The sequence below is a fragment of the Lepisosteus platostomus genome, chromosome 5, assembly GCF_059453375.1.
Source record: "Lepisosteus platostomus isolate fLepPlt1 chromosome 5, fLepPlt1.hap1, whole genome shotgun sequence".
Taxonomy (NCBI): domain Eukaryota; kingdom Metazoa; phylum Chordata; class Actinopteri; order Semionotiformes; family Lepisosteidae; genus Lepisosteus; species Lepisosteus platostomus.
This window is the reverse complement of record NC_142615.1, coordinates 14,288,509-14,415,361: the sequence shown is the minus strand read 5'-3', so window position 1 is coordinate 14,415,361 and position 126,853 is coordinate 14,288,509. Positions and strand designations below refer to the sequence as shown.

General features: G+C 43.8%; 6 protein-coding genes and 2 long non-coding RNA genes across 25 annotated transcripts; 4 read left to right on the top strand and 4 right to left on the bottom strand.

Moving 5' to 3' along the window:
* The first annotated feature begins 13,217 nt into the window (after positions 1-13,217).
* On the top strand, positions 13,218-31,016 carry LOC148663836 (interferon-induced very large GTPase 1-like). Its single transcript, XM_088631403.1, has 3 exons — positions 13,218-13,281; positions 13,608-13,749; positions 18,558-31,016. Exon 3 carries the CDS (start codon positions 18,564-18,566, stop codon positions 25,725-25,727), a length of 7,164 nt encoding a protein of 2,387 aa, XP_088487529.1. The 5' UTR covers positions 13,218-13,281; positions 13,608-13,749; positions 18,558-18,563; the 3' UTR covers positions 25,728-31,016.
* Positions 31,017-35,142: 4,126 nt separating this feature from the next.
* Positions 35,143-40,628, bottom strand: LOC148663835 (uncharacterized). 4 transcript variants are annotated; one of them, XM_088631406.1, is made up of 5 exons: positions 40,440-40,628; positions 39,265-39,612; positions 38,354-38,515; positions 37,887-37,942; positions 35,143-37,083 (listed from the first exon to the last, which is right to left on the bottom strand). In XM_088631406.1, the coding sequence occupies exons 1-5, from the start codon at positions 40,453-40,455 to the stop codon at positions 37,012-37,014; spliced, it is 654 nt and encodes a 217-aa protein (XP_088487532.1). In that variant the 5' UTR covers positions 40,456-40,628; the 3' UTR covers positions 35,143-37,011. The 4 variants fall into 4 exon arrangements, with proteins under 4 accessions (XP_088487532.1, XP_088487530.1, XP_088487531.1 ...); XM_088631404.1 differs by having other exon boundaries at positions 40,413-40,624; XM_088631405.1 differs by lacking the exon at positions 40,440-40,628 and adding an exon at positions 40,192-40,345.
* Positions 40,629-41,010: 382 nt separating this feature from the next.
* LOC148663834 (uncharacterized) lies at positions 41,011-45,147 on the bottom strand. 2 transcript variants are annotated; one of them, XR_015936436.1, is made up of 4 exons: positions 44,871-45,145; positions 44,152-44,238; positions 43,224-43,889; positions 41,011-41,122 (listed from the first exon to the last, which is right to left on the bottom strand). It is a non-coding gene; the product is annotated as an uncharacterized LOC148663834 (long non-coding RNA). The 2 variants fall into 2 exon arrangements; XR_015936435.1 differs by lacking the exon at positions 41,011-41,122 and having other exon boundaries at positions 43,267-43,889; positions 44,871-45,147.
* Positions 45,148-50,448: 5,301 nt separating this feature from the next.
* LOC148663833 (uncharacterized) lies at positions 50,449-59,948 on the bottom strand. 3 transcript variants are annotated; one of them, XM_088631402.1, is made up of 8 exons: positions 59,707-59,948; positions 57,813-57,864; positions 56,116-56,790; positions 54,581-54,670; positions 54,312-54,475; positions 53,446-53,583; positions 52,947-53,002; positions 50,449-50,722 (listed from the first exon to the last, which is right to left on the bottom strand). In XM_088631402.1, the coding sequence occupies exons 3-8, from the start codon at positions 56,196-56,198 to the stop codon at positions 50,675-50,677; spliced, it is 579 nt and encodes a 192-aa protein (XP_088487528.1). In that variant the 5' UTR covers positions 56,199-56,790; positions 57,813-57,864; positions 59,707-59,948; the 3' UTR covers positions 50,449-50,674. The 3 variants fall into 3 exon arrangements, with proteins under 3 accessions (XP_088487528.1, XP_088487525.1, XP_088487527.1); XM_088631399.1 differs by having other exon boundaries at positions 54,312-54,670; XM_088631401.1 differs by having other exon boundaries at positions 53,446-53,580; positions 54,312-54,670.
* Positions 59,949-60,521: 573 nt separating this feature from the next.
* On the bottom strand, positions 60,522-64,574 carry LOC148663832 (uncharacterized). Of its 2 annotated transcripts, XR_015937140.1 has the most exons (4): positions 62,844-62,900; positions 62,146-62,281; positions 61,389-61,441; positions 60,522-60,707 (listed from the first exon to the last, which is right to left on the bottom strand). It is a non-coding gene; the product is annotated as an uncharacterized LOC148663832 (long non-coding RNA). The 2 variants fall into 2 exon arrangements; XR_015937141.1 differs by lacking the exons at positions 62,146-62,281; positions 62,844-62,900 and adding an exon at positions 63,549-64,574.
* A 2,832-nt stretch (positions 64,575-67,406) lies between these two features.
* LOC148663831 (uncharacterized) lies at positions 67,407-81,452 on the top strand. Of its 6 annotated transcripts, none has more exons than XM_088631428.1 (8): positions 67,408-67,725; positions 68,470-68,767; positions 76,278-76,339; positions 77,541-77,870; positions 78,653-78,922; positions 79,013-79,297; positions 79,932-80,018; positions 80,279-81,452. In XM_088631428.1, the coding sequence occupies exons 3-8, from the start codon at positions 76,291-76,293 to the stop codon at positions 80,575-80,577; spliced, it is 1,320 nt and encodes a 439-aa protein (XP_088487554.1). In that variant the 5' UTR covers positions 67,408-67,725; positions 68,470-68,767; positions 76,278-76,290; the 3' UTR covers positions 80,578-81,452. The 6 variants fall into 6 exon arrangements, with proteins under 6 accessions (XP_088487556.1, XP_088487554.1, XP_088487555.1 ...); XM_088631426.1 differs by lacking the exons at positions 67,408-67,725; positions 68,470-68,767 and adding an exon at positions 68,825-70,177 and having other exon boundaries at positions 80,279-80,605; positions 80,701-81,452; XM_088631430.1 differs by lacking the exon at positions 68,470-68,767 and having other exon boundaries at positions 67,407-67,725.
* A 1,632-nt stretch (positions 81,453-83,084) lies between these two features.
* LOC148663830 (uncharacterized) lies at positions 83,085-88,738 on the top strand. Of its 5 annotated transcripts, none has more exons than XM_088631396.1 (4): positions 83,085-83,773; positions 84,601-84,948; positions 85,563-85,796; positions 87,944-88,738. In XM_088631396.1, exons 1-4 carry the CDS (start codon positions 83,758-83,760, stop codon positions 87,958-87,960), a joined length of 615 nt encoding a protein of 204 aa, XP_088487522.1. In that variant the 5' UTR covers positions 83,085-83,757; the 3' UTR covers positions 87,961-88,738. The 5 variants fall into 5 exon arrangements, with proteins under 5 accessions (XP_088487522.1, XP_088487523.1, XP_088487520.1 ...); XM_088631397.1 differs by having other exon boundaries at positions 83,085-83,800; positions 85,656-85,796; XM_088631394.1 differs by having other exon boundaries at positions 83,085-83,800.
* A 26,761-nt stretch (positions 88,739-115,499) lies between these two features.
* LOC148663829 (zinc-alpha-2-glycoprotein-like) lies at positions 115,500-124,002 on the top strand. Of its 2 annotated transcripts, XM_088631392.1 has the most exons (7): positions 115,500-115,661; positions 116,962-117,192; positions 119,983-120,249; positions 120,349-120,675; positions 120,965-121,087; positions 121,852-121,884; positions 122,434-124,002. In XM_088631392.1, the coding sequence occupies exons 1-7, from the start codon at positions 115,613-115,615 to the stop codon at positions 122,511-122,513; spliced, it is 1,110 nt and encodes a 369-aa protein (XP_088487518.1). In that variant the 5' UTR covers positions 115,500-115,612; the 3' UTR covers positions 122,514-124,002. The 2 variants fall into 2 exon arrangements, with proteins under 2 accessions (XP_088487518.1, XP_088487519.1); XM_088631393.1 differs by lacking the exon at positions 116,962-117,192.
* The last annotated feature ends 2,851 nt before the right edge of the window (positions 124,003-126,853 follow it).

Below are 126,853 nucleotides of genomic sequence, written 5' to 3'. Positions count from 1 at the left end.
GACTCACCCCCCTGAACAACTGTGCACCATGGACACGCCCCCTGTTGTCATTCCTGACTTCTGCATGCTTTTTTCCCCGTGTTTTCCCTCACTCATCCCCAGATTGTGTCGTCTGCAAAGGGTCCCGTAAGAACGCTTCCGTTACACTGGGTCTTCATTAACACATAGATCTCTAGAGGTGAAGAGCTATGTCTGTGGATCAGACCACGTGAACCCAGCTCAATTCCATGAAGTTTTGTCCCCCAGCAAACAGCACAAACAATAATTTGTGTATTTATATACAATATACTATAACACGTATTTAAGCTAAGTATGTACCACTGAAAGTAACATCAAAGCTTCTATGGTTCTGATATACAGATGCAGCCAAAATGCATGGAGTACACTGCTGTATAACGCAGTAGGTTTGGCACGTCACAACACGTCATAACACGTCATACCGCATTTTATGTTAATAGTATCCAGAATCACCTTGTAAAACTGCCAGGTGGAGCTAATAAAGCTTAACCTCTCATGTCCAGCATTTGAGCAGTCTCCAGAAAATGCCCAGTCACTGCTGAAGGACAATCTTTTTCCCATTAAGACTTTAAGTTGTATGCTCTTTAGACTTTTAAGAATTTTAAACTGTGTATTACAGCATGTTAATCATGAAACATTAAAAAGTCGGTGTATTTTATAACAGCAAGATTGCTCAGTTGGACAAAAGTACACAACCTTCCACCTTCATCATAAATATTTTAATTCTGCAGAAATATTTTATGCATCAAAGTCTTTATGGAAGATATTACTTATAGTATTAATAATGAATGACGTTGGACAGGCTGTAAGCTCAAAGTATTACAGTGGTCCACTTTCTTTGTAACCGTCTGCATCAGTTTAACTGTTGTGTGTAACGAACAGTTCTTTCCGGACCCTATGCGGACGACACAGTCCGACGGAGTGGGGAAACACTGGGGAAACGTCATGCAGGAATATGGGGCTGAAGACAGGGGGGCGTGTCCAAGGTGCGCTGGTGCACGGGGGAGGTGTGGCCGAGGCGAACAATCCGAGAGAGTAGTCCTTTGGGAATATCCAAAACACAAGGGTAAGTCCAAAACCAGAAGATCCATCAGAAGAAGGAATTAAAAACCACGAAGGCCGGGTCGGAACCGGCAGACGGGGAACAGGAACGGGAACAGAGGTTAAAATCTTAACGGGACCAGGTGCTTCCAGGTCCCGGACTCGCACGATATGGAAATCAGATGCAGAGCCCGGATGAGCATCAGCGCCTGGCTTTTAAGGTGGGCTGGGAATGGGAAGCAGGTGCACATGAATTAAGTCTTGAGTGAAAGGGCTGGAGCACCCTTAAGGAGGGGGAACTATAATCGTGACATTGTGACACAAGAAAAGACTTTATTTTTTTGTTAACAAATAGTAACACCACAGCATGTCGTTGATCCAATCACATATTCGTTTCCAATCATACAAAGTAAATTTTGAGAATCTCCAATCTCCAATTCACCATGCCTATAATTGTTTCTCGGAGATTGCTCATAAACTATATTAATTTAGGAACATAGACATATTATGTAAGCTGTATATGGCTGGTATTTGTAGTTCAAATAAAAAATACACACCACTATTCCACTTTCTTCCTTAACATTTTAAGCATCAAATTCTTTCATTCGGTTACATCCAGATGCAGCCATTCAAAATGCACGGTACAACCCTGTACCACATGCAATTACCCACAGGTCACTGCATTGTACCGCGGTATGTGATTGGCTGGCCAAAATGACCAACAGGGGCACTCATGGTGCATTGGTTGTTAGTGAAAAGATTTAATCATTTAATCTCTTTTCTGTGCATGTTTTAATCCACATAGTATTGGATCTTTATATGGAATTTTACAACTAAAGGATAATTTTAGGGTGTAGGGCGTAGATTAAACTGTTTCACTAACAACCAATGCACCACAAGTGCCCCCGTCGCTCATTTTGGCCAGCCAAATCATGTACCGCAGTACAAAGCAGTGAACTGTGGGTATTTTCGCATGGTATGGGGTTGCATTTTGAATGGCTGCATCTGTATAGCACTATTTTCTTCGGGGAATCACCAGGGGCTCTCCCTTGGTTTATTATTATATAAGAACTTGTTACTGTCTGATAACCCTCAAAATAATCTGGATCCATCATACTGTATATCTAGGATCTATGACTGATTGCTTTACAGTCTGTATGTCCCTGTTGTGATTTTTATTGGATATTTTCTATAATTCTGTACCTTGGTTTTGGAAAGATGTTATCAGGCTGCATCGCCCACGAGAATGTGGCTGGCATGCTGCAGAAGGGACAGAACCAGGAGCAATCAAGCCCAGTACAGGACACAGGACTAGAGTGCAGAGCTGGAGATCAGAGCTGGAAAGATCACCAGAGCTGACAGCTGTGCAAAGGGTGCAGGTGCAGGGCTGAGCTGCCAGGCCTTTATTCACCCTTACAGTAGGGCACTTACTGCAGCAGTCATTTATACAGAAGAGCACTTAACTGTTTGAGAAAGTTTGCAGGAGGTATCTTGTTCTAAGGGTGCAGAAGACAGCTCCCCACCTGTTTAGAGTATAATTATTAATGAGCTATTATCTGTTATTGCCTCTCTCTCACTGTGTCTCCTGTCCTGTTGTGTGTGTTTATTACTGAGAGATTCTCTGTTATTGCCTCTCTCTCACTGTGTCTCCTGTCCAGTTGTGTGCGTTTATAACTGAGAACGCCACCAGCTGTTAGGATAGGAGCACGCATCGCTGAGAGACTGAGTGGACTAGAAGAGGTACCGGAGCTGCTTTAGAAAGTGAGGTGTTCCTGATCACACATCAACAACAACAGATGCTGCACTTAGGCATTTGGTCAGGTGAGTGACTGTGTGGGAACTCACTGGCCTCTCTCAGGAGAGGAACAAGGGGGTCTGTCTGGAGTTGAACAGGGCTAAGAAGCCTGGGGGTCTCATGACATGAAATAGACAGGATGAAAGATGCTTTATTGAGGGACATCAAAGGACAGGTGTATTTTGGGAAAGCTCAGGGGTCAAGCCCAGTGGATAAGTGTGCTCTGAGCCTCAGGCCAGGCAAGAGGCATCAGCGTCTGGAGGAGTGGGGCATCACCAGGCAGCAACAGAGGTTCTTATGAAGAGTAAAAAATGAATGATTTTCAGAAATGACAACACTTCTCAGAAATTACAACACTGTGAGAGGTGTGGTGACCTGCAGGAACACAGGTCAGCAGGACAAAATGCTGAAGAATAACCCAGAGAAACCACAGAGGGAAGTGCTGCACGATGAGCTTCCTTTTCTCTGAGAATGAAAGTGAAACAGGAGAAGTGTGTGACAGTTCCAATCCTGCTGTGTCACATTCAGTGTTTTGTTGTTTAAAATTTATTGAAAACCCTGCACTTGTCTAGTTTTAAATGTGATCTTCTCTCGGTTTTGATTTAATCTAAATGATTTTGCATTTCATTTCCTGCCTGTCGAGGACTTGCTTATTCTTCTGTGAACTGGACTTGATTTACTAACTGTACCAGAGTCTGTGTCAGGAAGTTTACCTCTCCCTGATGTTTCAGAGAGAATTCACAACACAGGATTTAACTCCTGCCAACGTTTGCTAAACCCCCTCAGGATCCTCAGCATTTGGAAATACACCATCAGTTAAACTACAGCTGCTCTCTGAGCTTATCTCCCTGCATTTACGAGCATCAGGTCTCCAGCTCATGCTCAGAGTCTAACTGTTTTGTCTCTACGTGTACTCCTCTTCGGCTGGGGTGGTGTGGGGTTAACAGATTGCATTTCTTCTCATGATGTTTTTATTAGAAGTGTTTCCTTACATATCAATATCACTGCTATCAGGTTGAACAAGTGAGAATTGTGGACCTTTGTCTTTTAGAGTGTAAGTAACAGGACTGACTGCAACACAACACTAAAACTCTGCTCTGTAGTGAAGGACATGAAGATGTCAATCAAGTGTCTCAAGGTCACTCACCCATCTAGATGAGCTCTCAGTGTCCCCCAGCTGTTTGATACCCTATCACTCTGAGAGACCTGTGACAGCTTGGAGCTCTCACTGGTGCCTGAGCCACTTCCTGTTGACTTGTACATTCAGAGATGAAGAGAGGTGTGACCTCTCATCCTTGTCTACTCTTCACTGAGCAGGACTGTCTTCCTTGTCTCTCACTCAGCTACAGTCCCTAAAACTTGTGTCGCTGTGTAATGTTCACACTTCAGACTCTGCTGTCCGCTTCCACTGCTACGTCGCTGCCTTTCAATCCTTTGTCTGCATCTCCATCATTGCCCATAATCTCTCTGTCCTTCCTGTCCATTTTAGTATCATAAATCTTGCTTAATTGAATCAAATGTGACTTTTCCATTAGTGGTGTCTCATTGGGGTAGAATACATGTTTTATAAAACATGTAAGACTGAGACTAGAATTACTGCTCTCTTGTAGGGGAGCACAGCTGTGGAGATTTCCAACTGTGTAATTCCTAAGGTTGCTCTGGATGGGTAAATTAGTGTTACTCTGTTATATTTAACTGTGAGCTATGAAGTGCCTACTTTATACTGCGTCAATTACACATGGTCAATTCTCAGACATTCTCGGAGTTTGCCTTTTTGAACAGGTATATTTATACTGTAACTGTATGCTAGGCCATTATACTCAGTGCAGATTCAGTCTTTATAGAACTCAATACACACAGTAACACAGTGCCGGGCCTGTCCTGCAGGAGAGACACAATGCTGGGGTCTCCCAGCTCTTATATACAGTACAGATACATGTGATACAAGAGACAGTCAGTGCAGATTCAGTCTTTATTGAACTCAATACACACAGTAACACAGAGCTCAGACTGTCATGCAAGACAGACACACTGCTGGGGTCTCCCAGCTCTTATATACAGTACAGATACATGTGATAATAGAGACAGTGCAGATTCAGTCTTTATAGAACTCAATACACACAGTAACACAGTGCTGGGCCTGTCGTGCAGGAGAGACACAATGCTGGGGTCTCCTACTTTATACTGCGTCAATTACACATTGTAAATTCTCAGACATTCTCAGAATTTGCCTTTTTGAACAGGTACAGTGGGTATAGAATGTCACCACCCGCTTTCAAAATGTTCACCTTTTGTTGCCCTAAGGCCCATAAAGAATACAAATAAAATGAGATTGTTCCACTTTATTAACAAATCGTACCTTGCAACATCCAAGGGAAAAAAAGAAAGCAAAATTTTAAAAATAAATAAGTTGAATAACTGGTTAAGAGAGCACCCCCCTGAGTTAATAAATTTGTTGCTTGAATTACAGCCTTGAGTTTGTTTGGATACATCTCTACCAACTTTGCACACCTAGAGGGATTAATATTTGCCCATTCTGTCACGATTGTAGTCCCTCCGCCTTAAGGGTGCTCCGGCTCTTTCACTTCTGAGTTGATTTTGTTCACCTGTCCCCTGTTCCAGCCTCCTATCCAGCCCACCTTAAAAGCCAGACGCCCACTCTGTTCTGGGCTCTGCATTGGTTCCTTTACCAGGCGAGTCTGGGATCTGGAGCGCCTGGTCCCATTCCCCCCCTTGTTCCCCCCGACCCTCCACCAGATTCCACCCATAGTGGATTCTTTGCTTTGAAATGCAAAGCATTGGAATTTTCTAGAAACAGCTGCTTTTATTCTGAACTAATCAAAATCACCACAATTGATCGCAGGTGGGAGCCAATTAGTTTGTTGTTTGATCTATAAGGTGATTGGTTATACCTGAGCAAGGATACAAATGCAGTTGTAAGAGGGGTGTTCACTTGTCCAAACAAAGTTTTTTACTGTTCACAACTGGCAACCCACTGGAGCTCAGCAGTTGTGAGCCTGGTCAGTACCTGGATGGAAGACCTCCTGGGGAAAAACTAAGGTTGCTGCTGGAAGAGGTGTTAGTGGGGCCAGCAGGGGGCGCTCACCCTACTGTCTGTGTGGGTCCTAATGCCCCAGTATAGTGACGGGGAGACTAGACTGTAAAAATTCGCCGTCCTTTGGATTAGACTTAAAACCAAGGTCCTGACTCTCTGTGGTCATAAAAAATCCCAGGGCGTTTCTCGAGAAGAGTAGGGGTGTAACTCTGGCATCCTGGCCAAATTTCCCAGTGGCCCTTACCAGTCATGGCATCCTAAAAATTCTCAATCTATGAATTGGCTTCATCACTCTGCTCTCCTCCCCACTGCGAGCTGGTGTGTGGGGAGCGTTCTGGCGCACTATGGCTGCTGTCGCATCACGCAGGTGGGGGCTACACATTGGTGGTGGTGGAGCGGAGTCCCCATTACCTGTAAAGCTTTGAGTGGAGTGTCCAGAAAAGTGCTATATAAGTGTAAGCAATTATTAATTATTAATATTAATTAATTTTCAGAATGTTTTAGAATTTTATTTTCACTTGGCTAATGTGGGTTACTGACTGTAATTAAAAATGGAACAAGCCTAATTTAATTTGTTTTTATTTCAGAGTGTCATACAACAAATGGTACACATTTTGAAAGGGGGTGGTGACTTTCTATACCCACTGTATTTTTATACTGCAGCTCTATGCTAGACTATTATATATTTTGTGATTCATTGTTCCATGTTCTATTTTCACACTTTTCAACTTTTCTTTTTTTTGAAAATGTTAAGTGCTGCTTGCAGATGTTGACCTGGTGTCCTGTGTACACCGAGAAGGAGATGGTCTTGGGCAGTTTCATATCTAGCTCAGTACACACAGTAACAAGGAGCTGGGACTGTCCTGCAGGACAGGCACACTGCTGGAGTCTCCCAGCTCTTGTATACAGTACACAGGAGATAAAGGTGACAGTCAGTGCAGATTCAGTCTGTATTGAGCTCAATACACAAAGTAACACAGCACTGACTGTCCTGCAGGAGAGACACACTCCTGGAGTCTCCCAGCTCTTATATAAAGTACAGATACATGTGATACAGGAGACAGTCAGTGCAGATTCAGACTGTATGGAGCTCAGTACACACAGTAACACACAGCTGGGACTGTCCTGCAGGACAGACACACTGCTTGGGTCTCCCAGCTCTTATATAAAGTACAGATACATGTGATACAGGAGACAGTCAGTGCAGATTCAGGCTGTATTGAGCTCAATACTCACAGTAACACAGAGCTGGGACTGTCCTGCACGATATCCAGTGTCCTGTTAGCTTGCAGAATTTGTGACAAGGAAGCAGAATGGAGAATGGAGCCTGGCCTTTATTTACCCCTCACAGTAGGGCAGTTGGGAACAGTTTCTCTTTTACAATAATACCTGGGAAAGCAGTCATTTATACAGCAGAGCAGATTATAAAGAGAGTTCCTCACCTGTCCAGAGTGCAATTATGTAGAGTATTATGTAGATATTGCAGAATTACTGACCAGGGAAAATCTAGAAATTAAAGTAATTTACATAAGTCAACTTCGCATTAATATCTGACACTCCTCAGTACAACCTGGACATTCTGATACATTTCAAATTCTGACAACTGTGTTCAACTTAAGATGATTTTGAAATCATGGTCTCTTGATTTTGTCTATAGTAGAAGAGGAATGGAATTCCAGTTCACAGAGCAACAGGAAAAGTGTAGCTCGGGGTGAGGAGTATCAGTCTGTACTCAGACCTTGACCTTGTTTCTGAAATATTTTACAGGGCCTTTTCCTTTGAGAAGTCAGACTGTTCTGTCCTCTGTGAGCTGCATGCTGTAAATGGTGTGGTTATGTCCTTGGTGCTACAGGTAAGGACGTTTCTGAGCCAGCTTGGCTGTGTTTAGTCAGGAACACTAGGAGTCAGGGCTCTGATGGGAGTTAGCTGATAGTGTTTTTTTAATTTTTCTGTGTATAGAGAAGTACGCTTCATAGGGTTAAAACAATGACATTGTGTCAGACAGGACATATGCTAGAGGTCAGAGAAGAGAAAAGGCTGGCTGTTTTGATACAGCATGTCTCCAGCTATAGTTAGGCTCTGTCCTCACTGGTGGTTACAGAACTCTGTATGGCTAGTTTCTGGGAATGAGATAATCTTGTCTTTATGGCCAGGTAGACACCCCTCTGGTCAACAGGTTTAAGCCAAAGTAAACAGCCCTTCTTGACATACTGATTGCTTTAAACATCACATCTTCTAACCTGAGTGTGAGGAGGTGTGGGTTTTGACGTTCCATCTGAATGGGAGGGCCTGGTGTTTCCCTGTATAAGACTTGTCAGACCACCTCTCTCACACAGGGCCTGTCCTGAGGTCTGGCTGCTTGTGCTCATAAACGACCAGCTCTGTACATGACACTTGTAGATACTGCCCTTTTGTGCTTGTTTCTCCCTTTCTCTTTTGTTCAAATGTGTTATTTGGTCTTAATGCCCTCAGAAGGAAGCAGGAAGATCGTCTGCTGAAGCCTTTTCTTTGGGGAAAGTTTGTTTCTCAGTTAGGTTGGTGTGTTGGACTGCAGTATATTGAGACAGAAAAGAGAAGGTTTCTGTTTTCTTTCTCTTTGAAAAAGGGGCAATAAAGGCCAGTGTTTCCTATATAAAACTGTTCATTGTTTTTGTTTTATGTTTCAGCTTGTGTTATACCTGTGACATTATAACAGACCCAGGGCTGAGCCCATAACGTGGTGATTTCCAAGAACAGTCAGATATACCCATTCATTTTACTTTGTCAATACAGCATAATTTTTAAAAATATTTTAACACTGAGGCACTGAAATGTATTCAAGAAAATTCAAAATTACTTAAATTACTTAAAAAGTCATGGGAATGCTCTATACGAATTTAGAACACAAATTGTAGCAAGCTGTAGTGATCTGTTCTAACTCATTGGCTATTTCTTTAAACTGTATTTAGACATTGTAGAAAATGAGAAAAACACTTTTAGTGCTTCTTATTGTATATCTGTGTGACAGTTTTCAATCACATGTTCTCAGTCCCCTTGTGTGTAATCAATTACTTTTGAAAATGAGTCCACAAAGATACACCCGCTCCCCTGGTTAAGTAAGGGTTCTGTCCGACAAGTCTTTACATAAAACAAACGTTACTTAAGTTGCAGGTGAACCTTTCTTAGTCACACAGCAGCAGCTGATATTGCAATCCATTAGGTAGAGAGAGAAAGGAAATGTTGTCCTTTAAATAGGGTGAGAACAATTAGATTATTGTGAATTACAAAATCAAATTAATGATCATAAAACCCGTCAATCAAAATAGTTAAACACCAATTGCAGCTTACACTTCAGAAATACACAGTATAGTAAATAAAATTACATGTAAATGAATTTATTAATAATTCAATGTACAGTATCTTACACAGTACTGTTCTGTAATCAAACACAAAATAAACTACAGAATACATATTACAAAATTATTAATACTGTAATACTCTTACCACAGTACTGCCGTACTTAAGACACTTGCATGAAAGCAAAGAAAGACTGAAGTGTTAAAGAGTTGGAGACAGCAGATTGCTCACTCTGCACTATTCTTTTACAGAAGGACCTACTTATTCTCTGTAATGTGAACTCTCCTCTCCTAGACAATTTCATCGTTGGACTCACAGGAGTCTTTTACATAAAGTATAGTTTTGAGTAACCCAGTGAGAGAGAGTATACATACAAATCATCTCCAATCTTTAATGGTGGCATCAAATTTAATCATAACAGCTAAGAAGAGGTGAGCTAAGTTTGTTTTCCTGGGTGTGATGATCATTTTGCACTTGCAACCGTCTTCTCTATAAGACTGTGATTGGCTGCGAACATCCCACCTCATGCCTGACCATAGTTTCATTCTAGTACTGGGATTGTCAGACTGATGTGATGAGTCTACACTCTCAAACAGCTCAGACTGCAGGAATATCAGTGTGAGATGTGTCACAGTGGGCTCTCTGTATATGTAATAATTAGGATTTACTTTAGTCTGTAATATTAGTTTCATATTCCATTAGTTTTTGCCTTGTGCTTTGAAATCAACGTTTGCAGTGCTGGATATTGCTACAGTCCTCAAGGACTTTAAATGGGACAGATTTATGAATCCTCAAATCTCTTTACTATATGTACACACAGCTTTCTATTATTAAAATTGCAGCCTATATATTCTGCTTCTTCAGCTAAAAGAGATAGTTATCACAGTGTTAAAGTAAATCAGATTGTTTGGCTGACAGCAAATGCTGACCTTGTGGGCAATTTTACATGATTGAATGTTACACTTCCCAAAATTGTGCATTACTGTTTTTCTGTTTGAGTGATTCGCTAACACAGCATAACTTTCTAACTTGTCTTTATCCAGCTGTAAATCAGTAGTGATACTGGCTCCTGTTACTAAAATAAACATCACAATTAAAGATGTACCTTATGTAATTATTTGGATGTGAACATCCTAGTCACACCATTCAATAGTGTTGGGATTGACTCACCCTGATGAGTGAAACTGAGAGGGAGACACAGTACAGACAGCCTTTGTTTTGGTACAGTTTGTTATTGAGATTAGTAAGATTCAAATTAAGCTCATGAGCCTGGAATGGTTACCGGTGTTAAACTCTGCTGATTGATTAACTCTGCTGATGACTTTATGATCAGTTTTGTTTTGAGAAGGGATCCTTTCACTCACACGTTATCTGACTGAGATAAGAATGTGATGAAGACAACTAGGATGACCTTCTCACTTCCAGGACATTCTTGTATTTGACCTGAATTTGCACTGAGAAACCCCAAACCATCACATCTAGGGTTCAGCGGACATGTACAGTAGTTTGGACAATGTGCTCAGGAAACATGTTAGCCAAGCTCTCCTCTGTTCAGAGTTTTCCTCCAGTGGTCCGAACAGGAAACACATCTTCACTCCTTGGGCGTTGACTCGCCTCAGTCAATCTGGAGATAAAACTTTTCAGTGTTGATGAATTTCCTTGTTGGTATGAAAGCCCAAGCCAAGAAGGACACAACCACTCATATTAAAAATTTGTACACGGAGCACAACGTAGTGGACGTGCAGCGTACATTACTGTAATTATTACAGTATTATTGAGGTAGGGTGCAACATGTTAAATACTTTAATGGGCAGGACAGGACGGCTTCATATCTCACTTCATCCTAATGGCCCAGGTCTCAGCTCAGATTGCTTCAGTTTAGCTCAGCACCTGAGACCCCAGAGTATTCTTTCCATTACAGGTGAGTCTGAGTGCTTCTCAGGCGAGGCTCAGAACAGCACCAACACCCACCTGAAAAATTCAGTAACACTGAAGAAAACCTGAAGGCATTAATATGTGGCCTTACACAATTCACAGGAATAGGAGACTCACTCTCATTACCTGAGCAGCGCGCTGAAAGAAAACTGTCTTTCTGACAGGAGCAGAGCAGTTTTAAACTTCTTAAAAGAAATGTCTGCTCACCTGTTCTTCATGAAACTGAAGCTACTGACAGAAAGAAGCAGCACGTTCGTACCAGTCAGCAAGACTGGGCCTGGTCAGTCCTGGGAAAGGAGACCAGCAAGGGGTGCTCTTCCCTGTGAAGCAGCATGTCCAGTCCAATGCCCCAGGCTGGGGACACAGTGTATTGTCTTATAAACCCAAGAAGATATTAGTATTAAAGGCAACAGACATCTCACTCGATTGATTTTAAAGTCCAAAGAATAAACTCTTTCAGAGAGCACAAGCTGGTACACAAATGTATCCTCTGCGTTTGTACTCATCATTCTAAGGTACTAAGCCGTTCGGGAGAGAAGCAGAAGGCACAACATCAATAATACCATATATACAACAAGAGGTTATTACTGGTACAAGAGCATTTTTGACACAGCATGTATTCCAGTTGCTCAGAGATGTCACACACTTTCGCTGCAAACGGTCCACACAACAGACGTCTATCTTTTTCACAGATTGAGCCCTACACCAGGACTAAGTCTATTTACCCACTGGAGCTCCACAGGTGTGAGTCTGGTCAGTAACTGGATGGGAGACCTCCTGGGAAAAACTAAGGTTGCTGCTGGAAAAAGTGTTAATGGGAACAATAGGGGGCGCTCACCGTGTGGTCTGTGTGGATCCTACTACCCCAGTATGGTGACAGGGACAGTAGACTGTAAAAAGGATGAGATGTAAAACCGAGGTCCGAGGTCCTGACTCTCTGTGGTCATTAACAATCCAGGGCCAAATTTCCATCTGACCTTTACCCATCATGGCCTCCTAATTACCCCCATCTCTGAACTGGCTTCATCATTCTGTTCTCCTCCCCACTAAGAGCTGGTGTGTGGGGAGAGGACTGGCGCACTATGGCTGCCGTCACATCATCCAGGTGGGGGCTGCACATTGGTGGTGGTGGAGGGGATCCCCATTACCTGTAAAGAGCTTTGAGTGGAGTTTGCAGAAAAGAGCTACAGTATATAAATGCAAGCAGTTATTCATATTATTTAAAGGGCAGGTGCTGCACTTCAAAGATTTGTCAATGTCCCAACATCTCCCTCCGCTACTCTATGTGAACAGTAATACTCTCACCCTCTACAGGACACTAGATTGCAACTCAAGACTTTATTTTGATTAAATAGATACTGACTTTACTATTTGCCAATGAGAAATGAATTTGTTTTCTGCCAAGAAAGTTGTCAACACCGTTACTTGATACCAATATTAACAAATGTTGTAGTCACTTTGTGTGTTCTCGAAATGTAACTATGGGACATGAAGTCAAACTCTGTGTTCAAGTGAAAACCTGCTGTGCTCCTTCTCTGTTCTCTGGCCCATAGTCTGATAAATTCTCATTTTATTGTCTGGTATTAGACCAAGGGCATTGGTGTGATGTGACTTCTATCAAAACAGATTCACTTCCTAAAGCAGCAAACAACTCCTAATAAAGTCAACAATTATAACTGTGAGGGCTTAATACTGACACGCTAACTGGACAGTTCACATTTATGTGAATAATACAGTATCTGCACGGAGGAGGAAATAAATACAATTAACTTTGTGTTTATATATACAAATAAATACAAATACAAAGTAAATACAATTACATAATGGAGCTTTTAAATAATTAAAAGAGTGTTATACAATAAATTTCAACACACTAGGCGCGATGGCAGTGTTTTGCTTTAAAACTTTAAAACTTTAAAGCAAGTTTATTTTTCTCCGGAATTTCTCCCAATTATTTCTCAGAATGAAAGGCTGAAAGTTTTTTATGCCCTGTTCTCGTTATATTGAAATTCGAAAGTGAAAGCAAAGTGTGACTATAAATCTCGAGAGCGATCATCTCGTCTGTCACGTCCCCAGATCAGCTCCACAGCGGAGGATACAGGTGAGATGATCAATTTCAGACACAGCAATGCTCTCAGACAAGCAGGGGACGAGCAGATTGCTTTAAAGATATTTTGAGATATCCCTGCTTTAAATACTTCTGAGTTTACAGTCCAGGATTTAACGCGCCCGACAGGACAGACAAACGCCACTGTTAACTGCCATAATTCTGGTTTGTCGTGCAGTAGCTGTAATAATCTCCGTCTTTAAACAGAGGCGCTTAATACAACTGGCGAAGGCATTAACCTTGAATTAATACATTGGCACTAACTGCTGAATACCGTGCCCGATTCACACTTTAGACACTCTTCTCTTGAGTCACAACAGGTCTGGCAGCAAGAAGCACTTGGAAACCCGACGAGGGAAGAGGTTTTCCGGTGAAGTATGAAGGTGCTGTGACAGTGTGATATCGATAAGAGGAGCGAGCAAGCGAGTGGAGATCTGGAAACCTCAGAGCGTCTCTGCAGAGGTAAAATTGTGCTCCTGCCCCCGATCCCATGAGCTCAGTTGCGCTAAAACGAGAAGTGTAAAGACAAAAATCAATTTACCGGAAAAACACACGTTTTATTGCTTTAAAGTATCTGATTTACTGCGAAAAGCGGGGTCTTCTGGATAAGCGTCACGTTTTTCTACTGAACATTTAAACTGTCCGGGAACTTCTCTTACATTTTCAAATGTATTTTATACTGAAGGTACTTTACTGAATGTTTAACGACAAGAAGTCAATTTCGTCGAAATAAAGTAGTACGTCATGTTCACAAAATCAAACACGTAGAGCCTAATTCAACTCTACATCGTTAACTCTGAAAGAAAAGACCTTTCTTATTTTAGTTTCAAAAGCTTTGAAACGGCAAAAAACATCGTCGCTTCTCAAATTTCATAAAAAGATTAAAGATTAAAGATCGGACATCAGTTATTTCTCACTCTTTCTTGAAAAGCTTCTCTTTACATTTTAAAGCAAAGTTTTATTTGTTTTGTCCGTCTTAGCAGCATTTGTTTATAAAATGAACTCAAAGATGAACTGTTAGATATTTCATTCCGATTTCAAATGAAAGATTAAGAATGTTATATAATAATATATTTAGGACTCATTCAAAATCCTTCTTTGTGTAACTTCCATTACCACTGCATCCATTACAGGAAGAAGGAAGAATACTCTTCATCGAACATTAACCCCTATTTACAAAATTCAGAATAAAAAGAAACACTCTGTGTGTGCTTCAAATAGTTTCTTGCTTTGTGCTTTGCAGATTCACTCATTAGTTCTTGTAGATCCAGTTTTCCAGCTATTTTGAGCTCTAGTGATATTGTGGCAAGTCCAACAATATACTGGCTAAAGGTTAAAAGAGCATGTAGAGCTACAGTATAAAACTGTTGGGAGAAGTGCGAGTTTATTTTCACAAGGCTCAGTAGCTCTTCAGCAGTGGAGTCCAAGACCAGAACAAGGTCCACTCACTTGGTTCTGCTTCTTCCATCTGCGCATGGCCAGTCTCTGTCTGCCTGCTGTCTCCAACTCCTCTCCTGTAATCTGTCACACACTCTTTCTGTGTGTAAAATGTTTATTCTTCATCAAGATTAAGAAGACTTTTTGATCCTCTGTCTCTCGCAGCCTACCTACAGCTACATACTGTAAGCAGCTCAAGTTATATCATTTGTTTTTTAATTTAATGACATCTTTACTCATCATTAAATGCATATTTTACCTGTAAATAAAGAAGAATTCATAACTACACAGCCCGACGTGGCTAAGGTTTAATAACACTATATCTCATTTTGGATTTATAAATCTGAAACTCATGATGTCTGTATTCTGTATGTAGTAATAACACAGGCAGCGCTGCAATGAGCGGTTGGAGGTGTATGAGCTCTTGGGAGAGGAGTGACAAAGCACACAGCAGGAAATCCATAGCTTTGGTCTTGTAACCATATTTGATATATCAGTAAATTCTCATAAATGTATAGACATTTCTTCTTATTCATATTTGCTGCACACATTAATTGAAATAAAGGCATCTGTTATTTCATTTAGCATTTTAAAATACGCTGTTATATATTTTGTTACATTGACTTTTTAAAACAAGTTTTTCTGCTCAAATTTGGCACCACTTTGGTGTCCGCCTACAGTATATGGACAGGCCACCCATGGCCCTAACATTCCCACGATGTCAGCACCTGTAGTTTTCCTTTACTGACTGTGGTTGGGATGTAGAGGCGAGATCACACCCTTCTAAAGCCACCTACAGGATTTTCCTGTTTTGTTTTAGGAGGAAAATTTATGGAATTACTCTGTCGTCAATTTTACAACCTTTTTTCTTCTGTGCTGAGTAATTAGATACAATGCAGACTAAGGATTGAGATAGACTCAGGTGGGAGTACTGAGTAAGTCAAGTCCTGGCAGCCAGGTAAACCATCAACAGAGTGTAGTTTATAATAAACCAATAATATATCTATCAAAAGTGAAGAATGTTTTTAGAGCATAACAGACAATTTACATATTACTTGTTTATGATATCACTGATATTAACAATTGCATTTTTGGCTGAACGTGTTGAACCCCAAACCCCCCAGAGGCAATTTCCATCTGCCCTAAACATCTTCAATCACCTTGGAAAGTACAGAAGTTCAAGCCTGATTCAGGGTTTGAATTCAAGGTTACTCCTTGCGAATGAAGTCTGAAACTTCAGCTTCTGTCTTACTCTGTACACACAATAGAAAAATATGTCCCAAAGAGAAATGACAAACACTTTTCATTTTTTTTCAAAAGATAATTTGTCACATGTGTGTCCCCAGTTGTTTTACTTTTAAATACAAAGACAAGTTAATCAGGGCCGTCTTGCACATTCAAGTCTACTTTGGCAATTTTACATAACCTCCTGCCAAACCAATGCCATTTTTAAAAATATGAGCTTTAAGAGAATCTGTAAGGGATTTTGACTCTTTGCATTGACTCAAACTGGTCATATAGAAGATATTAGGGCTTAAAATGTACTCATTGTTAAATTAAGCAAAGCACTGCCACCACATTGTAGAGAAAACATTTTAAGTATTGTGGTTTTAATTAAGCATGAATAATACATTTAAATATAAATGTAAATATATTTACAAAATAAACTATGTACAGTAATTAGAGGTGAAACACAGAGATCTGTAAATTCAAACAGCAGTGCTCCTATTACAGATCCCTGTGGTCCCTCACTAATTATATCAACCCAAGTTAGTATCACCCCTTGTGTGTACCCTGTTTCCTGTCTGGTAACAAATTCTTCCACATACTGCCCGCGAAAGACTTCTAATTGTGTAATATATTGTCATTTATTATAATAATATAATTTTGTGGATAGTGAAATAATAATATATTCCTTATGTTAATATTATATCAATCATGAATTTTCCCTATATTATATAAAATGATATTAGATTATATTTTCCCATTCAGCTGATCTAATCGATAATCTGTCTGTGAGCTTAACCTTTAAAATATGCAGATTTTGGAGGTCTTGAAGTCGGCCCATTGTCAGTGAGACCATTCAGCTCTGTTTTCTTTTTGGCTTGTAATTTCTTTACCCTTTTTTCTTTTTCTCTGTCTCCTTCAAAGCTATGGCTCCCCTGCCTTCTCCAGAGAGTCTCCTTCCACTGGCAGAACTTGGCATTATTTCTCTCCAATTCCAACAGCTGTATTCAAGCCAGTCTCTCTGCTGCATCAAGGCAGCTTTTTCCCCAACGTCCTATTATTTCACACAGCTCCATTTTCAATCAGCCTACCTTATTACTTCATCATCTCTCAATAAAACCTCGCTCCCACCCAGCCTTCCTGAAGAGGCTCCGCTGTGAACCTGCACTTGCAGCTGGGCTTGTCATTAAGCACTGCCCTGAGATCTCAAGGCCCACTGCATAACAAATATATTAAAGAATAATACATTAAGATAGAATTAACATTTTTAACTGAAATAGCTGGCCAGGATCCCTGCCCTCCACCCATAATGACGCAAATCAGTAGTTAAAGATTAAAGTTAAAGTTAAAGAGGCAAGGCAGACTCTGTGAATCACAGTAACATTGAAAACCGTTGCACTTCATACTTTCCTCAGGCAAACAATGTACACACCTCGGGTTTACATAATATGCGATGTAGGTAATCTCGGACTTGTGCAAATGATTCTAAAATGTCAGGAGCAAACATGCCGAGTTGTGAACATTTTGCGTTACTCATCTACATTACCAGGGCTGCCGCCTTGCGGTGATCTTCTCTCCCCCTCAGCCTTCTGTCTTGCTTTGTACTTGCTACCGATTGGTAGCTAAAAGAACTTTCACACTTTTTGAAACATTTTCTTGTGTTTGTGACTTCAGTGATATTGTACTCATGACTGGAAAGAGGCAAACAGGTGCGAAGCACAACCCATGCGCAAACACAGGAATATTGATTTAGAAATGAAAGAGAAAATGAGAAAGAAAAATGAAGGTGGACAAAACTTATCGGCAATAGCTCGTGAACTCTGTTTCTCAGTGTCTACAGTGAATACAATTGTAAAGGATGCTGCCCATATCAAAGAACATGTGAAAGGATCTGCCCCTTTAAAGTCAACAATAATAACAAAACAGTGTTCTGGTGCTATTTATGAAATTGAAAAATTATTAATAATGTGGATGGAAGATGTGTCCAGTTAAGCCTAATGATTATGCAAGCGAAGGCTAAAAGTCTTTACGAAGACATAAAGGGAAAATATCTCAATGCTTCTCAATAATTTCTGGCAAGTAGTGGTTGGTTTAATCGTTTTAAGAATCGTGCTGGTCCTCATAATGTTAAAGTGAGGCTGTTAGTTGTCATGCTGGAATATTTTATTGTTTAAATATTTTTTTTCTGTTTTTTAAATTTTATAGTACATTGCATTCATAATTATTGAACTTCATTTTCTCTGTTTGCTTCATATGAAAGAAACTGACAGAAATAACATCTAAAACATGTTCACTGACACATCGATGTACTATACAGTACACATGTATGCATAGCCTGTGGGGTGTGATAATGGGTGGGGGGTCACTTTCGACTTATGTAAATCTCTAGTAAATTTCCGAATGTAACTCAAGGTTTGTCTGTATTTCCTCTACTTTGTGATGAGCTTGACTTAGCTCTGCCTGAAAACACAGTGTAGTTTTTAAAATAAATTCTGGAGAAAAAGAGGGACCCAGAACCCAGGATCTCTTCTCAGCCCAGAAAAATTTGAGACCCAAAACCTCGTTCTTACAGTTTTATCTTCTCTTGTCTTTTTTTGATAAACTAGCACAAGATGGAAAACCCAGAGGAGACTTTCAGAGAGATAATGGACAAGGTGAGACAGGGTCTTACAGAGCTTCAGAAGCTGCGCAAGGGAGGCAAAGACCGGAACAGTACTGAGGTGAGAGAACTGGAAGACAAGATTCGCTCAGCCCTTGACGTTCCTCAGGAGTGCTGGTTACCTGCTGGAGAGTCTCTAAAGGAGCTGGTGGAAAATCTGCACCAACTGCTCCATCTTCTGGAAGACTCTTCCCTGTCTCACCCTGGCAATTTTCCTGATGAGAAGGTGTTAAGAAGTGCGTCTGGAGGTCTGGCTCTGCAGGGAGTCTACTGCACTGGGGCTGTGGAGGACTTGCTGGAAAAGAGAGAGCAGCTCATTGAGGTTCCTGAGGGCTTCTCACTGCACAGACCCCAGCACAGCTCGCTTTACGAGAAGGAGGAGTTTTCATCCTATAAATCACAGACTCTTTTCCAGAAGACCATGGAAAAGCTTGGCTACACTTTCAGCTGCTCAATAAAAACTGGGATCAAGATGTTCGCTGTGGAAAACACAACAGAACTATCCTGCTCCACAGAATGGGAGAAATCTCACAGATCCTCCTCTGAAGAGTCCTATGTGTTGAAAACAATGTACAATTATGTCCCACTGGCATCTAGCTTTATTGAGAAGGAGAAACTGAAGCTGTCAAGTGCTGCCATGAGAGACCTCAGAGACATAGAAGAAGTGCTGATCAACAGTCATGAGGGTGACATGACCCCTGTTTTAATGGACAGAGTTGGTGCGTTTTTCAAGAGATTTGGCTCCCACGCTAACCAGGGTCCTCTTCACTTTGGTGGGCTGTTCTGGTGGAAGGCCTGTGCTGAGGGGGTCAGCAGCAGTGAAGTCACAGAGATGAACAGCCTGACATCTGAAGTCCTTAATATCTATGTTGGTGCTGGATACCGTAGAGCTAAATCCCGTCCAGCAAGAATGAGAAGTTGCATACCGAATTTAACATCTTCCATTATCCCTTGTTACTTTACCTGTAAGAAAAACCCACAGACCGAAGTGAACATGTCTGCATCAAAGCTGAAAGGATCCTTTACTTGGAACTACAGTGAAACCCAGATGAGCAGGGTGCAGCTCTCTGTCTCTAAAACTGGGGGTCCTGCTGAAACTCACAATCACCTGCAGTGGAAATGTGCTCTGGTCAGCAGTAACAGGACCTGGCAGCTGATAGACAGAGGGACCAGGCTGATTGCTGTGTGGGACATCATCCTGTCTGCTCACACTCAAGACTTCACAGACCCTTTCAGACTGAGCTGCAGCCTGCTGGAGGCCTACAGAAGGATCACAGGGCAGGACGCAGACCTGATGTCAGGAGAGAGGGAGCTCTCAGCACAGAGAGAGGCTGAGGAGCTGATTCAGACAATAAAGAACTGGACTGTGTCCAACAGTGAACAGAATCTGACAGAACTGCTGCAGTTCAAGAGTAAACTGAGAGAAACAACAGGGTCCCACAGAATCTGGTTTCAGACCTGTCTCTCTAACAGGGTCATGCAAGACGTTTTACTGAAAGTTGTTAAAAAGCAGAAACATGAGGAAGCCGTAAATCTGCGAAAGATGATGCGCTATCTCATGGAGCCTCACCTGTACGTGGTAAAAAACTTCCTGAACAGAGCTGAAATCATGGAGTGGGTCTACCAGGCTGAGGAGGAAATACACAAAGTTGTTTCTGTTTCTGAATTCTCTGAACTGGTGGAAATCCTGAAGCAAACTAAAGAGGAATTATCAGATTCTACATTCACACTCAATGACTCTGTACACGTGTGTGAGGCCAAGATCAAAGCCACTTCTATCATATCCTTCTCCCTGAATTCCCTTCGACAGACTTTAACACATAATAATGAGGAGGAAGCAGAGCTGCTGGTACTTTCTATCATCACTCCTCTAGGATACAACTCAAAGAGCAAAACTTTCAGTCATCTTCTGAGCTGGAAAGACATTGAATTTTTAGAGAATGAGCTGCAGAAGGCTTATGACAAGTACTGCTCTCTGAAAGAACAAGACCCTACAAGAGCTCAGGCCTACTTAGTGTTGACAGCTCTGATTGTATCCAGAGATGAACAGCCAGTCTCCTCACAGGACAAGGGAAGGCGACTGCAGTTCCTGAAATCACAGCTGAGGGTCAAAATGGCTCCTGATGTTTCCTCAGCAGTAACTTCTGCAGATGGATACCCAGACTGGGAAAGACTTCAGCAAGACCTCAAGTCTGTTATTGACAAGGAGGATAGAAAAAGGAGTACAGAAGATATTATGAAAGACCTGAAGAATTTAGCTACATCTCGGGAGATTATTTTCTCAGAGCAATATCACTCAGGTTGTAATCTGACTCAGCCTTCAGTACAGGTTGGCTGTTTCCCAAACACAATGGAAGAACAATTCAGTAAGGCTTTTATGAACTTGCTACAGAAACTCGGGCTCAAGAATTCATATCATAGTAGGCTGAAGAAAACCAATGTCCTCGTTATCAACAGTTTGTCATGCAGTGTCACCCAACCTCAAACGGAGAAAGAGCTGTATGTTCACTATCTCTACAAGCTCATGATGTTGGACTACAGTTACAGGACCTTGTTCCTTAAAGATCACAAGACTGACTCTGCTGGCAGTTGTCTGATGAAAGAGAATTCAACTGATGACACAACAGGCAGTGATGACTTTTTTAGTCTTGGAGTCCAGAGTTCCACTACACGCAACAGCACTTCTGAAGAGTCTTACAGAACGGACATTTATCAAGAGTCACATAGTCACCCCATGGACATCCACATGGCTGTGTTCCACTGCTCTGATGACTTCCTGAGAGCGTTCCTCTTCACCAAGCTCTCCACCTGTCAGTTTGCTTTACCCCTCCTCGTGCCTAGCCCTGAGACTGTGGCATTGGAGTTCCCTCTGTGGGCCTTGAGGCAAGTCAAGAGGTCCTGGTGCAGTAAGGAGTCCTCAGAGAGAGGCAGCTCTGTGAAACACAACTGCAGGGACATGTTCAACGCTCCAGTGCCAACTGTGTCCTTCATCAGGTTGGGATCATCCTCCGTCTCCAAATCCCAGATCCTGAACAGCATCATCAGCCCCAAGAGACACAGTGTGTTTTTCCACCGACACTGCAGTGAAAGTTCCTCACACTGCCTGCTTATGGACGGGGTGGTGGAGATTGCCTGGTACTGTCCAGGAGGCAGGAAGGACGACGTGTTCAACAGCTGTGTGGCTTTCCTGAACCTTCACGGCGACACCAGCAAACACCCAGAGCAGCTGCAGTTTCTCCAGGAGGTCAGCACTGTCAACATACTTCTGATCTCAGAGTCTCCACTGGAGGGAGAACAGAAGAAGACAGCTGATGCTCTTGTCAACTCTCCTGTCCCCCTGATCTGTCTGTTTGCTGGACAGAGTAAAGTTCCTCCAGGAAACAATCCAACCAAGGTGAGACTGGCAGCCAAGAACAGGGGAGAAGCACAGCTGAATAAAGAAATAATATCGAACATCAAACACTGCATCTCCACTGTGAACAAGACCTCCAGCCTGCAGACATACTTACAGGCAGCGAGACGACAGAAGTTCAAGGTGGATGAAGACGAATTCTGTACAGAAGGGAAGAAAAAGGCCCAGGTTTTGCTGCACCTGTTGAAAGAGAAGAGATTATCCAGCCTAAAAGAGACTCTGTTGCCTCTGCAGGGTGAGCTGTGGCACAGGTGGTGCATGAAGGACAAAGAACAGTATCGTCTGAACAGTAAAGTGAATAAAAGTATTGAACAGCAGAGGAGTGAGATCAGAGCTGAGAAAAGAACCCTCCGTCTTGAACAGCTGAAGAGAGCTTTCCCTCTCCATGACTTTATGAGATCCTTCCTAGAGCGTTTAACTTCTGCAGATCCACAAGACACCAAGCTGTTCATGCTGCACTGGCTGGGAATGTATCTAGATGAACTGACCTCAGACACGCTAAGTGAACTTCAGGAGAAATACCACTCCACATGGACAACACTGAGACTGAAAGAGAAGAGTAAGGACAAGGAGCAGGAAATGAAACTGCAGAAGGAACTGAACACAATATCTGAACAGATTAGTGCTGCTACTCTCGGACTTCAACACCTCATGAGAGAAACCGCTCAGCTGTATGAGACTGTTCAATCAGAAGGACAGAGTCTAAAAGAGTACAAACAGTTTGTCAGTGTCCTTCCTGATGTTGGAGCAGAGATGCTGATTTCAGGACAACCTCTGGAGCTGATGGACGGAGATGCTGCCCATGTGCCCCTGGTGTGGATTGAGGCCATCCTGGACAAACTCACTGAGAGACTTGGAGACAGAAAGGTGTTTGTCCTCTCTGTGCTTGGAGTACAGAGCTCAGGAAAGTCCACTCTGCTGAACACAATGTTTGGGCTGCAGTTTACAGTGAGTGCAGGCAGGTGCACCAGGGGAGCGTTCATGCAGTTAGTGCGCGTAAGTGAGGATGTCAGAGCTCAGCTGCAGTATGATTTTGTCCTGGTGGTGGACACTGAGGGGCTTCGGTCACCAGAGCTCAGTAATAAAACCTCACTGAGTCACGATAATGAGTTAGCAACTTTTATTATTGGGATTGCTGACATGACTGTGATCAACATCATGGGAGAGAATCCCTCTGAAATGCAGGACATTCTCCAGATCTGTGTCCAGGCATTCCTGAGAATGAAGTCTGTTCAGATTAAACCAAGTTGTATTTTTGTGCACCAGAATGTTGCAGAAGCTTCAGCAAATGACAAGAATATGGAGGGAAGGAGGCGTCTCCAGGAGAAACTGGATGAAATGGCCAGCATTGCTGCCAGGGAGGAAGACTGTGAAGTTACTGGCTTCAGTGATATAATCCAGTTCGATGTGGAATCACAGGTTTTCTACTTCAAACAGCTTCTGGAAGGAGACCCTCCGATGGCTCCTCCCAACCCCTCCTACAGCCAAAACATCCAGGAGCTGAAGATGAAGCTCCTCAGTGTCGCTCAGTGGCAGCCAGGAGTGAAGTTTCTCTCGCTGTCAGAGTTTAAATTACGGATCAGAGATCTCTGGAACGCACTGCTGGCGGAGAACTTTGTCTTCAGCTTCAGAAACACCATGGAAATGTTGGTTTACAGTAAACTGGAGGAGAAGTATGGACAGTGGTCATGGAAGATGAGGAGACAAGCCCTGGAGGTACAGAACAGACTGAGAAACCAAATTAACAATAATAAAGTTCAGGCTGTGACATCATCAGATCTGTTGAATGAATTTAATGAGGTCTACAGCACTCTGACAGCTGAAATAGAGAAGTATTTTAAAGAGGAAAAATACCAGGAGATCTTGATTAAATGGAAGGTGAACGTTGATAAAAGACTCCAGAGCCTGAGGAATGAGCTCATTGAAGAAACCCAAAAGCAGAGCAATGAACTGATCAGACTGAAGAAATGCCGATCGGAGCTGGACAGGAAGAAATCAGAATACGAAGCAGAACTGATTAACATGAGCAAAGACCTGGCATCCAGACTAAAGAAGAAGAAGCCCAGTGATAAGAAAGTGGAGGAGGAGTTTGACAGACTCTGGGTGAACTGGGTGACCAGAGTGTCCTCAGAGCTGCCCTCTGAGGAACAGCTGGATATCAGAGCCACAGTGCAGAACATCCTGCTGGAGAAATTCAAGAACCAGGGAGATGTCACCAACAAGATTGTGAACAGAGAGGAGATCTTCCAGTTCAATAAGATGAAACACATCAAACAATGCTGGAGAAGATCTGTATGGAACACAGTTACTTTTCAAGACCCACAGTGGGAATCTCATGGGAATGAACTCACTCAACAAATACAGAGAGCTGTAAATAAATACATTGACAGGAGAGAAGAGGAGAAAGTGGATTTCAATGACAACTTCATTCATGAAATCCTGGGGCTGATAAAAAGTAACATAACTGATTATGAAAAGTCTAAAAAGCAAAATATATTCACAAAAGAGTACGAGTTTGAACTGTCTGTCTATCTGTGCTTTACTGCATCACCGCATTTTGAGAAACTACACACAGCCTTCAGGAGAGCCAATGATCCTCTGATTTACCTCAAGAGTAAGAGGGATCAGTACCTTTACTGTTTTAAGAACTTCTGTAAAGGAGCCTCATCTGTCACATTCTTTGTAGATTTTATGTGCAGATGTCTCAAACCTGCGATCCAGCAGGCAGTGTGCGCTAAGACCTGTATCCAGATCACAGATGAAATGAAATCTAACTACCCTGCTTTCAGTGGTAACAGATCCAACCTGGAAAACCACATTCTGAGACATCTCGCTGAGCAGGAGAACTTTGACTCCTATATGGAATATATTAACTATCCAAAGGATTATTTTGAGAAGTTTATAAGGGAGCGTGTTGAGACATACTGTACAGACAACAGAGATCAACTGAGAAGGATGTTTAATACCAATCTGAGTGACCTAGTACAGCAGGTTTTAACAGTGAAGACTACTGTCACTGCTGCTGTGAGAGAGAGACATGGTGGCGCCACCTTGTGGCTGGATGAGTTCTGTGCAGCACTCAGTGATCACATGGTGCTCCCCAGACAGGACTTCAGAAATATTGAAAAGGAAGACATCACAGACCTGCAGTTCCTCGGAGAAACGATGGCCAGATCACTTGATGAGCTACTGAAAAGTCTTCAGAACGAAAGCAGCAGCAAACCTGACCTTGACTTAAAGATGTTCAGACACAGACCTGATGAGATTCTGTGTGAGGCACTCAGTGGCTGTTGGGAACAGTGTCCCTTCTGTAAAGCCATCTGTACAAACACCATCCCTGGCCATGAGACTGACCACAGTGTCCAGTTTCATCGTCCTTCTGCTCTGGCTGGCTGGCATTTCCGTGGGACAGATATATTTTATGTTGATATTTGTACCACCTCAGTCAGCAGTGACAAGAGTTTCTATCCTACTCGGAAATCTACTGAAACTGTTCCCTATAAGACCTACAGAGAAGCAGGTGAACCTTACAGCAGGTGGAGCATCACCCCAGATAACAGCGAACAGTCCTACTGGAAATGGTTCATCTGTGCTTTCAGGTCACAGCTGGAGGAGAAATTCAAGTGTAAATTTGAAGGTCATGGTGAAATTCCCAATGAGTGGAAAACAATTGAAAAGAGCTCTGCACTGAATGAGCTGATGTAACTTTACAAATGAAAAAGAAAAAAGTACCATCAAAACAAATTTTAAAGATGAACTTTTCATATAAATGTCTTTTTGTATAAACTGACACCTGCAATGGTGTAAAAATGAAGTGATATCAAACAAACAGTCCTACTGGAAATGGTTCATCTGTACTTTTAGGATAAAGATTGAGTGGGAATCTGGACTGAAATTAAAAGATCTGAGTAGATTCCCTGAAGACAGGGACAGAAGCACAAAGAAGGCAATCCTGAGAGATGAGCAACAAACCCACATAAGTGTAAATATTTAGGTTTTCAGGGACACCGATGTTCAACCTGATTAAGTGGGATTATGAATCAATCCTTTCAGGAGCTCACCTACGGATCAAGTTAGCCTTACAGGTCCTCATATCATATCATCATGCTCATCTGTAACAAATCTGGTTATTAATGAACAGATGAGAAGCACTCTGGGTAAGATATGGTAACATATTGTCACGCCCTCTGCAGCCAGAGGGCGTTCCTTCTCTGTCCTATCCCTAGTTTCCGGTCTGTTGTCCTTCCGGTCCCTCTCTTTCCCTTGGGCTATATATTTCCGGGTCTTGCACTCTGTCCTCGCTCAGCATTGATGTTCGGATGTCCTGAGACCCGCCTAGCACCAGGGCGCCCCACGTCCACTCCCTGAGGGCATAGGTTTCTATACGGCATTCCTGAACTCTTTGCACTAATGAGCCCGGGCCTTTTTCCCGTCTCGCCGCTACGCATATGGGTCTTTTTCCGCTCTCCTGCTCCCCACGGTTAGTCCCTTTGGACATCCGTGACAGAATGCTGAGCCACTTACTGACCCCGCGAGCGGCGCTTTTTGTCTTGCCGCAGTTTTTTTTCTCGTTCTCTGGGCTGTTTTTTTTTTCAGTTCCTCTATTCTAATCACTGTATATCACTCCGATCTTCCGTGCCTGTGAGCAGGTCCTGCACCTGGCTTTCCTCGGGTAGATCACTCCGATATCAGTGATTGAATACTGAGCTGGCTTTCCTATTCTTATTACTGGATATCACTCCGAGCTTCTGTGTCTGGAGCGGGTTTTCGTGCCTGGCTCTTCCTGGTCTTGCTCTCTCCGATATCAGTGATAGAATGGTAAGCTTTCTGCCGTTCCTCCATTCTTTTCGCTGGATATCACTCCCGGCATCTGTGTCTGTGAGCGGACTTCGGTCTGGCTTTCCTCAGGTTGTCCACTCCGATATCAGCGTTAGAATGTGAACGTGCCCATTGACCAGTCTGCTGTATTTTTCCCCGGGGTTTTTGTGTTTTTTTTTCTTTGTTTTTTGCCTTTTGTTTAGATTTTTTTCTTCCTGGTTTCCCCTCCTTTTTGGTCCCCCCTGCTCTCTGTGTCTCGGAACTTTGGTTCCTATCTGTTTTTGGTTCCTATATGTTTTTTGTGGTTTGTCTCCCTGGGCTTTCCCAGCTTTTTGTCTGTGTTTGTGCTTGTGTACTTTTTTGTTTTAAGTCTCCGGAGCTCTACTCTACCCCCCTTCCTCCACCCAATAAAGGTTTATACTCCGGAGGAGGGGGTAGCTCTCAGCCGTGGACTCCCGGAGGTTTCCTTTCAGTTAAATGAGGTTTTTCTTCCCCCCAGTGCTGGGCAGCTCATTTATTTGTATGGGCGTCAGGAGCAGCAGAGGGCGTTCCTTCTCTGTCCTGTCCCTAGTTTCCGGTCTGCTGTCCTTCCGGTCCCTCTCTTTCCCTTGGGCTATATATTTCTGGGTCTTGCACTCTGACCTCGCTCAGCATTGCTGTTCGGATGTCCTGAGACCCGCCTAGCACCAGGGTGCCCCACGTCTGCTCCCTGAGGGCATAGGTTTCTATACGGCATTCCTGAACTCTTTGCACTAATGAGCCCGGGCCCTTTTCCCGTCTCGCCGCTATGCATATGGGTCTTTTTCCGCTCTCCTGCTCCCCACGGTTAGTCCCTTTGGACGTCCATGACACATATGGCCTTCAGATTGATTTAGGATTGAAGAAGAAAAAAAAGAGAACTGTCTCCCAGTAAAATTATTTTAGTACTATAATGTCACAGAAAGCTCTCACTCAACAGACATTTAGACACTGAACAGTTAATGAGTAACTGCAGATTTCTGCAACTATTGTGTTTTATTTTAACCTGAAATTGGTTTCATCTTTAAACTTTATTCTGACATTTGTTTTGCTGTTTGTGAAAAGTCATTCAGAGTTTGGCTGAGGAACTTCATGCTGTATTTTGAAGCTGTGGGTGTGTGTCTATGTCCACAGGAAATCTCGGCATCTGCTCTCATACTACATCAGGGGTCGGGTTCTCTGTGTAGGTTAATTCTTATGTTTACTGTGCTGATACATTCTTAAATCCTCTGGTGTGTGATTAACGGAAACAGATTAAAATAGGAAAAAAATAAGATATTTGCAATAGAAACACAATACATTGAAATTGGTGACAAACCTTTCTTCTGCTCCTGTACTGACAAATGGGATACTTATTGCTTCTAACTAAAATATCTAATAAAGGAAATCACAATCAAATGTGACAAACTGTATATTTTAACAAGCATAAATAATGTACTGACATTTCACTTGTGTTGTTTTCTTCATTTGGAAATTGTTTGTTGTTAAACAAAATAACACCAATTTAACCTGTCAGTACAGCTCCCTCCTGTTTTACAATCAGTGATAATGCAGTGTGAGAGAAGACATTAAATACTTTCTTCACTTTCACTCAAATGACACTACAGGTCCAGACCACTGAAACCCCCAAATTATTAGGATCCCTACTTAAAGATCTTAAAGTGTTCCGACAAAGGCTGAAATGAAATACACTAACATGCACCATACAACTTCAACAACTCAATGGTTCTGTTTTTATCAGCTGACATAGTAGTGAGCACAGAGCTGTAAACTGTAACTGCTCTACAGAGGGCATAAATACACACAATATTAAGTCTTGTTTTCAGCCTTTTAAACCTGTTCCACCTTAGTGGCAGGGTAGTGCAGTGGTTAACATCACTTCCTGACTTCAGTTCCTGGGGGACTGTCTGTGTGGAGTTTGCATGTTTGTGTTCACTGGGGTTTCCTTCTACAGTCCCAGTCTCTTGCTGGTGGGTTCATTGGCTTGCGGGAAATACCTACATAGTGCAGATGAGTTTCTTGTTGTCTTGTACAGAGGGCATGTTGTTACTGAGGTCAGGGAAAGATCATCAGTGTGAGAATATGGTGACTGTTTTTCCCAGCTGTCTCGCAAAACCACAGAAATTAAAGTGAAACTAATTATCAATAATAATTTTGTATAATAGGAACCTTCCCTGGCATATTTATATTTGTGTTCACGTGGGTGTTCACACCTCAGATCGCCTCCGGAGCCAGTTGAGCCCAGCCTCGCATAACCTGTAATTTCGGCCGTATGTGTTACAATATATATTTTAATTAAACTGTTACATTTCTTCAATTCCACTGGTCAAGAAACAAAGTCTCCAGTCACTTACCGTACACTTAACTCCAACTCACAAACTCTGTCAGCAACGCAGCTGGCCAGCTTGTTCCCCACCCCCACCACCCTTTGTGTAAAGTAGAGCATCCTGACCTGGCAGGCTGTGGAGCCTTCTTCACTTCTGCACAGTGAATTAATCTGTATTAGAGTGTTAACCTGTTTTCATCAGTGTTATTAACTGGAATTCTGGGATTAGATTTATTTTGGGGAAGAATGTTTGTCTAGTCCCAAAGTTTTTCTGGGATGGCAGTAAAGTGTAGCAGGAAGTGCACCTCTCTGGACAGCCGGGTCTGCCTGTGTCCAGTTTCTATGTCCAGGCTGTGGTCACTGAGCCTGTCCTCTCTGGACAGCCGGGTCTGCCTGTGTCCAGTATCTATGTCCAGGCTGTGGTCACTGAGCCTGTCCTCTCTGGACAGCCAGGTCTGCCTGTGTCCAGTTTCTACGTCCAGGCTGTAGTCAATGGGCCTGAGCCCTGACCCGGAAGCAACTCTTTTCACACTTTCCGACAGCGGGCGGCCAGCTGAGTCCTGAAAGCTCAGTGACTGCATCTCAGAATAAGAAGGGAAGTAAAACACGAGGCAAAAACGACATGTTTTGGAAGAAATCAAGAGGATTTTTTCACCCCTGGGCATGAATTTGTTGTGAAGGGAGACCAGCACAGCTGCATCCCCGATAGTGAGCCCCACAGTAGCTCCTCCCCTGCAGTCTGGCCCTGCAGCTCTCCAAATGCTAACAAACACTTTATCAGATGCCTCCCCTCCCCAGGGCACGGGCTCACACACGTCAGGAGAGCCAGACAGGGAAAATGGCTGGAGTCTGGAAGTGGCTCTTTAAGAGCTGACTGACTGGCGAGACCTAAGAGACCTAAGAGATCATTCCACAAGCTTGGGGCAACAGAGCAGAATGTCTCCCAGTGCCTCTCCGTGTCTCCCACTGTCTCTCCGATTCTCCCAGTGCCTCCCACTGTCTCCCGGAGTCTCCCAGTGCCTCTCCCTGTCTCCCAGTGTCTCCCACTGCCTCTCTCTCTCAGAGTCTACCAGAGCCTCCCAGTGTCTCTCAGAGTCTCCCAGTGCATCTCTCTGCATCTCTCAGTCTCCTAGAGTCTCCCACGGTCTCTTGGGGTCTCCCAGTGTCTCCAAGGGTATCTCAGTGTCTCTCAGGGTGTCTCAGTGTCTCTCAGCATCTCGCAGTGTCTCTCAGGGTCTCCCAGGGTATCTCAGTGTCTCTCGGGGTCTCTCGGCATCTCCCATCGTCTCTCGGCGTCTCCCAGCATATCTCGGTGTCTCCCAGCATCTCCCAGTGTCTCTCGGCATCTCCCAGGGTATCTCAGTGTCTCTCAGCATCTCCCAGTGTCTCTCAGCATCTACCAGTGTTTCTCGGGGTCTCCCAGTGTCTCTCGGCATCTCCCAGGGTATCTCTGTGTCTCTCAGCATCTCCTAGTGTCTATCAGTGTCTCTCGGGGTCTTCCAGTGTCTCTTGGCGTCTCCCAGTGTTTGTGGCAGTCTCCCTGAAAGTGAACGCAGGCCAGAGTCTGAAGACAGCAGTCACTCAAACAGCCGCCCAGAGTCTCAACAGGACTCATGCTGAAAGGAGAGCAGTAGGGTTTTCAGTCTTGTTCTGAAAGCCGCAGGGCAGCCAGTGCAGGGGAGCTGTCACAGAGGTGATGTCCATCCGCGCCTCCTAGTTCTGGTTGAAACCCAAGCTGCCTAACGCTGACCACGCTGCACCTAGGAAAAGACAGGTTTGTCTGTCTGAGTGAAGGGGCCCGGTGTCTCCATTTTTGGTCGCAGAAATATTGTTTAATTGCATCAGCGTTGGAGTTCTTGCTCTCACAGAGGTTAGGGTGCGAGGTTAGGGTGCTGGAAACATGCGGCTGTAGGCCCCGTGAGTCGGGGTTACCTGAGGTATTTGAGACAGGAGGACACGACCTGCTCGTTAAAGCTTTAAGGCCATCTTGGTTCTGTCCGCCTACCCTGATGTAGCTGTGCGTTGCGGGCAGCGCAGGTCTGTGGCGGCTCGAGCTGTGGCCTCACGCCTCCCCTGGTCCAAGGACCAACAAGAGGGTGGAGAACATTCTGTGTGGAGTTTGCATGTTCTCCCTGCATTTTCTCCAGGTGCTCCAGCCTTCCAAGTTCTAACAATAAACGTGATCTTATATAGCACCTTTAAAGCGCTGTACAGAACATCAACACTTTGGAAGGTTAGAATGCCTTTAGGGTGATTGACTGGTTTTACAGAATTCCAGTGAGAGATAGGAAGGGCTCCCCTTTCCTCATTAGTCAGTCTCTGTGGTGCAATTGGTTAGCGCATTTGGCTTTTAACTGAAAGGTTAGTGGTTCGAGCCCACCCAGGGGCAGATTTTTTTTTCTGTGATATAAACGTGGTCTCCGCAAAGGTTGATTGGATTTCTTAGCGAAACCTGAGAATTTTTAGGGCAGAGCGGTGGCTCTGTGGCTTCGGAAAAAAAACTACCAAAACTACTGCTGATGTTCACAGGAGAGCTGGGGAGAGGCGCAGTCTGAGGTCTCTTTCACTCTGAGCAGCAGCTGCTTTATTTAGATGTCAGGCAGTGGAAAAATGACTTCAAAACCGCATCCTGACACCGGAAACAACTGGGGAAGTGCAAATGGGGAAGTTTCTGCAAGCCCAGTGAGCAGTGAATTCAAAAAAAGGTGTGTTTCAGTTTCATTTGATATCAAGCGATCATGTAAAACAGGTTCAGCTGTGTTTTCGGAGGCTTCTCCCGTGTCTTTCCTTTTTGATTTTTTTGTTTCTGCAAGGCACCAGGAGGTCACAGCTTGAATCTGGAACAGGCTCCCCAGCCCTGTTGTTGAAGTCGATACCCTGGCTTCTCTCCAGACACAGCTGGGTGAGCTCCTCCAGTCAGGACAGGAGGCTCTACTCTACACAGAGAGCGGTGGGAGTATGGAACAAGCTGCCCAGCCCTGTTGTTAAAGTCGATACCCTGGCTTCTCTCCAGACACAGCTGGGTGAGCTCCTCCAGTCAGGACAGGAGGCTCTACTCTACACAAAGAGCGGTGGGAGTATGGAACAAGCTGCCCAGCCCTGTTGTTAAAGTCGATACCCTGGCTTCTCTCCAGACACAGCTGGGTGAGCTCCTCCAGTAAGGACAGGAGGCTCTACTGTACACAGAAAGGGGTGGGAGGAGGGAACAAGTGTCTCAGCCCTGTTGTTGGAGCCAATACCCTGGCTTCTCTCCAGACACAGCTGGATGAGCTCCTCCAGTTAGGACAGGAGGCTCTGCTGTACACAGAGAGGGGTGGAAGGAGGGAACAAGCTGCCCAGCCCCAGCCCTGTTGTTGAAACCGATACCCTGGCTTCTCTTTAGACACAGCTAGGTGAGCTCCTCCAGTTAGGACAGCTTTCTGACTGATACATGCTGCTAAGACTAGACAAACAAGTATTGTCACAGCTACAGGGCAAGAATTTCCATTATAACTGCGTTTAGTTTTGCACGAAAGTGATCTCTTAGCAGTGTTGGGAACCTTGATGGCAGAAAACAAAGTGATATATAAGGAATAAAATCGGTGTGCAGGTTTTTGCCTGTCCTGCTGATTCTGTGTTTGCTGTTGGAAAAACAAGAAGCTCTTCTTTACACAAAGGGTGGTGGGGGTGTGGAACAAAGCTGAGAGTTTTAAAAAACAATAGTTTTGTTAGTCAAGCCGCAATAATCTGGTGTAGCGGAATTGTAGATTCGAGAAAAAAGGCACAAAAAGGCAGTCTGGTTCTCTCACTTTCAAACGGTACTTTGTGTAGAGACAAGGTGTGTGTATACGTGGATGTCATTCTGTAAAATATGCTCCGAGAAACCTGTTTTTATATCCACCAGTCTCGTTTTTTTTCTTTTTTTGTTTGTCATTTCGACCGGCTTACAGGTCACGGTAAAAATATATGTTTTTTATTAAAGCAATCACGCCCGATAAGGACTATAAGGTTTTTTTTCTTTTAAAAAAACAACAGAATAAAATAAGGATGTCTTCAGAAACAGAACTGAACTCCCATCAGGTGGGATAACAACACGGCTGAGCGGCTTTTTCCCCAGCCCCACCACCCTCTGGGTAAAGAAGAGCCTCCTGTCCTCCATATTAAATGCTCTTTCAGTATTAAATGTTCCTTGTTCCACTTGTGTCTTCCGTTTGGGCTTCACCTGTTTGATCCCTTTGATCAAGTCGTCTGTCAGCCTGACAGACCGGACGTGATTTCGCCCGGATCTAAACCGCAGGGACCACTTCGAGCTGCTTTAGGGATTCACCGTGAGCAAACTGAAGCAGGTGCAGATCTTGACCACTGGGCTGCCTGCAGGTTCACAGCCACCTCTCCTCCCTCGCCTGCGTCTATAAATAAGCGCGCCGCCCTGCTGCCTCCGAGCTCATAGCCGTGTTAAAACCAGAGGTCAGGGCCGCGTGGTTTTGACACCTATGGAGCACCTCACGCGGACTTTCCTGCATTTTCCGCTCACCCGAGCGTTGCTGGGATCCAGCTAAAAACAACACCTAAGTGCACATGCAGATTAAAAATTCCGTGGAGAAATCTAATCAGTAACTCGCTGAGGAGCGATAGGCTTTTGTTGGTGTGATTTGGATTATTCTCTCGCCCGGTGATTATACGGGTTTTGTACATCAAGGCTGCGTACCTTAAGGTTGACTTTAAATACCCTTGTTTTCAAAGTACAATTCATATCTCGAGCATTGAACTTGTCTTTTTACTGTTTCTTTAGGGATATCGCTATTAAATAACGTATTTCCCCACCAATTGTTTTCCAAAACGTGCGATTTAATTGTGATTAAAAAAAAACATAAACCTACAGAACCGGAGCTCCCTTAGGACCGGACTGTTATTGACAGCAAGAGCAAGGTCACACGTCCTGTCTGAACTGAGCTCCGCTTCATCTAGCAGAGCTGTGTGTTTGAACAGAAACAGCGCGGAAACACACGACCGGAGGAGACGGACCTCGCTCAACGCGTTTGGGGATTTTACGTTATATAATGGAGATCTTCGCGTTCTGTCCGTTTTAAATGTATGAAGGAGAGGTCATACGGATACCGCCCAGCGAAACACGAATTGGAGCCCGTCGTGGTAAAAAACAAACGAGTTATTATAGGCTGTAGTATTCCCAAACAGACCACGACTGGTCGTGCAGCTTGTTCCCGGCAGAATGTGAGGTCTGTCGCTCTGTGCGACATCGTCCCCCAGTTCCTGCAACAGAGAGGCGCTCTGCAGCCCAGTAAGAGGACCTTCCGCATCCTAAAAACCTACCCGTTGGATTCTGATTGACGGTCATAAACCATGAAACTCCGTGCGGGCCAACCAGTACGCCGCCATTCCAGGGGAAAGCTCAAAGCGAGTCCGTGTCCGATTGGCGAGCACGTTTCTGCCCACGGCCCTGGAATAGGAAGTGTGGAAGTGGGTTACATTTGCTTCGTAATTGGAAGATTTCTCCAATCCACCTCCCCCCAAGGCAATAAAGAGAGACTTAAAGGTAGAATCGCCTTGTGGTTTTTTTTTTAAATGATTTTTAGTCCTGTTGATCGTAACTTCTATTGGACCTTAGTTTTGGTCCTATAAAACATGCACTTCAGGCTGGGCTCTTGATAAAACTGCAGCAGACGGTCGCGGTGCGTTGACATACTCTTCCAGGATGGATGTTGAAGGGCAGGAGCTGAAGACTATCGGCAGATCTGCTACTGTATTACAGCTGTATTACCTCCGAGTCCGGTTTGTTGTTAATCTCTTAGATCAAGAAAACTTTGTTGGGTATTTATTTTCATTAATAACAGGAAGTTGGTGTCCAAATCATCAACATTTGCTCACCAATAACCTCCAAGGTCAAAGTTACCGAGTTTAAAATGGGTTCAGAAGAGCTTGACGATGTTTAACAGATACAGTACATGTACACATAATAGATATAGCTTACTTTTTATTGTTGTTCCTTTTACCAAAAACACCCTTAGGGTCATATCTAAATACACTTTTAGGAAAAACATTTTAAAAAGCAAATAAATCCCTCCGTCAGATCATTAAGCCCTTTGAGAAGGAGTTAACTGGTTTATTTTTAACTGAAGCCAGTGTCAGTGAGAGGCACAGATGAGGCTCTGTCTTTCCTGTGTGCCGTCGGCCAGAGTCTAGTAAGCTTGTTGTCCTGGTTTGTGCTTCGCTCTGCTCTGAGCTCGACCGCCTACAGTTTCCCTGCGGTCAGTGTGAGCCCTGCCTGAGCACAGACACCTCCGAGAGCAGCCAAACTGCACAGCTCCTCTCTCTGTGCTCATAGTTCACACCCCTGAGCTACTGCAGGACCCTGAGTCTGGGGGTCTGTACTCTCTCAGCCACAAGCACTTCCTCCTACTTCAGAGGGACCAGATGAACAGCTCAGTCTGCTGTCACCCATTAGAAACTGCTCTTTCAGTTAGTGATTCTGCAGGTGACTATTCATTAGAAACATTAAACACTTCACATCATTTAGTTCAGGTGGGGTAGCTGCGTCAGCATGCGTAGGTTGCAAAGGAACAAGTAAAGCTTTATTCCTGTGCTCCAGAAAAAAGAGGAAAAACAACGTTTCGGCTGTGGAGCCTTGGCATCTGAAGAAGGCTCCACAGCTGAAAAGTTGTTTTTCTTCTCTTTTCAGCACAGGAATAAACCTTCATCAGGGTTTGGTTTGATGACAGGAATGAAAGTCCTCCAGTTCTGTTGACATCCAGCTGTGTCTTGACAGAAGTCAGGTTATCAGTTTCAGCAACAAGGCTGGCCAGCTTGTTCCACACTCCCACCACACTTTGTGTAAAGCAGCACCTGCTGTAGTCTAAACACAGCCTGCAACCCATCACTTCACAACTGTAGTGTAGACAGCTGTGTTCCCTCACATGGAGTTGTACTCCCTCTCCCCAGGTGCTAATTACTAATTCACACCGGCAGAGTCTCCAGCTCCACTTAGCTGGGAGCCATCTTGGCTCAAGGCCACACTAAAGGGGGAGTGCTTGGAGCCAAGATGGTGTCTTTCTCACACGGCCTCCCCTCACTGCTTCACGGCCACACACTGCAAAGTCTACAAGTTTAAGCAAACATGTTCTGTTTAATAGTTATATGTGTATAAACATAATACAAAAGCAACTCTTGGCAAATTCTTATTTTAATTTAATAATTCTAAAAAAAAATGTAACTATGTGATAGTTCTGCCTTTTAATTGCAAGTGTTGTGCACGAGTACAGCGATAGGCACAGTTCCTAAATTTGTCCACCTTACCTGCTGCTTGTGCAAAATCTTAGATTGGTTAAGCATATTTTATCAATACCATGTGTGCACTCAGCAATATTTAACCAAAATATAAAAGAGCTATCTGCAGAAATACTTCCAAATAAGGTCCGATTCAAAGAGTTTAACTCCATTTTTCTTTGGTATTTTTACCTTTTCCAGTAATACTTTCACCAATCCAGGTCATCTGCAGTTGTAAAGTCCTGCAGCTCTTGCCAGCTGTGTGACGTGAGCTGTAGAGCTAGGAGTCTAGATTAAACACGTGGCACAGACATAGTCCAGTATCACACCACTCGACCTTGTTGATGCTCATTGTCTCTCTGGCCTGTCTGGGATCCAGTGTGTCTCCGGTCTCCAGTCTCTTTCCCAGAAGGGAGAATTCCAGAGTCTTTCCAGGAGGCATTTTGAAAACATGGTGCAGAAGCCAGGACGAGGGTCATGGGAGTAACAACCAGACCCTCGTCTTGAGTCAGGAGAGCACAGACTGGTCCAGGAGTTACAGAGCTGAGTTCAGGAAACGGACACACTTTACTGTAACTGTCTTGTCCTGATGTGTCCCGGGACAGCGATGAAGTCTGAAGTCTCACAGTGGTCCACTTCCTGAAAACAGAGTAAAGATTAACTTAGGGTCCAGTTGTACTTCTGAGCAACAGTCTGGATACTTTTTTTTTCTTAACGCACAAGAAAACAAGAACAGATACAAAAGCCCTTCCAGTCTGTTTGGTAGTCAATGCCTAATGGATCTCATCCAGCTGTGTGTTGAGAGAAGTCACATGGCTGGGCAGCTTGTTCCACACCCCCACCACTCTTTGTATAAACAAGTGCCTCCTAATTCTTTTAGTTCCTAGCAAGAAAACGATCATGGGAATATGGTCTATTAAAGACCTCCAACACCGGAACAGTAGATCAATGTTGTGAAAGATGTATATAATGGAAAAGATTACGTTTTCTCTTAGGTTACAAGCAGAGAGCGTTAGCAAATGCTGGCAAGACTGGATTGGGTTTGTGGCCCAGCTAAGACCTGATTCTGTTCTGTAAATGAGGATGAAACTGTTTTGTCTAGAATGTGGGTTATTTGTTGTGTTTTTGCTGATTGTATTTCTAGTTGTAACCTCCCTCCTATGCTGGCATAATGTAAATAGTTCATTATATAAAAAACAATATAATCAAAAAATGAAAGATGAAAGCTGTAAATTGTTTTACTTTGTATTTGTAAAATTCTTTCATTTTCAAATAAACATTTTAAAAAAAGAAGTAGTCAGAGTATTGGCTTCAACAACATGGCTGGGCAGCTTGTTCCACACCCCCACCACCCTTTGTGTAAAGAAGCGACTCCTGTCCTGATTAGAGGACAGGTAACGAGTATTATCTGCGTGGTTAGTCATTGGAATGATGCCAAATACCTGTACATTCCTCCTGCAGCTCTCTCTCTTTTCAGGGCTGATGCACGTTCCTGCACCTGTTCAGAAGGAGCAGAAACATATCTGATCAGACTGTATTCTGACTATGATGGTACTCCTATAAGAGACGGGAGGAGGTAATTACTGTGCAGGACTTTCACTGTACTGATCTCTGATGTGGGTTTCATACAGACATTCAAGTATCAAGTGTCACTGGAGACAAATCACTGATACCACTGCTATGTTTTGTAATGATATATCAATATATATAATCAATGTGCTTAGCAAACACTTGTCCAGGGTAACATGCAATCTATAACTGAGGTCTACAGCAGGTAAGTGCAGATAATAACCACGCAAGTTCGTCTTTAACCCCGTACAGGAGAGAGCTCACCACAGTCCGAGAGACATGTCTTTAACCCCGTACAGGAGAGAGCTCACTGCAGTGCTCTAACAGTAGGGGACACTACCTCCCAGGCTCGTGAACTGTCCTGTCCGGTGGAAGAGGCCGAAGACGCAGCCGGACGTTATCAGGACAGAGAGAGGAGGCACCAGCAGCAGAATGATGAAGCACGACTTCTCCAGCTCAAAGGGAGACCGCGCCTGCCGATGGTCATCATCACACTGTCCACCTGGTGAAAACACGAGTGAGGTTACCACCACACGGGCAGAAGGAGACTTGGAGAACGGGTTGCTCCGAAATGGGATAACTTTGAAACAAAACAGGCTTCCCCACATCTCAGTTGCCGTATTTAAGAAAGGAAACAATCGATCGTTGGATCTTCTGTCACCAGAGATCTATCCAGATGCTGTTACAGTGAGCAGTACAGTACGGACACAGAGGAGAGGAAAACAGATTCGCTTCCACTAGTGTTCAGGTTTTGATGGAAACACAGGAGAAATGGGCCTCTTGATCTCCGCAAATAAGCACGGGGAGCTTCACAGTTTTAGCTGCTCAAAAGGAGAATTTGTTTTAATTCATTAAATCAATACCCGCCCAGCTTGAGACAGAGCAGTCTGAGAAATGAGCCCTAGTTTGTACTTTTCTATTTTAATTGTCCATCATATTGTTCAGCGCTTTGGGATATTGTACGAAATATTTTACTGTCATTGTTATTGACACTCTTCTCGGATTGGTCCTGTTCATTATGTAGATTACCAATCGGTGGCTAATTAGAAACACTATGGCGTGTTTTGGACGCTTTCAGCTCCCTGAAACTCCGCAGGTCGTCGTGTGTCATTAAAGACAGAAACCGCAGGTGTTTGAGAAAAGTTCTTTCCTGTAGCTGGAGAGAAAGAGCTCCGCCGGCCGACACCCACTATCTCTTATTATTTCGCTATCTGACACCCGACAGCATCTAGAAAAAGGCTCCGTCCTCACCCGCACAGACGAGCCTGGTGCCGGTTCCGACAGCAACCCGGCCCTGCGCTTTCCCCGCGCAGTAGAAGAGCCCCAGGTCTGTTCGCGACACGTTCCGGATCCTCAGGTCGATGGAGCCGGTGGACGGGTTCAGCGCCGGAGAGAAGCGGGAGTCGGACGCGTAGTTGAAGTTGACCGTCTCCGCCTGGCTCTTACTGGCCAGGAGCCCCAGAAACAGTGTCTCGTCACGCTGGACGAACCACATCACCTCGTAGCCGAGCTGCAGGTCGCAGGGCAGGACCACCGTGTCCCCGACTCCGACGGGTCTCACCGCGGCGCCGGTACCGGCTGCCTCCCGCACAGCGGTACCTGGAGAGACGCGGAGAGAAATCTATCCTCTGCAGAGAAAGCGCCTCTTGTGTAGGATTGCACAAGCTATCACGTTACGTGTACAGAACTTCAGCAAAACAACTCTGAATGAAGTGATTTACCTTGACCGTTTAGTAGCCCCCATCGCTTGTGGATACGAGTTCAATAAACAAGTGAGTCAATTAATCAATAATTCTTTCAGTTGAGTCACTGCCAATCATTTTCACCGCGAACTACCTGCAGATCGATATCGGCCAAGATCTTCTATCAACTAATGTGGCCTCTTCGCTAAAGTGCAACAGAGGGATCATTACAAATCAAGAGCACCGTTTTAAAAAGTGGTCGTTCCACCCGTTAATGCTCTTTGATTATAAGAATCTGAAAAAATGGCAGAGGACAGCGAGTATACAAGACGATCACTGTGCTCTTCTTAAAAGAAAAAAAAATCCCAAACCGTCTTTAATGTTCGTAACCGCTGCAAACCCTTTCATCGGTTTTGCGCGTTTTAAGAGCTGTTTATTGTGCAGTCACCTCAGTGTCAGTTTAAGATCTAATTTCAGTATTTTGTTTGAGAAATACCTGCTCCCTGGGTCGGTAGCCGGGACATGAGCGCCACGAGAAGAAATGTCGAGATTTTAAAGCTTTCGAGTCCCGATACCGGCCTCTCTAGTTGACGGCGGAAACGGGCGTCAACTCCGCTTTGTAAAGTTACACTTTGTCAGGCAAGGAAACGTTTAACGGCGCCCCTCCGCTAAGGTGAGACTGAAATGCGTGTATTCGACACACGAAGGCGTACTCACAGATGAAGAAGAGCAGATGAACTGTACCGTGTAGCCCGTTCATCTCAGCCGCTGTTGAGCCAGACTGACGAGGCGCTGGACTCCGGCGGGACTTCACGTCCGGTCACTGGCCAAGAGACTTTACCGCTGCTCTCTGATGCCGCAGCTGACCCGCTGTGAGGTGTGGGCGTTTCTAAACTCAGTTCTGTCGTAATTTAAATAAGACCCCGGAGGGGGGGGGCTGGGGCCCTCCTGGATTCAATTCAGGACTGGGCGTGCTGTCTGTGTGGAGTTTGCATGTTCTCCTTGAGTTTGTCGGCTTCTTCTGGGTGTTCTGCTTTCCTCCCACAGTCGAAAGACATGCAGATGGGGGTAAATGGCTTCTGGGCAAACTGGCCCTGGTGTATGCGTTTCCTGTGATTGGAATGACTTCACCATTGGGTAGCACTGGTATAAAACTGGCTTGAGAAAGAGATGCAGAACAGATCCCAGCCTGGGTCCATATTTAAAGGTGAGATTTCCTTTAACATGGGGAAGGGGGTCTTAGACTCACTAACTGGCTGGAGTCAGTTACACAATTCAACTAATTATTTAATCAGACAGACTTCGATACCCCTACAGTCACTTTCCTGAGGGGCACAACTACTGAAAAAGGGGCCTTTAAGCCCATTTTACATTAGAATTAAACAGTTAATTAAATAATTAGACCAGCTGTGTGACCGAGAGCTCAACTGGGACAAAACCAGGAAGACACACCAGGAACTGAGAATGATGCCCCCGTATTAACACAGATTTCCCAACCCCCCCCCCCCACACACACACACACACACACAAACAACACCTGCTTGTCATCTCCAGGGCTGACTGATGACTTTTAATAAGCTAATTGTAGGCAGGTTACTATCACTGTCATTATTAAAAACAGGCAGCTTACTTTTCTTTACAAAAGTAATTTGCCCTGGTGCAAATCTGAATATAATTGGTCACTCAGGCCGCTATTGGTTGCAGAAACATAACAGAATGGTCAGTTAGCGTTGCCTCTCTGGAAATCCCATTGTATAGGCAAGAGCGCCACCTGTCGGTTCTGTGCTCCAGCACCACTTACAGCAGAGACCTATAGAAGAGTGAGGAATTATTATCATGAATTCAAAATGCACTTCATTTACAGTAAGTTTTTGGGGGCATATTATTAAAATAACAGAAGCACACGCTCTGAAAAAAAAAGGATAGCAGCCCAAACATAGACTGCCGGGAACTAATTCTGATTTTGTTTTTTCGGTTATCGATAATGACGGGGCCACTCGGATGAGATGCTTCTGAAAAGCACCGCGTCTAGTTTTAGACCCCACCGCACCCCGCGGACAGATCCCGGCTGTAGGGAGATCTAGTGTCGGATCCTGCTTAACGAGGTAAACGGGAAAACCCGGATTTGTTGTAGAAGCGACGGTCCTGGAGGTTTTCCGTCTTCCTCCAGGAAAGAGCCGATTATATTTTCCCGACGCGACTGGAGACATTACAGATTGCAGACCACGGTTGGTGTTGTCCTGGCGTCTCTTGTAGGGTCTTTAGCAATAATCAGCGAAACAAAAAGGCTAGTCAAATTGAAAAGGCACGCCACCTTCCCATAAACTCACCCTTGTAGTAAATTATGCAACATGAAGGCGTTTTTTTAAAATCATTTCCCTACTCGGTGGCAATTTCACATTCACCGCTGAAGCAACAGGCCCAAAATAACATGATCCAGGAGTCAAGTTTAATTCGTACGAGCTTCATCCCATGCTCACACTTTCAAGTCAAAATGGCTGCATTTTCAAAAAAATCCCACCAGGCGGCGCCCTGTTCAATCGCTGCCGTTTACAGGCGCAGCAAGGAGACATTTAACCCTCTGACGAGTAAACAGTTGTGCGCGTACAATGCCAGCAGGTGAATGGATTTTATTTACCCTCCTAACCTGCTAAGCACACTATATTTCCCCCATGGTCCACCCGCCCTACCGCCCTGTCCATCCCAGAGGAGGGACCCACCTTGACGTTTCTCACCCCGAGCGATTGGAACGCTAATTTCACTCCTTTACGCGGATCTAACGCCCGTGAGCAAGGACGGCTTACGAACGGCAGGACACGCGTAAATCCCTCGTCTGGATCGGACTCAATTCTCTAAACGAAATCAAGCTTTTTTATTTTACACTTTCAAGGAGTTCAAGTGATCTAAAACGTTATGATGAACAAATTAAGAAGACCGGTAGCACTAGTTTTCCCAGTTATTTCTCATTGCTAAAAAAAACCCACTTCCAGATGCAATACGGACACTCGTTAATAGAGGAGCCATTTAATATGAAATTTTTTTAATACGTTTTTATTTAAACACCAAAAACACAAAAAGAGACACATATGACAGAATGCAATATATCTCCGTAATCACAATGTAACAAATCGTTGACAGACCTGCTAGTCTGAAGACCGGTGTCTTTTTTAATGCTGCCGAGATAGTGATCAGTTTCACCATGTTTAGAGTTTTGTAAACTGTTCTCCCTTTTGAAAAATGTAATTACTTGCAGGGCCAGCCTGAGCTTTCTAGAGCCTCTAGGCAAGGTCTTGAAAGACTGCTATTGTCAGTTCCCAACACAGCCTTATTGTTCTATTAAGTTAAATGGCTACACTTGTACTAAAATGCAACATGATGATTAATATGACCACCATCACAACCCAGATCTACAGTGTACCCAGTAGTAAAATCAAAATGTGATAAAAAAAAACACTTGTCACAAGAAGACTTCATCCTGTCCTGAAGATCCAGTCCTTCCAAAACTTCACAGATTAGAGCCTGATTCACTTCATCGACAACTTCCTAGTCAGGAAGACCACAATACAATCACTGCTTCTCTTTCAGGATAATACATAATCTAAAATTTAATTCTGTTTGGATTCCATCACAACAGGATAAAGTTTGACAGTGCAAAAAAAGTAAGAAAAAAAGCAGCTTATATATTTGGCTGAAAAAATAAGGCGTTTGTAGGCTGATGTCAGTCTGTAAGAACACTACAGGAGAGAGTCACTTACAGCTCACAGCAATGAGACTCCTCTCCCCATGACCTCTGAACCCAGTGCAGACCCTGCAGTGGACAGAGTCCCCAATCCATCTGTCTGTACCTTCCCTCAGCTCCCCAGTGACCCCCAACATACTGCACTGACTCTCTCCATCACCCCTGCAGTCTGTGTCCATTGTGTCCGTATTCTGTCTCCACAGTCACCTGGACACCAGGGACCTGAGGACTGACTCCATTCTGACTCCCAGGTTCCACATGTTGATCTGCTAGAGGACTGATCGCTGAGCTGCTGTCATTCTGGGCATCATCTCTCCTTGTCAGCTCATAGTCATTCTTGATCGTCGTCCTTGATCTCCTCAACCAGACCCGCACTCCCAGGATCACCAGGATGACTCCAGCAGCACCAGTGACACCAGTGATCACTCCGACAGGAGACCAGTGATGAGGAGGGTCTGATGTAGGAAACACAGAGGAGACAAAACAGAGCTCATCATACCTTCAAGAAGACATGAGGAGTCTCTCCTGATAGAGATACTGACCAGCAGACACACCTGTGATCTCTCTGCACAGGACAAAGGACAGTAAAAACTCTTCTACGCTCGAGAATGTCCTGGGGTTAAAAACCTCACACTGAGAACAAGATGTCAAAGTCCACAACAACACAAGCCTGTGGAGAATTTGGGGAGTTTTCCTGCACCCTCTGTCCAGTCTCACCGTTTACAGGGGAACACTTGTCACCGACAGCTCTCCTTCTGCGTGATATACGCTGGTCCTGTTGTTTCATCTTGCCAAGTTCTTCATCTGAGAGTTATGAAGACAGTCACATTTACTCAACAGCTATTGAAGTATTTAATCCTCAGTACTGAGGGAGTGAACAACCCGTTAATGAGAGAGATTCACACAGGTGTCATGGCAGTATGAGACAGTTAAACTAGTCTTGAACCTGTAAGAAGTCAAACCTTGTCCAGCTGGACTGGAAGAGACTCCTTCCTCATTCACACTCCAGTTTTCTACAGTGTAAAAGCACAAGGGATGAGGAGCAGAAAAACACTCACGAGTTTGCGATGACTGATCTGATCTCTCACAGCAAGGAGAATATCCTGACACCCTCCTGACCCTGGGTTACAGATAACAGTGCAGCACCCCAAAACATAACACTTCCCCAGTACCCCAAAACAATCATCTTCGGCACACCAAAACATAATCCCACTTAGCACCCTAATATACAATCGTACTGCAGTACCCCATATCAATAAGACTAAGTTGGATCTCTCTTCAGACACAAGCCTGATTTATCAGACCTTATATAGAACTGAAGTTCTGAAACACCTATAGCAAAGAAAAACCTAAGTCTTATATGCATTTCATTTCTGCATCATGGATCAACAACATATAGATTCTGTCATCCAGGGTCGATTACTTGAGATTCTCACCTCCCACAGTGAGGGTCACAGTGCTGATGGTGTTGAAGGTCCCTCACTGTGTAGTTGCCCTGATCAGCTGGAGTGAGGGAGCGCAGTATCAGAGAGCCGTCCCGGACTGACACTCTGTCTCTGTACTGGGGGACACAGCTGGCTGTGCTGCTCTGGACAGAACACACTGAGGTCCAGCTTCCACCTCCTGCAGGATCAAACAGCACCTCCACTCTCTCTCTAGTGAACAGAGGGAGAGACAGACAGATTCCAGGCTGCCAGATGACAGTGTCTCTGTGAGATGAAAGACAATCAGGACAGAGGATGATATAAGAACACACTCGGTCAAGAATATAGAGCCCTCTAGTGACCCTACTGTAGACCTGCACACCGCCCACAGTGAGGGCGAGGGGATGGGGTTATCCCCAGCAGAGTCCTGGACTGTCTTTGTCAATCTAAAATAGGTGAATTAAAGGTTCTCTGAACTTGGATGCCACAGTGGTTTGAATCATTGTCATGCACTTGTAGTATCCTCTCATGAGGCACCAGTAATGTAGGGGTTGTGCATTTACTGGGACAATTCTTAATTGTGGCAGTAAGTCACAAAATGATTATTTTCATGGCATTAGAATCCAGCCTTGCGGTATAACTCAAACAACGCACACACACGGGTACTAATACACGAGAATACATTTATTAATACATAAAATGTGCATATAAACATAACAGATCTTATCGAGAGGGTTAGCAGAATACAAAAGGTATATATTCAATCACAAAGAGTTACAAACCAAGAGGGACATACGCGCAGTATATCATTCATTTAGACCGTTTCATAAATGAACTTGGTTACAACTTCTACACTAAATACTCAAAACAAGTACATAACTCTTAGGAATTAAATTGATATCAACTGGTTGGGATAACAATTGAATTCTCGAGCAGTAATGCAGTGAAGTTGAATACTCATCCAATCTCTGGGGATTCAGATCTCCTGCGGGCACAAAGAAACAGTTGCAGGCTGTTGCTGTCCAATCCGCTCTCTTTGGCTCGGTGCCAAGCAGTGGCCGTGCTGTTGCAGCTTGCAACGTGGTGGAGATCCTGCGATGCTCTGCGCTGCTCTCTGAAGACTGGCTAGTTAGTGTTGGCTTTAACTAGCGAAGTTTGTGCACAGGAGAAAAGTTACTGTGGGGGTCCCAGCAGGTCAGGAAGAGGACCAGTTCGTTCCTGATGAAGAGCTAGTTCTGAATAGTGATTCAGCTGTCCACAGTTCTGACCTGTTCACGAGGCCTGCTGCTGGTGCTAACCTCGGGTGGATCCTTTGGTTACTCGTGGCAACCTCCACCCTTGACTCTTAGAACAAAGGAAAGTCCTGCACTCGGACACACTGGCCGTTACGTGGTTGTCCAGGCTGAGTCTCAGGATGGTCAGGAGGCGCGCTGCGAGAATGTTCTGCCCTTGGGAGCCTTCTGCTCCTGGGCCGTCCCGCCCTGGAATTGTCTCACAGCCCTGGAATTCTCCTTTGAATTCCCTTTAGAATAGTCTTAGAACTCTGTGTTGCCTGTTTTTACCTGGAGGAACTTCAGCTCGTTTATTGGATGAAAGTTTCATGGGCATCAGAGACCCACGTGGGTTTTCTCGGCCCTACCAGTCCCTGATTGGTTGATCAAGGTGAGATATGAGTCACTTACTCCTGACACTTAGGAATGCAGTCCAGATGTCCATCTGGCACTCTCTAGACAGATAGGCGCCAATGGATGACCATTGATCATGATAGCCAGGCTTAGCTAAGTGCATCCCCATTTTGGAGCTGTCCCTAATCAAAAGAAAACCTTAAATCAGCCTGCATGAATAACTTCTCTGTGGCTGCACCACAGAGATGAAGAGAGAGATGGGGCCTCATTTGGGAAAGCACAGCAACCCTTAATTCTGTCTTATTAACAAGCATTGCCGCTACACATTGTCTGTATACAATTCCTGGGGTGCTGTCTGTGTGGAGTTTGTATGTTCTGCACTCGTTTATGTGTGTTTCCTCCTGGTGGTCTGGTTTCCTCCCACAGTCTAAACACATGCTGGACGGGTTAACTGGTTCCTTGGAAAACCGGCCCTGATGTGAGTGTTGAACTGGTTGCTTGCCCTGTACTGGGTAAAGAGTTTAAAAATGGATAGATGGGTTACCGTAAAACTGCCTTTACTTCACAATTAACCACATGGGCATCCATGATTTGCAAGAGATGTACAACTAATCTTGTTTTCATCTTGGTTTGAAATTATTCTTCTACAACCTTGAACACTCCTGAGTAGTTGTTAAATTTCATGTCCTGATGCTGGGGTGACTGCAAGCCTGTCTGTCCAGGCCAGAGTCCGACTGCTGACAGCAAGAGTAACTGTACTGAGAGGCTTTCAAATGAAACAGCCACACTAGGAAACTCACATGCTCTAACGTCAGAGCTCTAACTGGGACTCGTAATCTAGATGTGAAAAACAATTAATTAAACATCATAAATACTGACAAGTACTTTATAAGTTTATCAATGTCTGTTACCTGTGATAGTGAGTGGAACAACTCCAAGTCTTGTCACACGACTGTCTTTCCTCCTGTAATAACACTCATATCGTCGCTCATCAGAGAAGCTTGTGCTGCAGAGTCTCATGGAGAAATTCCCCTGTGAGACTCCCTCTTTGGAGATGTTAACCCTGAGCTCAAAGCCAGGGCCAGGGTAGACTGTTTCATGACTGAAAACCACCACGTGTCCTGACTTGTGTCTCCACAGAATATCGATCTGATCACTGGAGTTTCCAACAGCTGCTGTTCCATTGCAGGGCAAGACAACGCACTCCCCAAATCTCCCTGAGACTGGGGTATCTCCAGAGACTGGGCGAGAGAGGATGAAGAGGTTATCTCTAAATAAACATAATACAAGACACTTCATCTTTGTCGTAAAGTGTGCAGATTACCTGTTTAGCTATTCAGCTGACACTGTGATTTGCTCAGACAGCTGGACATAATAATATTAAATAGCTATAGCTCTTTTCTGGACACCCCACTCAGAGCTCTTTCCAGAGTGTTGAAGCCAGTTCAGAGAGGGGGGTTATTAGGAGGCCATGATGGGTAAAGACCAGGGGAAAATTTAACCGGAGTAACACCCCTAGTTTTTTGGGACCCTTATTGTTTCTAAGAGAAAATAAAATAAATGACTGACATGCTGTAAAAGAAAACCAAGTTTAACTGTGTGGACAGTGTATGCATCCTGCACGACGTCTTTGATTTAAAGCAATACTTTTTGTCATGCTGCCATCGTTAAGAATCACAGTGTTTCATGAGAAAATACTGTTGTTATTTAAAGTTGTTGGGTGTGTTGGAACTCCATTTTAATTGGTCTTATTAAAATGACATCTGGAAAAATTAACTACTAAGCTTGGCACGTGTCACTCAACAAATACAGGACCTATAATCAAATTTAAAAACAAGTAGGTCTAAGCTTTACCGTCAACAATCAAGACAGAACATAAAACGGCATTCGAACGTAAAATATTGTATCGACCGCGGGTTTCGGTACGGAACGGAGCAGGCGTGGGACTCAGGGAATGGGGTTGAGCAACACATTTAATAACTCGAATCGGTAAAGGTACACACACAGGGACATGGGTTACAGCGCTGCACCTACACTAACATACACACACACGAAGGGAAGAGACTATATCCCAGCCTCCGTCCCACTATATACAGTCCAGGTGCTGTTCTCAGCCCGCCCTGCGTGGCGCTACATTGTAATACGTGTTACATGTTTCACGTTCTTTATGGAATTTAAATACAATTTAAACCCCACCCCAAAAGTACTAAAAGAGGGAGTATTATTAAAACATTTGACTTATGAATATGAAATTTACCCAAGATGACTAATAAATTAATTACTGTATAAATAAATGCTATTTTTTCGAATTTCCTCTTGCATAGTACAACAAAATATCAAAATCCTTAATATAAAATCTCAGTATTCTATATTTCCAGAGAATTCCCATGACGTGAATTGAATGTGCTGTGTCTGGCGATCTCTGTCGCTAAGGTTGGCGCAAGAAGTAGCCAGTTTAAGAAGCACTTAGTGATTAACGAGTGGGTCGGGGAGCACGTAGATTACTAAGGATTTAACGTTCTACTTTAGTTACGATAGGTTTTGGGAAACACTCGTAAATTAACGATCGATCTTAAGAGCAAGTTTACGATGTTCTTAGCGCTACGATGCTTTCGGGAAACTCACCCCTGAATAGTCAGCTTTTGCTCATGGTAATCTCCAAGTGTAAGTTACTGACTTTAAGATGGAAACAGAGGAGATCGTATTAAATAGGGATGAGTATGAGGCTAAAAGCAGTCTCACACAGTGCGTGTAGCTTACTTATTTTTGTTTTTTAATCAAACCTGTAGTGTATCTTTTATATTTAGGCCAAATTTACAAAACATTAACAAAAAACATTAAAAAGTAAATAAATCCCTCCGTCACTTTATTTAGCCCTTTGAGAAGGAGTTAACTGGTTTATTTGTAACTGAAGCCGGTGTCAGCTAGAGGCACAGATGAGGCTCTGTCTTCCTGTGTGCAGTCAGACAGAATCTAGTGAGTTTGTTGTCCTGGTTTGTGCTTCGCTCTGCTCTGAGCTCAACCGCCTAGTTTCCCTGCGGTCAGTGTGAGCCCTGCCTGAGCACAGACACCACAGAGAGCAGCCAAACTGCACAGCTCCTCTCTGTGCTCATAGTTCACACCACTGAGCTACTGCAGGACCCTGGGGGTCTGTACTCTCTCAGCCACAAGCACTTCCTCCTACTTCAGAGGGACCAGATGAACAGCTCAGGCAGAGGCCAGGGGCTCAGTCTGCAGTTAGTGAGTCTGCAGGTGACTATTCATTAGAACCATTAAACACTTTAAGCTGTGGTTTGATTTGAGGACGGCACTGACAATCCTCAAATTCTGTGGACACAATATTACACAAGACATGTTCTGTTTGAAATCCTTTACACTTGTTGGAAGAACTGTAGTTTTTCAGTGTAGCTCACTGACAACAGCTGTGTCTGGAGAGAAGCCAGGGTATCAGCTTGTTCCACACCCCCACCCCTCTCTGTGTACAGTAGAGCCTCCTGTCCTGACTGGAGAAGCTCACCCAGCTGTATCTTGAGAGGAGCCAGGTTTTCGGCTTCAACAACAGGGCGGGTCAGCTTGTTTTCCAGTGTTGCATGTGTAGGCACTGACAGAATCGGTAAACCCAAACAACGGTTGGCGATAATGAAAATACTGTGCTTTAATCAAAGTTGACGACCAACCCAGCTTGTCCCCTCACTGTGAGACTGGACTGTCCTGCCTCTTCGTCCTGCTGGTGACTCTCCCTCTCTGCCCTGCTGTCCTCCGGCTGCGTCTCCTGTCTCCTTCCACAGATCAGGTCAGTGGCTGTGGTCCCCAGGACACGGTAATCAGGGAATAGGTCAGTGCAATGTGTAAGAGTGTATGAAGATGATAATCTTGTAGGTGTATAAGCCTCCTATTTAAAATGAGATGGCACTCTGCATTCCAGAAATATATTTCACAATACAGTTACATAAGGGGAGAATGCATCAGGTGGCACAGTTTTTGTGTTTATTTATATTGGGGTTTTATGCACATTGCATAGATGGACAAATATTCTATACACAGTACAGTATGTTTCAAACTGAGAGGTGATCAGTGCTGCTGCTTTCGTTAAGTTCGAGTTTGTGGGTCCATTTGAGGGTGCAGAGCAGAGAGAGCACAGCTTAGACCACTGAGTACAGGTCTAAGCTCAGAGCTCTTCCAGAGAGCTAGTTATCTTTGAGCAGTGACGAAGCCTGCATTCTCATACCGGCCTTCTTCCTGGAAACAGGCAAAGAAATACAAATCAGAACGTAAGTTACAAACGGGAGGTCTTCATTCAGCCCAGGTAGCGCTGGTGGTTAGCAGGTCATTGATCTGAGGATCTCACCCAGCTGTGTCCTGAGAGAAGCTTCAACAACATGGCTGGGCAGCTTGTTCCACACTCCCACCACCCTCTGTGTAAAGAAGCACCTCCTGTCCTGATTGGAGGGTCTCATCCAGCTGTGTCTTGAGAGAAGCTTCAACAACACAGCTGGGCAGCTTGTTCCCCACCGCCGACCAACCTTTGTGTAAAGAAGCAGCTCCTGTCCTCAGTTATACATGTACGTACATGCTTTTTGTCAGTAACCACTGGCTGACATCTTGAGTCTTGGAGGAGACTGCGATGTTTACACTTGTTTACATTTGTCCACACTTTTTTTTTACCCACTTATCAATCAAGTTTGGGAAGAAATGTGACAGGAAACATTTTCTCTTCCTGCTAGCCACCAACCTAACTGCAGAAGTCCTCCAAAGAGGTATTTTTTTTTAAAAAGGGTTGTTTCCAATACTTAGCAACATTCAAACTTCCATTTTCTAACAGCTGTATCCAGTACAGGGGCACAGGGGGGAGCTGGAGTCTATCCCAGCATGCAAGAGGCACAAGACAGGAGTCTTGACAGCATTACTTCTCAAAACCTGCAGTGGGAGATGCTTCACAGTGTAGCGGCGAGGCTTATTAATAAGGCAGAATTAAGTGTTTCTGAGCTTTCCCAAATTAGGCCTCATCTCTCTGTTCATCTCTGTGGTGCAGCCACAGAGAAACTATTCATGCAGACTGATTTAAGGTTTCCTTTGATAAGGTTTCCTAGGACAGCTCCCAAAGGGGGATGCACTTAGCTAAGCCTGGCTATCATGATCAATGGTCATCCATTGGCGCCTATCTGTCTAGGGAGTGCCAGATGGACATCTGGACTGCATTCCTAGGTGTCAGGAGTAAGTGACTCATATCTCACCCTGATCAACCAATCAGGGACTGGTAGGGCCGAGTAACCCACACGGGACTCTGATGCCCATGGAACTTTCAGCCAATCAACGAGCTGAAGTTCCTCCAGGTAAAAACAGGCAACACAGAGAGCCTTTAGTGTAGAATTCTGTGGACAATCCTAAAGGGAATTCAAAGGAGAATTCCAGGGCAGGACGGCCCAGGAGCAGAAGGCTCCCAAGGGCAGGACATTCTCGCAGCGCGCCTCCTGACCATCCTGAGACTCAGCCTGGACAACCACGGAACGGCCAGTGTGTCCGAGTGCCAAAACTTTCCTTTGTTCTAAGAGTCTAGAGCGGAGGTTGCCAGAGAGTAACCAGAGGATCCACCTGAGGTTAGCACCAGCAGCAGGCCTCGTGAACAGGTCAGAACTGTGGACAGCTGAATCACTATTCAGAACTAGCTCTTCATCAGGAACAAACCGGTCCTCTTCCTGACTTGCTGGGACCCACAGTCATCTTTTCTCCTGTGCGCAAACTTTGCTAGTTAAAGCCAACACTAAGCCGGTCAGTGAGCATCAGCAGCACACCGTCGCAAGCCGCACAGCAAAGCCTGGCTCCGAGCCAGAGAGCGCGGATTGGACAGCAACAGCCTGCAACTGTTTCTTTGTGCCCGCAGGAGATCTGAATCCCCAGAGTTTGGATGAGTATTCAACTTCACTGCATTACTGCTCGAGAATTCAATTGTTATCCCAACCAGTTGATATCAATTTAATTCCTAAGAGTTATGTACTTGTTTTGAGTATCTAATGTAGAAGTTATAACCAAGTGCATTTACGAAACGGTCTAAATGAATGATATACTGAACGTATGTCCTCTTGATATGTGTAACTCTTTGTAACTGATTGAATATACATCTTTTGTATTCTGATAACCCTCTCGATAAGATCTGTTAGGTTTATATGCATATTCTATGTATTAATAAATGTATCCTCGTGTATTAGTACCTGTGTGTGTGCGTTGTTTGAGTTATATCGTATGGTTGGATTCTAAAGCCATCAAAAGAATCAATTTTGTGATTTACTGCTACAATTAATAATCGTCCCAGTAAATGCCCAAACCCTACAAAACTGGTGCCTTCAGAGAGCACACTACATTACATTTTGGCGTCCCTGGGCCGGCTATGGCAACGTTACAACAGTTACAATAGTTTCTAGATTCAAGGAGACCTACAACTGCCTTCTTAAAGGAGCTATTATACCTGCACATGTCTCTGCTTTTTCACTGGTGCCGGACGAGACTGGCCATTTTCTGCACCTGTTCAGAAAAAAAAAAAAGCTCTTTTGGTGATTTGATCATCGCAGGACACAAAGGCATTGAGATTTACGAAAAGCTCTGCTATACGGCTTGAACTTGACCTCTGTTGGTTTAAATGGTATTTCACTGTAAGGCAGACTAGCTGAAAGGCATCTTAAGCCACTTCTTGTCAACATCTGAACTGAAGGTTCATAGTTTCATAACCAGATAGTTATAAGACTTTTTACAGCAGCATTAATGTTTAAATGATACTTACTCATGATTCTCTTTGGTCAATAATACAGTTTGATTTTAGTCATTGTGTATGACTATCATACAGCTCTTTCATTTTTAAAAAATAAACCTTATAATAGTAATAATCATATTCCGATAAAGTTGAGATTCTGTCATGATCGCTGTTCTTGCGGTTACAAGGCAGGCTGAGAGTATGAAGACACACTGACCTGCTCTGTGGAAGAGACAGAAGACGCAGCCAGAGGACAGCAGGGCAGAGAGAGGAAGAGTCACCAGCAGGACGATGAGGGAGGACAGTCCAGTCTCATAGTGAGGGGATGAGCTGGGATGATCATCTACACCTTCTTCTGAACAACACCGTTATCATTGTAGAAGGATATTTAGAAACAAAATAAGCTTAATCCCTCCATCCATTTTCTAACAGCTGTATCCAGGTCACAGGGGGAGCTGGAGTCTATCCCAGCAAGCAAGAGGCACAAGGCAGGGTTGACCCTGGACAGGACACACACACACACACACACACACACACACACACACACACACACACACACACACACACACACACACACACACACACACACACACACCAGGGCTCATTAACCCCCCAGCATTAACCCAGAGCATCCAAAAGAAACCCACACAAACAGAACATGCAAACTCAACACAGACTGCAGCCCATGTCCAGAATTGAACCCAGAGCCCCAGTTCTACAAGGCAGCAGTACTGAGTACCGAGTACTGACCACTGTGCCATCCTGCAACCCAGACTAAGCTTTATGTCATCTTTTTTTGTTTGCATCTTGGCAACTTAACGGTGTTTAGACTGATTTTGTACTTTAGTAGCACCGATACGTGACCAGCTCTGTGAAAACCACACTTCAGGTTTGCAGCTCAAGTGCTGTCTTATTTGCTTGTTTATTCTAATATGTGTTCTCCAAAAATAAAGTATGACTCACGGCGAGTTATAAGTGTTTTCGATACAAACTGTTGACTTGATAGGCTTTGTATGGTCGTAGTTTGATTTGAAAAAAAAAATGAATCTGTATTTTAAAACTCGAAAAAGCCACCCCTCTCACCCTCATGGACGAGCCTGATTCCCCGTCCAATGTTAAGGCTTTCCAGGTGTCTCTCGGCACAATAGTACAGCCCCAGGTCCGACTGGGTGACGTTCCGGATCCTCAGACTGATGGAGCCGGTGGTCGAGTTCAGCTCGGCGCCGAACCGTGGGTCGGTGTCGCCGCTATAGACGGATATATGAGTTTCGGGGCCCACCTTGTTTTTACTGGCTATAACACCCAGAGACAGAGTCTGGTCGGGCCGTTGGATGAGCCACATGGCTTCGTACCGGAGCGAGATGTCGCAGTGCAGGGTCACCGTGTCCCCGAGTCGGACAGACCTCGTCCCCAGCGCTCCCGAGTGACCTCCCCACGCCGCGCTATCTAGAGTGACCACAGAGGAGAAGATATCCCTAAATAAGCTTTAGCTCTCGAAACCAAAGCCCTTTGAAACAAGATTGAAGGCGGTAGAAGGGCGTGGCAATTAGCACTGCGGTGCCTCGTAGCCTCTCACGTCGCGGGTTAGATTCTAGTTTACGGGAACCTTCTGTGTGCAATTTGGATGTTTTCCACGTGTCTAGGTTTCCTCCTACAATCCGAAGACATGTTGGCTGAGCTAATTAGGGTTAATTGGTTGGCTCTGAATTGTCTGTAGTTTTGCGCCAGCGGCTGTCAGAATAGAATCAAGGTCGCCACAGCAGAAACAGACGAGTTTATGCTATCTGATGGATAAACCTAGCACAGTAATGCTCAGTGCTGGATGCCATTTGTAAAAAATCAGAACACAACGAGAAGGGTTTTCTGACAAATTCTCAGGACACGAGTACCTATCAGATTAGCTGGGTTACTGTGGCTTTAATAATGTAACGCCCTCGCCTGGTGGTGAGGAGGAAGCGCCCCTAGGCGCTCGTAGTACCGCTGGGCATGCTGGGAGTGGTAGCCGGGGAGAGTCTGAGGGTCAGCACGATGACCAGCGGCTGACCCTACCTGTGTAAATAATGTCCTAGTGATTCTAGTGCCCTGTGTAGTCCTGTAAAAGTGTAGTGTGTTGTTAGGTAATTACCACCCTAACTATGTATACGTGTTCTGTCAGTCTCCTCATGTGTGTGTAGATCCTGTGTTTGGTTTTGTGTGGTTGTAAACGAATAAAGCTAATGCTTGTTTGTTAATTGTGTCTCCACTCGTCCTTGTTTTGTAAAGAACCTGCAAACGCTACAATAATATGCACAGAGATATATTTCACTCTTTGACAAATCAACACGCATACATAACCAGGAAGTATAAATACCCATCTAGAAACCTTTAACTAGTGTAACACTATAGTCGTTGAAATTAGACCAGCTCAGGTGGATGTAGCTGCAGGTAAATACGTGAAAGTCTGGATGCGAATCAGGTTAACGTACATTAGCAGTGACCGAGTACTTCTTCCTGATTAAAATGATTTTTATGTTTCATGTTATGTTTTTATGTTAAATGTTTTAAATGCACAGGAAAGTTCCAAACAGCACAGTGAAAATAACGACTATCTGGTGTCATGTCCAGTACCCGACCGAATACAGACAAGAGGCTCGATGAAAGGAGATTTTATCGAATTAAAACTGCTGTCACCTCTCTTACCTCCTGCTACAGATATCTGATACTGTGTCAGATCAAAAGCAATTAAAATAACTTCACTTTAAAGTACATATAGCCTTAATTTAATCAATAAAATAGATTACGTAATGAAGTGGCGCATTCCACACTTTTTCTCATGATGTAGGAGAAACAGGCCTCCTTTTTCGACAGACTCGTGATATTCGAAGCGAACTTGATAAAAAAAACATACTTATTGATTAAGCAGAGCAGAGTAACGCACCCAGAGAGCGCCTCCATCTCCGTTAGAAGTTGACCAGTTTCCTCCCGCTGCATGGTGTTTTGGCCACGGTCATCCGTGTCTGCTCACCAACCCAGCTCTGTGGCTCTGAAGTCTCGCTTGAGTGACATCGCAGTGGGCGTTTCTGTAGATTCAATTCTTAATACGGATATACTTATATATATATATAAGTGTATAGCCAGGGTGGCTATACACTTATGGTCTATACACGTAACTATCCTGCAACCTTGCATTGTCACCAATTCATATAAATTAGTCAATTGAAAAAACGCAGTAGAATCACTACATTTGTGGAAAATCACTCAAGTACTGATTTGCAAACATGATTTAAACAGCTACATGGAGTTCAATTCTGGATCTGGGGGTGCTGTCTGTGTGGAGTTTCCATGTTCTTCCACCTGTTCATGTGGGTTTCCTCCAGGTGCTCCGGTTTCTTCCCACAATCTACTGGCATGTTGGTTGTAACTTTCTTCTGGCTTCTGAAAACCAACACGTCTCCTAACGAGTGTCTCCACAGAATATCGATCTGATCCCCGGAGTTTCCAACAGCTGCTGTTCCATCGCAGGGCAAGACAACACACTCCCCAAATCTCCCCGAGACTGGGGTGACTGGGGTATCTGCAGAGACTGGGAGAAACGGAGGAGAAAGGTTATTTTAAATAAATCGAATGCAAGACACAAAGTGTGTAGAAATCAGACCGACAGACCTGTTGCTTAATTCTGGCTGTAACCAGTTCAGATTTTCTCAGACATGGTGTGCTATACAGTGTGTGTATGTTAAGTCCTCTTACATTCTGTGGTTAAATATGTTATGTCTTTGCATTAAGATTTCCGGTAATGGCCATCACAGGGTTAGTATAGCTGCCTCCCAGCACTGGGTCTATTCCTGGAGTGCTATTAGTATGCCCCCCACCATCTTTGCATGGGTTTCCTCCCACTAACCAGAGACATGCTAGTGGGTTAGTTGGGAAAATTGGCCCTGGTGTGTGTGTGTGTGTGTCCCATCCCGGGTGAACCCTGTCTTGCACCTGTTGCTTGCTGGGATGCTCTGGCTCCTGCACGGCCCTGAATGTAAAAACGTGCATACTTGGAGAACAGACAAACTCCACACAGACAGCACGTCTGGAATTAAACCCGAGGCCCCATCTCTGTGAGGCAGCAATGCCAACTACTGTGCCACTGAGCCACCCTTTTAACGATCTTCATATACAGTTTTCTTTATACATGTACACCATATAGAATATCAAATCCCTGCTATGAGATAATTTAAAGATATAATCCATCTGTAGAACAGGGTCAAAATGCTTAAAATATTCTCAAGGTTTCAAGAAATTCAGCTACCATACGCATTGCTCATTAAAAGTCTGAGTGGGATAATAAGATGTGATTTTCATCGCAAATATGAAGTTGTGAAAAATCCAAAAATAGTCCTGAGCAAAAGAGGGAATCCGATGATGAAGAGAGTTTGGAAAATGACACTCCTGGGAGCCTGGCCTGACTGGTTTCCTCCAGCAGTACAGTGTGTGGGAGTGGGTGTGCAGTCGTGGATCTGTGGTTGATACAGGTGCTCAGGGGGCAGATGGGCTGTCCCAGTTCAGGACAAACTGCATTAATAAACACCAGACAATTAGACTTGAAGTATCACTCACCACTTGTCACGAGCCAAGTGATCAGAAGAAAATGATGTGGGAACATTTCACCCTGCAATAAAAAAAAAACAGGTGACTGAGTAACAACCAGCCTGAGTTCCTATCTAAACCAGCAGGGCTCTGATCTTTCCTAGAAAAGGAGGAAATTACTTCATTGCTTTTAGATAATTCTGTTCTGTTTTTGATTTCCCACCTGCATTTTTATTAATTTTGTAAGGAGATTATGTTGGCTTTTTGTCAATATTACAAATTTATGCACAAATGCTTTAATGACACTGTTTTGAGTACTTTCTGGTAGTTAGTTATAATAAATGTATTTTAAAATAAGGCTATTCTAGTTCAGTGCTTAAGAAGCCAATTTCAAATGGAAAACATCTTTAAACTTTGAGATTTGAATTGGAGACATTTCTTTCTGTTTAGCAAAATACTGGCATTTTGTGCATTAGAAGGGTGATTAATTGAACCTTGTTCTATTATATTATTTATCCTACAGGCTCATTAAAATACTTGCATAAACAGAAGTGAAGAAGAATGGAAAAACATACAAGACCTACCCTATTTTTGTTCAGATGAATTTAGGCCTGTATAGGTGCAAGTACAGTACTGTGATCTACATTTTATAGATATCCAACTCCCACATCAGGTATGATTTAAGCAGTTAAACTAGACAAATGCCAAATGTAACAAGTTAAAATTCACACATTGGGCAAGATCAGTCGAGCAGTAGTTGATTATAAAAAGTAAAAACAAAATGAAAACGCGCTAGTTACTGAAATCATATCCAAGCAAATCACCAACATCGGCTTTTCTTTAACTGGAAAATCACTCACAGAATAACTGAATATTTTCATGTTCATATATAGTCTTATAACTATGTTGTTCTAAATTAGATGGAGAGTAAATAGTACAGAGGTGACCTATGGCTGTGACCCGGATTACCCGTCTTCTGGGAATACGGCTCTGTGCCTGTAGCTGGAAGGGTTTGCCGGTTCAAATTCCTCCTGGCCGACAGAGGAATCCTACTCCGTTGGGCCCCTGAGTGAGACCTTTAACCCCAACTGCTCCAGGGGTGCCGTATACATGGCCGACCCTGCCCTCTGACCCCAAGCTTCTCTCTCCCTGTCTGTGTGTCTCATGGAGAGCAAGCTGGGGTCTGTGAAAAGAAATTCCTAATGCAAGAAATTGTATACGGCCAATAAAGTCATCTTATACGTGTTCCAACTCTTAAGAGACAATATTGGTTCGGCGTTAAAACTATAATTCGGCATCCTACACTTAATTTAAACAGGTCTTTACAGGTTCAGAATTGCCTGTAGCGGGCAGTTTTATGCTCCGATTGTGCACGGGTTAATTTAAACATTTCACTCCAGTGCCTCTAACTTTCCCAGCTGTTCTCAGAAACAAATTAATTTTTATGTCGCTACGCCCCTTCGAGCTGCGCATGCGCGTCATTAGCTCTGGCTCTCCCTCACATTACAAGAAACGTTTCACAAAAGCATAAGTTACGATTTGATACCGTTAGTTAAATCACAACATCTTATGTCCATTAGGGGGTGGTATTACTTAAGTTGTGGTTAAAATAGGGGCATTTCATACTTCATTCCAAACATAAAATGGTTCTTTCAAAACCGAAAGTAATGAAAAGTTTGTCTAACTTCCGTCAACACTAACAATTCCTAAGAAAAGTTTATTTCACGCCAATTTCTAACACCCCTACCCACAAAGAAGCGAAAATCAAAACAATTCAGACTTTTCCTCAGTGTTTTATTTATTACTCCCGGGTTGGAAAGGGCATTAATGTGATAACAACACTCTCAGGCAGTTATATTTAAAAAAAACTAGATGGAGCACGATGTGCGCGACAAGACAAATGACGGTCATTTTATTTACTTACAGCAGCATCTATTTAAACTGTACCCATTGCCAAGACACCGCCGGGTTTTCTCCTGCAGCTGTAATCGCTATTCCTCACTGAAGGGCATATCATCTTTATGTACATCGCGCTGAATGCCTTTCCAGTACCTTTGTGCTCTGTAAAGTCCCCTATCAGAATACAAAAATGCACTGGGGAAAAAAATCATTAAAGTTTCAACAATTTTGCCTCAGCCCCAACCCCCGGAGGCTTTTTTTTCGGCAGCTTTTAAGTCTAGTAATGGCGGCTGGTGATTGGCTGTGATGTCATCAGGGGAAGTTTCATCCCCGCCCAGCTGGCTCTTCATTGGTTGAGCAACTCTGGATGATTGACAGGTCTCACTGACAGCCTCCTGTGCTGCTGTGACATCACTCCTATTTGTAAGGGTTAATTTCGATTATATCTCCCTTCTTCGGTACAAAGACACCAAATCAGAGCCGATATCAGAGCCCGATAAGATAGATTAACTGCACTTCTGTAAATTCAACCCTGGATTCCTGAAATAGAGGATAACTTCGAGCTTGTGCGTTGCAGTACAATATGCAATAGCTTCTGTAAAAGGGATTTTAATTATAGATTTGTGAATATCAAAAATACTAAAGAAGAGGTTTAATTTTCTCTACCTTTTCAGCAGAGAAGATCAGGATCCACATCCCAGTTAGAGACTAAAGAAACAAAAATGACTTGGATCCAGGCAGAAACCTGTTTTTATTACTTTATTTCCATTTTCTTAAAGAACATTTTTATGAATTCAAAAGTTAAAAAACTGCCTCACTTGATGAATGAAATCAGTGCCGTTGTGTTTTTTTAAATGTGTTAATATCCGAGTATGTACAGAACTCATGACTTTGTGGTTCCTGTTTCTTTAGGTGCGCTGTCTCTTTGGAAAGCTCCTTGTTCTGTGGGCGTTTGTTATTGTCATCTTTTGGGGCATTGCGGATCTCTAAAGTAGCATAATTCAGTCCTTCATCTTTATCGCCCTCCTGCAACAAAGAGAACAAAGAAAAGAGACAAAATTTTGAGGGGTATTACAATGGGATTTGCTCTCTAGATTACTGGGTACACAATCAGCTTATGACTCTATGATATGGACTAAACTTTTTTTGTGCATCATTGTGATTAACCATTCATGACTGACAGTAAGACACTCAAGTGATTTTAACTGGTGTGTAAGTAGTGGGAAGAGCTGGGATACTTGTGTCTGTAAGGCCTGAGAGACCTGTGAACAAACACGTGCTTGTCCCAGCTCTAGGGACACATCCACACAGGACACCATCTGCAATCTCGTCCAAAGCAGGAGTCCTGTAGGCACAGCCTCTATTACAGCTGAGGGTGAACAAGCTACTAGCCTGTGACTTTCACAGCCGAGACACTGGTGATCAGCTTTGCTCTGTTTATTAGTGATTTGTTTATTGCAAAGCTGAGTGTGTTTTTTACCAAACAAAAGTCTACTGTATCTGCTCTGTAACTTCGTTTAATACTGCTTCAGTTTTCTGCTTCCTGCAAGTGTTAAACTTTGAATAAGACATGAACTTATCAATAACAAGAAATTGTTCAAAGTTTATCTAGAGCCACCTGATTGGATCCTTGCTTTACAGTATTTCTGTCTAATTTCTGTCCCATGTATTGTGTTTTCTTAGATGGAATTTTAATTGAATGATCACCTTCACTCTGTCTTCATTGTTGCTTGTCTTGGGATCATCACCCACTGTTTTACCTGAATTGGAAAGAGTGCAAAAAGCAGCACAAAAAACAAAAACATTATATATTGATAACAGACTTGACAAACAGCATATACAGAAATGTATTTTTAATCTTGCTTTAGATAATACAGATCCCTGTTACTAGCCTATACTGAGGTGTGCAATGCTTTAATATATTTATTTTACATTAGGAAATAATTTAACAATATTAGCAGTGTAGAGCATTTTCTTTCATTTACTGCCCCACATGAGTTCAGCCTCCATTCTTATCCTGCTGAAATGTATTTCATTCCATAAGACCAAAGAGTTTCTCTGGGATTTCCATTGGAAGTGTTCACTCAAAGAAAATGGGTCTTTCTGTTTCATTGCAGGAAGTTGCTTTTCTTGATGCAATCAAATATATATTTTATAAATGTGTTTATTTCGAATGCTTAATTTGAATTTCTCCCTCATTTAATCGTGAGGGGGGAAGAGCTAAAGATACAAAAATGTAATGAATTAAAAAAAGTGAACTCAGAATAAATCAATTAGGGCACTAATGGTCAGAGATGTGATGACATGAATATTATTCCTCTTCACTTGTTAAGCAGGGAAAACATGCCATACTTAAACTGTAAATGTAAATTCTGAAATCTAAAAATGTTGTTTTGTTGACATTGAACGCTGCAGAGAGTTTCCTCACTTGCAGAGTAGGCTGAGAGTATGAAGACACACTGACCTGCTCTGTGGAAGAGACAGAAGACGCAGCCAGAGGACAGCAGGGCAGAGAGAGGAAGAGTCACCAGCAGGACGATGAGGCAGGACAGTCCAGTCTCATAGTGAGGACGAGCTGGGATGATCATCTACACCTTCTTCTGAACAACACCGTTATCATTGTAGAAACAAAATAAGTTTAATCCCTCAATCCATTTTCTAACTGCTGTATCCAGTACAGAGTTCACATGAATACGGAGAGAGCATGCACACTCCACACAGACAGCACCCAGGTCCAAATTTCACGCCAACGATGCCAGGCAACAATGCCAACCACTGCGACCCAATACTGCCCAAACATAAAAGGTACAAAAAACAACATAAAGATTATTTTGGGTTTCAAGTTGTTGGGAGTTTTTTTTTTTTTACATTTGCATTCAAATGCTTCTTATGCTGGATTTTTAGTTTAATAGCACGGAAATGTGATCAGGTCAGTGAAAAACCACATTTCTGCTCTGCAAGTCCAATGGGGTGTAGTTTGCTTGTTTATTTAATCCGTCTCGTCCAAGAAACATTTCTAGACTCGTGGCAAAGGTCCAGTTATCAGTGGTTTCCATACGGAAAACCGAATGGTATATATCAACACAGTTGACTTTATCGGCCCTTATCATTTAAAAAAAAAGAATATTTATTTAGAAACTCAAAAAACAAAACCTCTCTCACATTCATGGACGAGCCTGATTCCCGGTGCAACTTTAAGGTGCCCCCCGTCTCTCTCGGAGCCGGTGGTCGAGTTCAGCTCGGCGCCGAACCGCGGGTCGGTGTCGCCGCTATAGACGGATATTTTTTTTTGTACAAAATGTACTTTATTCCGAAATAACATCTCAAAAGGAAACAATCTCACACAAATTAAAACACGGGGGACAGGCAGCCTTAACATCCTGTGTTGTCCATTCGCACCTGTGTCTGTTTCCCTGACTCTGTGTCTGGCACCGAGCTGAGCTGTGTCCAGTAGTGAGCTGTGCTTTGCTCAACGCAATTAATTACCAAAATACATTTCATATAGTCTGTCCCTGTAGGAAAATGACATTTCGAGGAACATAACTTGTTCATCGCCTTTAGTCAAAATAAAGAAGGTAAACATGACAATACTTCACAGCTTTTTACCATTAAATACGTGTACTATATCACACTTTCCACGTAAAAAATGCGTCGCAGGTAAACGACTATTCATCCGTAGAAACAGGGTGACGGAAATAAAAGCGTTATGTTATATAAAACAATCTTACATAGAATGCATAAAGCATGAATCTAAAATATCGTAATAAATTATTTTATTTCAAATGAGTTTTAAAACCATGAGAAAGTTCTACTTTATTAATGCTGGAATATGTATTCCCCATAATCAAAGCTTTATACATCACTCACCCAGAGGCAGAGCATGGTTCTCTCAATGGGCGAGTCACGATTGAAGACCAAAGTGGAGCGCACTCAGCTGAAGGGGGTGGATTCCTCGCCGAAGGGTTTCACCGCTATCAAAGCTTTGACACAACAAATTAGTTCGGAGAGCGAGAACATACCTCCTTCTTGTTCAGCACAGCGTCCTCATTGGCCGACCGTACGCTGATGTAGTTCAGCCCCTTCCAGACTTCACTGGACCCAGTGAGGGAAATTGCAGAACATTTTAACATTAAGCGTGCGATTTAACAACAGTCTGGCACGTATCGTCTTCTTGCAGGAATGCGGTCGACTGCTCATCTATGCAAGCCACGTTACTTCTATTGATATTCAACCACGACAAAAAAAAAGTCTCCCCAGAAGAACTGGAGAAAGGTTGTCAGAAATTGTCTCTGACATCACCGGGAGTAGTAACTCGGCAGCTCCGGCTCAGAACACGATCTTCTGTTACAACCGGCATCAATTGGCTTCTGCTCTGCTTCTGGGTGAGTGATGCCCCGTGCTTTCGGGACCACCGGGTTTTAATTTATTTATTTTATAGGGCAGCGTGTTCCTGTGAGAATCAATGTCGTTCACCCGCTGAATTTCGCTTTTCCCAGTTTCCCATAGTCTCGCTCGGTTCCTCGCTCTCTGGAGTCCCAGTGTCTTGTTGAAGGCCGGTGAGCGTTACGATGCTGAGACTGCACCGAGAGGGGGTGTTACGGACTTGAACCGTTGGCTTCGTGTCCGTGATGCTCTTGAATGTCGTGTTTAACGAGAGTATTTAGGACTGTCCGGTGTCTGCTTTCCGCCCGGTTTTAAACGCACGGTAAGAGCACGACAGCGTTACACACACATCGGGGCGTGTTTTAAACTCGGGTGCGAGTAGGATATTATCGCAGATCAAGGGTGTTTGTAGTAGCGGGTATGAGGTACGTGTCGTACAGAGTTAGAGACGCGTTCACTAGCCTCCTTTAATCGCGGTGTGCCGTTTAGCTATTCAACCAGCGGCATTTCCTCCGAGTAAGAGTGGATATGGAGGCTAGGAATTAAACTTTAAGGGGGGGGGGGGGGGCGTAAATGCGTCCAATCATGCATGACATCAATGGGACTGCAGTGGAGAGGGTCAGCAGCTTTAAGTTCCTGGGAGTTAACGTCACACAGGATTTAACCTGGACCCACCACACCAACACCGTGGTCAAGACAGCACGGCAGCGCCTGTTCTTTCTCCGCAGGCTAAAGAAGTTTGGCATGCCATCACATATCCAGGCCAACGTCTACAGGTGCACTATTGAGAGCATCCTGACTGGCTGCATCACTGCCTGGTGTGGGAGCTGCTCCGCAGGGGATCGCAAGGTATTGCAGAGGGTGGTGAAGTCAGCACAGCTTATCACCAGCTGTGAGCTACCAAGCATCCAGGAGATCTACTCAGCTAGATGTCTGAAGAAGGCCAGGTCCGTTCTTAAGGACCCCAGTCATCCCAGTCACATTTTCCCTCCTACCGTCCGGTTAACGGTACCAAAGAATTCGGTCCAAGTCCAACAGACTACGGAACAGCTTCTACCTCCAGGCAATAAGACGGCTCAATAGCCAACCTCCACCTCCTTTAGCAAATCACCTGTAATGGCTACATGGACACACAGTTTTCACTGTATTCAGCATAACCGCGCTACTTGTATATATTGCATACACCATGGACACATAGCAGCTCTACTCATATTGAGTTTTATTCAATTTAAAAAATGTAACCTCAATTCTGTGATTTTTGTGTTTTTGTGATTTTTGTAATTTTTGTGAGCTCACAGAAAAAGACATTTCATTGCCAGCAACTACTACTGCACGCCGTATTGTTGTGCATTTGATAAATAAACTTTGATTTGATTTGATTTGATTTTAGCTCGCTATCACTCCACTCTGCCGTAACAAAAGGTGTAACAGACGAACTGTCAGAAGTGTACGTACAGTATATATTTTCGGTACCTCAGGTGTTTCTGGTTGTAAGTGTTTAGGACGTGAATGCAGTCCGTTTCTAAAGCAACCCCCACCCGGGCTTCAAATGTGGAGAATAAATGGGTGTGACCCTGGACCCACTCATGACCGACCCACTAGTGACAGTACCACTCCTAAGAGAAAAGAGAGGCCACGAGGGCTGGGACTTTAATTTCTTTAGACTTTTCTGAGTTGATTTGATGCGTCTGAATTACTTCTGCAATGAGTTGTGGTTTTAGTATAGTATAACGAATTCGGGTACAGAATGGAGCAGGTATGGGACTCAGGGAAGGGTTGAACAAATTTATTAACTTGAACTTGAACTGGAAAAAGAACATATACAGGGACAGGGGTTACAGCGCTGCACCTTCACTAACACAGAGGCATGAAGAGAAGTCTGTATCCGAGCATCCGTCCTAGCATTTACAGTTCCGTACTCTAGCCACAAGGCGCGGTTCTCAGCTCGCCTTTCGTGCCTGTTGGGGGGGGGAGAGAGAAGGGTTTCAGTTGCGGATCCATCTCCACTTGGGGGAAAGGGACAGTAAGATAGAAAACAAAATACAAGAGAAGAAACTGACAGAATTGTGCTCACTGCAAAGTAGGAAGGAAAGAGGTGGCCAGATACATAAAACAGCTCTGCGGATAATTTATAACGACATTCTTTGCTGACAATCAGCAAATGGATTTCTCTTCATGTTCCGCTGTGCAGTTTGAACGTTTGTTCTCCCAGATCAGTTGGTTATACGAGATCAGCTCATATAAATTAGGACTAATCAGAATCAATACAATTGATGTCTGGCGAAGGCAAATAACCTTTTTTAACTGTGCTAACTTTGCACAGTTGCAACCCCCTTTATAAAGGGTGTGCACACGTATACAACCAAGGCATGGAAAGTTTTTTTTAATTATTTTTCCAAAAAAGTTCGATTTGTTTTCTTTCTTAAATGTTGTTGATTAAAAGATCTTATTAAATGTGAAAAAATCTGATTGTGAAAAGGTCAAATTCTTAGTGAAACAATCAGTGATGTGAGGAAAGATGGATTGTGGGAGACCCTTGACTCTCCATGTCGTGCTGTATTTCTCTCTCATTCTACTAGGAGTGGTGCCGGTGCTTCTGGATAAAGTCTGTCAGTGGTCTTTCCAGACGGGTCAGGTATGACTGCTCTTCAGCACAAGAAGAGACATGTGACTTGCAAAGATCCCGGCAGTGCCTTTGTTCTTCCAAAGCCTGGATAACTCAGTGGGTAGAGCATCAGACTTTTAGTCCTAGGTTCCAGGGCGGTTGTGCTTTCCTTAAATCCATTGTGAATACCATTATAAATCGTCTTTATCTTTCACTCTTCTAGCTGTACTGTGGTTATTTTAAATGTTCATTACTTGTATTTTCTTTAGTGTTTCCTTTCACAAACCGAAAATGTTCAAGGTGATCTTGTCACTCTACTCCACGTAGATAATCTAAACGAAATCACAGTAGAGTAAAGGCCACGCAGTGAGGAGCTCACGCAGTGAGTCCTCCTCAATACGACAGGAGGAAAGGAACAATGCACATCTGCTGAGCATCACGTCTGAATTTACAGTGACATCACTATGGAAGCCCGTTTCCGCAAGGGAGTAAAAAAACGCTCTATGGTGTCTCAGAATTGCGACTTGAACACTCAGAATTGCGAATTAACAGAGGGAGAACTATGTACACGGAAAACGGCCGATCTCCCCACACTGTACGCCCGTTGCACTGTGGGACAGTTGCCCTGCTGAGCGACCTTCCTAAACTCTGGGAGGATAAGCCTGGATCGTCAGCAAGAGCACCTCCCCTTCCTGACTGATTCAAATTGTTACACGGGCGTAGTTTGTCTTTCAGACCTCTGTCGGTGAAATACTGTACAGTGCAGTCGAGCTCTGCAGAGCGGTTGACAAAACTCGAGCGAGTTGTTCTAAAACGAGGAAAATTTAATCCATTTCTCAGCAAAAAAGGGCGTGTTTTAAATCGCCCCGGATTCAGAAGGAAATGAAAAAGATTCAAATGACGGGAGAGGTGAAGAGAAAAGAGGCGAGTCGAGGATACAAAGGGAAAGTCATAACAGGACATCGACGGCTGTGCATTGCACAGATCGGAGAACTCGGATGTTTCTGGAAGTCTTTCCGCTCTCTTTCACCACTATAGCTTATTTCATTGGCTCAGGTGAGTTTTGTTTTTCTGTGGGCACCGGTTCTTAGTATTTTATGATGCTCTAATGTTACCCTAATAAAGTATATGTTCCCCGAGCAGGACAGGATCACAGGTTTATACTTCTGCATGTGAAGTGTCGCCTTTAAAAAATGTCCCTGATACAAAATTCTTGAAACTTACCATTACACTTGAATTTATACATGAATATAATAATAATAATAATAATAATAATAATAATTGCTTACACTTATATAGCGCTTTTCTGGACACTCCACTCAAAGCGCTTTACAGGTAATGGGGATCCCCTCCACCACCACCAATGTGCAGCCCCACCTGGATGATGCAACGGCAGCCATAGTGCGCCAGAACACTCACCACACACCAGCTATCAGTGGGGAGGAGAGCAGAGAGATGTACTGTAGCCAATTCGTAGATTCATAGGGAATTATTAGGAGGCCATGATTGATAAAGGCCGATGGGAAATTTGGCCAGGATGCCGGGGTTACCCCATTATATATATAATGTCAAATTCTGTATTATGTTTTTGTTCCACATGACAGGCTAATATCCGTTAAATTGTTTCCCCAAAAATGTAAACATTTTTAAAGAGACCTCGGTGTGTGCGGGAGTGACGTGTTAGCGAGTCGCAATTCTGAGATCTGCCAGGGATCAGTTTTCAGAAACTCCCCCTGCAGACCTTTCTAGGTTTCACATTGACGACGAGACGTAACACCCGTCCGTTGTTTGCCCTTTTAGATTTTCGCGTGAATCGTCAAATGTTTCGGATCCCACTCCGAAGAAAGCGGCCAAAAAGAGAGATTTATAGAACTATATTGGTTAGTTTGAAGCAGAAACGTGATTTATAAAACGGAAGAAACAGGCGACATGAAGACCCGGGACGTCTGGATAGTAAATGGGCTATCAGAAAAGCTGGAGTTAGAAGGGCATGAGCAACATCTAACAACGAGTATGACCATAAGTGTCTCAATAAGACTCGTTTCCTCTGGGCTCACCTCGTGTAAGATCCATGGTGCAGCGGATCTCCGAAGCGAAGGTAAGGGAATTCATCTTTAATACTTTTGTGGAGATTTTAAGAAAAGATGATCTGTTTAGAAATAAATGTTACAGTTTAAATTAGTGTGAGGAGCGTTCAGTCGAGGTGTTACTCGTCGTCTGTAAACAGAAACTGATGTAGGAAGTATTAAATATTTATTAATATTCTTACTTGTACATCTTGAGATATAGAAAACGATTATAGAATATCGGTAAGGGTTCCGTATTTCCATCAAAATTAAGGCTTTTTACAAATAAGTGGATTATTTATGCTTTTGAATCGAAAAGCAACGCCGTACCAGACAGGGTCGGGATCTTATAAAATGGCGCTGGTTGAAGTGGAGCACTGGCGCCAGCACTGGTAATACATAATCTCAGTGGTAATACAGGCGCTGAGGTCTAGAAACTGTGGTGAGGATCTCCAAGTCCTCTTTCTAACGAAGATGAGGAGATTCTGGCAAAAAATAAACGATGTTTGCGTCGTCTGATTTCAGTAATTCCGCTGTTAAAATCTCTTACAAGTTTCAAGTGCTTGTCGATTCACTTAAATCGAGTTTAAACTCCATTATAAAGAGATGCTTATAGATCATGGTGTTTTTATGATTTCGATTTTCGCCTTTATGCTTAAATGTTCCTGTAACTGCCCTCTATCGCAGGGACTGAATCACACCTCCTTGCTCGAGTTAAAAACTCGTTTTCTAAGGAGTACGAGAGTCTCAATTAGACGAGTTTCGTCTGTGTTCACCTCGTGTAAAAGCCACGGTGCTGCAGATCTCTGAGGCAAAGGCGAAAAATAAAAGAACTCATTTTTAATACTTTGGTGGAGATTTTAAGAAAGGAGGGTCTGTTATGGAGGAAATGCTACACTTTAAATCTTCTGTCCTTAGTTCAGTAGAGCTTTTACTCCTTGGCTCTTCGTCTAGAAACTGAGGCTAAAACTGAAGCTGTTCACGTTTGGGGATCGTTTGAACATTTTAAAATGGATGTAAGGGGGTATTTGCAGACTATTTCGAAGTGCACAAATATGAAAGCGGTGCGGACATTTTTTAATTTAATTTGTTTAACCTTTTTTCATAATGTGAATTTATGTAGTAATATCTACCCCTGACGATATCTTTGTTTTGAATTGTTATACGTACTCTTGTTTGTATTGTAATTTTTGTTATTTTGTTAAGCATAAATAAAAAAATACAAAAAGACGTTTGGGGATCGTGAACGTCACCACTGTAACGTGTTAGGATTACATGGCCGGAAGACGCGTGTGGATGTATGGAGGTTAAGATAGATAATACTTTATTAATCCCGTAATGAAATTGATGAACTGTTTAGTGTTTTCTGTCCTAAAATTTTGTAACGTGAACAGTACTGGGAGGAAATTGTTCAAACAGCGCACGAGTTATTTACAGTCAAGGTAGGTCTAGACGTCTTTTTGATATGCAAATCATTCGCTGCCGGCCGCTGGTCTCGGCGTCTGCATCCTGCTGCCCCGCTCAGGGACGTAGCCGCGGCGCTTGCTTCCCCCCTCGCCTGGCGCAGTACCGACAGTCCGCTGCCTCGCAGGCCTCCGTCTGTTTTCGGTGCCGAGACCCTGCTATTATTATTATTATTATTATTATTATTATTATTATAAAAAAATTAAGTGCCAGAGATAATGAAGTCAATTATTTAACCAAATTATTTTTACATGTAACAAATGTTAACTTGCGTTTTCACTTTTCAGATTTTTGTGGAGTTAAAATAAATGTTTCCACTCCAATACTAAAATAAAATACCAATAGAAAAAATAAAGACATACACAAAAGTAAATAAGTCTAAGATTATCTAACTTATTGAGCTTTTCAAAAACCAGGACCACAACATTCCAAACCAAACACTTAAGTAAACACTAGTATATACTGCTATAATAAATTTAACCAAACAATTATTAATTCAATTCAATTCAAGGTGCTTTATTAGCATGACCGATGGGTACAATCGGTGTTGCCAAAGCAAATAAAAATAATAAAATTAACATGGAACAAAACAAAAAATAGAAGTAAAATAAAACCTACAGACATTTTCAACAAAGACATATTATACAATATTGACATATACTGTAGGAGGCTGGAGCATTATTGGGAGACAGACTCACTGTTCCTCAGGCTGTGACAGGAGATCACATACTGGGCTGCCAGATCAACTGAGTTCCCTCCTCCCTCTCCCAGTAGGATTGGGACCCGTTGTGACTCTGGCAGGTGTCGGAGCTCAGTTTGCCCAGGTCGCCCTGGAAGTGACCGATCTCCGTGTGGAGACTGGGGAGAATTCCCTCACTGTAGTAGGGGGATTCTGAGGGCGGGATGTAGACAGCACACAGGAAGACCTCATTTTCTGTACAGGTGGTATTTCTTTTGATTTTAAGCCAAACTCGTGACTCTTCTTTCTTTACTTATTGTATGGAGTGACTGAGCTCCGCTCTGTACCACACAATGATCCCCCCCAGAGTCTCTGCCCCGGGTGATTTGGGTTTTTTTTTGACAGAGGGCACCATGATCTCCTTGTAGCCTGGGGGACAGTGGGTAGCCAAGTCTCCCCGACACCATGTCTCCTGTAGGATCATGATGTCTGTCTCCTTTACATCCTTGATAAATTCAGGATCAGTGCTCTTCAGCCCAAATGCTGACGAGCCCAGACCCTGAATGTTCCACATACTTATCGTTAGAGATCTCATTGTTATCGTTTGAATTATCTTTGCAATTTGTTATTGTTTTCTGGAACTGTATCAAATTAGTGTCGGACATTTACATCATCAACAGAAACAAGTATTGTGCTGGGTTTTTGTCTGTCGCTGTGGGTGATGGAAGTTCAGCTCATAAGCTGGGTGCAGATGAGGTTCAGGAGCTGCCGGATTTCTCCCAGCTCCAAACCACTTGGGACTGCTGGTCTGGCCAGGGCTGTGGCGTAGCTGTGCAGGAGGGGCTCGGTCCGGCTCTGCTGTTGTGCTGGGTGGGGAGGGGTTGTGGTTCTGGTCCGGTTCAGCTGCTGGTCTGGGTGAGGGGCATGGGGTGGGGCGCTGGTTCTGGTCCTGTTCGGTCGTTTGTCTGGGTTGGAGGGCTGTAGGGTAGAGCTGGTCTGGGTTGGGGGTGTGGGTGCTGGGGCGTTCCTCTGGTAGTCCTCCTGTTTTTCTCTGGGGTGCTGTTTGGGTGTCTGCCCAGTGTGGTGTCTTTCAGAGATTTTGTGAAGAGTCCAATGGTCTGTTTTTTTAGGTGTTTATGGTCGTGTAGATGCTGTGGTCCAAGGGTGGAGTGATGGGCCAGGTAGACGTTTGGGAGCAGGGCGCAGCACCGTGAGATCTCAGCGTTGATTCTCTGGATGGTGTGGTGCTGCTCGTCCTGTCTCGGCAGCAAGGTGGAGATGACAATTCGGGCGCGAGGGAACTCCTGTATGGCCCTCTCTGCCACTCTCCTGATGGACTGATGGCCACCTACTCCCTCTGGGTCCTCAGGTCGTTGGAGCCGGTGTGGATGATGATGTGCTGAGGGGCTCCCAGCACCGACCTGGACAGCAGCTGCAGGGCCTTCTCTGTCATCGGACACCAGAGCTTTGCTGTTTGTAATCCCGGGAAGAACCTGTGCTCATCGATGTACCTTCCGTTGGAGTCGATGAGAAGGACTACTTCCATGCGTCTGCCTCTGGTGTCCAGTCTGCTGGAGGGGCGCTGTGCTGCCGGGCGGGGGGCTGCGTGGGGGGGTGCAGTGTGTGAGGTAGAAGAGTTGGGTGGGGCCGGGTGTGTGTGTGGGTCACCCTGAGTGTTCGGCAAGGTGGATGTGCTTTTGGGCAGTAGAGTTGTGAGGGGATTTGGGGTGCCGGGGGGTGCAGTGGGTGTGGTGTTTGCTACGGTGGGGGTACTGGGTAAGTGGGAGTTGGTGGTGGGGGTTGTAGGGGTGTCAGGTTGTGTGGAGGTGGGTGTGTCTTTGCGGGTTGGGGGTGGGTGTTGTGTGTTCTGGGTCTCAGGGCTGTTCTGTTGCAGTCAGGGCTGCAGTGGGAAGTAGTGAGTTTCCTCAGCTGGTCTTTGAGAGTCTTGCTTGTCCTCTCTGTGAGCTGCAGCTCCTCTCTCAGCTCTGCTACTTCTGACTGCAGCTTACTGTTGTCTTGCAGCAGCTCTTCCATCTGTGCCCTGAGCTGTTTGTTGGAGGTTTTACATTCGTTCCTATGTTTGTTAACCTCGTCTCTTAGCTGTTGTGCTGTCTGCCCCTCTGTGAGTCTCCCCAGCATCAGCTCCTTGAACTCAGTGAAGTCCAGCTCCAGAGCAGAGAGTTTCTCTCTCAGGAGGCGCACTGTGCTGTGGTCACAGGGGGGTTGGTGTGGGCTGTGTGTGTCCGGGTGGTGTGTTTCAGTGTTGCCGAGGGCTACACTCTTGCTGGGCTGTTCTGTGGCTGAGGCTGTGTTTGTGGGCTCCGAGTCAGGTGGAGCTGAACTCTCCGGTGTGGCGGGCATCAGGCTGCTGGGTCTCTCTCCTGTTTCTTGGGGAGGTTTCTCCAGGTCGGCCTGTGTTTTAAGGTCTGTGAACGTTTCCTCGAAAAGCTCCAGAGCGGCCTCACTGCCCTGTATCATCACTGTACCATTGTGGTAAGTGTTGACGGTCAGGACAGTGTCTTTTACCTCGCTGTCGCCCCCTATGGAGATTTGCCTGCCTTTGCTGATGCCCCTTCTGGTGGTGTTTGTATAATTCTTACACACAGCTGTGTGCCAGGCATTCGGATGCTCAGTAAAAAAGAGCAGGTTGGTTTTTATGTGTTTTTCTCCTGCCTGGCAGTAGTCAGCGATAAGGGTCTCTGGGTTTTCCTTCATCCAGGAGTCTTTGTACTGTTTCCTGGTCTTAACGGTTTTCACGTCCTCAGGCTACTGGAGTACTGTGCTGAGGGGGCAGGGCTGGTCCAGTGGGGCTGTGTTCTGCTCTTTCCTTTGGTGTACTTTCTTTCTTTCTTTCTTTCTTTCTTTCTTTCTTTCTTGTCTTCTTGTTTTAATTATTCATTTTCTGTCTGTTCCTCTTCATCTCTTGAGGATTTTTCTTTTTGGTGTTTTTCCTCGGGTCCTTTATCCTCAGGTGTAGCTGTGTCTTATAGTGGATCTTCAGTTTTTTAGATGTTTGCTTTGTTGATTTTATTTCCAATGGCAAATTATTTCTTAACTTCTGTGGTTTTCTTTAGTTTTTGTTAGATGTTGCCTTATTCCTAGACTATTTGTTCAGTTCCAGAAAACAATAAAATCTCAAAGAAATTAGGAGCTCATCTTCTGTGCTGCCTTTCTCTCTCTCTCACTCACAGACTCATCTATTAACTGAGCAGTCACTGGGAGCGGATCTCCTTCCCGTCCACAAAGGCCCTCGCTCCCACAAAGCAGGCTCTCCTCCCCTCTCTTCTTGCAGCTTCAACCCGGGGCCACAGCTGGCTCCTGGTGCTCCTGTCTGCGGCAGACAGGTCCTCTGCAAACCTCAGTTTGTTCTCATTCAAATACTCATTCCCCCTTGCTCGCCACAGCATGTCCCTCGCCGTCCTCTTGGTGAACTGTATTATAATCGATCTGGGGCGCACTTGCCCAGACATGTTCGCTCTCCCGAGCCTGTGAACAAAGTCAATGGCAGATATCGCGTCCTCCTGGTCCGACAGGGTCCTTTTACAGATACCCTTCACTGTTGCAACAATGTCCTTATCGCGTTCCTCCTTAACTCCAAGTAATTTTAAATTCCATCGTCGACGGTGTCTTTCTGCATCGTTCACTTTCAATTCGAGATCTTTAATCTTCTTTTCTTGTTCAATATTTACTTGTTTAAGAACTTTTGCTTTGTTCTTTAAGTCCTCAACATCGTTGAATACACAGTCCATGGACTTTTTAAGACCTTCGATTGCGACTGTATTAAATCGAATCATTTCCTTCAGCTCACCCATGCTCTGTGCCATCATGTTGAAGATGTTGGTCTGGAGCTCCTCCAGCGTCAGCTCGCCCCTTCCTCTCTTGGCCGCTGGGGTTTTCACAGGTGTGCCGGGCAGAGACTCCGGCTCTTCCTCCGGCAGCTGAGTCTCGCTCGCGTACGAGTGCATCTCCAGCACTCTTTCCACGTCCCCTGCAGCTGCTTCACTCTTCTCTTCCATTGCCATATACATATACATATACGATTGAGGTATCTTAGACTTCTCCTTCGAAGACCCAGCACTCTTCTCTTTTCCCAGTGCTACTCGTCTCAAAATTCTTAAACCTAAAAAAAAGCACCTTCCCCACCCAATTATGACCGAAGTCTAAACAACTAGCATGCGAGCAGAGAGAGAGCAACATACAGAGGTCTATTCGGGTAGTTACACAGGGAGGGGGTGGCAATTGGGTACAAGTATAAACGGCGTGTGAAACCAGGGAACTATTTACATGAATCCGGGCGATCTCCCCACTCTGTACACCCGTTTCACAGTGGGTCAGCTGCACTGGTCAGCGGCTTTCCTTGTCCCCGCCCTGACCACTACTACTCCCGTCCTGCCCCTCGCCGCGTACCCCAGCCGGGCGCTCTTCAGCTGCAGCGACAGGCAAAGGCACTACGATATTCTCTAGTCGTGGGTGTTTAAGGCTATAGGTGCTGACCAGCAGCCTGCTGGGGAAATAAAAGCTGTGTATTGGACACGATCGGTAGTGAGAACTGAGCTCCTTGTAGTAAAACAGTCCGCGAGCGTGAAGTGGGTAAGACCCCCTGAAACATCATTGGAGAACTGAACTGGTCTCATTGGCTTGTGCTGTTGAAAGTAGCTTCCCAGCTGCTGTTGTCCTCAAGATATAACGCCTTACTTTTCAGGGAGTCTCGTGACTATGTCCAGCCTGCTTGACAGGTAGTAGCTCAGTCTGGGAAGTTCAGGCACCGAGTTACTGGATGTGAGGACAGCAATGTCTGCAGTTTTGTTGCTCTGCTTGTCTCGGGAGCTTTGCCTTTCGTTTATGCATTTAATACTGGTGTTTTCTGTGCGTTTGTGTGAACAGGAAAAGTGTGTGTCTCAAGTATCATACTGTAAACACAAGAGTTGCCATTTCAGTCTTCAAAAGGGAACATCAGAAAATAATTGCTTTAACGACCATTTTATAATACTTTGTAGCTGTGTCAGTATTTTTTTTTAACTGAAGTAGTAATATTAGACAGGTTTTTCAGTATCCTCATATTCAAATATTCATTTATTCAGTTGTAATGCCTCTTGCTATGTGTGAAGGTGAAACCTTTTCTTTTTCAGTTGGATGGAAAAATTCCATTCTGCTTAAAAGGAGTTCCTTTTTAATCTCAACTCCTGTGGCACATAGAGTAAATCAAGAAGTCCGATGTGGTATATCAAGAGCCAAGTCACAGACTGTAGATTGATACAGCCTACTTCTGTGAAGGGGTGTGTTCAGGTGATCCTGCAGTGAGAGCGTCTGTACGTCAGTGTGAGGTGGCGTGCTCAGGTGATGCTGTCTGTCTGGAGTGTTAAGGTCTTGTGTGACTCAGTCACTGTCTGTGTCCACAGGGTCATTCCAGATATGGTCCTCTCTGCCCTGACTCTTCTGTCTGTGATGGCCCTGACAGCGGGTGAGTATCCCTCCAGTTTCTCCAGCTTTTATTTCCTGTTTTTCACCCTGGACAACACACACACACCTGAACTCTACTGACCAGAGGAGCCCCAGATCTCAGAATCTTACACTCTCACTCTCACCCTGGACATCACTTGTTTTTACCCCAAATCCTGCAGGATTGGTGGCCCTTGCAATGGAAGAATTGGAATTCTTAACATTTTTGAAGAAGAGATGAAAATGGGCTTCTTACAGAACAATTCTGTTCTGTTTGATCTTTTATTTTGTGAAAATCCTGGAGATGTGTGGTTGATTTGACCTGGATACAGACAGTTGGGACTGTGGAAGCAGGCGCGAGTTATAAGTGCAGACTCTCTAAGGAAAGTGATTAGACACAGTCCTGGTGCTTCTGTTTTTAAAGAGGTGAAAAGTAAGAATTCTCGATCTGCTGTGATTATGCTCAGCTTGCTGGAAAAGATACACAAGTAGAGCTTAGGTCTTGACTCTTACTGAGAGCGGCAGTCACATTAACTGTGTGGGTAGGAAAATTAATGAGCTCCTTGCCCCAATCACTGCCCTGGTTCCTGTCAGGACTGAGGAGGGTATTTGCTTATATTTACACATTGATCCTGTGTGTGTTTTTTAGTAATAACAATTTGTGTTGAACACTGAATCTCTCTTTATGCTTTTTACTGAAAATGTGATCCCTTTCTATATGTGCCGCTGAAATATCATTACCTTCCCTTCTTACTGAAGGCGTATGTCCTCTCGGTTTGTGAGGGGGAACAGTCACACGGAAAAGCTTCTGGCTTTTAAATCAGAAGGCATCGTTGTTTATGTCCACAGTCCTGCACACGAGACAAGTCCATAATCCACGCTTCCCAATCTTTAAACAATTCCAAGGTTCGTGTCCCTCAGTTTTCCACGTCTCTTTCTGCAGTCGAGTAGTCTCTCCACTTCTACAGCTCCAGACAAGTCTCCCACTACTCCAGCTTGTTGCCCATGTGACTCCTTCTGGGTTGGATTGAAGTGGTCTGTAGGGTCACGCGCCTCTTCCTCGTGAAGTAGATAGCGGTGCGCCCCCTTGCGCATCCTGACGGCGGTCTTGGAAGGGTTAAGACGTACACTGAGGACTCGCAAGAGATGATTAGGAAAACACATGCCTCCTAAAACAGCCTCGGATGATCTAACCATCTGTGTTCCTGTGTGTTTCTCTGCAGGTGCCGTCTATCAGTCAGTACCAGTTGGACACTCGGTCACTCTGAACTGCAGTGGATCAGCTGCTGGCTTGAGGGGAATCCCTGAGGACCAGCTGCACATTGAGTGGAAAAGATCTGGAGATCTAGTGTTTAACTTAATAAGTGGATCACCCTTCCCCGGCCCCGAGTTCAAGCACAGGGCAGCGGTGTCCAGAGAGAAGATCAGTCAGGAGAATTTCTCTGTGACCATCAGCCCCACACGGTTCTCCGATGAAGGTCATTACGAGTGCTTCTGCGGCAAAGGGCAGGAACAGCTAACCTTTCTGGGAGAGGTCTACCTCGTCATCACAGGTCTGAGCTCATGATTCTCTGGTTGTTTTTTTTGACATGTTAAAGTCAAGAAAGGGGCAAGCTGAATTTTAGGACATGGTGGTAAGGGTAAAATTTTAAATGAAGAGACGTTATGATAAATTATTTCACTGGAAAGGCTGTTAGAGTGTTGTGGACAATTTCACTGACTTGATTATAGTAAAGACATTGCTGCTCTGATTTTTTTTCCAGAGAAAGGCAAACGGGGGGGGGGAAGAAATCCAGAGGTCACTTTGACAGAGACTCAGTTCCTTCAGCGTTTAGTCTGGAGGGAGTGTCCCACTCTGACAAACTTGTGGAAGCTATGGGGATTAAGGGAGAAGTAGGCTTGTAATTACACAAAGGGTGGGAGGAGTGTGGAACAAGCTGCCCAGCCCTGTTGTTGAAGCCAATACCCTGGCTTCTCTCCAGACACAGCTTGATGAGATCCTCCAGTCAATAAGATATTTAGTACCAAACGGGAGACTGAACGACAGTCTGTCCTCCTCCTCCTCCTCTCACACATGAATTGAGTGGCTCCACACAGGAAGGACGTAACATCGCCGAGTCGAGAGACATCATGTCTCTCCCACAGAGTTCTGGGAGCTGAGACCTTCCTCACACACAGCTCCACAGCAGGACAGATACAACACGTTATACCCGCACAGCGGGAGTCTGTGTTCAGCCCCAACTTGAGTAGCAAACACAGCAGTTACACAGAAACATGGTGAGATGTCAAGTGAAAAGTCTTTAACCGTGAATTTGGTGTCTGTTGTTTCTTCCAGCTTTCTCAGATGTCCTCACCCTTCAGTGTGGAAACACACTGTCTCTCCCTCTGCTCACTGGAGAGCCAGTGGGGGTGCTGTTTGAAAACTCGACTTTGGTGTGTTCTGTCCAGAACAGCACAGCCAGCTGTGTCCCCCAGTACAGAGACAGAGTGTCAGTGCAGAACAGCTCTCTGACACTCCGCTCCCTCACTCCAGCTGATCAGGGGAGCTACACAGTGAGGGACCTTCAGGGAAACACTATCAGCACTATCACCCTCACTGTGGAAGGTGAGCAGGTCTACAGTAGGGTCACTAGAGGGCTCTATATTCTTGACAGAGTGTGTTCTTATATCCTCCTCTGTCCTGATTGTCTTTCAGCTCACAGAGACACTGTCATCTGGCAGCCTGGAATCTGTCTGTCTCTCCCTCTGTTCACTAGAGAGCGAGTGGAGGTGCTGTTTGATCCTGCAGGAGGTGAAAACTGGACCTCAGTGTGTTCTGTCCAGAGCGGCACAGCCAGCTGTGTCCCCCAGTACAGAGACAGAGTGTCGGTGTGGAACGGCTCTCTGATACTGCGCTCCCTCACTCCACCTGATCAGGGCAACTACACAGTGAGGGACCTTCAGAGAAACACCATCAGCACTGTGACCCTCACTATGGGAGGTGAGAATCTCAAGTAATCAACCCTGGATGACAGAATCTATATGTTGTTGATCCATGATGCAGAAATGAAATGCATATAATACTTAAGTTTTTCTTTGCTGTAGGTATTTCAGAACTTCAGTTCTATATAAGGTCTAATAAATCAGGCTTGTGTCTGACGAGAGATCCAACTTAGCCTTATTGAAATGGGGTACTGGGGTAGGATTGTGTATTAGGGTGCTAAGTGGGATTATGTTTTGGTGTGCCGAAGATGATTGTTTTGGGGTACTGGGGAAGTGTTATGTTTTGGGGTGCTGCACTGTTATCTGTAACCCAGGGTCAGGAGGGTCTCAGGATATTCTCCTTGTTGTGAGAGATCAGATCAGTCATCGCAAACTCGTGAGTGTTTTTCTGCTCCTCATCCCTTGTGCTTTTACACTGTAGAAAACTATAGTGTGAATGAGGAAGGAGTCTCTTCCAGTCCAGCTGGACAAGGTTTGACTTCTTACAGGTTCAAGACTAGTTTAACTGTCTTATACTGCCATGACACCTGTGTGAATCTCTCTCATTAACGGGTTGTTCACTCCCTCAGTACTGAGGATTAAATACTTCAATAGCTGTTGAGTAAATGTGACTCTGTCTTCATAACTCTCAGATGAAGAACTTGGCAAGATGAAACAACAGGACCAGCATATATCACGCAGAAGGAGAGCTGTCGGTGACAAGTGTACCCCTGTAAACGGTGAGACTGGATAGAGGGTGCAGGAAAACTCCCCAAATTCTCCAGAGGCTTGTGTTGTTGTGGACTTTGACATCTTGTTCTCAGTGTGAGGTTTTTAACCCCAGGACATTCTCGAGCATAGAAGAGTTTTTACTGTTCTTTGTCCTGTGCAGAGATCACAGGTGTGTCTGCTGGTCAGTATCTCTATCGGAAGAGACTCCTCATGTCTTCTTGAAGGTATGATGAGCTGTGTTTTGTCTCCTCTGTGTTTCCTACATCAGACCCTCCTCATCACTGGTCTCCTGTCGGAGTGATCACTGGTGTCACTGGTGCTGCTGGAGTCATCCTGGTGATCCTGGGAGTGCGGGTCTGGTTGAGGAGATCAAGGACGACGATCAAGAATGACTATGAGCTGACAAGGAGAGATGATCCCCAGAATGACAGCAGCTCAGCGATCAGTCCTCTAGCAGATCAACATGTGGAACCTGGGAGTCAGAATGGAGTCAGTCCTCAGGTCCCTGGTGTCCAGGTGACTGTGGAGACAGAATACGGACACAATGGACACAGACTGCAGGGGTGATGGGGAGAGTCAGTGCAGTATGTTGGGGGTCACTGGGGAGCTGAGGGAAGGTACAGACAGATGGATTGGGGACTCTGTCCACTGCAGGGTCTGCACTGGGTTCAGAGGTCATGGGGAGAGGAGTCTCATTGCTGTGAGCTGTAAGTGACTCTCTCCTGTAGTGTTCTTACAGACTGACATCAGCCTACAAACGCCTTATTTTTTCAGCCAAATATATAAGCTGCTTTTTTTCTTACTTTTTTTGCACTGTCAAACTTTATCCTGTTGTGATGGAATCCAAACAGAATTAAATTTTAGATTATGTATTATCCTGAAAGAGAAGCAGTGATTGTATTGTGGTCTTCCTGACTAGGAAGTTGTCGATGAAGTGAATCAGGCTCTAATCTGTGAAGTTTTGGAAGGACTGGATCTTCAGGACAGGATGAAGTCTTCTTGTGACAAGTGTTTTTTTTTATCACATTTTGATTTTACTACTGGGTACACTGTAGATCTGGGTTGTGATGGTGGTCATATTAATCATCATGTTGCATTTTAGTACAAGTGTAGCCTTTTAACTTAATAGAACAATAAGGCTGTGTTGGGAACTGACAATAGCAGTCTTCCAAGACCTTGCCTAGAGGCCCTAGAAAGCTCAGGCTGGCCCTGCAAGTAATTACATTTTTCAAAAGGGAGAACAGTTTACAAAACTCTAAACATGGTGAAACTGATCACTATCTCGGCAGCATTAAGAAAGATAACGGTCTTCATCAGACTAGCAGGTCTGTCAATGATTTGTTACATTGTGATTACAGAGATATATTGCATTCTGTCATATGTGTCTCTTTTTGTGTTTTTGGTGTTTAAATAAAAACTTATTAAAAAAATTTCATATTAAATGGCTCCTCTATTAATGAGTGTCCGTATTGCATCTGGAAGTGGGTTTTTTTTAGCAATGAGAAATAACTGGGAAAACTAGTGCTACTGGTCTTCTCAATTTGTTCATCTGGCGCGCACTGCTGGGGCCTTGTTATGAACTGCACTTGGAGGAGGACTAATTAACGTTTTAGATCACTTGAACTCCTTGAAAGTGTAAAATAAAAAAGCTTGATTTCGTTTAGAGAATTGAGTCCGATCCAGACGAGGGATTTACGCGTGTCCTGCCGTTCGTAAGCCGTCCTTGCTCACGGGCGTTAGATCCGCGTAAAGGAGTGAAATTAGCGTTCCAATCGCTCGGGGTGAGAAACGTCACGGTGGGTCTCCTCCTCTGGGATGGACAGGGCGGTAGGGCGGGTGGACCATGGGGGAAATATAGTGTGCTTAGCAGGTTAGGAGGGTAAATAAAATCCATTCACCTGCTGGCATTGTACGCGCACAACTGTTTACTCGTCAGAGGGTTAAATGTCTCCTTGCTGCGCCTGTAAACGGCAGCGATTGAACAGGGCGCCGCCTGGTGGGATTTTTTTGAAAATGCAGCCATTTTGACTTGAAAGTGTGAGCATGGGATGAAGCTCGTACGAATTAAACTTGACTCCTGGATCATGTTATTTTGGGCCTGTTGCTTCAGCGGTGAATGTGAAATTGCCACCGAGTAGGGAAATGATTTTAAAAAAACGCCTTCATGTTGCATAATTTACTACAAGGGTGAGTTTATGGGAAGGTGGCGTGCCTTTTCAATTTGACTAGCCTTTTTGTTTCGCTGATTATTGCTAAAGACCCTACAAGAGACGCCAGGACAACACCAACCGTGGTCTGCAATCTGTAATGTCTCCAGTCGCGTCGGGAAAATATAATCGGCTCTTTCCTGGAGGAAGACGGAAAACCTCCAGGACCGTCGCTTCTACAACAAATCCGGGTTTTCCCGTTTACCTCGTTAAGCAGGATCGGACACTAGATCTCCCTACAGCCGGGATCTGTCCGCGGGGTGCGGTGGGGTCTAAAACTAGACGCGGTGCTTTTCAGAAGCATCTCATCCGAGTGGCCCCGTCATTATCGATAACCGAAAAAACAAAATCAGAATTAGTTCCCGGCAGTCTATGTTTGGGCTGCTATCCTTTTTTTTTCAGAGCGTGTGCTTCTGTTATTTTAATAATATGCCCCCAAAAACTTACTGTAAATGAAGTGCATTTTGAATTCATGATAATAATTCCTCACACTTCTATAGGTCTCTGCTGTAAGTGGTGCTGGAGCACAGAACCGACAGGTGGCGCTCTTGCCTATACAATGGGATTTCCAGAGAGGCAACGCTAACTTACCATTCTGTTATGTTTCTGCAACCAATAGCGGCCTGAGTGACCAATTATATTCAGATTTGCACCAGGGCAATTTACTTTTGTAAAGAAAAGTAAGCTGCCTGTTTTTAAGAATGACAGTGATAGTAACCTGCCTACAATTAGCTTATTAAAAGTCATCAGTCAGCCCTGGAGATGACAAGCAGGTGTTGTTTGTGTGTGTGTGGGGGGGGGGGGTTGGGAAATCTGTGTTAATACGGGGGCATCATTCTCAGTTCCTGGTGTGTCTTCCTGGTTTTGTCCCAGTTGAGCTCTCGGTCACACAGCTGGTCTAATTATTTAATTAACTGTTTAATTATAATGTAAAATGGGCTTAAAGGCCCCTTTTTCAGTAGTTGTGCCCCTCAGGAAAGTGACTGTAGGGGTATCGAAGTCTGTCTGATTAAATAATTAGTTGAATTGTGTAACTGACTCCAGCCAGTTAGTGAGTCTAAGACCCCCTCCCCCATGTTAAAGGAAATCTCACCATTAAAAATGGACCCAGGCTGGGATCTGTTCTGCATCTCTTTCTCAAGCCAGTTTTATACCAGTGCTACCCAATGGTGAAGTCATTCCAATCACAGGAAACGCATACACCAGGGCCAGTTTGCCCAGAAGCCATTTACCCCCATCTGCATGTCTTTCGACTGTGGGAGGAAAGCAGAGCACCCAGAAGAAGCCGACAAACTCAAGGAGAACATGCAAACTCCACACAGACAGCACGCCCAGTCCTGAATTGAATCCAGGAGGGCCCCAGCCCCCCCCCTCCGGGGTCTTATTTAAATTACGACAGAACTGAGTTTAGAAACGCCCACACCTCACAGCGGGTCAGCTGCGGCATCAGAGAGCAGCGGTGAAGTCTCTTGGCCAGTGACCGGACGTGAAGTCCCGCCGGAGTCTAGCGCCTCGTCAGTCTGGCTCAACAGCGGCTGAGATGAACGGGCTACACGGTACAGTTCATCTGCTCTTCTTCATCTGTGAGTACGCCTTCGTGTGTCGAATACACGCATTTCAGTCTCACCTTAGCGGAGGGGCGCCGTTAAACGTTTCCTTGCCTGACAAAGTGTAACTTTACAAAGCGGAGTTGACGCCCGTTTCCGCCGTCAACTAGAGAGGCCGGTATCGGGACTCGAAAGCTTTAAAATCTCGACATTTCTTCTCGTGGCGCTCATGTCCCGGCTACCGACCCGGGGAGCAGGTATTTCTCAAACAAAATACTGAAATTAGATCTTAAACTGACACTGAGGTGACTGCACAATAAACAGCTCTTAAAACGCGCAAAACCGATGAAAGGGTTTGCAGCGGTTACGAACATTAAAGACGGTTTGGGATTTTTTTTTCTTTTAAGAAGAGCACAGTGATCGTCTTGTATACTCGCTGTCCTCTGCCATTTTTTCAGATTCTTATAATCAAAGAGCATTAACGGGTGGAACGACCACTTTTTAAAACGGTGCTCTTGATTTGTAATGATCCCTCTGTTGCACTTTAGCGAAGAGGCCACATTAGTTGATAGAAGATCTTGGCCGATATCGATCTGCAGGTAGTTCGCGGTGAAAATGATTGGCAGTGACTCAACTGAAAGAATTATTGATTAATTGACTCACTTGTTTATTGAACTCGTATCCACAAGCGATGGGGGCTACTAAACGGTCAAGGTAAATCACTTCATTCAGAGTTGTTTTGCTGAAGTTCTGTACACGTAACGTGATAGCTTGTGCAATCCTACACAAGAGGCGCTTTCTCTGCAGAGGATAGATTTCTCTCCGCGTCTCTCCAGGTACCGCTGTGCGGGAGGCAGCCGGTACCGGCGCCGCGGTGAGACCCGTCGGAGTCGGGGACACGGTGGTCCTGCCCTGCGACCTGCAGCTCGGCTACGAGGTGATGTGGTTCGTCCAGCGTGACGAGACACTGTTTCTGGGGCTCCTGGCCAGTAAGAGCCAGGCGGAGACGGTCAACTTCAACTACGCGTCCGACTCCCGCTTCTCTCCGGCGCTGAACCCGTCCACCGGCTCCATCGACCTGAGGATCCGGAACGTGTCGCGAACAGACCTGGGGCTCTTCTACTGCGCGGGGAAAGCGCAGGGCCGGGTTGGTGTCGGAACCGGCACCAGGCTCGTCTGTGCGGGTGAGGACGGAGCCTTTTTCTAGATGCTGTCGGGTGTCAGATAGCGAAATAATAAGAGATAGTGGGTGTCGGCCGGCGGAGCTCTTTCTCTCGAGCTACAGGAAAGAACATTTCTCGGACACCTGCGGTTCTGTCTTTAATGACACACAACGACCTGCGCAGTTTCAGGGAGCTGAAAGCGTCCAAAACACGCCATGGTGTTTCTAATTAGCACCCGATTGGTAATCTACATAATGAACAGGACCAATCCGAGAAGAGTGTCAATTTCGTACAATATCCCAAAGCGCTGAACAATATGATGGACAATTAAAATAGAAAAGTTCACACTCTGGCTCATTTCTCAGACTGCTCTGTCTCAAGATGGATGGGTATTGATTTAATGAATTAAAACAAATTCTCCCTTCGAGCACGCTAAAACTGTGAAACTCCCCGTGCTTATTTGCGGAGATCAAGAGCCCCCTTTCTCCTGTGTTTCCATCCAAACCTGAACACTAGTGGAAGCGAGTCGGTGTTTTCCTCTCCTCCGTGTCCGTACTGTACTGCTCACTGTAACAGCATCTGGAAAGATCTCTGGTGACAGAAGATCCAACGATCGATTGTTTCCTTTCTTAAAGACGGCAACTGTGATGTGGGGAAGCCCGTTTTGTTATCCCATTTCGGAGCAAGCCATTCTCCAAGTCTCCTTCCTGCACTCGTGTTTTCACCAGGTGGACAGTGTGAGGATGACCATCGGCAGGCGCGGTCTCCCTTTGAGCTGGAGAAGTCGTGCTTCATCATTCTGTTGCTGGTGCCTCCTCTCTCTGTCCTGATAACGTCCGGCTGCGTCTTCAGCCTCTTCCGCCGGACAGGTCAGTTCACAAGCCCAGGAGGTACTGTCCCCTACTGTCAGAGGACTGCAGGGAGCTCTCTTCTGTACGGGGTTAAAGACGTGTCTCTTGGACTGCAATGAGCTGTCTTCTGTACGGGTTAAAGACGTCTCTCGGACTGCAGGGAGCTCTCTTCTATACGGGGTTAAAGACTTGTCTCTTGGACTGCAATGAGCTCTCTTCTTTATGGGGGATAAAGATGTCTCTCGAACTCTAGGGAGCTCTCTTCTGTATGGGGTTAAAGACCTGTCTCTCGGACTGCAGTGAGCTCTCTTCTGTACGGGTTAAAGTTGTCTCTCGGACTGCAGGGAGCTCTCTTCTGTACGGGTTAAAGACGTGTCTCTCGGACTGCAGGGAGCTCTCTTCTGTACGGGTTAAAGACGTGTCTCTCGGACTGCAGGGAGCTCTCTTCTGTACGGGGTTAAAGACGTGTCTCTCGGACTGCAGGGAGCTCTCTTCTGTACGGGGTTAAAGACGTGTCTCTCGGACTGCAGTGAGCTCTCTTCTTTACGGATTAAAGACCTGTCTCTTGGACTGCGGCGAGCTCTGTTCTGTAAGGGGGATAAAGATGTGTCTCTCGAACTCTAGGGAGCTCTCTTCTGTATGGGGTTAAAGACCTGTCTCTCGGACTGCAGTGATCTCTCTTCTGTACGGGTTAAAGACGTGTCTCTCGGACTGTGGCGAGCTCTCTGCTGGACGGGGTTAAAGACGTGTCTCTCGGACTGTGGCGAGCTCTCTTCTGGACGGGGTTAAAGACGTGTCTCTCGGACTGCTGTGAGCTCTCTTCTGTATGGGTAAAAGATGTGTCTCTCGGACTGCTGTGAGTTCTCTTCTGTACAGGGTTATAGACGTGTATTTCTGACTGCAGCGAGCTCTCCTCTGTACGGGTTAAAGACGTGTCTCTCAGACTGCACGAGCTCTCTTCTGTACGGGGTTTCTCTCGGACTGTAGCGAGCTCTCCTCTGTACGGGGTTAAAGACAAACTTGCGTGGTTATTATCTATACTTACCTGCTGCAGACCTTAGTTATAGATTGCTTAGCAAACACTTGTCCAGGGTAACATGCACATTGTTTACATAAACTGATATATCTTTACTGCTCAATCAGTGATTTTCTCCAGTGATACCTGATACTTGAATGTCTGTGTGAAACCCACATCAGAGGTCAGTACAGTGAAAGTCCTGCACAGTAATTACCTCCTCCCGTCTTTTATAGGAGTACCATCAGTCAGAATACAGTCTGATCAGATCGGATCTGTTTCTGCTCATTCTGACCAGGTGCAGAAATGTACATCAGCCCTGAAAAGAGAGAGATGCAGGAGGAATGTATAGGTATTTGGCATCATTCCCCAGTGACTAACCATGCAGATAATACTCGTTACCTGTCCTCTAATCAGGACAGGAGTCGGTTTTTTACACAAAGGGTGGTGGAGGTGTGGAACAAGCTGCCCAGCCATGTTGTTGAAGCCAATAACCTGACTTCTCTTTTTTTAACATTTTGATTTGATAATGAAAGAATTTACAAATACAAAGTACAACAATTTACAGCTTTCATCTTTCATTTTTTGATCATATTGTTTTTATATAAAGAACTATTTACATTATGCCAGCATAGGAGGGTGGTTACAACTAGAAATACATTCAGCAAAAACACAACAAATAACCCACATTCTAGACAAAATGGTTTCATTCTCATTTCTAGAACAGAATCAGGTCTCAGCTGGGACACAAACCCAATCCAGTCTTGCCAGCATTTGCTAATCCTTTCTGCTTGTAACCTGAGAGAAAAGGTGATCTTTTCCATTATATACATCTTTCACAACATTGATCCACTGTTCCGGTGTTGGAGGTCTTTAATAGACCATATTCCCATGATCGTTTTCTTGCTAGGAACTAAAAGAATTAGGAGGCACTTGTTTCTACAAAGAGTGGCGGGGGTGTGGAACAAGCTGCCCAGCCATATGGCTTCCCTCAACACACAGCTGAATGAAATCCATGAGTCTTGACTACCAAACAGACTGAGAGGGCTCTTGTAACTGTCCTTGTTTTCTTGTGATTTAAGAAAAATGTATCCAGACTGTTGCTCTGAAGTACAGCTGGACCCTAAGTTAATCTTTGTTCTGTTTTCAGGAAGTGGACCACTTTGATAAATCAGACTTCATCACTGTCCGGTACGCATCAGGACAAGACAGTCACAGTAAAGTGTGTCTGTGTGTGCCCTGAACTCAGCTCTGTAACTCCTGGACCAGTATGTGCTCTCCTGACTCAAGGCGAGTGTCTGGTTGTTACTCCCATGATCCTTGTCCTGGCGTCTGCACTGTGTTCTCAGAACACCTCCTGGAAAGACTCTGGAATTCTGCCTGCTGGGAAGAGACCGGAGACACATCGGATCCCAGACAGGCCAGAGAGACAATGAGCATCAATAAGGTTGCGTGGTGTGATAGGGGACATACTGGACTGTGTCTGTGCCACGTGTTTAATCTAGACTCCTAGCTCTACAGCTCATGTCACACAGCTGGCAAGAGCTGCAGGACTTTACAACTGCAGATGACCTGGATTGGTGAAAGTATATTACTGCAAAAGGTAAAAATACCAAAGAAAAATGGAGTGACTCTTTGAATCAGACCTTATTTGGAAGTATTTCTGCAGATAGCTTTTTTTCTATTTTGGTTAAATATCACTGAGTGCACACATGGTACTGATGAAATATGCTTAACAGATCTAACTAAGATTTTGCACAAGAGCAGGTAGGCTGGACAAATTTAGGAACTGTGCTGACCGCTGTACTCACGCACTGCACATGCAACTTAAACTATCACATAGTTTCTTATTTTAATTTTAATAATTCAAAAAAAAAATATTTGCCAAGAGTTGCTTTTGCAGTATATGTATACATATATAACTATTAAATGTTTTTTTTTTAAACTTGTAGACTTTGCAGTGTCTGGCCGTGAAGCAGTGAGTGGGGGGGGGGGGCCGTGTGAGAAAGACGCCATCTTGGCTCAAAGCATTGGCCCTATACTGTGGCCTTGAGCCAAGATGGCCCCCAGCTAAGTTGAGCTGGAGACTCAGCTGGTGTGAATGAGTAATTAGCACTTGGGGAGAGGGAGTACAAGTCCATGTGAGCGAACACAGCTGTCTACACTACAGTTGTGTAGTGATGGATTGCAGGCTGTGTTTAGGCTAAAGCAGGTGCTGCTTTACACAAAGTGTAGTGGGAGTGTGGAACAAGCTGCCCACCCTTGTTGCTGAAACCGATAACCTGACTTCTGTCAAGACACAGCTGGATGTCAACAGAACTGGAGAACTTTTATTCCTGTCATCAAACCAAACCATGATGTAAAGGTTTATTCCTGTGCTGAAAAGAGAAGAAAAACACAACGTTCCTGCTGTGGAGACTTTGCATCTGAAGAAGGCTCCACAGCTGGAACGTTGTGTTTTTCTTCTCTTTTTTTTTGAGCACAGGAATAAACTTTTCCTTGCTCCTTTGCAGCCTACGCATGCAGACACAGCTCCCCACCTGAACTACATGATGTAAAAGTGTTTAATGATTCTAATGAATAGTCACCTGCAGACTCACTTACTGAAAGAGCAGTTTCTAAATGGTGAAAGTAGACTGAGCCCCTGGCCTCTGTCTGAGCTGCTCATCTGGTCCCTCTGAAGTAGGAGGAAGTGCTTGTGGCTGAGAGAGTCCAGACCCCCAGACTCAGGGTCCTGCAGTAGCTCAGGGGTGTGAACTATGAGCACAGAGAGAGGAGCTGTGCAGTTTGGCTGCTCTCAGAGGTGTCTGTGCTCAGGCAGGGCTCACACTGACTGCAGAGAAACTGTAGGCGGACAAGCTCAGAGCAGAGCGAAGCACAAACCAGGACAACAGGCTCACTACACTCTGGCTGACTGCACACAGGAAGACAGAGTCTCATCTGTGTCTGTCAGTGACACCGGCTTCAGTTACAAATAAACCAGTTAACTCCTTCTCAAAGGGCTAAATGATCTGACGGAGGGATTTATTTACTTCTTAAAATGTTTTTCCTAAAAGTGTATTTAGATATGACCCTAAGAGTGTTTTTGGTAAAAGGAACAGCAATAAAAAGTAAGCTACGTCTATTATGTGTACATGTACCTATTTAATATCAAGTTCTTATGAACCCATTTTAAACTCAGTAACTTTGACCTTGGAGGCTATTGGTTAGCAAATGTTGATGATTTGGAAACCACTTCCTGTTATTGAAAATTAATACCCAACAAAGTTTTCTGGATCTAAGAGATAAACAACAAACCGGACTCGGAGGCAGGGCAGCTGTAATACAGTAGTACAGTGCATGTTTTATAGGACCAAAACTAAGGCTCAATAGAAGTTACGATCAACGGGACTGAAAGCGATTAAAAAACCACAAGTCGATTCTACCTTTAAGTCTCTCTTTATTGCCTTGGGGGAAGGTGGATTGGTGAAATCTTCCCATTACGAAGCAAATGTAACCCACTTCCACACTTCCTATTCCAGGGCCGTGGGCAGAAACGTGCTCGCCAATCGGACACGGACTCGCTTTGCGCTTTCCCCTGGAATGGCGGCATACTGGTTGGCCCCGCACGGAGTTTCATGGTTTATGACCGTCAATCAAAATCCAACGGGTGGGTTTTTAAGATGCGGTAGGTCCTCTTACTGGGGCGCAGAGCGCCTCTCTGCTGCAGGAACGGCGGGGCGATGTCGCACAGAGCGACACACCTCACATTCTGCCGGGAACAAGCTGCACGACCAGTCGTGGTCTCTTTGGGAATACTACAGCCTATAATAACTCGTTTGTTTTTTACCACGACGGGCTCCAATTCGCGTTTCGCTGGGCGGTATCCGTATGACCTCTCCTTCATACATTTAAAACGGACAGAACGCGAAGATCTCCTCATTATGTAACGTAAAATCCCCAAACGTGTTGACCGAGTTCCGTCTCCTCCAGTCCTGTGTTGTCAAACACAGCTCTGCTAGATGAAGCGGAGCTCATTTCAGACATTTCAGACGCGTGACCTTGCTCTTGCAATTGGTGGGGAAATACGTGATTTAACAGCGACATCTCACGATTATCCCTAAAGAAACAGTAAAAAGACAGGTTCGGTGCTCGAGATATGAATTGTATTTTGAAAACAAGTGTATTTAAAGTCAATCTTAAGGTACGCAGCCTTGATGTATGGAAGCCCGTTTCCGCCAGGGAGTAAAAAAAACGCGCTATGGTGTCTCAGAATTGCGACTTAGTAACTCAGAATTGCGACTTCGAAATAGCCCATATTTCATTGTCTGTCCTTTTGTTATTGTATCGCTGCTCCCACCCAGGTCTTGCCAGCTGAGCCAAAGAAGACTTTTTTTAAGTAAAAAAGGACGCACAGTGGAAATATGTAAAAAGTATTAGTTTCAGTTTATAACTGTGAATTCCTCTGGATGTGAAGTGTCTATTTCTGTATCGTATTTCATATTCTGTCTCCGTTTTTGTATTTCTGGTGTTTAAATAAAAACTTTTTTAAAAAGCCCACCCTCCACTATTCCATCCGAGTACTATGGAAGCCTCACTGGCGGAAATGGGATTCCATAAAAATTAGTGTAATTAATTTGATTTTTATCAGGGCACTGTACAAGACAAGTCTTCAGGCCTATAGATCCTATGATCCTGTACGATTCATGAATATAGTGTAACGGAACGGCCGACAGACAGGTTGTACAATCTGGTCTAGACAGCACCGCCCTCCCCTGTCTATAACAGGGATGCTGGCCGCTAGGGCTAAAGAAAGTGTTCTTTAGCTCAGCTGGCAAGGCCTGGGTTCGAACCAATGCAGTGAGGCACGAACTAGGGTGGGAGCGGCGAGGGTACAAGCCCTAGAACCTGAATCCGTTACAATAACAAAAGGACAGACAATGAAATAGGGGCTATTTCGAAGTCGCAAATGTGAGATATAAAGTTGCAATTACGAGATATTAAGTCGAAATTCTGAGTTTTTAAGTCGCAATTCTGAGATATCATAGCGCGTTTGTTTTTATTCCTTGGTGAAAACGGGGTTCCACAGTTTCCCGTCTGCTCTGTGATGCTGCTTTTGTCACGCCCTCTGCAGCCAGAGGGCGCTCCTTCTCTGTCCTGTCTCTCATTTCCCGTTATTTGCTGTCCTTCCGGTGTTTCTCTCCCTCTGGGACTATATATTTCCGGGTCTTAGACTCTGCCCTTGCTCAGCATTGATGTTCGGATGTCCTGATACCTGCCTAGGACCAGGTCGCCCCACGTCCGCTACCTGAGGGCATAGGTTTCTATACGGCACTCCTGAACTCTTTGCACTTCGAGCCCGGGGCCTTTTTCCCGTTCTGCTGCTACGCAGAGGGTCTTTTTCCGCTCTCCCGCCTCTCCACGGTTCGTCTCGTTTTTCAGACATCCGTGACAGCTTTGGCATCGCAGCCACCTGGCGCCACCTGGTCAAAAAGGAACACTACTTAATAGACTGATCGATAAATAATTCCTGACTCTTGCATAGCGCTGTTCTTGACACTTCACTCAAAGGGCTTTACAGGTAATGGGGACACCTAAAGACAGAAATGAATCTGATTTTTATGTCAACAGAATACTGAAGTCAACACCCACGGGATCTTAAATGATTAAGTGTGTCTCCGGTTTTTAACCTTCCTTATGTTCAGACAATTAAGAGAAATACATCCACTTTTAGTCTCATAACGTGATTAAAAAGTGAGGAAAACTGGCGCCAAATACTGCTGCTGCACTGGTTGCTAAGCAACGCTCCGAGTTTGAGCTGTTTTATTCCCAGGTGAGGAGCCGCTTCTTTCCTGGGAATCCCCCGCCAGCTCCTTCCAGTGGGAATCTCCTGTGGGCTGGGAGGCTCTTCCCTGGTGTTTCTGCAGACGAGGGGAGTCCTGGTGTCCGTGTGGCAGCGCAGCTGGTGAAAACACTCCCTGTGCTGTGTGTGTTGTCGGCTGCCGGTGTCTGGAAATGTCTGGAAGTGCGTGTCTCCTCTCCGTCTGCTTCAGTCCCAGTTACTGCGACACCGGGACAGAACAGGAGTGACGAGCGAGTCTTCTTTCCTTCTTTCCTACATGGGGTACTAGTGGGTTTTTTAGGAAACAGGACAGAGAGATAGACACCAGTGGGAGAGAGTCCTGAGACTGATTGATGAATCTCTCAGTTCTTGTCTTGATCCGGGTTGTACCCAGTCCCAGTTTAAACTGGTTTACAATGTGGGACTTCAGCCCTGACACGACCCTACATGTGTCTCCACAGGAGATGGGAGTCCTGTAACGTGTTTTTAGACAGAAACCCGCCAGAACAGACACATTAGAAGCGACCTGGAGGAGAGGTCAGAGCGGGGAGAGTTTCTGGACGAGTATAAAAACCGGGAACTTCGCTTTTTACAGCAACACTTTCTGATTAAAGTGTCCCGTTACTTCACTCTCAAAAAACTATTTAAATTAACAGAAATGCAGTAGTCCCATTTTATTAGAAAAGGATTTGATCTCCTGACTGTTACTCTCACTAATATAATACTGTCTGTGTTGTTATCAGTCACAGTTACTCCGACACCGGGACTCATTACAGCTCATGACATTAATTACAGTTAACTCTTTATCCTGAGTGTCATTAGTCGTGAACAGAGGTCCGTCCAGTTTCTATGCGCTGTATCCAGTACAGGGTCGCGTCTTTCACACTAATGAAATGTAAAGAATGAAAACTCATTGAAATGAGCAGTAAAACCTGAATTTACTAGATAAACAGCGGAATTTATTCAAACGAGACTGTATTAAATACGAGTGAAGTTTATATGTAAATATTTATTAATACCTCATATTGTATTTCGGTACCACAGCAGTTATATGAACCTGGTATTTTCACCCACGGCTGTTTAAATAAGTTCATGGAGGCAGGTAGTTCGCTCTAAGTGTAACCCTGTCTGAACGCTTCACCACAGCAGGCAATAGCTACTAGTTATGAACTACAATTCCCACAACCCCCCTGGGCGACTTTCTGCGGGCGTCTGCACAGCGAGTCCCTCACAGCCTGGACGTGGTGACGTCACGCAGGTCCCTTCCTGTGCTGGCTGCAGTCAGAGACGCGTGCCGAGAATAAACTCACACTGGATCCCTTTTTTAAAAGTTTTTCTAAGAAGTTAGTAACTATATGGGAGCGTTTCCAGAGGTTCTTATAGAACAGGAGAACTGCAGCTGGTATCGCGGACCTTCCTCTCATTCTCGTACATCTTACACTCATTACAGGTGATGTTACACTGTAACTCTCACTCTGTAACACACACACCACTGGACAGGACAATACCTCACACTGCACCACTTTACTGAACTCATAACACTGTTACACACGAGTGTGTTTTTCTCTTTTCACTCCGCGCTTCTAAAAGAGAGAAAACACAACGTTTGGTGCTCACACCTGAAGAAGGCTCCACAGCCGAAACATTGTGTTTTCTCTCTTCTTTTTTTCAGCATGGAATAAACCTATTACTTGTTCCTTTGCAGCCTACGCATGCTGACGCAGCTACCCACCTGAATCACCTGATAGTGCCCAGTGTAAAGTCTCACTGCCCCTGACTCTGGAGTCCAGCCTCTCTGATGAGTCTCTTAAGAATATCGGTCCATTAAACTGATGAGGTATAAAAACAGGAGAAAGATCCTTATACACAAATACTTTTTAATAAACAGTGAAACTCAATAATCTTAATAATTTCTTCCAATTACTGTATATATATATAAAATCTCAACATTTCAATGCAGCACATAAAGTAATACTATTGTACTGTCCCTTCTGTTGGTAATGTTCGTCTTAAAATGTTCGTCGATAAAGCTGGAATTCAGTTGACTAAAGTTAATAGAAAAACCTTCATCTGTAAATGTTTTCAAGGCACTTGGCAATACAGCAATCACATGTCATTACACAATAATACTGGCAAAAGGAGCCTTCTTCAAGAGAAGTATTGAGCAAGATACCGTCTCTGCCATGTTGGAGTCGCCACAGGAACAGGAAGATGAGGGAAGAGGGAGGGGCTTCAGATGGGAGGCTTCTCTGATTGGATACAAGCTGGGAGGGAGCAAAGCTGCTGTTATTGTTCTCTAAACCTAATTCATTTCATTTAGGTTAAATACATCAGTAACATAAATTCAGATGATTAGGGATTAGAGAATGTTTTAAGCAATACCTTCTCGCAATCATCTTCTGTGGCCTTTCTCTCAGTGTGCTGCTTCTGCTTCTCATTCACACCCCTGTATCTCTTGTATGTCTTCTGCTTCAGGGGACTGAAATAAACTACTGTACTGTATCTGTCTACAATTGAGTCTCTCTACTGTCTCTCTCAGCTCCTCAGACCTCCTGCAGCTCCTGTGCTCCTGTCCTGCTGGAGTGAACTGTGTTGTCGACACACTGACCTGCTGGAGAGTCTCTCTGTGTCTCTCTGCCTCCTCTCTGGCCTTTTCCTCATAGTGCTGTCTCTCTCTGCAGACTCTCTCCTCTCCCTCTCTCCTCAGCTCCTCCTCCAGTGCTCTCCTCCTTCCCTCATCCCTCTCCTCCCTCAGCCTCTCCTCCAGCTTTGCTATCTGCTCCTCCAGCGTTCTGATCTCCTCCTCCATCCTGCGGAGGTAGTTCTGCAGCTCCTTCTAGTGCTCTCTCTTCCTCAGGATCTGCAGTTGTCTCTGACTGATCTGGGACTTGGCCTCCTGGTTCAACTGCAGGGTCTCCTTCACTCACTGCAACAGGAGGAGAGACAGGAGCATCAGGGAGGTTACACATGAGAGGAGATTAATATTAATTGATGGCCCTCTGTTCATTCAGACTTCTGCTACTGTTCTGAGCTCTTCTGTCAGTGATCCTCAGTCAGCTACACTGAGGAGCTCCAACAACATCAGGTCTGTTCATTCAGACTGCTGCTCCTGTTCTGAGCTCTTCTGTCAGTGATCCACTGAGATACACTGAGGAGCTTCAGCCCTGTTGGCATTTTAGACTCTTAAACTCAGATCAAACCTAGAAAAGTATTATTCACTCAACATATAATAATTTGTTCAATTACAGTAAAGTGGACTAAGTCACCTCTTGTAAGGGTTTCTAATGATCTGTTGATGGGCTCTTTCATCCATTCCTGTCCTGCTGGACTTTAGAGCTGCCTTTGACGCTACTGGTCAGACAGTCTTGAGGAACAGATCAGAGAGGTTGTTGGTGTGACGCTGTGATGGATTAAATCTAATCTCAATGATAGAAAACAGTTCAATTACAGCACAGAAGACCAGTTTAAATTGATAGATATCAGTGTATCAATGTGTTAGTAATACAGTACAGAGTGGAGCACAGTATGATTTTAATTCCTTATAGGACACCAGATGGTTGAATCCCTGAGTTTGATGACAAGTAAGATAAGTGACTCAGTAATACAGCATCAATCACACTCACTGGCAGGAGGAATCCACTCCACACTGTTCCTCCTCTTGACAGGCAGTCTGGGCTCTTCTGTCTCTTTCTCCAGCTCCTCTTCCTTCAGTGTCTTTCTCATCTTCTCCTTCAGCTCCTCTTCTCTCCTGCTCCACTCCTCCTCGAACCTCTGTCTGAGCTCCTCTTCTCTCTCTCTCTGTCTCTCCTCCAACCTCTGTCTCAGCTCCTCTGTCTCTCTCTGGCTCTCCTCCTTGCTCTGTTTCAAATAATCAAGTCTGATCCTCAATTCTCAATTCAACTTTATTGTCATTAAACTTACACAGGTCCATAGTATAATGAAAAGTGTTTCTCATCAGTCACTCAGGTGCAGTATATAAATAGGACAGGAGATAAGACAATAGACAGTAACACAATAGCAATAACAATAACATGTAATAACATAACATAAATAACATGTAATCAAGTAATCGAAACTGTGCAAAATTCTGCAAACAGAGAAAATATAACAGGACAAAAAAAGTGCAAGGTAATTCTGGAACAGTGCAAAAATAGTATGGTTAAAAATAGTATGGTTAATTAATAAATATTAAATATTATTATGCCTGTTACAGTTTTACTGGGCTATCGAGGGGACAGTACAATTTCGGCTTACATGTGTGTGTAGTGGTGTAGGAGTACAGTCGTTGTGGGTACAGGAAGGCGTTAGGAGAGATCATAATATGGTGGGAGGGAGTTGGAGCGTCACCAACTTGACAGCTCTGGGGAAGAAGCTATTTTGGAGTCTACTTGTGTACGACTGGAGGGACTGGAACCTTCTGCCAGATGGTAGGGGAACAAACAAGTTATGACTGGGGTGAGTGGGGTCAGACATAATTTTGGTGGCTTTTTTCAGATTCCTGGTGTTGTATATTTCCTGGATGGATGGTAAGGCACTGCCGATGATGTGTTGGGCAGTTTTGACCACCTGCTGTAGTGCCTTACGGTCGGATGTGGTGCAGTTGCCGTTCCAGACTGTGATGCAGGTGGTCAGTATGCTCTCCACCGTACATCTGTAGAAGTTGGTGAGGATCAGTGGATGTAGGTGTATTTTCTTCAGCCTCCTCAGGGAGTACAGCCGCTGTTGTGCCTTCTTGATGAGACTGGAGGTGTTCAGTGTCCATGTAAGGTCCTTAGAGATGTGAACACCTAGGAATTTGAAGTTATTCACCATCTCCACCACAGACCCTTCTATGTAGATGGGGGAGTGAACTTTTCCTTGTCTTCTGAAGTCAACAATCAGCTCTTTGGTCTTGCTGATGTTGAGACATAGGATGTTGGTTCGGCACCAGTCTGCAAGTTGTTTTATCTCCTCCCTGTAGGCAGTCTCATCATTGTCAGTGATCAGGCCCACGACTGTGGTATCATCAGCATACTTGATGATGGTGTTTGTGCTGAACTTAGCAGTACAGTTGTGGGTGAACAGGGAGTAAAGCAGTGGGCTGAGCACACAGCCTTGAGGGGCACCGGTGTTAAGGGTGAGTGTGTTGGAGGTGAGCTTGCCAATCCTGACAGTCTGGGGTCTGCTGGTGAGGAAGTCTAGGATCCAGCTGCAGAGGGTTGTATCTAAACCTAGAGCCCTGAGTTTGGTAGAAAGTTTTATGGGTATGATGGTGTTAAATAGCACACCTGAAGAAGGCTCCACGGCTGAAACGTTGTGTTCTCTTTCTTCTTATTTTCAGCATGGAATAAACCTATTACTTGTTCCTTTGCAGCCTACGCATGCTGACGCAGCTACCCACCTGAACAAATGATGGTGTTAAATGCTGAGCTAAAGTCAATGAACAGCATTCTTGTATAGGTGTTCCTTTTATCCAGATGGGTTAGTGTGGTGTGTAAAGCTATAGAGATTGTATTCTCTGTGGAGCGGTTTGTGCGATAGGCAAACTGGAGAGGATCCAGTGTTTTTGGAATGCTGGCTTTAATGTGCGGAATAAGTAGTTTTTCAAAGCACTTATGTTGGGGGTGAGTGCAATAGGGGGGTAGTCGTTTAGGCATGTGGGGGCTGATTTTTTCGGTACTGGCATGATGGTGGTCGTCTTGAAGCAGCTAGGTACAGTGGCCTGGGCCAAGGACAGGTTGAAGATGTTGGTACAGTGAAATGGAAATCTAATAAGTAAATTGATTCTTAAAATGTAAAGAGCTTTGCAAAAAATATATTGGTGCTTTTAGAAAATATATTTAGAGGATGTAATTGCTGTGCTACAGTACGTGCAGAATTTTAGAAAACAGTGCGTCAACAAAGTACACTGTTTAGGTTACTTTAGAAGACAATGTACCAAAACAATATTTGCTGTCTGGGTTGTTAGAATTAGCCGAAAGTAACTGATAAGCTTTGAATAACAAATCTAGGGTGCTTCTTTTTTCGTTTTATGATGTAACCTGTTTTGTTTAGGGAAAGGGGAAGTTTTAGAAGGGACAAAGTGCTGAGCTTTCTCTTACAGCGCAACATCTTATAAAAACCCTGTACTGCTTGTAACAAATTGAGTCTCTGGTTGCACTTTGCGAAGTGGCAGCAGGGCTCCCAATATTGCAATATTGAAATAAAGACCTTACTCAGGTGAGAACTCTCTCTTGTGGCTTCCTTGATAGTTATATTTCCAGGACAACAGACATCAGCTATCTGCCAGACACATGTTCTGAGTACCAGGCCAGGGATACCATCAGGCCCAGCAGCTTTATGTGTGTTCACTCTACTTAGTGATTTCCACACATCTAGCTTGGATAGTGTGGGGGGTGGGGTGGCAGGGGAGTCAGTGGTCCAGGTGGTTGGTTCAGGGTTTTGAGCTTCGAAGCATGCTTAGAAGGTGTTAAGCTTGTTTGGAAGAGAGGGGTCAGTAGCGCTTACAGGGCTTGTTTTGCTCTTGTAGCTTGTGATTGTATTTATGTCTTGCCACATGCGTCGTGGGTTAGTGTTGGTGTTGTAGTGGTGTTCTATCTGGGATTTGTACTGTTTCTTGGCAGATTTTATGCCAGCTCTTAATTCTTTCCTAGCCCCTCTCAGTTCTTCCTCATTACCAGATTTGGTAATCCTCTCTTCCATCTCCTGATATGTCTCAGTAGTAAAGTGCCATTGTTTCCTGCCACCATGTCCTCTATCTTCTCCAGCAGCTCTGTGACCTGAGTGCAGTCGCCCCTGTTCTTGTTGTTGAGAACATGATACCTGTTCCCACACTTCTCCACCAGCCACTGGAGCTCCTTCCCTCCTCTCTCAATGTGCTGCTCAATGGTGGTGTCTCTCAGTATGTCCCCCCAGGTGAACAGCACTATTGTGTGTCTCCAGACTCTGTTAGTGAGGAGCTGCAGTTGTTCCTCCTCTGATTTCCAGTGTGTTTTTGAGTCCAGATTAATCACCAAGAGGAGAGCGTGGGGTCCTGGGGGACAAAGAGACACCTTGGATTCAATCACCTCTTTAATCCACTTAAGAGAGGCCTGTACAGGAGACTCCTCTTTATGGTAAGATGTCCTCCAATGTGTTCCTTTCTTCCTCTGTGAACGAGAAGTCTATAGGTATGGCCAGGAGGAGAGCGTTGGGTCCTGGGAAGCACAGAGAGACACTGCACATAACCTCCTCTTTGTCAACTTCCTGTCTGACCTGCTGTGGATCCCAGCCTGGAGTGTCAACCACAGTGACCTGCCTCTTAGCTATTTCACTTTGACTTCTCACACAATGGTTCCTAGTCTGAAACTCCTCTCTGCCCAGGATGGTGTTTCCTGCTGAGCTCTTCCCAGACCATCTCTCCCCCACCAGGATGATCCTGATCTCTGAGAGACGCTGTGGTGCCTCATGGGAATCAGTCTGTCCCTCCCCTGTCAGAGAGAAAGATCACAGATTATTCTTCTTCAGAAACTGACCACTGATATTTCACAAATTCTTTTCATAGATCTCCTGGATACATTCGATTTCTGATAATTTTAAATTAGTATTATTATTTGTATTACAGGAATTGTTTTACTTTTGTCAGTTCTTTTTACAGAACATATTTCTTTTGTCATTAGATACTGGCATTTTATTAATTTCACTGTTGTTTCATGGGGTTTCATTAAATTTTGTAGAAAAACTAAATTGTTGAATATGAAAAGACCTCTTTGTCATACAGAACAGTCCTACCAGCACTAAGAGTCCACCTGTAATTCCTGTATTTATAGAACCTCTACACTTGCCAGTCTGAAGGGAGTGTCCCACAATGACAGGCTGGAGGTACTGAGCCACATACATACAAAATATTCAAAATCCTCAGTGACGATTAGTGAACATTTAGATATTGATATTTCAGACGTCCTCAGAATTAATTTTGAAACACAAAAGACCACTAAGACTTAAAATCAAGAAGAGGTTTTGTGTTGCTGAAGCCAATACCCTGGCTTTTCTCCAGACACAGCTGGATGAGCTCCCCCAGTCAAGACAGGAGGCTCCACTGTACACAGAGAGGGGTGGGGGTGGGGAACAAGCTGCCCAGCCATGTTGTTGAATGCGATACCCTGGCTTCTCTCCAGACACAGCTGAATGAGCTCCTCCATTCAGGACAGGAGAAACATCTGTATGAGAACCTGGAATAAATTCCTCTGTTGTTCATCTGTACTTATTCCTCTCTGGTATTATCAACTGTACAATAAACACGGCCTCTGAGCAACAAACAGGAAATTATCATATCTGAGCGTGTCTGAGCATCATGAATACTAATGGTGTGAATCCAATACCATCAGCAAACAGACAGTTTTTACATGAATCATTTTTGCCTTAAATAAACATTTTATTTAAATATTTAGCAAATTCCAAACAGCTTAGGTTTTACAGTACCGATCTCTGATCCCTGACAAGAGAAAGTGAAAGTAAATCAGCTCCTGTCTCTCTCCTAGTTCAGACCCTGTGTGTTTGACAGACAGAACAAACTCTCAGCAGACAGGAAGAAACTTCTCCAGCTGCTGCTGTGCTCTGTGACAGAGAAGAGACCCTCAGTGACTCCCTTACCGACACTCTGACACTTAGAACGAGAGAAAACTCACCAGGGCTGAGCGCTGAGCTCTCACACGTCGCCATCTCTCTCTCTCTCCTTCTATTCCTGTTGATGTGGGGTGGTGGGTTTCCTGTCCTCTGCTCTGGCGTCACCTAGTAAGACCAAAATAAATCACCAGAATACCCAAGTCAACTCTTACCAGCAGTCAGGACACTGGGGTCCACACCACTACTCTCACACACAGTGTCCTGGATCTGTACTGACCAGCAGTCGGGACACTGGGGTCCACACCCCTACTCTCACACACACTGTCCTGGATCTGTACTGACCAGCAGTCGGGACACTGGGGTCCACACCCCTACTCTCACACACACTGTCCTGGATCTGTACTGACCAGCAGTCGGGACACTGGGCTCCACACCCCTACTCTCACACACACTGTCCTGGATCTGTACTGACCAGCAGTCGGGACACTGGGGTCCACACCCCTACTCTCACACACAGTGTCCTGGGATTGCAGTGTGAGCCTGGTCAGTACCTGGATGGGAGACTCCTAGGAAACACTAAGGTTGCTGCTGGAAGAGGTGTTAGTGGGACCAGTAGGGGGCACTCACCCTGCGGTCTGTGTGGGTCCTAATGCCCCAGTATAGTGACAAGGACACTAGACTGTAAACAGGCGTCATAAAGAATTATTATTATCATCCTGTACTTCTTTTATTCTGAGGACAGACATGTCAATAAAGGGTAACTTTAAAGCTATTCTAATATTTCAGGGTTAGAAAGATTCAGCATTGATGGGTGCATTTCACAATAAAAGTAAAATGTACAGAGACACATGAAAACCTCAAAGTTCATCACAATACAGTGAAATTTCCAGGTCTGCGCAGCGCCATGTTCTGTGATTCAGAACGAGGCAACAAAACTTCCGGTGAGGTGAAGCAGCCTGTGACACTGTAAACAAGCCGGCTTGTGAAAACATCTCCTTTAATCCAATAGAAATATTGCTCTCGTCTTCCAGACAGCTTTCCTGACAAAAGCTTCTTACTGTGCATGCAGATCATATTGGAACATTTCTGCAGTGAAATGTCTGCTGAAAAACCTGTAATTATTCGCTTGTACATCAGTCATTATGGAGACTAGTGAGCAGTAAGGGCCACATCATATCAGCATTTGTGGGAACTGGAATGCGAGTTTGCAACAACATGGCGGACAGCATGACAGTCCCAGTTTTGTGTTACTGTGTGTACTGAGCTCCATACAGCCTGACTCTGCACTGACCGTCTCCTGTATCACATGTATCTGTACTATATAGAAGAGCTGGGAGACCTCAGCAGTGTGTCTGTCCTGCAGGACAGTCCCAGCTCTGTGTTACTGTGTGTACTGAGCTCCATACAGCCTGAATCTGCACTGACTGTCTCCTGTATCACAGGTATCTGTACTGTATAGAAGAGCTGGGAGACCCCAGCAGTGTGTCTGTCCTGCAGGACAGTCCCAGATCTGTGTCACTGTGTGTATTGAGCTCGAAATGAAACTGCCCAAGACCATTTCCTGCTCACTGGATACAGGACACCAGGTGAACATCTGTAAGCAACACTTAACATTTTTAGAAAAGAAAAGTTGTCACACACCTCTCCTGATTCACTTTCATTCTCAGAGTAAGGGAAGCACATCGTGCAGTACATCTCTCTGTGGTTTCTGTCGGTTATTTTTTCTGTAATGTGGCCTGCAGACCTGTGTTTCTGCACGTCTCCACACCTCTCACAGCGTTGTCGTTTCTGAGAAGGGTTGTCGTTTCTCGGAATCATTAGTGTGTTTACTCTTCATAAGAACCTCTGTAGCTGCCATTTCATCTGTCATTTTGTGCTCTTTTCCTAACAGCTGGTGGCTTCTCAGTTATAAAGACACACAACTGGACAGGAGACACAGTGAGAGAGGAGATCACAGAGAATCCCTCAGTAATATACATAAACAACAGGACAGGAAACACAGTTAGAGAGGAGATCACAGACAATCCCTCAGTAATAAAAACACACAATTGGACAGGAGACACAGTGAGAGAGAGGAGATCACAGTCCTGTTACAGTTACAGTTACTTGAGCTTCAATCAAAATTGAAAAACCTTGGGGTTATATTTGATTCTGGCTTAACATTTGACCCACATGTGCAGCATATTGTTAAAACATCTTTTTTTCACCTTAGAAATATCGCTAGACTACACCCTACGCTATCACTAACTGTGGCTGAAAAGCTGATCAACACATTTGTGTTCTCTCGAATTGACTACTGTAATGCTCTACTCTCTGGGGTATCTAAATCTACTTTGAACAAACTGCAGTATGTCCACAATTCATACGAGGCTTATTAATAAGAAAGAATTAAGTGTTCTGAGCTTTCCCAAATGAGGCCCCATTTCTCTGTTCCTCTCTGTGGTGCAGCCACAGAGAAACTATTCATGCAGGCTGATTTAAGGTTTCCTTTGATGAGGACAGCTAGGACAGCTCCCAAAGGGGGATGCACTTAGCTAAGCCTGGCTATCATGATCAATGGGCATCCATTGGCGCCTATCTGTCTAGGGAGTGCCAGATGGACATCTGGACTGCATTCCTAAGTGTCAGGAGTAAGTGACTCATATCTCACCTTGATCAACCAATCAGGGACTGGTAGGGCCGAGTAACCCACGTGGGACTCTGATGCCCATGGAACTTTCAGCCAATCAACGAGCTGAAGTTCCTCCAGGTAAAAACAGGCAACACAGAGAGCCTGAGAGATTCAGTAGATTCAGTGAGATTCAGTAGAGAATTCTGTGGACTTTTCAAAAGGGAATTCAAAGGAGAATTCCAGGGCAGGACGGCCCAGGAGCAGAAGGCTCCAAAGGGCAGGACATTCTCGCAGAGCGCCTCCTGACCATCCTGAGACTCAGCCTGGACAACCACGGAACGGCCAGTGTGTCCGAGTGCCAGAACTTTCCTTTGTTCTAAGAGTCTAGAGCGGAGGTTGCCAGAGAGAAACCAGAGGATCCACCCGAGGTTAGCATCAGCAGCAAGCCTCGTGAACAGGTCGGAACTGTGGACAGCTGAATCACTATTCAGAACTAGCTCTTCATCAGGAACGAACCGGTCCTCTTCCTGACTTGCTGGGACCCACAGTAATCTTTTCTCCTGTGCACAAACTTTGCTAGTTAAAGCCAACACTAACTAGCCGGTCAGTGAGCATCAGCAGCGCACCATCGCAAGCCGCACAGCACAGCCTGGCACCGAGCCAGAGAGCGCGGATTGGACAGCAACAGCCTGCAACTGTTCTTTGTGCCCGCAGGAGATCTGAATCCCCAAAGATTGGATGAGTATTCAACTTCAATGCATTACAGCTCGAGAATTCAATTGTTATCCCAACCAGTTGATATCAATTTAATTCCTAAGAGTTATGTACTTGTTTTGAGTATCTAATGTAGAAGTTGTAACCAAGTTCAACTACGAAACGGTCTAAATGAATGATATACTGAAAGTATGTCCTCTTGATATGTGTAACACTTTGTAACTGTCTGAATATATACCTTTTGTATTCTGATAACCCTCTCGATAAGATCTGTTAGGTTTATATGCATATTCTATGTATTAATAAATGTATCCTCGTGTATTAGTACCTGTGTGTGTGCGTTGTTTGAGTTATGTCGCATGGTTGGATTCTAAAGCCATCAAAAGAATCAATTTTGTGATTTACTGCTACAATTAATAATTGTCCCAGTAAATGCCCAAACCCTACAGAACTGGTGCCTTCAGAGAGCACACTACGTTACAGCTGCATCTGTATGGTCTCCGTCTTCTGCATCTTTAGGAGTGGCTCCAACCTCCAAATCCTTCCAAGCAATGAGCCATACTGCTTCCGCTGCTGTTGTAAACACTCCACACAGGTGCTCTTGCTCTTTTTACAGACTAGCACCCTGGCCAGTGGCCGAGAACAGAGACGCACAGCCTGTGGCAAAATAACAGAATCCACGTAAATAACGTCACACAGGAGTATTCATCAGTTGCGGAAGAGACGTCAAAATCTTTTTTCATCCATTTTACCACTTTCTTTTTTACTGTTCCTATAGTCTTTGAATATCGTTTCGTGTGTGCTGCATTTTCCTGAAGAACAGGCTGTGAAAAAAACATTTATAATAAATTATACATTCTAACACAGAAAAAAATACCTTGGATTTTGAAATATAATCTGGTATTTCAAATGAAGCCCCTTCGCACTTTGCAGGCCAGAGCAGCTGAAGCATGACGTCTCTTCCTGTAAAAAGTCGTTACCGAGACTCTAAATATCTGTCTTTCAGTTTGAAGCGGTACAACAGATTCCAGGGCACATTCGTTCTTGATTCAGAATATATATGAGTGTTCTAATGGTTAAAACTGTTTACATGAGGTACAAACAGTAATATTTTCATTTTGAGAAGAAAGCCAGTCTGTGACCATTTCCCAGAGTGCACATTGTCAGGAACACCAAACCCACAGTGCTAGCAAACCTTTCAATAGCCTGTAGGTACTGTCATTGACTGGGGTAAAGTTAGCTTGAAGTTCGAAAACGATTTTTGCACGCCTGTAGCATTTTCACTAAACCTCCTAGGGTTACAAAAACACTTGCTTTGTGTACAAAGTACATTGTGACTGTTTTCACAGCCTTCACGATGTCATTTTTAAGCCATTTTTTTGACCACACATGGATATTCTTTTGTCCATATCTTAGCAATGGAAACACAGAAAGCCTTCAAACAAAATGCATTTTAAAGACCACGACTTGTGAAAGTTTTTACACCCTCTACATCAAACTATCAGTGAGCTTATTATCTTTTATTAAAGATAATTTTTTTTCTGTTTTTTCATCGATGTGTAACTACGCACTAACTGGAACCTGGGGGACCGCTGTGTACACACGTTCACCACGCGAGAAATACTACTCGATACAGCTTTGTGTGAAAAACCCATATATCACTATAGGAAGCAGGACAGCGCAGTCTCCAATTACCCAGGCTGTAAGCATGGGAATAAACCTTTGGGTGATTTCTGAAACCCTTTCTTTATGTCTTGTTTTAATTCAGGTAAGGGTCAACTATATACACAATCCTGCTGACAGCGGAAAAATTAAAAATATTCTTTACTCAGCAGCTTATTTAAAACAGCTCCCATGATGTTCAAACTGATTTTTTACACAGAAGAGTGATACAGCTTTGCGTTCTGAATCTCATTTTCTCATGCTTTTATTTAATGTGGCACTCTGCGCTGGGATGGGGTATGCTGTTCACAAACCAATAGCATTTAAACCACAGCACCCACAATGCTGCAATTAAGTGTTTTACACACTAAGGAGGTCCTCTGACCTTCCCAAGCCTTGTTTTGGGTTGTGAAACCTTTTATATATATTTATTTTAATATGGCACTATTTGACATGCAATACACTGAGACAGTGGGGTCTTCTTCATGACTCGATAGCTTTTTAAGCACAGCACCCACAATGCTACAACCAAGTGTTTTACACACCAGACAGCCCCCCTCCCCTTATACAACCTTGCTTTTGGTTGTGAAACCTTTCCTTATTTTTATGATTTTTTTCAATATGGCACCATTAGTCAGGTGGTACATGGGGATAGGGGAGGGCTATTCACGAGTCAATAGCTTTTCAAGCACAACATTCACAATGCTATAACCAAGTGTTTTTACTCACTAGGTAGGCCCCCTCACCTGATACAACCTTGCTTATGGTTGTGAAACCTTTTTTTATTTTTTATGATTAAACATGCAATACACTGGGATGGGGGGTACTATTCATGAGTCAAAAGCTTCATCACAACATCTGAAAATTTTAGATTTGACATTCTTTTTATTTCACATGTTTTCTTTTAGTTTTGTCCTAATTTTAAATAAGCTGTATCTGTAGCAAATCACAATGAAGGTGTGGTATGCAGTCTTGATAATGAGACTGTGTAAACATCAGGTGCGAAGGAGAGAAAAACAAAAAACTCCAAAGGAGGAAAAAAAAAATCTCTGGGTGTCTAAGGCCTGATGGTTGACCTCCCCTCCAGGTCCCGGCTGTGTATGACAAGCAGTTACTAGAAACAGTTCACATGCACAACCATGCAGATTGACACGGTGAATTCTATTTTATACATTATGTCAGACTAGATGTTAATTTTGAGTGTATCCCATCCACTGGGTTGAGCAGTACAGGATGTTGAGTTTTGTAGGGACTCATATTGGCTGGGTTTCTTACTTCAGAAATCAAAGAGGATCCCTTGTCATGGGGGACGGAGCTCGATATCAACCAATGGCACCGAAGAGAGAACATTGGCAGGCATGGTGTGGAGAAAAAAAAATGGGTTAGACACAGAAAAAAACAATTGCAACATGGTTGTCTACTTACCCACTTGATATCTGTTTCTACACCTCCTAAAGAATTATATCACTCGGGATAAAGAAGACTACAGTGACGATGTAGAAGACTACAACATTGTTAAATATGCTTGTAGGTATGGGGCATCCTTAATAAGGTCTGACATATTTCACAATTTAGGGGCTGTGTGCCTAAATGCTCTGCTACCTGCTCGCTATTGTTAACGTAATCTGTTCATTGATCTAGATGTCATCCTGCAAATGTCATAATCTTACTGGAAGGAAAGGATCACTTTGGTGTCTAGGCTGTTCTTTTTTGTGAGTCTCCAAGCCTGGAGATGTACATGGTATGATATTTAAAGTCAGTGGGGTTCGGACTTCGATGATGTGATTGTGTTTTATTGTTTTGGTTAGAATCATTTTAGCACTGTGTCCTCTCTGAAAGGTACTGGATAGGGTACTAATAATAATAATAATAAGCCTAATAATAAGGAATCATACTAGATACACCTCTGTTTGATAGAAGCCAGTTTTCTTTGATCTTTCTTACAACGGAGTGGAATAAATCATGTCATGGTGATATATTGCTGATTTAGAATTCTTTGCACTACTACTTTGATGTTAACACTGTGTAGTGATCATATTTAAAAGGGACTGTGTTGTGTTATGATTAACTTTTTTACTGTTTTCATACGTACTTTGTTTGGTTTCTGGCAATAGATAACAAATGGTTTCTAGAGATTTTTTTGTGTTCTCGTGTTTTTCATTATTTTTTCGCAAAGTGTCTGAAAGTTTACTCTTACCCAGGAGATTTTTGGGGGGATATTGAAACTTGTACTTAAGTGTCTTTTGGGGGCAAATTCTGCTGAGAACACGTTGACAGTCTTCTTGAGTTTCCAACATGTCTATTATGTAATGCTCGGGAGTAGGGGGTGGTTGCTCATTCATCAACAGTGCATGAGATATAAAACCGTAAGAAGGGTTACGAACTGCAAAGGATCCAAAGAGTATAAATGGGTCACAAATCAAGATCTAGGTATTTGCAGACTTTTCCAGATCTCTCTTAATCAAACTCCTTTTTTCTTACTTTGTGTTTTTACAGCAAGACATTATATTGTTTCTGTGCTAAATGGCAGGCTCTTTTAGGAGTTCATGGTCGTGCCTTTATTTCTATATTATTGGAAAGCAACCTAGTAATTGATGTGATGCATCCATATCTAATCATCAATCTAACACACAGTAATTCTATCTTTGAGACGCCTGTGTCATGTAATAAGTAAGACTGATTATCAGTAATCTTTTATGTGTGCCTTCTTTGGTGTGTTTTTTGAAAAGGTATCTCTAATTTATAGAACCATTAATGCCAGAAGATAACCCTGCAATCCAAACTTCCTAACTATAACAATTATAATGTCCACTGAAATATGTCATCCTATGTTTCTGTTGAATCTAAAACTACATGTCCTGCTTAAAAAACCCTTTCATAGTGATAGTTTGCATGCAGAGCATACTCACCAAACTGGGGTTGGCAAAATGTACATATCCACGTTACTTAATTCTTTGTGCTTTCATACTCTTCTTTTGAGATGCACAATTCATGGAACCAGTTTTCACAACTGTCACACTGAATCTACACAGATAGTAAACCTTATATCAGTTCAGCTATCACATTTCATGCATGCATGTTTTGTTATAATGTGCGTACATTACACAGACATTACACATACAGATAGAGATGATGTTCACTTACCCAGTTTGTCTGCCACACCGGTGTTTCTCCACACATCAGACACATCAGTCCTGGAGAGGAGCTATAATAAACATGCCAAATAGATTGATTTTTCCAATGTCGTAATCTACTGATCATTGTTGCATAATTGAAGACAGTTCGATAGAGACCTTTTCGTATGCACTTTCCTGATTAGGTGTTCTAATGCTTCTTAAACTGCACATTGTCATGTCTCAGAATACTCCTGTCAACACCTGTTACCCTTTTTTGGGTCAGCGTGTGTAGCTATGATTTTAAGGGGGCACATGATAACAGAGCTATGTTCAACTTGTTTCACTATGGGCAATTTAGACCCACACTTTCCTAGACTATGGTTGTGTCAACCACGATGAAGGCCAAAGTGCCATTGAATTTTAACTGTGTGAAATGTGATTTAATTAACTTTTCATCTCTGTGTTATATAGTACAAAAAGAACACCCAAATGAGTTCTGCATATAAATAAATTGAGAATCTTTTTCATTCAGACTTGTTACAGAGACAGAACATGCTTCAGGAAAACAACATACTCCAATAAACGTAGGCAATGAGGATCAAACAATAAAATACCTGAAGCTTCAAAATTCTGATTGACAGGTCTTTCCGCAACTTTCTCATTTCTTTGGCGCTGCTGTTTATTTCGATGTATGTTGGAATATCCGGGAAATTGTTCATGATGTCTGCGCCCATCTAACAGACAAAAGTTTGTCACAATTATTTCCTGTGAACAGTGCGGTGTAAGTCCTCTCTAAAGTCCGAGTCCTCTCTAAACTCCGAGTGGAATTTAGAACTGGAGGTAACAGACGCCCTTGGCTGAATGAGTGCAGGAATGCACAGGTTTTTCAAGTGAAAGCATCCCCTTACTGTATGAGCTGTTACCTCACACACGACAAAAGTAAAAGAGACCAAACATGTGTGTTAACTGATGGTCTGAGAAAGTGGTGGAAGGGTCCGTTTATATATCGGAAAAGTGTAAGTTGACGGGAAAAAAAAAGGAGAAAAATATGCGAAAAGTTGAGTTTGTCAGAGGGAGTCTGGGGCGAAGACGCCTGTAAAGAAAGCATATGAGTATTGATTGGCAAAAGCACAAGCATGTAGCTCCCACCCTGGTGCACGGCTGGCACCAGTGGTGGCAGATACATGAGAAAAAAAAAAGAAATTGGGATGTGACTTCTTAAAAGTGTGTTTACGGGGAAAACAAAAGCAAAAAGAGGCAGTGCAGGAGAATCAGAAACTTAAAGAAGAATTAGTTCCTGGTCGCACTGCACTAGTTAATGTGTTATATCCTGCTCTCCCATAGGGGAACAGACAGGCAGGAAATGAAAATAATTGGGATCAATTCCCACAGTGACCATATGGAGACGGGGGGTCTGAGTGGGATGACACCTGGTACGAGAGTGATAGAGACGGAACAGGAACTCCCTTCTTAAACAGAGGGCGCCCGCAGACCTGTACTCTCACCCTAAGTGGGAGAGGGCCTGATGTAGCGGGGGGCTGGCGCTGTTGATGACAGCGTCACTCTAACTGTCTCGCACCCCGTCGAGGGGGTCCGCACTCGCACCTACCTTCCCTGATTCCCCCATACAATCAAATCCAAAACCGGAAGATATTGACCGGTGGGCTAAAGTACCGCACCCGAAATTAGGAATGCTGCGAACCTGGAGTGCGCTTCAGGAATTAAAAGGATTCATGTAGAAGTGAAACAAGAATACAGCACATTGTAGTACGAAGAGAAAAATATATTCTCGATGTGTATGTTTGTTTTATGAATTTGTGTGCCGGCATGTATGTGTGTAACTGTGAGTTTTGGTATACTAAATGACGGTGCGAGTGTGTTTAGCCAGCGGGACTGGCTAGAGACGTAACTAAAGAGACTTGACGAAAATCAACTTAAGGAGATTGGAAAATATAAGAGCGTCTGAAACGTACAGTACAGGTGGACGTAAAAGTAGTTAGATAAACAGTTTTTGTATTTTTATACAATTAGTTGCAATAGTGGAAACAATTTGGATTTATTCGAATGTCTCGAAACAAGACATGCTGAAACGCTGTAGGTTTAGAATCGAGACTGGGGAGAATAACGTCTTGTGAGAAGATCTGTTTGCCTAACGATTAGATCCTGTAAATCCCTTGTAGCCTCCCTAAGTCTGTCCCAGTCCAGTGGATAAAAATGTACTGTTAATGGAGTGTTGGTTTCTCTGTTAGGGGATACTGGAGCACTACTGTCATGCTTGTTTCACTCCTCTGTTCAACAGTGTACTATAGAGTAATGTATATGGGAAGACGGCAGGAGGCCACAGGAGTTTTGGGGCAGCAAGTTTTACTTGCTGAGTACCAGATTTTAACATTCACGTGCACTTATCACATGAATGTGGGTGGTTTTATCCCAGATCTATTGGGTTGGAATATTATGCATTACAAAGAATGACTATCCAGAACAGGGTATCACGTGGCTTCAACTGACTGTGATCACTCAGTATGTTGATGGTATTCTGAGTGCTTCCCCTGACGAGGAAACCCACAAGTCTGAGTTGCTTCAGCTTTAGAGTGTCTAATAGAAGCAGTTCCGATAAGGCCCTTTTGTGTCTAGCATTGTGAAATTTTAACAGGGCCTGGGTGCAATGTTTTTACGGGGTGAGCACAACTCTTAACAGATCTGCTTAAGGGGGGAGTGCAGTACAAGGACAAGATTGCCTTGGTTCCAGCAGCAAAAGCCGCCTGTAATAATTTGAAACAAGCTCTCTTACAGGTGCTGAGACTGGGGTTTCCTCAGATGGATCAACCATTCCTTTGTATGTAAGTGTGGACAAAGGGTTACTGTATATGTATATAATGTATGTATTTGTTGCATGTAGGCCACAATTCTGGATGGCTATGGAGAAATAGGATTCTCTCACAATGGCAGGGACTCCAGTTAAGAATACTGGGATCGTCTCTGAATTGATTTGTAGTTTTACAGCTGCCGACAGAAGCAGCTTGAGTAAGGTGTAAATAACACAATAAATAAAGAATTCCAGTAACTCAAGGTAACAACCATGCAGATGCAGATGCCAGACGAGCGGCACTGGGAGAGCGGGAGTCTAAGACCCCTGTGAAACCTCCATAGGGGAAAAGGGAGAATTCAGGTTGAGGCCTTTAATAGATGTTTAATAGTGGTTAGAACAAATGTGTAAAGAATGTGGGGTTGTATGATGATGGGATGTGGGCTGGCACATACCCAAGCATACCCAAGTGTATGACAAAGATGATCCCGTGGTACGGACTGCCCTGCCCCTTGGATACTGATCTAGGGGCATACTACACTGGGAAGGTGTGCCAGGCTGTAATCACCTCACTAGGGGTAAGTTGGAAGTCACATTGACCCCATCACCCACAGTCTGAAAGACCAACTAAGGAAATATCAACTGAAGGAATACCGTGGGTAGATGCTCTACCTGCAGTCCTGTGCGATTTGCGGGCTGGAGCAAACGGAACTGTGAGACTGAGCCCATTTGAGATCATTACGGGCAGCCAAAGAAACTCCTTGGAGGCCAAGTTTGGCTAACGCACTGATGAATTTACTAACTCTCTATTAAAGTATTGTAGGTTTGTTAACAGGGCTCGTGAACAGGTGCCAGACGCTTGGGGACCTCCAGTAGAGGGGAGACACGACCGGATACCTGGCGAGTGGGTGTAGGTGAAGAAGAGATACCCTGCCAGACGTTGCAATCCTGCTGGGAGGGACCATATCAAGTGCCACCAACTACTGATTGTGCCATCTGAGTGACAGGATGAGATCGCTGGATCCGTGCATCGCACTTTCACCGACCCACGGCACCAGGGACTGAGTGAACAGAAAGAAGGATGTTGTACCGTTTCTGTGTCTGATGCTTCCTAAGACCAACAGTGTGCTTGTTAGGCCTGAGGAGCATTGAGGATATGGTATCAATACATTCCGGGTGTTGGCATATCTATCAGCCAAAAAATTATAATCGGAGTTGGGTCAATATTGCTATTCCAAGATCCTGACGATAGATCTACACATGGCTGAGGTCTGCGTTTGGGTCCTGGGGTAGGACTTTATGTATTTGTAGAATTAGTCCCTGACCTCTACAAACGATATATTGATGATTGCGTCGGTGCCGCCACATGCTCCAACGATCAGCTCGAGTTCTTCCTGCACCATTTCACCAACTTCCACCCGTCCCTCAAATATACAGTTCACATATCTTCCACCACTCTTCCGTTTCTAGACATCCACTTGTCTATCAACTACCCCCGACTTTCCACTTCAGTTTATTACAAACCCACGGATTCACACAGCTACCTCCTGTACAGCTCATTTCACCCCAACCACACTAAAAACTCTCTTCCTTTTTCACAGTTCCTTAGGTTACGAAGACTATGCAGCGACGACATCGACTTCGAGAACCAAGCCCTCGAAATGTACTCATTTTTTATCAACAGAGGATATCCCAGCAGTGTGATTGACAGGGCCCTTGCCCGAGCCAAAAACACCCCCCGGACCATCAACCCGATCAGGAACTCCCGCCGTAACAACCGCATTCCCTTGGTGCTTCCTTACCACCCTAACTCACTTCCTATCCCCAGGACCATTAACCAGAATTTTTCCATCCTACAGGATGATCCCTCCATTGGGGCCCTCTTTTCTGATCGCCCTATCATCTCATATCGCCGACCACCTAATCTGCGTAACCTCCTTGTTCACAGCTCCCTTGACCGCCCTCAACAACCATCCACACCAGGCACTTTCCCTTGCAACAGAGCTCGCTGTATCACCTGCAAGTACACAGCCACCACCACACTCATTCAAGGCCCCTCAGGACAATTCCGGATCACCCAGACAGCATCTTGTACCTCCAGCAACCTTATTTACTGTATCTCTTGCAGTAAATGCCCAGCCATCTACATTGGAGAAACAGGAAGGAGACTCGGAGACCGCTTCAGAGAACACGTCAGGGCTGTGAAGATTAAAGATCTCTCCAAGCCCATTGTTTCTCATTTCACCTCTGACGGCCACGACCACACTAATCTCTCCGTCTGTGTTCTCAAAGACGGTTTTCCGAACTCATACATCAGAAAGACCACCGAAACTAAAATTATTCTGCAGTTAGGATCACACATTCTCCCTTCCCTTAACGACAGATTACTGTTCTTTTAAATTTTCTCCATTCATTGGAAGTTTCATTTCACACCTCTCTGCACCCATTCTGACTTCACACCTCTTGATTGGCCTCTCTTTCTGTCCCCTGCTCCCGCCTCTCACTCCTCCTCCCTCCCAACCTTTGTTCTCCCGCTACTTTACCTTTGCCTACTGCCCTGTCTCTCTCACACCTGAAGAAGGCTCAACGGCCGAAACGTTGTGTTCTCTTTCTTCTTTTTTTCAGCATGGAATAAACCTATTACTTGTTCCTTTGCAGCCTACGCATGCTGACGCAGCTACCCACCTGAACTACTACTTTGTAGAATTAGGATTGTTTTATATGTATAATTGTAACTATCACTTGTACAAAAACATCAATATCATCTTGTTGTCTCTGTGGAATGCACAATGTCATGGTAATGCACGCCTGTACATCTAAAAAGGAAAGATCTGCCCTGACATTGTATGTGTAGAAATAGGCAATCCTGCGTATTCCATATTTTATAAGGGGGGAAATGAAGTAAGAGACAAGATGTAAAAAGGGTTAACATAAGTCAGTTCTGCCTGAAAATTAGACTTCTAAGCAACAGGGGTTTATGGCAGGAAAGGGGGTTAACTGATAAGGATTCCAGATGCGAGCAAGGAACCCCCTGGGGGCATAATCTTAAACTGACCATTTGGCCAGGGTCTCTTAACTGGCCAAATACCATGACCCCCCCTTTACCATAACACCGAATGACGTCCGAAGCAGCTAGGAAGGACTATTTTACCTAAAAGTTTGTACCGGCACATCGAACAATACTTCGGTTTTGTTGTTTTTTGCGGGAAACAAGACTTCGGCTTTATTGTTCCTTGCATGCAATAAACTCATCTGTTTTACTTCATCTCGGGATCCAGAACCTTATTCTTTCTGTTACAACAAAGTGATGCTGTCAATATACTCAGAACAGCAGGAGCTTTGTAATTTGAGGTACTTGTCTGACAGGTTTTGCAGTGAAGATTGAAACTGAAACTTCTTGAATCAGGAAGTAAAAAATTAAACTGCGTCAGTACAGCTGGATTTTTATTTCAGTTACTTACCAAACTGACTTTGAAATTATATTTTTGTTTTAATTGAAACTTAGCATGATCTTGTTCTTCCTTCTTGTAGGACTTTGCCACTGCACTGCTGCTGGTGAGTAGTCAGTTCTCGAGAGTTTTTGTTATAAGATCAGTTACTGGTGCAGCCTTAGATGTAATCCTGACCTCAGAAAATGAAAACTGAAAAGCAAGACATGAAATCTCAATGAAGAGTTAAATACAATGTCTATCAATGGAAAATAATAAATAGTTTGAGAGTTAATGCAGAAGGTGTTTTTTTATTGGATGGGGCATTTTTTTTACTGCAGAGATGTCTATTTTATGTTGTATATAAAAATTATACATGTCAAATGTATATGATACTGAGTTGTTTTTTTATTGCTATGGAGGGAATTTTTTGGACCCTATAAGTGTCAGCTATTGTGAATCTGCCTCTATTAATATACAGGTGTTTTGTTAATCTGGAGGTTATCTTTATCACTGTGGAAAAAATGAGAGAGTTTCCCCCCTCTCTGAAATGTTTTTATAGACTTCTTTTGGCCTGTGCTTTTGTAAAATTTACCTCAGAGTTGTTTAGCTAGCTTATTGGTGTTCATAGATGAATCCTTGCTTGAAGTTCACTCACTGAGGGAACCTTTCAGAGATGCGTGTATATATTCTTATTCAAGTGAACCAGTATTTTTACAAAGGAAACTGAGGACATTCATCTAGTTGTTTGTGTGACCTGTCGAAGTCATCTTGTGCACCTGAACTATTTTATGTATCGCATAGCAACTGGCTTGAATACTTGCATAATAATAATTCCTTACACCTATATAACGTCTTGCTGGCCGCTTCACTCAGAGCTCTTTCCAGGTCATGGGGATCCCTTCCAGCCCCACCAGTGTGCAGCCCCACCTGGATGATGTTCCAGTCCGCTCCCCAACCAGCTCTCAGTGGGGAGGAGAGCAGAGTGATGAAGCCAGTTCAGAGAATCAATCAATATATTTTAGTTAATTTATATATTTTAATTTGTAGTAAATTTGCTTATTCTTCACAGCTTTGGCTTCTTTTTCCAGTAAGATAGTTCGGCTTGAGCATTTGTGTTTTAATTTGAACAATCACTGTAATTCAACAAAATGAGAAATCATTGGAAGGGAGTGTTTTGCAGTGCTCTATACTTGTTATCACTGTGGAGGTGTGTTTATTACTCTAGAGGTGTCTATAGTACATTGTCTCCCCTTGAAGTTAAGAAAGTACTTCTAGGTGCACTTAATATCCTGATGCACACAACAGCATATGCACATAGAGAGAGATTTGAACGGGCAAGATATTTTCACTAAGATAACTCAAGTAGGATCTAATCTCAGTGTGATTTGCTCTTTCATTATCACAGTGTTTCTCTCTCTTCACAGAAAAGCACACCTATGAAGACCTTTACACAGTGAGCTCCCCATCTCAGAACATGCCAGGATTTTTTGCACTTACTCAGTTTGATGGCCTGCCTGTTATGCATTATGACAGCAATACCCACAATGCAGAATCCTTAAAAACCTGGGACACAACAAAACGCTTCAAAAGTTGCTCTGATGAGGAACACATATTCAACAGGATGCTGAAGCTAGCAGTTAGAAACATGACAGGCAGTGAGTATATGGAAATATTGGCACAAATGATGTTAAGCTACAGTTCTAATAACAAAATTATTAAAGAGCAATATGGGCCAGGGCTTGTTTTGTGCCTTGTGTGTTTGTAAATTTATTGTTGTGTTCATATTATATATACAGTGCCTTGCGAAAGTATTCGGCCCCCTTGAACTTTTCAACCTTTTGCCACATTTCAGGCTTCAAACATAAAGATATACATTTTTTATTTTATGTGAAGAATCACCAACAAGTGGGACATAATTGTGAAGTGGAACGAAATCTATTGGATTTTTGAAACTTTTTTAACTAATAAAAAAATCAAAAGTGGGGCGTGCAAAATTATTCGGCCCCCTTGCGTTAATACTTTGTAGAGCCACCTTTTGCTGCGATTACAGCTGCAAGTCGCTTGGGGTATGTCTCTATCAGTTTTGCACATCGAGAGACTGAAATTCTTGCACATTCTTCCTTGCAAAACAGCTCGAGCTCAGTGAGGTTGGATGGAGAGCGTTTGTGAACAGCAGTTTTCAGCTCTTTCCACAGATTCTCGATTGGATTCAGGTCTGGACTTTGACTTGGCCATTCAAACACCTGGATACGTTTATTTGTGAACCATTCCTTTGTAGATTTTGCTGTATGTTTGGGATCATTGTCTTGTTGGAAGATAAATCTCCGTCCCAGTTTCAGGTCTTTTGCAGACTCCAACAGGTTTTCATCCAGAATGGTCCTGTATTTGGCTGCATCCATCTTCCCCTCAATTTTAACCATCTTCCCTGTCCCTGCTGAAGAAAAGCAGGCCCAAACCATGATGCTGCCACCACCATGTTTGACAGTGGGGATGGTGTGTTGAGGGTGATGAGCTGTGTTGCTTTTACGCCAAACATATCGTTTTGCATTGTGGCCAAAAAGTTCGATTTTGGTTTCATCTGACCAGAGCACCTTCTTCCACATGTTTGGGGTGTCTCCCAGGTGGCTTGTGGCAAACTTTAGACAAGACTTTTTATGGATATCTTTGAGAAATGACTTTCTTCTTGCCACTCTTCCATAAAGGCCAGATTTGTGCAGTGTAAGACTGATTGTTGTCCTATGGACAGACTCTCCCACCTCAGCTGTAGTTCTCTGCAGTTCATCCAGAGTGATCATGGGCCTCTTGGCTGCATCTCTGATCAGTCTTCTCCTTGTCTGAGCTGAAAGTTTAGAGGGACGGCCAGGTCTTGGTAGATTTGCAGTGGTCTGATACTCCTTCCATTTCAAGATGATCGCTTGCACAGTGCTCCTTGGGATGTTTGAAGCTTGGGAAATCTTTTTGTATCCAAATCCGGCTTTAAACTTCTCCACAACAGTATTACGGACCTGCCTGGTGTGTTCCTTGGTCTTCATGATGCTCTCTGCGCTTTCAACAGAACCTTGAGACTATCACAGAGCAGGTGCATTTATACAGAGACTTGATTACACACAGGTGGATTCTATTTATCACCATCAGTCATTTAGGACAACATTGGATCATTCAGAGATCCTCGCTGAACTTCTGGAGTGAGTTTGCTGCACTGAAAGTAAAGGGGCCGAATAATTTTGCACGCCCCACTTTTCATTTTTTTATTAGTTAAAAAAGTTTCAAAAATCCAATAGATTTCGTTCCACTTCACAATTGTGTCCCACTTGTTGGTGATTCTTCACATAAAATAAAAAATTTATATCTTTATGTTTGAAGCCTGAAATGTGGCAAAAGGTTGAAAAGTTCAAGGGGGCCGAATACTTTCGCAAGGCACTGTATAACTATATATAGTTTATTTCCACATTTCCTCAGTCCAATGTACAAAAATTGAAATGCGTTTGAAATCTTTTGAAAGAGAGGCATGGTGGTGCTGTGATCAGCATTGCTGTCTCATGGACCTGGGGCCCTGGGTTCAATTCCAGACCAGGAATACAACTGTATGTGTGGAGGTTGCATGTTCTCCAGGTTTCTTTTGGGTGCTCCAGTTTCCTCAAACAGTCCAAATGCCTACCAGTAGATTACCTGGATTCTGGGAAAATTGGCCCTGGTGTAAGTGTGTGTGTCTGTGTGTGTGGCCTGTGATGGACTGGTGTCCTGTCCAGGGTGTGTGTGTCTGTGTGTGTCCTGTGATGGACTGGTGTCCTGTCCAGGGTGTGTTTGTGTGTGTGTCCTCTGATGGACTGGTGTACTATCCAGGGAGTTTCCCTTGTTTTCTGCCCGTAACATCTGGACAGTCTCTGGCTCCCCTCAGAATCCCTAACTGGAAAAAGCAGTAAGAAAATGAATGGATGGGAAAGAGTTCATATAGCCTCATAAATGGGCTCACTCTACAATGCACTCAATGGCATTTTGATTGATCCCTCTGTGAAACCTTGAGTGGGTCTGACCACTGGGAATCTGAGTGCACTAAGAAAAGTGTTCAGACTGCTGTGAAATGGGTGCCATTGTCAGGATAGAGAAAATGGAGAGGATTAAATACCTGTCTTTCTTCCCTAAGCAATGCTTTACTGTACTTGGCTCTTACCTTAGTAGGATTTCTTCACAGTCACGTATGATTACTTTCCAGTCAAGAAGAAGAAGGGTGTTTTTAATCCTAAATTGCTTGATTACATTTTTACATTTTCATTTAAATGAAGGTCTAAAAACTGACTTTAAATGGTGTGGACAGAGATAGTTTTCCTCTGAGTAGATTAACAGTAGTTATATTAGGTCCTGCGTTAGAAGAGGTCTGATAACAGCCCAGCAGTTTATTTTCCCTCTAAATTTCTAAGCCCCTCACTCTGTCTGTGTTTGTTCAGACGTCCATGTGCTGCAGAGGAGGACTGGCTGTGAGCTGGAAGATGAACACACAAAGAGAGTCTTTGACCTCATCGGGCTTGACGGCGAAGACTTCTTGTCATTTGATGTGAACAACTGCCAGTGGATGGCCCTGTCTCCCAGAGCTCTCCCTGTCAAACTGATCTGGGACAAGATGAGAGATTTCAACAAACACAGTGCTTTATACCTCAGTCAAATTTGTTTTCAGCGTATCAGTAACAGCGCAGAGGCCACAAAATCACTGTTGTGTAAGTTAAGGCATACAGTCCATCATCTCTTTTTCTACCTACGTTCAAAGAGAATTTATTGTAATTATTTTGTACTCCTTTTCTCCTTCTCCGTCTCAGTTAATGCCTCAGTCTATGCATTTCCAAAATCTGCCCTTGCTGACAATGTCTCTCTAAGACGTCGAGAGAGGAGATCTCTGTCAAATGACCGCGTCACTCTGACCTGCATGGCTACAGGATTCTTCCCCAGAGATGTCCAGCTCGACCTGTACAGACAGGGCATGAAGCTGGGGGAGAGTGGTGGGGTTGTATCCAGTGGAGTCAGGCCTAATGGTGACCCTGAGGGCACCTACCAGCTGCGGAAGAGCCTGGAGATTGCAAGGACTGAGGCTGGGCTCTATTACTGCAATGTCACAAGAAGGAGTGAATCAAATATCACTTGGTTTGGTAAACAACTGACACGCAACATTGAAAGACTGAACACTGACAGACCAATAGACTATTTACTACCATCTGACTGACATACTTATTAACTGCCAAACTGACACCCTGCCTCACACACCGTCAGTCTGACACTCAACATCTGACAGCTGTTTTTACTGATACACTGGTTGTCACGCTATGAATTGCACACTGAATGCAGTCTTTATGCTTTTCATATTCCTCTTAATCTTTCTTTCTTAAAACTTTCATACAGGTATGTATTGCAGTGTGATGTTTAATATACTCTCTATAGTCATTGCAGATCATGAGTCTGAAGATCCCACTTCTGCTGCTCTTATTGGGAGCATTGCTACTGTTGGAGTTATTGGCTTTATCACCAGCATTGGGATTTTACTATACTGGAAGAAGAAGCAAGGCAGGATAATAAATATTTATTTTATGATTATCTGAATGGTGGGCAGAAATATCATTAACAGAGAGACAAGTGAACCACGTGATTTTCTTGCTTTTCTTGCTGTTGGAGTAGATTGACAGAAGGAGTAATAATTAGTCAGTCCTTGGATTTTCATAGTATTTTTCCTCACAAGGACCTGAAAGTGCCTAACATTTAACAGCTTAAAATCTTGATCCACCCCTTACCTCTCCTGGGTGATGCCGAGGAGCCCACAGTAGTGTGAGGATATACAGATCTGGGGGAGCAAGATTTATCACACTCAATGTACCACAAACCCAGTTTCTGGATGTAGTGGAGGAACCACCAGTCCTGGGAACCCCAGAGGTTCATTTTTTCCCAATGGGAGCTTTTGTTTGCTCTCCCCTGTGTCTACATGGTCAGCTGGTGCTGTACCTTATTGTCAAATGCAATAATATAATACTTTAGTATAGTTTTATATAAGTATTGTACACAATGACTTTCATTATTACTGAATCACAGAACACGTGTTGTATAGTCTGTTTAATATTTTGCCCAAACGCTCCTTTGCATTTAAATGTTTTCTTTCATAAAGCCTTGGGAATTGTACACATTCGATCAGATAGTTCTTCTTACCTTCTATGACCATTTCTTTAATGAATATTCTGTTCATTTTTCTTTTTTCTGCACTGTCAATGTGTGCTGTGGAGATTGAATAAGTGGTCTATTTCATTAAGATTGAAATCTTATTATTTTTTAAATTGCAGAGAGAAATGAAACAGACACAAGGTCAAGCACAGGTAAACTGTTTTTTGGATTTGTACTTTGGTATTCTGAGTTTCTTTTTGGTCTGACTCTGCTGTCAGTGTCAGTCCTCTGTCCTTCTTGATCAGGCTGCGCTGTCCGTGTCTGTCCTCTGTTGTCTTCTGACTATTCAGGCTGTGCTGTCCGTGTCTGTCCTCTATTGTCTTCTGACTATTCAGGCTGCGCTGTCCGTGTCTGTCCTCCGTTGTCTTCTGACTATTCAGGCTGCGCTGTCCGTGTCTGTCCTCTGTTGTCTTCTGACTATTCAGGCTGCGCTGTCCGTGTCTGTCCTCTGTTGTCTTCTGACTATTTAGGCTGCGCTGTCCGTGTCTGTCCTCTATTGTCTTCTGACTATTCAGGCTGTGCTGTCCGTGTCTGTCCTCTATTGTCTTCTGAGTATTCAGACTGCACAGTCTGTCACTCATCTATTCATATCTACTTCTGATTATTAAGGCTGTGCTGTAACACAACCAGTAAATATTTAACCATCATTGTTAGATACTTTGTCATTGATACTTGTTTAATTTTTAATGCATTTATTCCAGGGGTGAGCCTGGACATAAGGAATTCAGAACAGGCTGAAGAAAACACATCAATGTTGCCCAATAGCGGTAGTGGTCAGTGATCTATGACTGCCAATGATTTACAACAATTTATAAATGGCATTATTATACTGTGTAAAAAATACAATATTATGCTATTTAGCAATAAATGAATTTAAAAATAAAAGCTATGTAAAATTGTTAGAGCAACAAGTAACTGAGAAACAGAGGCACTGAGTGGCATTGAATCACACCAATACATACCAATGTTTATTTCCATGTATGTGTACCTAATACAGTGTTCCATAACATTTTCCACACAAATAGTATCATGATAATGGTCACTTGTATTGTTACAGCTGTTTAAATATGTTGGTTTGTGTAGTGATGAAGGTCATGCAAGACTTTGTATGTGCCTATAGTTTGTAAAGCTATAGTTTGTACAGGGGAAAAAAAGCTATATATGGGGTGAAGGTAATATAATAATAGCAAAGGTCAAGTAACTGGAAACTGGAACAGTGTTGTTAAAGATGAATGATTCCGGGTTGAAAGCCAGGAGGGAGATCTTCTGATAAATCAGCATGTAGCCATTGAAAATACAGAACAGGCAATAATGGTCTCTTCTCATTTGTGACCTTCTATTCTAATATTATTATAGGCTGACAAGTACTGACAGTTTTAGCCCAACATGCATCTCAGGATCCACACTGAAACATGTGAAAATGAGCACAATGAGCAATTAAGACAGAGAGCAAGAGGTTTGTGGTTTTGGGAAAGCTTGTTGAAGTCAGCATTAAAAGAAACTAAAAGCTTTTCTTGATTTTGAATGCTGACATATACTACAAATGAGATAAAAACAGAAAGAATTCAGTAGTCAGAAGGAGACCTGCACCCTGCTGAAAATAGCTCAGAAGTTTCAATACAGATATTATTCGAGCCTAATGGAGAGTCAGGGCAGTTCTGTATAAGCCTCAATAAATTACATGGATAGAGATGGACCATTTCCACTGCGAATTTAGCTGCCTTATTCAGCCAAAGAGAGGAGCTGTTAACTAGCACTCAATTCAAATGAAATTACTCTTTCTAATACTTTAACAGGTTGGTGGGATTATTATTAATCAAATGGACTACTTTTAATCATACTGTTTTATGGTAATCTCTGAATAGAAGATGTATTGTTTGACTATGTTTGAGCAATCTTGAAATTAAAATAAAATTCTGAAAAAAACCCACTAGTTGATTTCAACTGTACTGAGGCAATGTCAGCGCTTTGCATTTTGTGAGAACCTTCAGTTTTAAACACACTGAGAAACAGGTCATACTTATGTTTCATACATACCATTTTATTTTACATTGTGAAAGAAGAAGTGGAAGAAGTTGTTTTCAGTATTTATTAAGCTTTAAATGACTCTGTATAGTTTTATTAAAAATATATCTTTTCAAGACAGACAGAATTGACAGATACTGTAACAAGATGTACAGTAACCCTACAGCTTGTAGCTCCAAACCCATTCAAGTGACTTCAAAAACTTATTTCATTGCATTTCAAAGGCAATAAACTGATCAATTTCATCTTGTTGTATTGTCTTATATATCCATCGTCACTGTCAGGACCAACGACTTAAAAACAAGAGTTGCGGATCTTGTTTTTGTATGGTTAATTAGCTTCATTAATCATTGTTTTTGTAATCAGACTCTCAAAACAAAACAAAGTCCTATACAGCCTCGTCTGGATCTGTTAGATGGCTTGCTTGGTTTTCTTTCACGATTTCCACAGTTATTAGTCAAACATTGTAAGAACATTAATATATTAGCGAGCACTGTCGTTTCTTTAAATATTCTGTATTTGATATGTTTACACACGTAATGGATTGCTGAAGATTTTATCTTTAGATATAACTTAAGGTGGTCGACAGGCCTCAACAAGGTTTTTCAACTCAGCCGTGCTAAATGCATGCTAAAATACAATCAGTGAATCTTCAATGACATATGAGGATGTGTTGAAAATTATGTGCTCAAAACATGCCTGTGTGTCATGATTTCTGCTGTACCTGTTGTTGTATGTGTTGTAGGAGCTCTGGAATGTCTAAGGAAATGTCAGCCTGAAAGGATAAATATCCAATCGTGGAGCAACAGTCGAAATGCTAGGAAGTACAGCTAAATGTAAATGACGAGCCAAAGACTAATATTATTGTGATTTTTGGTTAAAACAGCTTTGTTGCTAAGTTAGTATTTCAAGAAAGATAAAATAGAAGGTACCGTACAGTGGTGTGCAATTAAACAGCTTTGCATGACAGGTAACAAGCAAGCCAAGAAGACAAAGCAGGACTGATACTGACATCTGCATTTATTACTTCAGTGAATGTAAGGTTTACTTAACTTAACGTGTGGCTCAAGAAATCCTACATCAAACATCTGCAGGTAGAGTTGGAAAAAGTTTGAGGGATTACAGTACAAAGTGGGAATAATAGGCTCACCTAGGGAAAACAAGAGGGAAACAAGGATGAGTGGAATTGAGAGGGCTGCTTTGCGCAGACGCTTGCTGAAAGTTTTGAAGGGAAGATTGAAATGCGGTGAGAGAACTTTAGGCGCTATCAAATCACCTTGTTGATGAAATTGTTGAGGCTAATATGTATTATTACCAAATAAGAGGGGAGGGGTTTAATAAACAGGGAATGCAAAGTTAATGCACCCAAGCAGCAGGGAATAATTTGAGGTAAGAAATTGCATGTGAGTTCTTGACAGCTCTGGCAGACTGCTAATGAAATCAGTCAAAACCTGGACAGACAAATAAATATTTATGAACTATAGGATAACAAGAAACCTCAAATATTGCACAACATGCACTAGTTATCTATGGGTTTCAGTGTTCATGAATCTGAGAAGTGATCACGAAAGGATCTGCACCCATTCGGTCGACTACAATATTAAGTAAAAAGTGGTAGCAATACTCACTTTGGAAACATTCTTTCTTGATAAAGTGTCCGTTAAGGCGGAATGGGCTGGCATTCCTGCCTTGCAGAGCTGGGGCATTCTGTTCCTGGGGTGCTGTCTGTGTGGAGTTTGCATGTTCTCCCCATAATCGCATGGGTTTCCTCCAGGTGCTAAGGTTTCCTCCCACAGTCCAGAAACATGCTGGTGTGTTAATGGGCTTCTGGGAAAACGGGCTGTGGTGTGGTGTGTGTGTCCTGTGTTTGCCCTGCAATAGACTGCACCCTGCCTTGCACCTTCTGCGTGCTGGGATAGGCTCCAGCTCCCCCTACAAACCTGAATTGGAAAAAAAAAACATTAACAATAAATGGATAGAGGTGCCCATTAGCTTTAATAAAGCCTTCTATTAAAGCATTAAGACTTTAATAGAGGCCTTGTGGTCTGTCTGAAGACATGAAGAAATTAGGTAAAATGGTGAGTGAATTAAAAACTTTGTTGACTTTACTGTGCTTTTTTAAATTACTAGTATTTAAAAAATCGAGTCTGATGGTATGTTAGAAGCACTGGGAAGGGTTGGAACATTGTCAAAAATGTATATTTGGTATTTTTCAAAATCCATTGATTTATATGTGGGACAAATTTATATCATCAGGCAGAAAGTATGCCATACAGTACACGAAAATAGGTTGAAGTGCCTCTACATACTTCAAATAAATTTTTTCCACCTGCTGCTATAAATGTCAAGACTTTTTTAGTCTGCAGTTCAGTGCGTAGGCTCAGCTTGCTGTTGTGGTTAAGACTAAAGTCTAAAGACCAAAAACCCAACAAAGAAGCCCAGATAGCAAAAGTCTTAAAAATTATATTACACTGGTGTTATACAATTTGTGCCACACTATTCCACATACCCAAAGCTACCATAACAGCTGATCAGTCTTTAACCAAACACAGTGAGGATGGTTACTTTCAGAGAGAGGCAATACATCTGCTCGTAACCTTTTGTGGGTAGAAGTGTTACAGATGCTTTCACTTTTAAGTGGTCCAATCAGGAAAAAGCATCTGTAACAGAGTGCAAGCTGGCAAATGTTCCTGTTCTGCTGCATTTTTCATGCTTCTCAATCCAGGACTGGAATGAGGAACCTTCGTCTATGCGTCTTTTCAGGAAATCATTTGACTTTCAAATAAAACTTAACTTAGAATGATGACAAAGGAACCTTTTTTCATGAAAAGGCAGCACTTCATAAGAAGCAATATCCTTTCTTTCTTTTCCCTTTCTGAGATTTTTATTATTTACAGCCTAAGTGCATCTGAAAATGAAAATTGTATTTAAAATTATTTTGCTGTCATGCATATGTAGATAATAATTCTACAAATTCATTATGATATTAATATGAATATATTGTTGTCCCGTCCAGGGTGTATCCTGCCTTGCACTTGTTGCTTGCTGGGATAGACCCCAGTTTTCCCACGACCCTGTACTGGAGAGAGGGGTTGG

Coding starts and splice junctions, on each gene's coding strand:
- LOC148663831 (XM_088631426.1), top strand. CDS start 70,074: ATGAAATTGATGAACTGTTTAGTGTTTTCTGTCCTAAAATTTTGTAAC. Junction 77,871..78,652: donor GGTCTACCTCGTCATCACAG/GTCTGAGCTCAT, acceptor TGTTTCTTCCAG/CTTTCTCAGATGTCCTCACC. Junction 79,298..79,931: donor TGTGACCCTCACTATGGGAG/GTGAGAATCTCA, acceptor CATAACTCTCAG/ATGAAGAACTTGGCAAGATG.
- LOC148663835 (XM_088631404.1), bottom strand. CDS start 40,455: ATGAACGGGCTACACGGTACAGTTCATCTGCTCTTCTTCATCT. Junction 38,516..39,264: donor CACCAGGCTCGTCTGTGCGG/GTGAGGACGGAG, acceptor TGTTTTCACCAG/GTGGACAGTGTGATGATGAC. Junction 37,943..38,353: donor ACAGTTCACGAGCCTGGGAG/GTAGTGTCCCCT, acceptor CCTTCTGAACAG/GTGCAGGAACGTGCATCAGC.
- LOC148663829 (XM_088631392.1), top strand. CDS start 115,613: ATGATCTTGTTCTTCCTTCTTGTAGGACTTTGCCACTGCACTGCTGCT. Junction 120,250..120,348: donor GGCCACAAAATCACTGTTGT/GTAAGTTAAGGC, acceptor TCTCCGTCTCAG/TTAATGCCTCAGTCTATGCA. Junction 121,885..122,433: donor AGACACAAGGTCAAGCACAG/GTAAACTGTTTT, acceptor CATTTATTCCAG/GGGTGAGCCTGGACATAAGG.
- LOC148663833 (XM_088631399.1), bottom strand. CDS start 56,198: ATGCAGCGGGAGGAAACTGGTCAACTTCTAACGGAGATGGAGGCGCTC. Junction 53,003..53,445: donor CTGTCTCTTCCACAGAGCAG/GTCAGTGTGTCT, acceptor TTTTCTGAACAG/GTGCAGAAAATGGCCAGTCT. Junction 50,723..52,946: donor AAAAGCAGAGACATGTGCAG/GTATAATAGCTC, acceptor GCCTGTTTCCAG/GAAGAAGGCCGGTATGAGAA.
- LOC148663836 (XM_088631403.1), top strand. CDS start 18,564: ATGGAAAACCCAGAGGAGACTTTCAGAGAGATAATGGACAAGGTGAGA.
- LOC148663830 (XM_088631394.1), top strand. CDS start 83,758: ATGAACGGGCTACACGGTACAGTTCATCTGCTCTTCTTCATCT. Junction 83,801..84,600: donor TCATCTGCTCTTCTTCATCT/GTGAGTACGCCT, acceptor GCGTCTCTCCAG/GTACCGCTGTGCGGGAGGCA. Junction 84,949..85,562: donor CACCAGGCTCGTCTGTGCGG/GTGAGGACGGAG, acceptor CCTTTCTTAAAG/ACGGCAACTGTGATGTGGGG.